Raw genomic sequence first — 144179 nt, forward strand, 5'->3', positions numbered from 1 at the left:
CACTTTCATGTCTTGGTGAGTTGGCTTTTTTCTTTTAGTATTACCACTGGCTTCCTCAAAACTTATCCAGCTTCTAGGTTACCATGAAAATGTAGTGCGCTACTTCTCTTCATGGTTCAAGAATGACTTTTTATATATCCAAATGGAGCTGTGCGAGATGAATCTATGAGATGAGATGGACATTCACGAAGAAGAAGCTGATCGAGGCAATGTTTCAAGTAAGCAGCTCAGTTGTGTTCTTTTCTTAGTTTGTCATGCATGACAGCTCTTAAATGCTTTGAAGCACTTACACTCACATGGCCTCACTCACCTAGATGTGAAGTCTGACAAGATCTACATCCGCAATTGTGTCTACAAGATTGGTGACTTAGGCCTTGCTAGTCGAATTGATGGAACCATTTCCATCGAGGATGGCAACTTGAGATATCTCCTGATGGAGCTCATCAACGATGATCACAGCCACCTTGACAAAGCTGACATGTTTTCCCTGGGGGCAACATTCTACAAGCTCACGAGATACTCACCACCACCAGTGTCTAGAAGGCAGTATCAAGCCATCTGCTAGGGAAAGCTCACTCTTCTTCTTGGATTTTCTCTTACGTTCCAGAGCTTGATCAAGTCTCTAATGCATCCAGCAGCAAAAAATCACCCCTCGGCTGCTCAAGCTCTCAAGAACACACTCTTCAAGAAGTCCTCCAATAATAAGGAAGAAGTGCTAATGTTTGCTCTCGGCCAATGGGAGGCAGCCAAACTGCATGGGGTGGGAGAAGAAGGTGGTGTGACACATGTCACATGCAAATGTGTTGATTGTGATTGTGCTTGTTGCCTGTCTTGTTGAGCGAAAAAGCTATTGCGAGTTTTGCATGTGCCCAATGACATGGCAAAAATTAAGCAAGCCTTTGGGCCAATAGTTGTGATTAACCCAAAGTTAATCAATTGTTTCATTCAGGATCTCTCTCTCTAGTTAGTGATTCTAATGTGGGGTCTCAAGACTATGTATATTACAATTACCAGTCATTGCCAAATGATGTTTTCTTGCAGCAGCAACAAATTCTAGATGATGTAAAGATGGGTGAAGAGAGTAGTGAATTAGGTTTGTGTTTATCTTGATAAAGTAAAATTTAATCACTTTTCTTTCCAGAATCTAAGCACTTCACACAGCTTAGTGCTTCAGCTACTTAGTCTATTCTAATATAGTGTTTTACAGCTTGAGGAATAGGTGTACAAGAAGACTTTAAACATCTGTTACATTTTCAAAGTCCCTTTGCTATTTCAGTGGTACTAACACTTGGCTTTTTTGCTTCTTAAACCTTCTTTATAGCTAGATCCAGACATTTAGACACAGACTTCCAGCCAAGTGCCCCGTGGGTTTTAGAATATTTTTTTTAGTTATGGGCTTGTAATGGGATTTTTTAGCTAAGCACAAATTATATAGCATTCTAGACCCTAGCGTATGGAATCTGATTGCTTCCTTTGAGGAAACACAGTATGCATGTGTTCATATTATGGATCTATAGCTTCATTCAAGTGGTGAGCTGCTTCTTATATATGTATTATCTCGGTATAGCAGTTATGATTTCCAATATAAGGTCCACTCAACAAGTATGGCGTCAACATTAAGGTTCCTTAACATTGATTTCACTGACAGCTATGGCATGCACCTTGTGATAGCTTCAATGGCAACTAACATTGCTGATAAATACAACCACCTTTTCAAGCCATCTAACTAGCTGTGTATTCAACATTACAAGGTTAGAGTTAAGAATCTGAAATATCATTTTGGGCTCCATTGTTTCTCATTAGATATTTCTATGGCCGCACATGTTCGAGCATGGCCAGAGAAGGCTCCTCCAATGCTTGATTTTGTCAGACCATCAAACATTGTTTTACTGAGTTAGTTTGTAGGGGATGCTTTTGCTGTAACAGTTGTTGTGGCAATCACTAGTGTAGATCAAACGCTTAACACTACAAACATCATATTCATTGATGATGATCTGAAGCTGAAAACATCTATAAGGTATTTGTAATATTATGACTGGATTTTTTGGATGAATTTCAAAAGTAGGTGCATATGCTAGGTGATATGGACCATGTCTATCATGAGCTCAAATCATCATGGTTTGCTGGGGATATGCCAAGTTGTAGTTTCTACAATCTTCGAGGAACTAAAGATAAAAATGTGTTCAAGATTGCACCCTCAACTATTGTCTTGAAAATTCCACCTTGGGACCACATACAAAAGCAGTTGCACTCTATCTTATTCATATATGGAAAGAACTTCTTTGGGGTATATCTTTCTTGATGTATACCAGTAGTTTAGAATGTATGTTTTGTTAATAGGTGCATGGGCATTTCATCCTTGAAAACCCTCAAACAATTTTTATTTGTTGCAACTGCCATGTTTGCAAAAAGTTTAGGGTCAAGAAACAAATGTGAGATATTAGTTGGTGTCACCATTTGTAGCGTATGTGATCATGGGATGAGATTTGGATATACTATCATCGTGAATTCTTGGAACCTTGGGGGATAAATGGGGATAAAATAGCCATTAAGGGCTCTTTCATCAAGCAATTGCCCTTTTTCCAGTTGGCTTAAGGGGAGAGAGATAAGGTGCGCTACAGTTGGTATTGGAGCAAATGGCACGGGTTCGATTTCCATTAATTAGTGGCTACTTAAAAGTATAATATACCCTTGAGCAAGGTATATTCCTACCCCTAAATTTAAAATCGTACGTATTGCGCATCCATGCGTACGTCCTTCCTCTTGTGTGGTGTATCCACGGACGAAGGTATCCATTGTGGGATTGCGGTACGGGTGGATGACTAGTTGCCTCACATGGAATAGCTGGTTTACACAATGGAAGGATTGGTAGATTGAGTGCGGAAATGGAGGTGCTGGTTCCCCTTGGCTTAGTAGGGGTTGCTAGTCAATAGTCAATAAGGACATTGACATTTCTAAAGGGGGGGTGAGTGTAGCGCATGTGATCATGGGATGAGATTTAGATATACTGTCACCGTGGATCCTTGGAACCTTGGGGGATAAATGGGGATAAAATAGCCACTAAGGGCTCTCTCATCAAGCAATTGCCCCTTTTCCAGTTAGCTTAAGGGGAGAGAGATAAGATGCACTACACCATTGCAAGAACAAACGAACGTTTTTTCAAAATTTGCAAGTTCATGGAAAATTTTATCTAGATACTGGCCACCCCTAAGACATTTACATGGAGGACACTTATATAGACCAAACATATGATCTCACTCCTAGCCAATTTCTAAGAATGCTCACTTCTACTCGAATGCCTAGGGCAATCAAACTTTTGGAGACAAAGAAGCCATCAACAGGTCACTTCTTATTCTTGACTGGTGCTGATTAAAGCTCGCTAAAAGTTATTGCATTCAAGACTGATTAAAGTATTGTGCACTTTCATTTCTTGTTCTAATATACTTTCATTTTCTGTTTGTACAATATATTGTCTATAAGCTTGTTGCATAGTTGTATAGGGGATCTATTGTATTATTACAACCTCAAAATCTCTTGCAAGACTCTCCACCAAAGCAGGCATCCTAATCATCTTAGTGACTTCTTTAAAATGTCATAGATGATAATTTTGAACTATACACTGCGGCTTTAAATTCAAAATTGTGTGGTACACAATTTAACTTGGTGGCTACACCATTTCTAACGGTACCTGTGGCCTTTGTTTAACTGGCCAAAGAACAAACATCTATCTCGCCTACAAGCTGCTAACCTCAAGCTTGGGAGCTTTGTTGCTCATTTCTTCGTCACTTGAATTGAGTGGACAATTTTGCATGGTACAAACATAAGGGATTGATAAAATGAATCAAAATATACACTTATCTTCAATAAATTTGGCAATGCCAGGTGTAGAGGCTACTCCTCCAACCTGTAAGGCGATTGAGTCATGCTCGATTAGAAAAAAAAAGAAAGGCTTACCAGGAGGATATATGACAAAAACTTCATCTTTAAGTACTACATACAACTGGATGGCTTTCAATAACCACTGATGCAACTGACACATACTTCAAATCTTTCTTAGTACCAGCTATCTACATGCAGCACAAGTTATTTGTAAAGCTCAAGGGCCGCTATCACTGAAAATTGTGGCTAAGTTCAAGTGACACATTAGGAATGTCCCTAAGATTTAATAAATGACAGTATACCTAACTTTCTCTATAAACAAGACCATTCATGAGGAGGCATGGATATACTTCGAATAAACCAAGCTTGTATACAAACCAGTTGCTTCCAAATGCTTCCTTTCTATAATCTTCACCATTCTTCAATTTGGAAAAAAACTCCATAGCATTGGCTTTTGTCATAATCCTATGAATTTTGCAAGCATTAGCATCGGAGTTCAAATTAACAGCAAGTTACCTTAGTGACTAACAAATCCTTTAGCGAAGGGAATTGGCCTTGGTATAGTTTTCTTCAGAATCTTCAGAATAAGAGTCCAAAACCTACAATGCAAAGAAGTCTCATCATACTGGAAATCCCAGGAAACTCTCATATTTCTTAGAAACTCAAAAGCATTATAAACTCCTCTTGTATTCTAACGGTTTTTATGAGGGGCCAATTCCTGTGCTGTTGTTGGACCCATAAAAGACATCTTGATATGTCCTACAATTCATGTGAAGTTAGAAAAGCACGTGAACTCACATGATGTACCTCTCCACCATATGCAAGAATTTTCTGACAGACTAATATAGACACTTTGTCCTAACAATAGAAAAAAATTATAGGTAAAATAGCAATGAAAATTTTACACAGCCTTGCCTCAACACAAATTATAGAAGTGACCTAAGCCCCCATTTAAACTACACATGCAGATGAAACGTCATTCCCAAATGTAGCTGAAATGCATTCTTACACTTGACATCATCAAACTTAAGCATAAGGAAGCTGGAGAAGAGGTACTTGGTGTACAACTATAGATTTAGTTTTTCCCTTCACCTGTGTGCCTGGCTTGATCTTGTGCTGCTGCTGGTGCTGTTGGAGCGCTTGACCCTCTCAAAAATTGTTGGGGAAGGAGGGGTGCCTCCCCAACACTCGCTCAAACACAAGAAATGCTTCAATGCTCTCTACAAAATGCTCCCCCTTGCTCTGGTGGGGCAAGGGTTTTATGTAAGGAAGATGGAGAATATTCTGAGGACCAGAATATTCCCTCTCTCTCTCTCACTCTTTCAATGGCCACGCCCTAACATGTGACCACGGGGATCATGTTGGCTCCAGACACATGAGAACCTTCCAAAGAGTGTAGAGTGTACCACTGCTACTGATGCCAAGTGCTAGTAACTACATGCAGTAAAAACTCTAAAAAACAAAGTGGAAAAAGAAAGAAAAGACGTAGGTGTGAAGTTTGGAGACAGGGAAGAAAACCCGGTGGGAAACCCTATAGTCAAATTGGACCCTGAAGTTAAAGAAAAAGTGCAGAAAAAATGTGAAAAGTGGAGAAAAATAGAGGAAAAAGAGTGAGTACTTAAAGAACTTAATCTATACCTGAATTTTGGCTCAGGAAAGTGTGATATGAAAATGAAGCCTCTTGATGACTTCCAGTATGCTCCAAGGATTGGCCAAAATCGAGAAAAAAAGAGAGGTAAAAGAGGGGATGCATTGCCCAAGGGTGGTAAGTGTAGAAATGATGAAAGATGGAGTGATATGGTGGAGTGCCAAGATGGTGGTGGCACTCTAAAAAGGTGGCCATCTCTAAAATAAGAGTAATAAGGGTGAAAATAGAAGGAGACATATGCCTCAAACACATATAACTGTTGACCCGTAGAGTAAGCCCTGACCTCTCGGAGTAGCCGGTAACCAATAACCAGTAACTCGTAACCAATAACTAGGGACCTGTAACCGGTAACCACCTGCTCTCGCTCCTACTCTTGTGCCTGCTCCAGCACCGATATGGTGGAGTGATATGGTGGAGTGATGGTGGTGGCACTCTAAGAAGGTGGCCATCTCTTAAAGTGTTAGGCCAATGGTCTAATGTGTCGGACTGAAGAAGACAACAGCTGAAAAGGACAGCGTAGTTGCTGGGTTGCTGGTAAAGAGAGGTGGCATATGTCCACTGAGTGCTGGAGGAAAAAAAAGTGGCTTCGGCTTCTGTGGCCTCCCCTAAAGATCCACCTAGGTGCCTTGAGTGAACAAGTTCACCCAGTTGGAAGAAAGTCGCTCCAAAAAAGCTAGTGCATTGTCGGCAAATAGTCATCAGGATATCTCGGAAATGGCATGTCCAAATGAGGTGGTGTCTTTTGCTACTGGTGCATGTATGTGTGTCCGTGGTATGGTGTAAATGTGACCTCAAATGGAGATGTGAATGATGGTGAAAGAATGAAAGATGCAAGACAAACATCTTGAGATAAGTGCAGGCAATGCTGCTGGAAATGATTGGTGATGGAATTGTGAGTGCAAATGATATGGAATGGGTGAGGCAAATGTGTGGGGTGTAGTAATGGTAAGGGAAGGGCCAAAAAACTTGGAACATAGACCGAGCCAAGTGAGGAACCTCCATACAAACAGCAATGCAGCATGAGCACGAAATCCAAAGCATGGGCCATGGTCCAATGGAGAAACACCCTCTGAAAGTAAGAAAAGGAGCCATGAAAGTAAAGTTAAAGAAAAGAAGAAAAAGAAAAAGAAGAGAAGAGGAATGCCTCACCAAATGAAACGTTTGAGGTGAGAGTGGTTGTGAGTGTGTGGGAGCTCATATCCATCATCATCAATTAGCACATATGCTTCACCTCCAATGTGTCACTGGACAAAGTAGGGCCCAGTCTAGCGAGGGGAGAACTTCGAAGGTGGCATGAACTCCTTGAGTAGAACAAGATCGCCACCCTCGAATGGTTCAGTAGACTGCCAGTGATCAATGACTAACTTGATGTTCTTCTTGCCTCGAAGGAGACATTCAGTCATGGATTGTCGCTGTTCTTCCAAGGCAAGAACCTCCAAGTCACATGCATGAAACTTGTCCTCATCACTAAGCAGCATCGTTGCTGCGTATTGAAGTGAAAGTGAGAGTGATGGCATCTGGATCTCCATTGGAAGCATGGCCTCTGTCCCATAGATATTGGAGAATGGGGTTGCAGAGATGGATGTCTTGAAGGATGTCCGAAAAACCCATAACACCATAACCAAGTGTTCGTGCCAATGCCTTGGGCGATCCTCCATAAGCTTTGAGATGACTGTCTTCAATATCTTGTTGCTAGACTCGGCCTGGCCATTGCACTCAGGATAATATCTGTTGTTCTTCATGTGCTTGACCTATAGCCCTTGGAGAAGATGCTGCATCACCTGTCCAAGGAAGCTATTGCCATGATCGGAAATCAAAATGACAGGAACTCCGAATCAAAAAATAATGTACTCGTAAACAAACTTTGCTGTAGAATATTGATTTGCCTGTTGCAGAGGGGTTGCCTCAACCCATTTCATGAAATAGTCCATCGCCATGATGATGTATCGTTGTCCTTTTGAGCTCAGTGGGTTGATCGGGCTGACGAAGTCAAGTCCCCACTAGAAAAAAGGACCCGGAGAAGTGATGAGCTGGAAAGGAAGACGTGGAACATGGCTCCGGGGGTTGAATTGTTAGCATCGCTCACACGCTTGTGCATAGGCCAAGCTGTCTTGGTGAATCCAAGGCCAAAAGTAGCCATGGCACAAGAGGAACTATGTTGTGATCTATCCCGAGAAATGCCTCACACAAGAGTGGAAAGTGTGAAAGAGCTCATGTTCACCCACACACCGCAACAAAACTTCCTAAGAAGTTCTCTTGTAAAGGTGTCTGTCGAATAGGCAAAACCCCCATGCTCAAATCTCCAATGCCTTTTGTCGCTCTGGTGAGGAATCTATTGGGAACTAACCTGAATCCAGGTATGTTGCAATGTCCTGTAATGCTGCTGGGACCACAAAGGAAGTAGCTTTAGCAACCAGGAACTTGCTCGGATCCATCACACGCTTCCGCCGCATGTGAAAAGTTGGCTGGAACTCTTGGATGGTCACAATCCAAGATAAAGTACAAGGCAATCGCTGTAAAAGAAAGGCTAGCACATTAAAATAGACATGGAAATGGATAAAGGCTTCAATGAGAAAGTGACAAAATCGCTCCAAGGTGTAAACAACAGCCACTACTTCTTTTTCTATATCCACGTACCTCTTCTCAGTCTCCTTGAACTAATGTGAGGCATAGTATGTTGCATGTGGTGGCTTGCCAAGCTGTGAACATTGGCAAAGGCATACTCCAAAAGCCTCTGTACCTGTTGTGATGTAAATGTCGAAAGGAAGTTGTTGTTCTGGTGGTTAGAGTACCAGGGCCATGTGGAGTGACTACTTCAGTGATTCAAAGGCTTGTTGTTGGGACTCACCCTAGACAAATGGAACATTGTGTTGTAGCAGAGCTATTAGAAGCCGTGAATGTGCAGCATAGTTGTGGAGGAAACGGCGAAAGAAACCTGTTTGCCTGAGGAAGTTGCAAAGCTGCTTCATGTTGGTTGGTGGGTTCCAATCCAGAATCTCATGAGTCTTGGCTAACTAGGGCTTGATCCCATCCTGCAAGACATCAAAGCCTAGCAATCGGCCTTCAGTCACCCCGAATTTACACTTTGCTGGGTTCAATGAAAACCTGTGTTGTTGGCAGCAAGTGAAGATCTGTTCCAAGTGCACAAGGTGGTCCTCAAAAGAGTTAGAGGTCATGCACAGATCATCCATATACACCCTCAAGGTGCCTCCAATCAAGTCGTGAAAGGCGTGGGTCATAAAGCACTGAAAAGTAGCTCCGGTGTTATACAAGCCAAATGGGAGGATGTTGAAAGCGAAGACACCCAAGGTGTCCAAAAGGCTGTAAGATCTCAATGATCAAGATGAATGAAGATCTTATTATACCCTGAAAAGCCATCCATAAAAGAGTAGTAATGGTGCTCAGCCATCTCATCCACAATTGCATCGATAAATGGAGCCAGAAAGTGATCTTTCATAGTTGCCTTGTTCAAGTCTTGAAAGTCAATGCAGAGGCGGAGTTTTCCATTTGCCTTGCATGCAGGGACAAGATTGGCCACCCACTCTAAGCTCTCCAAAGGGTAAATAAAGCCGACTGCCAGAAGTCGCTCGATCTCCAACTTCATCTCTGAGTGAGCTGCCGGGCTGAAACGCCACATCTTTTGACGGACTGGTTTGGCTGACTCTGAAAGCACAATATTGTGCATGATTGTGTCCATGGGAACTCCTAGAAGCTGGCTATAGTCCCAAGCAAACACATCCTTGAAACAGTGAAGGAGATCCAAGAGCTTTGCTGCGTTTGTTGAAGCAAGTGATATGGTGATAAAGACCAGGTCCTTGTCATCACCTAGGAAAACAGCACAAACCCTGGAGTCTAGAGAAACCTTGGGCTCAGGGGGCTCATCTATCTTAGATTCCTCCATGACCTTGGAAACCAAAGAGCAAGGAGTGCCTTTTGCCTCTCGCATCATGGTGATTGCTTGATGTGATAACTTGTCCGCCCAAAAGTTTTCTTCATGAGGGATACTTTGAAAAGTCACATGAGAGAACTCATCCTTCATGTTGACTGCCTGCTGCCATAGCTCTTTCAAGTTCTCTTTTCGGACTTAATATTCTCCAGTAAGTTGGCGTATGATGAGTTGTGCATCTTCAATGAAAGTGACTCACCTAAACTTGAGATCTATGGCCAACTTCATGGCAAAGTGATAGAGAGGTCGGCTACTTTGGTCTCTGCAAAATCAATCATCCAAACTCCAATGCCGGCAACCTGGTTTTTGGGGCAGAAAGCACTGTCAAAATAAGCTGTAATCATAGGAGTGTCCTCTTCTTCAAATAAAGATGCTAGGGACACCACATCTTGCAAGACTATCTCTAGCAAGTCAGCCAAAAACATTTCTGTTAGATTTGGAGTCTTTGTCTGTTGTTCTCTTTGCTTCTGATGCTCTGAGCACTCAATGTCCAATGCAAGGACTGTAGCCAAGTACTCTGCAAGTGAAGGAAGATCCTCCACCAAAGTCAAGTCCAAGTCTGATGCTAAAGTTTCAGTGTAATACACTTGGATTTGTGCCAGGAGCTCCACGGTAGGAAATTTTGAACTCAAAGAGCTATAACTCACATACAGCACATCTGATTGGCTTGATTCTTTCTGCCAATTCTGTGTCTGAATGTCATCTTCCATCTCTAAGAAACAGCATGACAAAATGCGCTTGGAGTCATCAGCTACCACGATTTCAGTAGGAAGATGCTGGCTGTGTGACACCTCAGATAGTTGTTGAGGAGGATTGAGTTCAGCTGTGTCCTGTGAAAGATGGACCTGATCTAAAGTGACTGTATCATCAAGTTTCATAAGAAAGAGTTGGTCCCATGCAAGAAACGAATCGAGAAGCCCTTCCTCTATCAAGAAACACTCCAAAAAGCTGGATATAGAAGCCCATACACTATAAGCCCTGCCATCAAATAAAGAGGGCGTGGTTAGAGGCTCGGCCTTACTCTCAAATAAAGAGAGTGAAGCTGAGAGATGTCTCGAGCTATCTGACTCACCTCCAACCATGTCAATCGCATTGTATGAGAAAGCATTTGTCCTATAAATGGTCGACACCACCGCCAACTCAGGAAAAACCTCTATGAGCTCAGGAGGGAAGTGTGGTGTGGAGGCCATCTTAGCCTAAGCCTACTGGGCTTGCTGAGAAAGAGCTCTACCGTGGTTGTTGAGAAAGGTGGTGCTATGGATTCCATTGCTAATTTCCATCTTGCCTTGTGCGCTGTCAATGGTGCAATGGGCTGTGACTTGCCATGAGTGGCCAAGAATGATAGAGTCCTTCAAAGAAGATGTTCCAAGACATTGGTGGTCAACCACGAGGAAATCCACCTCAGAAATAACACCCTGCACTGAGACCTTGACACCACAGTAAATGCCTATTGAAGGAACAATGTGGTTGGCGAAGGTCTTGAGCACGATGGAGGAGTTTTTAATGATCTGTAGCTATGCTGAAAGGGTAGCTTTGAGAGAGATAATGTTGCTTCTAGAACCGGAATCAACCAAAGTATCCATCCTACAAGAGGAAGTACCAATCTGCACTGGGATGAAGACTGGACCAGGATCTCTACCATATCTTGTCATGTCGACAATGTGCACCTCTTGAGGAATCCTCTTGAGAGTGCTCTCTAGTGTTCTTGACCGTGCAAACTCCTCTAAATGCTGGCCGAATCCTGGGACAAGACACAATATGTTTCGAAGCGAAAAGGTGTCGGGAGTGTCAACCACCTATTGAAGAACTAGCTCCAGAATAGAAATAGCTACTAGTGAGATCTCAGAAGGAGAAGAGAATAGTGACTTGAAGGGGAGCTTACAAGCCACCCTTTGTGTCACTAGATCTGATGCCAACAGAGATTCACTCTCAATTTATGCCAGGGGATCTATGGGAGGCTGAGTGGCTACCTTCTTCTTCGTTTGGGCTCGAGTGGCTGTGGTTTGCTATTGTTGCCTATAGAGTTCCTCGGCTACCAAAATTATGTTGACCGATGAGGTGGGTGCCTTGCCTTTGCTTGACGAAGGGGCTGCCTCAATTGCTTTTTGCTCCAACTGCTCCTGATATGTCTCTGGGCCTCGAGACAATGTGGAATTATCAACAAAGGAACATTGTTGGACACATTGAGAAGGTGGAGGCCAAAGCTCTGGGTGAAGCTTGAAGCAGCACTGTGTGTTGTGTGTGTTCGTCTCGCAATGAGTGCACCAATGGGACTTAAATCTGCGTTCCCGAGCTGTAATGGCCTCTTTCCTGGACTCCACCAGCTCTTGGAGTAGTTTGTCATGGTGTGATTGTTGCTGAAGAATGATCTCCTTCAGTTGCGGCATCTCATTGGTAAAGTTCTCAAGAGCCGAAGGTGTATGCTCAATACTGATGGGCTTTGGTGTGGACGGGTGAATAGCTGCACAAGGTGACTCTGACGGGGTGATGGCTTGGTCAAAATCAACTCTAGCGATCCCCAAGTCGACAAAAAACTCTCTTTCCTACTTCATGGCAAACAAAAATGCCTCATGGCAAGACCTGAATGTCTTCTTGAGAAGTTTCCACTGGAAGTTCCCACACAGACATACTGTGAATGCCGTATCCCCTGTTGCTCATCTTGGACCACTTTGTGATCCCAACATTGCTTCTAACATGCTTAAAACTGGGTGATATAGTCAGGAAAACACTCATGAGCACCTTGCTGAAATGAAAAGAGGTCGACAAGTAGCCAATTTATGGGTTTTTCTTCAACGAAACATTCTCTAAAAGAAGCAAGTAGTGTCTGGAAATCTGTCTGGTCCTTTGGGAGGAGAAAATCTACCCAAGTTGCTGCTATGCTTTCGAGAGACTACAAGAAGTCGCAGCACATACAATCATCATCGACAATCATGTTTGAGGTGTAGTAGTAATCAAAGCGACTAATATGTGATGTTGGGGAGAATGTTCCAACACCTGAGATGGTCGGGAGATCACTCCTTTTCTGCAAAACATGAAGCTGAGGTCAAGCTAAAGGTGGCTGCGCCATAGCTCATAAATCTAAGTCACTGCAATTTGCTGAGGATGAAGAGGACTCAGCTCGAGAAGGTGTTGTGTCATACCTAAGTTGCTTTTAAATGTTAGAAAGTTTACTCCATACCTTAGGGCTTTGAGGTATGGTAAAAGGGTGCCAATTTGTCACATGTCTAGTTTGTACTAGCATCAAATACCCTGAACATTGCAAATGTTTGGTTAAGGCAACTGGGTTGACAAGAGCAAGAAGATTGTAAGCTAGTGCTCAAGTCTCAAAGTTGCCCAAAATGCCTATGACGAAGAGAAATAAGGGTGAAAATGGAAGGAGATGTAGGCCTCAAGCACACATAACCATTGACCTGTAGAGTAAGTGCTGACCTCTCGGAGTAGCTAGTAATTGGTAACCAGTAACTAAGAACCTGTAACTTATAACCGGTAACCCCCTGCTCTCGCTCCTACTTCTGCGCCTACTCCAACACCAACTCCTACCCTTGCGCCTACTCCTATCCTCGTGCCAACTTCTATTCCTACTCCTATTCTTGTTCTTACGCTTACTCCTACTCTTTGAAGATTGCTTCATTCCCAAGGAACTCCCAACAAAGTTTAGCCCAACAGAGAAAAATGAGTCCTTTGGTCTCGATCTTTCCCCATTTTGACTGTTGGTGGGCTTATTGGAAAGGGCTCAGCTTTTTCTATCCTCTATCGCAAGAATTTGTGAAGAAGATGCCTCAACATTCCTCGAAATCCAAGAAGAGGTAGCCCAAAACACAAATATTGTGGAAAAACATGTGCATGTCACTGATGTAGATCGATATTAAGGCGCTATTGGTATTTTTGGAAAGCCTAGGACCAAGAGCACCTCTAAAAATAAATGGTATCTAAAACAAAGCCTGGAGGAGCATGAATTCTTGCTACAAAGATGACCCAATTTAGCTGAAGAAGAAAATCTTATTGCATGCCGTTAATTTGCCCAAATCTAACGCCAAGAATCACCACTACTCATAGATCTAAGCCAGATCTTCAAGCCCAAATGCACTACTTTGAGAAATTGGGCCGAGCATCTAGGCAAGAAAGTGAAAACCCCAAAATGTTCATCAAACTAAGCCAAGAAACGTTGTATCTCTTTAAATATTGTATGGTTTAATGAGTGCCATACCTTGCTAGAAAGAGGAGCTCCCAACCTATCCAACACGCCTAAGATCAAGCAAAACCACCACAAGACGAACAAAAAATTCCTTCCCAAAGTCTGCGGCCAAAAGAAAAAAAGAGAAATGATGCCTCCGAAAGTGTTGCGCATCACATTGGATTCACCATTTGTTGGGGAAGGAGGGGTGCCTCTTCAACGCTCACTCAAACACGAGAAATGCTTCAATGCTCTCCACAAAATGCCCCCCCTTCTCCTTTGGGAAGATGGGGAATATTCTAGGGACCAGAATATTCCCTCTCTCTCTCACTCTCTCAATGGCCACGCCCTAACAAAATCTAGATTAGACTGCAAGGAAACCTTTGTTGCCAGAGATCTCTTGGCAATCAGAGGGGGATTGAAATCCATGGCGCTCTTGTGGTCAATCCATCGCTGCTGTTAACAATTTCCATGCCTTGGATCAGCTCCACTGTGACTGTCACTCTGTGGTGGCGCTGGAGATTCTTGAGCTATGGTGATGACTGATCTGACACTGCTACCGTTGTAGCTAAGGCAGCCACAAACCTCGATGCCTTGCGATGCCGTGGAAATCCCAATCGCCCAAATGGGCTAGATCCAATATGTATTCGGCATGACATACTTTTTTAGCTCTTGCTTCACATAACCCTAAATCTCACAATTAGGTTTTGGGCTTGAGGGCACCACCAAGAATCACAATAGCTTGCAGCAAAAGGTCAGTCTTTCTTCTTAGTTTGTGGCACACCTTTCTTCGGCAAGCAATTGGAAAACCCTAGACAAACACACAGAACTAAGCACACACTAGGTTCGTGTTTGTTTATATCCTTAGTCTCCACCACATATTAAACATTATTTCATATTTCTCTTGTAAATTTGAGTTTGTTTACAAATACGAACCTGTATAAGCTATAGTTTTCTAGCTTTGTACTTGAAAATTTTAAATTATGCCTCGCCTTCATCATCTTCTTAGAACTATAAGAAATACCAATCATTTAGATAAGAATTTTGATACTAACAATTCTGATAAACACCCTGAGCCGCTTCAAACTACTTCAGATCAAAATGAAATATATACATATCAAGCAATATCCACTACACACTCTCCATCTACACAAAACACACTAGCAAGTCACACTATTTATAAAGATTCATAAATTTCAACTTTTGAAATTGGTATTTTATCATCTATTTGTGTTTTTTGTAATGCATCACATTTTAAAAATGACATTAAATTGAACTTTTGTAAGCTATATTCTTATATAGATCACATCTTTAAACTCATTGAGGAAAGCCTTTTAAGAACATTGCTATGTGTTATTAATATGGTCAAGTGATATTGCCACCTGTATTACCTTTGCCAAATACTTTACTTACGCTTTACAAACAAAACAAAAACTCAAATTTCAGAACTAATATTAAACACTATAATAGTGCCCTTGCATTTGCATCAATGGGTGTTAACATTGACACTTTATGGGGTAACAGTCTTTATTGCTTTAGAATTCATGGGCAGATTTACCTTAGTGTCATATTATCACATTTTTCTGGTGATCAAACTCCATCTTACAGGCAACTTTATATGCTAGATACACAAGAAGCCACAGATAAAGGAATCAAAACCCATTTAATACAAGTTGTGAGTGAGATTTACTATTATATCTTGATACACTCCTTTATCATATTAATCCATATGTACATGCTTATAGAATGATGTATAAAATAAAATAAAAAGAACTTCATGAAGTAGCAGTTATAAGCTGTCCTTTACGTGGTGTTTATATGTTACTAAGGAATGAAGGAACAGATAATCAACATTATAATATACCACAAACAAATGATGTTGCTGTTGTTTTTGTTAATGAGAATGAAGAACCCCTACGTGGATGTGAAATTTATATATATCCTATAGCAAATCATTTTCAAAAGATTTCAACACTTGGTGTTAATTATGATCCTATGGTTTATCTTTTGATATTTCCTTTTGGTGATAAAGAATGGCATATAAATATTTTGAATACGTGACAATGTCAAACTATATTACTTCTATATTATATATAATGCTTATCTAAAAGAAACACACTACAATTAGGTTTAGACCAAATCTTACATGCTGGCAAGCTTACTCAACAATACATTGTTGATGCATAATTCTTTTTGGTGGGTACGATAGTAATATAGGTTATTACCTATATTACTATTGTACCCACCAAAAACAATTATGAGTAGAAATGTATACTAGTCTTATGGATTATGTTGCAAATCGTGTTTCAAATGAAAATATAAACCTCAGTAAAATTGTTATACTACCTTCAACTTTTGGTGGTGGACCTAGAGCAATGCAAAAAAATTATCAAGATGCAATGACAATTGTTACTCATTATTCAAAACTAGATATTTCCATTACTTTCACTTGCAACCCTAAATGGCTAAAAATTAAAAAAAAATTACATCCAAATGAAAGTCCTAAAGACTGTCCTAATTTTGTCTCTAGAGTTTTCCATATTAAACTTAAAGAATTTTTGAAAGACACAATAAAAAGATATGTATTTGGGAAATGTATAACATATATATATATGTAATTGATTTTCAAAAAAGAGGTATCCCACATTGTTATTTTCTAGGAATTCTAGCCCATGAAAATAAAATTAAAGACCGTGATGCAATTAATCAATATATCATGGCTGGATTACTAAATCCTCGTGACAAATCTGAACTTTTTGAAATAGTTATATGCATGAACCGTGTGGAAATTTTTTATCCTAATAGTCCTTGCATGGAAAATGGTTCTTGCTTGAAAGGTTTTTCAAAAAAATTTAATTATGAAACAACATTTTCAATTAATAGATATCCAGATTATTATATACTAAAAAACAGACATACAGTTTTTAAATATGGTTATCATATGGATACCCATTGGGTTGTACCTTATAACAAGTACCTCTGTAAAATATATAAGGCTTATATAAATATTGAAATATGTGCAACTATAAAAAGTATTAAATATCTATTTTAATATGTTTATAAAAGTTATGATTGTGCCACTATTAAAATCCATTCAACAACTCAACAACATGATAATAGCTTAAACTAGGATTAAATTTCAAGTTTTTTAAATACTTATTATGTTTTTGCTCCAGAAGCTATATGGAAACTTTTCCAATTTAAAATGCATGGTCATTCAACACTTATAATTTGTCTTCCTCTTGATCTAGAAAATATTCAAAATGTCTATTTCATCAAAGGTAATAAGCAAATTAAGCTTCAAAGAGCTACTCAAAATAATACTATGTTAACAAAATGGTTTGAATTAAATAGATATGATCCAAATGCAAGGCAGTATACATATCTTGAAATTCCTTTACATTATACATATAATAAATGCACTCACTGTTAAATATTAGCGAAATATTATCTCACAAATGTATTTTGTTTCCCTATCTAATACTAAACGTTATTATTTACGTCTTATATTACTTTACAAAAGAGGCACTACTTCTTTTAATGATCTAAAAACAATTCATAGTATTTATTTTGAAATATTTCAACTTACTGCATCTGCTATGGGACTTCTAGCAGATAATACAAAATGAGAAAAATGTTTAGAAGATGCTTGCTCTTTTAAAATGCCACCACATTTAAAAAAATTTTTTTTTTTTATGTGACTTTTGTAATCCAAAAAATCCTTATTTCTTGTGGGAAAAATTCAAAAACTCTTTTTGTAAAGATTTTATGCTAATAGATCCATTACTTTGTTATGAGTGTGCTTTACATGATATAAATAGGAAATTCAATCTATATAGAAAATCTAATCAAGATTATGAATTGCCTTTATTTTATACAATTTTTGATGCAAATAATCATATTAATTTCACACAGTCCATTCATTCTGTAGAAAAAAAATTACTTCAGTTTAATGACTTAACACTGTTATACATACGTTTCAAGTTCTAAACAAAAATATAATTAGTATGTTTAGACAGATATTGCAAGCACTTTACTGCATAATGACTTTTAAACTTTTAAACTTCCTGTTCCAATAAATGAAATTTCTAGTTCTACTATTACAGCTAATAGTAAAGCAAGCCAGAAAATTAAAAATGCACATATGGTAATATGGGATGAAATTAGTATGGTTCATACACGTGCATTTTCTGCCATTAATTTAGCATTACAAGATATAAAAATAAATGAATTACCTTTTGGAGGAATTGTTATTATTACAAGTGGTGATTTAGACAAACATTACAAATTATTCCACATGGTCATCAAGCACAAATTATTTCAAATTCAGTAAAAATGAATACGTTATGAAAATTTTTTAGAACACTTCCACTAAAAAGGAATATGAGACTAATTGAAACAACTCTTTATAGACTGATTAGCTTCTTCAAATTGGAAATAGTAATAATTTACCCAATTTGCCTTCAGAATCTATTGTATTACCTTACATATGGTAATAATATCCTCTGTTTGTTGATTTTGTTTTCCCATCTCTACAGAATATTCCAGACCTCTACATTGCATTTAATAGTCATACTTACCCCACATAATGATGATACTTCCTATTAATAATGCTATAGTCTCTTCCTTACCTAATGATATACATATTTATAAAAGTGTTGACTTTGTTGATACTAAACACCCAAAAGATTTTTCAGTTGAATTCTTAAATTCCATTACTCCTTCTAGTCTTCCACCACATAAACTCTTGCTTAAAGAAGGTATTATCCTTATTCTATTAATGAATATATGTCTCGACTAGACTATGTAATGGTACATGCTTCATACTTAAACATGCATTACCAACAGTTCTAGACTGTGAAACTGTATTAGGCTAATTCAAAGGTACATGAGCTTTCATCCCTTGAATCACACTCACACCTTCAAATATAGAAATTCCATTTAAAATGTCTAGAAGACAATTTCTAGTGCGTTTAGGGTATTGCCTTACAATCTCTAAATGTCAAGGCCAAACATTTGACCGAGTCAGAATACACTTGCCATATCCAATTTTCACCCATGGCCAACTTTATGTTCACTAGCAGGATTAGGCATTAAAGTACAGAACACATCACTCCAAGGATAGTTATTCCCTTTGAGTCCTTCTACTTTCACTATCAACATAGTATATAAGGAGGTTTTATATTAAATCCTCCATGCATTGTTTGTAGCACTAAAGCAAATTCTTGATCAAGAATGCTGTCCTATTAGCAAGCTGCTTTATTTGTTCATTAGACTTACCATTCAAAACAGTATTTGTTAACAAGACAGCATATGCTAGGCAAGTGCTAGTCTATAGGGAATGCTGAACTTTCTGGGCCGCCAGATCCAGCCAATCGCAGCCATCCGATAGGGGGTAATTGTAAAGTTGTTATTTCTTTAACCACGTCTTATTGAATAATCATGCTGATGTTTGCTCTCGGCCAATGGGAGGTGGCCAAGCTGCATGGGGCAAGAGAAGAAGGCATTGCAACACATGGCACATGCAAATGTGTTGATTGTGACTGTGTTTGTCACATGTCAAGCGAATTGGTATTGATTTTTGTTTTTCTAGGGTTTATGAAATGGTGAGACAGCCCTTGCCACTATTGCCAATTCGCAATCCAAATCTGAGGCACTGTGTCAACGCTGCTAGAATGAGCCATGTCCTGGTATTGTTTGTGTCAAGATCTTGCTTCTTGCTTTCTTATGTGAGTTTCATTTTCTTAGCATGCCTATTTAATGGGCTCTTGTATTGCTTGCTCTGCACAGCTAGGCTGTGTTGCTGCCTCTCTGCACACTACAGAACCAAGCCTTGGGGCTGCCTGGATCACGGAGCCAGGATTTTATCTCCCATTGCTTCTGCTCACTCGTGCAAGAGTTCCAGCAGCAGAAGGCTGAGAGTGTCAAGTCCACTGTGGTTAATCACAGTCGGGGTAAGCACAAACTCTTTCGCTGTTCCACCTTCCTCCGGTTGTGGGCGAAGGTTGGGTGCTGGGGTAGAGAATTGTTGGAGCATAAGCCATAGACATTAAGTGACAAAAAATGTTGCCTACTGTGGTTCTGTGGCCCTCCTACATTGTTTATCAATTTTTTTTTTGGCTCCTACAAAACTCTTGCAAGGGATTGTGTGGGCACAAGAACAACAGCTCTTGGGGTTCCCATAGGGCATGGCTCCTAAGTCTGCTAGTGATTGTACAGGAGATGTTGCTTAGGTGGCAAAACCATTGGGGCAAGAATATTGTTTCCTAGCTTGGATACTATGATTAAAATTCATTTTGATTTAAACTTGCCTCAATCAGTTAGTATAATTAAGATGGCAGTTAATTTTCTTCTTTATGTATATGTTTAGTTGACAAATAGAGAAGCTGTGCTGATGTATTGATCAGGCAATTACAATATGCTCAAGATGTGGGTTAGCTTAGTCTTAATATAAACAAATTAAACACCTTCATAAATCTTGCAAATACAGGATATCAGGTTTTAAATTTATAGTTTATATATTAATAACAGTTATTTTTTGTATTTCTTTTCTTAGTTTTACTTGGGTCTGGGTAGTAGATTAGTGTTCTTAAAATTTTATTGTTCTATATTCTAAAAAAGACACATGGCAAAGTAACTCTTTACTAAATCTATATTACTTAAAATTAAATTAATTTATTTTGATTCTATTTCTAGGTGTTTGAGTTTAAAGGTTACATACAATTTTTTAATTTTAGGTTATGTTTAGGTCTGAGTAATATATTAATGTTCTTAAATCTTAGTTATATATTTATTCATATTCCAAGTAAACACATAATATTTAAATGATGCTTCCCTAAATTAATGATAATTAATCTTAGTAGTTCTTCTTTATATTTCTATGAGTTGGGGTAGTAATATATTAGTTTTCTTAACATTTTAGGATTCTAAATTTATTTATATCTCAAATAAAAAATACTTTACATGTAACATCTAATTAATAAATTTATTTTTTGTAATTCTTATTTTATTGTTTTTCTCTTGAAGTGTACTAAATATATTTATTCTTATATCTATAAAAAAACTCATTCTTAAAATTTTTTATTTTAATTTGTTCTAGGTTGAGTATTAAATGTATTAAAATCTTAATAGTCTAAACATATCTGTATTCCTAAGTAATACTGCATATATTATCTTTATCAATAATATTTACTTAGTAATTCTTATTTTACACTTTTACGAATATATCAATGTTCTAAATATATAGTCTATGCTAGTGTGTGTGTGTGTGTCTATATATATATATATATATATATATATATATATATATATATATATATATATATATATATATATATAGTATAAAATTACTAAGTTTTGTACTCATCCAGCATCTGTTGAGCAATACTAGGAAGTTGTAGCCAAAGAGGGAAAAACTCTCCTTTTACCACAGCCCCTCCTATTCTACCCTTGCAGCCAAGGAAATTTTCTTTATCACAACTCCTTGACACCAAAGTTTCACTTGCTCCAGGTTTCTCTTCTTTACTGCAACTCCTTAGCCTCAAAGTTTGCAGAAGAAGAAGCAGTGCCGAGTGCTAGAGATGGAGGCCCAGGAGCTTGTGTTGGTCAAGCATAAAGGTTTATGGATGGATGATCGTCATATGCTGCACAAGAATTTTCCACTCATCTTTGTAGGATGCCTTAGCTAGGAATAGGTAAGATTTTTTTGTTCTTTCAGAGGAAATTCTATTTTCAAGTTTTGTGCTGGGTTTTAATACGAAAGAAGTTGGCTCTCACAATGGTAGCCATACTGCCATGGTTGGGCAAGTGCAATTGAAAGCATTCATTTTACCAGTAGTGGATGACTTTGAACTCTTGATTTTATGTAAGTGAATTTGCAGGACGTCGATATTTGGCAGACAGTTGGCCTTTGGAAGTACTCATCACCTGGACTTTTCCTTCTGGCCCAATATGCTCTCGGTGTTCTTGTTGCGACTGACTTATTTGTGGGAAATAGCATTTTAAAGAGTGCCAATGAAGTAGAAGGAATCGCTGAAGATGACACCTTTCGAGAGGATGGTATGCATTCTGTTATCGTGGACATTCCTATCTAACTTCACTTCTTTCTTTCAGAGCTAAGAAAGAAATGGATTCTGTTTATTGCGGTGATAAACAGAATCTAGGTTGGCTGTGAGATCGATGTTGTCCCACTCATAGTCACTGGAGTAGTTCCCAGTGAGAAATTCTTTATGTCTCTTTCTACAGCTACAATTCTCTTATACAAAACACTGCAGGAAAATTAGAGCTATGCTTCAAGCTGTCATAAAACTCTTTGCCAATGTATTTGTCTTTTGGCTCAGAATTAGGTTTTTTCAATAACTTCACCTTGCCAACTCGCCAGCTTTTTGCTGGGCAATTTTTAGTGCATCTTCTAAGGTTTCCTCTTACTCCTGATTTGTGGATGCTCCCTCCTTTCTTCTCTTTCTCCCCTTTTTTCCTTCTCATCCCTTCGTTTTTTTTCCTCGGTGCCGATCAGGGTAGTCTCATTGGTGAGTGAGTGAGAGAGCTAGACAGGATCCAATCTTTCTTAGTAGCATCACATCAAGAAGAAAGAGGAAGAAGAAGACATGACTTCTCCAAGGCGATGCTCCATCCTCCTTTAAATGAAGGCGTTTGCTGCCAGGGATCGATCTACTCGCTCACACTGGAGGGACGAGTTCATGAAGAACATCACTCCTTATGATTACCTTTTAAAAATAGGTTAAGATCATTAGGGTTGCAAATGAATCAAGAAATTGAAGAGGAGGTGTTGCAGCAGCTGCCGCTGCGCGATGTCTGGCGGATGAGAGCAGTGTGCAAACGGTGGCGGGAATTGATCGACTCCCCAGGGTTTGGCGTGCGGCACGCACAGGCAAGCATTCCAGCAGCTGTTCCTTATGTTCTTGCAGGCACGTTGCGCGGAAGGATGTTCAGGGGCAACCCATTTAACAACAGCAACGCCTTCAACTGGATAGAGATGGAAGTGTGCCCACAGGGGGGGTTTCTTATAGGAAGTGCTGGTGGATTGCTCTGCTTTTTGAAAGGGAACCAGGTCCTAGTAGGCAATCCAGTCACTGGATGCTTTAGAGCGTTGCCAGATCTCAGGGCTAAAGGGCTGATTTCATCCTCTTACATGGGCATCAGTCAAGACTTCAAGGAATACACAGTCTGCTTTGTAAAAAGTCGTTCTTGTGAAGAAAAAAAAGTTGAGATCAGAGGTAAGGTGAGAAGTGTCTACACAATGTTTACAACAGCTCATGTATACAACTCGAGACTGGGATGCTGGAGGGCTGCTAGCACACCATTGGGATGGTGTCAGTTGGAGAATATGGGGGAAATGGTGGGCAACGCTACTTTGTATTTGCTTTGTGGTCACTACAAGAATTTGAATGATCCAGAGTATGTCGGTCTGTTCACTTTGGATTTGGAAGGGATGAGGTTTGAATTAAAGCAGACTTGGCCATGGGATGAGCGGCTACACAGGAATCATGGTTTATTTGTTTCCTGCCATGGTCGGACAGGTGTGTTGTGCTGCACTCAATTCAAAAACAGCATGCAGCTATGGTATATGCAAGGAGAAACAGGTGGTGATGTTGGAGGTGAAAATCTGGCTAAAGGTGTTGGTAAAGTATCCAATGCTATATGTTTGAATGGAGCTGTTTTATTTGTGGAGGAGAAGTCTTTATCTACAACCATTTTGAATTTATCTACTACAGATGCAGTTGCTTTCCCATTTCAGAAAAAATCCAATCTAGCAAATTTTGTAGAATTTACACCTTCGCTTTTATTACCATAATTTGTATTGTGTTTCTTTTTATAATATGAATTACTTAGTCTCGTCTATTACTTTTATTTTCCTCCTTGGGGAATTTCATGACAGCACTCTGCCAAGTGCCCAATACGAATGTATGAGATATGGGCATCTCTTTGTTTCTCTCACTCCTTCTAGGGTTTCCTCCCTAGTGCTCCTGATGCATGCTCTGGAGCTCCTTGTTGCTTGTGATCAATAGCTCATCTCGTGTGATCTGTTTATCCTCCCTCTTTTCTTCTCTTTCTCCCCCTTTTTTTCTGCAAAAGTTGGAGACTTGATCAAGAGAGAAGCATGCACTTACAAGTATATAAAATATTAAAAAAATGGAGGAATATAATCATGCCAAAAATGTAGAATACTTACAGTTTAAAAAATATCATTTTTTTTAATTGTGTTGTTGTTTTTTCTTCCAAATATATATATTAGTTCAACTTCTTGTAGTCGATCCAACATTTTATGAACATCACAAAAGTGTTTCTCCCATGTCCCCTTTGAGTGGATCAAGACATCATAAATGAAGTCAGTAATCACCTTTGGCATATTGTAAAGAATCTCATTTATCATCCGTTAAAAAATTGTTGAAGCATTATTCAAACAAACAGCATCACAATGAACTCGTACAAACTAAACAATGTATGAAAAACAGTTTTAAGAATATCTTTTTCAGCCATCGGTACTTGCTAGTACCCAGAAGCAAGATATAACTTGGTAAACCAATAACTTTTCCAAACGATCCAAAAAATCAATAATGTGAGGAAGAGGGTACACATCTGGGATCATCACTTCATTTAACAAATGATAGTCAATGTAAAAACGAATACTCCCATCAAGCTTTGTCACAAGATGAGGTTCACATACCCAAGGATTTCGCGACTTTTGAATAACTCCCTTTTTTAACATTTTTTGATGTAAAATCTTGATCTCTTTGGGTGACTGATGACAAATAGAAACCTCGATTAAACAAGCATCCCTAGTTGGAATCAGATGACATATGCCACTATTGGCCCCACACGATAGGTCAAAGTCAAAGAGTTTAACATACTCCTTCATGAGTTGATCAACCGCTGCAACACAAAGATTGTCAGAAGGATCAGAAAAGGGAAGAGTGGAACAAGATGGAAACATAATAGGAAGTAATAGGGAGACAAAAGTAATGGAAGAAGAAGTAAAAGTAGAAGGACGAAAAAGTACAGAAGTGAAAGGAATAAATAAAATATAAAGAAGTATGAAATAAGGGGGAGAAGCCTCAAAATCACACTTGGCATGATTGTGCTACAACCAATCTATACCAAAGATAAGGTCAAAAACTTAACTCGGCACCACCCACAATGATTGCAACCCAAGCTTCAAATCGCCTATATGCACAATTAGATCCACCTCATCTTGTGCACATACCTTTGCTATAAAGAATGAAAATTGGCTCTACTGCACAACACAAATGTAGACGGCAATGTATGGCAATAGAACAAGCAATAAAAGATAAACTCGAATCTGTATCAATTAACATAGAGAAAATAATAGAAGACCTCTTGTTATAAAAACAAGTTTGGAAAGTAAACACTAGATGAATTGATATCAAATGAACCCTTTGATGATATTACCAAAAGAAAGATAGAGGGCTTATTGACTTAATCACGCAAGGTCCTTCTGCTACTCATGTGACTTCTTGTTTCCTAGAAGCATCTTGTTGTCCAAACCTTCCACTGCAGCAACACCAATGGGACATTATTGACACCAAGGTCTCTACCCAAGAAATGGAGAAAACGCTAATAATATTAATAGGTGTAACAATGATGTGTGGCAATTTTGGCCCACACGATAAGTCAAAGTTAAAGAGTTTGGCATACTCTTTCATGAGTTGATCAACCGCTACAACACAAAGATTGTCAAAGGGATCGGAAAGGGAAGAATGGAACAAGATGGAAATATAGAAAGACATAATAGGAAGACAAAAGTAATAAAAGCAAAGGTAAAAGTAGAGGGATGAATAAGTACAGAAGTGAGAAGAATGGATGAAATATAAGAAAATATGAAATAAGGGGGAGAAGGGGAAGTCTAAACTCAAAAGCTTTGTGACCAAAGTAAAGGGGCATGGCCTTAGCGTAACGGGCTGATGTGTCGGTGGTACCTTGGGGTGTCGGTCATGGGATCGGACACGTGGAGCACTTGGATCAAGTGCAAAGGTTGAGTGGCGGGGATGCCATTCTCAGGGCTAACAAGCCCAAGTCTAAAATAGGACTTATGGAAGTTGTGAGTGAGACTCCTCCAGGTGGTTGGAAGTGTGGTTAAGTGACTAAAATAGAATGGAAAATTTAGTCGCTTACAAAAAGCCTCAAAGTCACACTTAGCATGATTATACAAATATGTATATCAATTAGCCTAAAAACCTTAGTTGATTGGTATGAATTAAAACTAATCCGACGGTTACCAAAATCCCACTATACTAATATTAGTATACAGCATCATAGCTGTACACTTGGACCTCACACTAGCATGATTGTATTTATAATATTGATTGGTTGTGAACTTCAAGACATTTCTTTAAAAACTAAAAAGGTTAGACTAAGAGTTATATTTTATTTTCTTTTAAAAATTGGTTTAAAGTTGAAGTGGTTGAAGTGCGTGTTTGGGTCCAAGAACACGACTTATCTTGGGTACCATATTTCTCATAAGGATTTACAAATTGATCTTGACAAACTTATGGCTGTTCTATAGTTCCCTACTCCAAAGTGTGTGAATGATGTGTAACATTTCTTGGGCAAAGTGCAGTATATTAATTGTTTTGTGACTGCACCATTACAAGCATTGCTAAAGTCATCAACGTCATCTTTCATCTAGTCTACAGACTATGAGCAAGTGTTTATGTATCTCAAAGAGTAACGACTTTTCCATTTTGGCATATCCCAACTATACTCAACTTTTCATTTTGCACATGGATGCTTTTAATATTAGTATTGGAGGTGTGTTGATGCAAAAGAGCCCAAATATGCTTTCAACACCATCTCATTACATATATAAATTATACATTACAACCAGTGGAGGCAAACTACTCCACGACAGAGAAGGAGTGTTTAGTAGTAGACTGGGGTTTTGAGAAACTTCATGTATATCTACATGGTTCTTGAATATTACTAAAAGGTGATCATCCTACCATTATTTCATTATTGAAGTAAAAAATCCTAGTTGGTCGTACTGTTTGGTGGGCTTTGAAGCTTCAGATATATAATTTTGATATTGTTCATTTCTTGAGAAGTTCTATAGCTGATGTTGATGCTCTTTCTCAAGCTCCTCTTCCTTCTTTGCTGTCGCGAATGTGACTTCGGGTATCGAAAGTTACCTGTCGGCTAGTCCTTATGGACACTCTTACCTTACTGCCACGATGGCAGGAGGTCGGTATTGCTGGACCCATTATCAGTTTCCCACTTGAGCTAGTTAAGAAACTGGTCAATGACCATGAACTTAGATTGGATAAACATAAGGTAGGAACCCTATGTGTTTCTTGCTGAGCTTACTTGGCCTGGTTTGAGAAACTTGAGTCATTGGCTTGCACTTGCTAGTATCAAGAACCCCCGTGATATTGAGATTGGTCCCTTAATATCGCTAGATGATAGCTTACCGTGTTTGCCAAACACCCTCGCTATCATGCCCTTTGTGTTAGTCTCATTTCAGTCCCAAATGCTATTTATGGAAAGCGTCCAGATTTGCTCATTTGGCATATCTACGGAATGTAAAGATCGTACTGAACACAATGGTGTTCATCCCGTGTCCAAATTCGCAATCTAGGGACATTCCATATTTAGTAAGTTTCAAGCTTATCCCAGAGACTAACTTCTGATACTAAGGGAGGCTTGGAGTGAAAGCCCAAAGCGTGTGTTCCTCAAGAAGGGGCCTGTGGGGGGTTCCAAATGTATAGTAGGGATAGTGGGTAGGTCGGGCATGGCTAACCAACCTGAGGCATAGTTTAGCTCTCGCTTGCGTGCCTGTCCTTGTTCTGCGTCCGGCTTGGGTCTAAGCCCAAGTTCCATTCCATGCTAGCTGGTGGAGTACCCATGTCCTCGCGTTAGGCCACTGGTATGCCGAAATAGCGCTAGACTCCATTTGGCTCCATTTTGCGTGCTGGTCCTGGCATTGGGATGTTGGTTGCTCCAGGACTGTTCCAAGTCGCTCCGGGCTCCTGTCCCTTCGCTCCTTGGGCTTTATGCTCGGGAGTTGCTCCGTGGTTCAGTTCCGTCACTCCTTGGTTCCATGCTTGGGAGTTTGGCACCATTCCTTCGTTCAGTGGCCCAAAGCCTTGAACCTCGGGTTCTTGTGGACACATGGCATGGACACGTGGCATGTGACATGTGGCATCTATCATGTGGCATAAAGAGGGTTTAGGTTCTGCTTCGTGGTGTTATCCTATGGTAAATCACCATAGGATAAAGGGTCAAAATCACATGCGCTACATTTGGTATTAGAGAATGAGTCTCAGCAAATACTATTCAATGAGATTGGGCAACTAGTCTCATTGCATACGCAGAGATGAAAACGATGATCCGAGTGGGTACACGTTTGGGTGCAAAGGCTTCGCAATCGTTCCTTGGGTATAGTTTTTAGTTACCTTTTTTGTACCGTAATAATGTGAGCTTGCTCTTGGGCTCATAGGATGGATGTGAGATGTTTCGTTTGCACAAGTTTGCGCTTGGGCTCGTGAGTGAGGCACATTAGCAACTCAAGGTTACACTTTGAGTTGGCAGGATTAATGCTAGCCTATCAGTGGTTCCATGAGTTGTTCCATGTACCATGGGTAAAAGCAAACTTCCCCTGAGTTTGCTATGAGTGGCTAATAGGTTGGTCTGTAGCTGTTTAGCACGGCACTAGTAGATCCTTCCTAGGCATGATTACAAGTGGATCAACTAAGACTGTAGGGATTAGTCTATTGGTTCAAGTAATCATTGCCGTGCTCTCTCATAAACTTTTCTTGGATTGGACTGAAGGCAGTGCGAACGCAAGCTTGAGGTGTAGTCAAAGATGAGACTGAAAAGAGAGTAGTTGGGGACGAAAGATCAAACACGTAAATCATCTTCTCTTCTTGGAGAGATGATTTGCAACGAGGTGTTAACTCATTGCTCGTGTTCACATTATGCAATCAAGAGTCCCTACCTTGATGCATGTTGGAAATGATCGTCTTACAAGTGGTGAGTCATGGGATGGATAACGATGAAGTGTTATACCATTTTGTCTAGACTTGCTATTGGAAGACTTAGGTTACAATGCTCAACTCTTTTCCGGGGAACCTTGCTATTGCTCCTTGAGTAGCTTGGTGTTGGATTAGTTTTGAGTTTGGTCGGAAAGAGAGTGGCATGAGCTGTCTATGTTGTGAACAAAAGTTAGTGGTGTTGAGTGTTGTAAATCTCTATCGGTGGAGTGTGGCATTTATGTTGCATTTTGTCAAATCGAGTTAACACTTGATACTCACATAAACCTTTGTAGTAGTGACATGGGCATTGCTCATAGTGTTGCTTGATTGATGATCAAGTCATTGTGATACTTATATCATATCCATGTGATAGTGGGCAATATGTTTACGAAGTTGCTTGGTTAACGATGATCAACCCCAAAGTGGTTGATGGAGAAGCTAATCTACTTGCACGTAGTAGCATTGTAGTAGCTTTGACTGGATTCTCAATAGTGGTCCATTATGCAAAGCTTAAGTTGGTTCCTTGTTCCTTGAGGGTTTGCCCATAAGGTGTTGGAAAAAAGTTATAGCGTTCATTTGCTATAGCTCATCGGTTGTTCTGTTAGCACTTGGAGTAGATTATTGGATGGAGAAAGTGTGTAGTTGAAACATTGACATCGCTAGCACTTGTGTTAGTGGAAGTGGCATAGTTATTTCGAGTGATGAGGAATTTTCCTTAAACCTTGATTTTCCATGTCATTTTTCTTGTTAGTGTATTAAGCTTCACATTAGATCTTGAGAATGATTGAAGAAGAGTGTTAGTGCAATATGGATATCTGAAGATATGGTCTTCTTGTTCAAGCCTTGGATGTTCCATTTGCATTTTACGGATGTCGGTGTTGAAAGAATGGGCAGAAAGATGTTCGAGGCTTAAGCATACTATGGGTCATGAGAATTGGTGTCAAAGTGAACCTATGTGAAGTTGTTGGTAGGAGGAAGTTGGTTGAGTCTTGAGAGTTTGCATTCCTAGACTGAGAGTCATTCTTTCTCTGGGATGGAAAATTTTCCACAAATTTTTTTAGACTTTTCCAATGGCTGATCTGTTATCACTTTGCTCGAAAACCATTCCATTTTCGTAAGCCAGTACAAATTAGTGAATGGGTTGGAGTTAACTTCGGTTGGCTTAGACCTTAGTAGGTAGTTTGTATGATGCGGCCCGAAAGGGATGTTGACTTTTGAAGCTAAAGCAATTGAGTTGGATAGAGTCTGGAGTTGATGTAGAAAAGTGGCCATTGCATTTTTCTAGAAAGGTGACCCTTGTGCCTTTCTTTTGTAGCATTGTGCTTGGTGGCAAGTTGCATTTTGCATTTTGTTAGACTCTATGAGAGTAATAGGCTTACTAGCTTCGGTCTAGGTCTGACGATAAGCTTATCCGCCGAAGAGCCAGAAGGCTATGTTTGTGGGCTACAGCCTCGATCACAAAGCCTATCGTCTCTGGAATCCAATCACGAAGCAGGAGATCCTGAGCAGAGATGTGGTTTTCAACGAGAATTCGTTTCTTCCTTAGTGAGCTCTCACTGATCTTGACTTGGTCTTGGTGGCCCTGCGCCTTGGCTGAGGATGGTGATGTCCAACTTAGTTGTTCGAGGTTGAGATGTTGGTACCCGTATTATAGCTTTGTTTATGAGGAGGTTGTGTACCGATATGAGTCCATCTCATGGTCTTCACTTTAGTTTCGACTTAGTGTTGATTATGTGTAGCTAGCCTCTTCAAGGCATGCTCAGACCTATTGACTAGATGTGTTGGTGAGCTTATCGCGGTTGAGTTGGATTTGAGTGGTCATTTAGTTTATGCTTGTCCATGAAACTTTATCTCATACCTAGGGTATTACGTTTATATTGGACAAGTGTATGACTAAATGACATGAGTTTAGTGTTTGGGTCTTGTGAAGGCAGGTTGAAAGAGTGATTGTTAGTTGCTTTGCGACTAGTGATTGCTTGTAGACTTTGTCAAAGATTGTTAATACTTGCTTCACTCGATGATGATTTAACGGTGATGGGTTTGCTTTACCAGATGGTGTTGCGGAAGATCGTGTCGTTAGACTTACATGGGTTTTCCATGTTGGCAAATTGACTCTACTTCTGTCGATATCATTTGGTTGCGTTTAGTTAGTGGTGTTGGATTTCATTGAGTCTTGGATGTGGTGATTCACTCCTTGATGAAGTGTTATCTGTAACTGAGTATTGTTGAAGGATTGGTCTCGGATACTGAGTTAAGTATCTTCGACCTTGGTTAGCTTAGTTGCTAGAGAGTTTTAAGTGGTGATTTACTTTTGCTTTCTTCTAGCTTTGTTATAGTGTTGATGGCATTGAAGTGATGCCTTATCATTGATATTATTGATATTGGGATTCAAGTGAGATGAGATGTCTCCCTTTAGGATTGATATTGAGTTTCATTAGTCTCGATGAAGATAGTGTTGATGTTTTGGCTATGGCTTTGTGTTATTAGCATTTGTGCAATTGCTAGTTAGCAACTATGTTGACGTTCAAATGAACTGAAAGACAAGTTTGAGTTAGTTGTGTTTTAGACGAGATTATTTAGTAGGGGTTAAGCTTTGGCTTTTCCTTGAAAAGTGATTCAGTTGTGGACTATGCTAACTCCACAAGTGGAAGAGTTAGTGATCGATATTGGAATGTTTGAATCCTTATTAGATTTGAATTGGAATATATCAATCATTGATGATTCTTCTTGTGCTTGTTATGAAGTGAGTTACGTCTTGTTATAAATGGATTCATGGAGGATCGTTTAGTGATCACTTGTTGAGCATAACTTCGTTATGTTTAGCTTTTGGATTGATGCAGATATACTCTTCATTAGCTTTGGCATTATGAAGTTTAGCTTATGGATGTGTTGAGGAGGATATTGTGGGTTGTACCATGGTTTCTTCTTTACCATTGAAATTGGTTCATGCAAAACTTGTGATCATTGTTATGCAAGACTTGGCTATAGACTTCTTCGAGCTTTTGGTTCTTTGAGTTTTATGCTTATTGTTCCATTTGTTAGAAGTTATTGGGGAAGGCATTTTAGCTCATTAGCTTCGCTATTGAAATTGGTTTTTGCATTTAGCAATCATTGGTGATGATTGACTACCATTTAAGATAATTGATTATCCTTGTCAAAAGGTTTGCTTGATTATTGTTGATATAGGATGAATTGCCATTCTTCAGGATGGTGGCTTCCTTCTTTGACGATGATTATGCATCTCTCTTTTGATGGGATGATTAATGATCTTTCATGATAGTTAGTTGTTCTCTTTGATGGCTTTTGGCTTTTCGCAATACCACATGTTCTTTGTGGTTCGCTTTGGATTGGTCTTTTGGGTTTGAGACATCTAGTAGGATGTTGCTGACACTTGTTTGAGCAACTCTAGTTCCTTGGTATTGTTGACCGGGATCTATTCGGATTGGCTTTTGTGATAGTTGGCATGAATGGGTGTTTGTTGGTCTTACCACATTCATTCTATTGTGTTGATTGTTGCTTGAGTTAGTTCTGATAGATTGGGATGTTATTTCCTTCAGGTGATACATTCGCGAGCATCTTGCTTACTAATCAATGATACTTTGTGTTCTTGAGTTATCTTTTGTAAGTTGTTTGGCATTCTGTCTGCAATCTTTAATAGTTAAACTTTATCATTGAGTTAACTTGATGATCTACTTGCTATTGAATTTTGTTTGATGGTGAATCCTATGTTTACCAACTATGATGATCTTGGTGGTTCCTGCACTATTATACTGGTTTATCGGATAATAACTTGCTTAGAATACTTTTGTGTTCTAATCTAAGATATATTCACTGATAATTAAGACTCTAAGATATCATTGTCTATGACTTTGATATTGTCCATTTATTGATCTTTGAACTTGGGCCAGTATAGGCAGACTGGTTTCAGCACTTCGTGTGCATGGTGAAATCTCTAGTCATGGGGTAGCTACTATCGACTAGTCACATAACCCGCCTCTTTGTCGATGTTCCTTATTCTGTTAAAAGGGCGTGACCATGTAAACAACTCTAACTGCCTGTTTACAGTAGTCTATCTAAACCTTACCGACAGGTTTGGTTTCTTTGCTCAGGAGGGTTGGGGCCTCTAGCTCCTCTCTCTATGTCTCTGCAGGCAGGGCATATCACACTTTTGTAAGCTGGATGACAACCAGAGCAGCAAGGGTGGCTGACTCTATTGGTCATTTCCTTGTCGACGACGGCCGGAAGGTGTCTGAGCTGGTAGCGCATCCGCGTTAGACAAAGAGGTTGCTCCCTAACTCATTTAAGTTGGTGCATTTCTCACATAGTGTGAGTACCGTGAACTTTTTCTGGAGTTGTTTCCTTGGCGGTATTCTAGACTCGAGTATGCATCAACGAGGATGTCGATCTTCCCAAGGGGGGGAGAGTGTCGCAAATGTGACTTCGGGTATCGAAAGTTACCTGTCAGCTAGTCCTTATGGACACTCTTACCTTACTGCCACGATGGCAGGAGGTCGGTATTGCTGGACCCATTATCAGTTTCCCACTTGAGCTAGTTGAGAAACTGGTCAATGACCATGAACTTAGATTGGATAAACATAAGGTAGGAACCCTATGTGTTTCTTGCTGAGCTTACTCGGCCTGGTTTGAGAAACTTGAGTCATTGGCTTGCACTTGCTAGTATCAAGAACCCCCGTGATATTGAGATTGGTCCCTCAATATCGCTAGATGATAGCTTACCATGTTTGCCAAACACCCTCGCTATCATGCCCTTTGTGTTGGTCTCATTTCGGTCCCAAATGCTATTTATGGAAAGCGTCCAGATTTGCTCATTTGGCATATCTACGGAATGTAGAGATCGTACTGAACACAATGGTGTTCGTCCCGTGTCCAAATTCGCAATCTAGGGACATTCCATATTTAGTAAGTTTCGAGCTTGTCCCAGAGACTAACTTCTGATACTAAGGGAGGCTTGGGGTGAAAGCCCAAAGCGTGTGTTCCTCAAGAAGGGGGGCCTGTGGGGGGTTCCAAATGTATAGTAGGGATAGTGGGTAGGTCGGGCATGGCTGACCAACCTGAGGCATAGTTTAGCTCCCGCTTGCGTGCCTGTCCTTGGTTCTGCGTCCGGCTTGGGTCTAAGCCCAAGTTCCATTCCATGCTAGCTGGTGGAGTACCCATGTCCTCACGTTAGGCCACTGGTATGCCGAAATAGCGCCAGACTCCGTTTGGCTCCATTTTGCGTGCTGGTCCTAGCATTGGGATGTTGGTTGCTCCAGGACTGTTCCAAGTCGCTCCGGACTCCTGTCCCTTCGCTCCTTGGGCTTTATGCTCGGGAGTTGCTCCGTGGTTCAGTTCCGTCACTCCTTGGTTCCATGCTTGGGAGTTTGGCACCGTTCCTTCGTTCAGTGGCCCAAGGCCTTGAACCTCGGGTTCCTGTGGACACGTGGCATGGACATGTGGCATGTGACATGTGGCATCTGTCACGTGGCATAAAGAGGGTTTAGGTTCCGCTTCGTGGTGTTATCCTATGGTAAATCACCATAGGATAAAGGGTCAAAACCACATGCGTTACATTTGCTCTCTTCTCATATTTCTAACAAGTTTGTTGTTCCAACATTTGTAGATTTTCTAGACGAGGATTCTATGCCATCAGCAATTGCTATACTGACATTCAGTGTCCACAAGGTGCAGAGCAAGATTTACCTTCTTTTGATGAAGTTTGCAAAACTCAAAAACTTGAGCCATGGATTCAAAAGTTTCGAGATGGGTTCGAGAATCTTGCATCACTTGCTAATGACTTGCCATTTCAGCATTTACATTCTTAATATTACCTTGAAGACGTCCTTCTTTATTTTATTGGGCTGAATTCTGATGATCATTTATGGCTGGTGGTGCTTTTAATCTTTATTCCACAATTTCTGCATGCCTACCATGGTTCTTCTATTCTAGGTAAGTATATGGGACATCATCATATGACTGAGAAGTTATCCAAATCTTTCTATTGGCCGGAGATGTAATGTGATGTTATTCAGTATGTGTGTAGTTGTGTTTAGTACCAAACTCATAATGCTCCCCCTTATGTTACAGAAGGACGGTTGGAGTCAATTACAGTTTTCTATCATCTTATAGGACCTTTTCCAAGATTGACTACTGCCAATGAGTATTTTATTATTATTTTTGACTATTTAATTTGTTAGATGGAAGTTGGTACTCTTGTTAGTGCCTTTGCAACTACTGTTAGATACTTCCTCCTCAATCGAGTGGTGTTCCAACATTCTTACCTTGAGTGGATTCTTTTGAATAATGGTCCCATACTTATGGTTGAGGCATTTCATGTTTTGACATCTTGGACTTTCACAAGTGCTTATCATCCATATTTAGATAGTTTGGTGGAATGGCTAGTTCGAACATTCAAAGGGATGATCGTGAAATATATGAACTTTTAGCATTCGGATTGGGATGGTTATTTGCCGTCTCTTCAGTATGCATATGTCACAAGGGTGTAGAGTTCTATTGGTGCTTTACCATATAAACTATTATATAGTCATGATTTAATATTACCAATGGAGTTGGGTTTACTTTTGTAATTGCCACAAAATGCCAATGCTAGGTCGTGGGATCAATATTTAATGAGCATTCTTCCACTTGTTTGAGTAGAGTCTACCAAATATATAGGCCACATATAAGTGAGATAACAATAGTGCTACAACTCCAATCATCGTTCATTTGCAAAGTACAAAGTGGATAACTTAGCGTTAGTCCATTTCCCCTATTTTATGGTACATGATTTATCTAAGGGGCTCTTTGCTCAATGAAAAGGACCGTATTATGTGTTGCAGCAAGTTGAACTGCAAGTCTACAATGTTCAACATAACATCCAACAGGCCAATCCTCCAAAAATTGTGCATATGCAGCAATTAAAACACTTCATATAAAGGGATCAAGAATAACTAATACCACCTACAAATCCACCAATGCCTCTTTCTTATGTTTCTCTAAATCTTGGCCCATCTACGAGAGAACTCTGATGGTCTTCTATCATTTCGAGAGGAGGGGATGATGTGAATATAAAACTATATATTATCCTCTAAGTTAAAAGGATGTCTATAACAGCAGCTATGTAAACCTAAAAGCTAAGTCATTAAACTTCTGAAAATAATGTTATTGAGCTCTCCACATTGAAGGGCATAAAAATTGTTCTAGCTATTTAAAAACTGGAGACTTCATAAAAAATTTATTAGAACAATCTCAATAGAATAAAGACTAAAGGGTAAAAGGCCATAATGGCAACACCATTATCATGGTGGGTAATGGCTAAGATATTAACATTAATATTTATTGCTATGTAATCTAGACAAGCACTTAGCCTTATTAGGTGCTACCCTTAGTATTCATAGAATTAAAGACAAATCAGTCATAAAAAAGAAATTGTATAAAAACTATAAAAAAAATAAAGGAAACCATGTTGCTGTTTTGGCATAACAAATTCTTCAGTAATATAGTTGCCTTCTATGGTTAATTCTCTTAGAATGCATCATTTTTATTGACTCTTTGCTCTTGAAAAACTTAACATTCCCAATTTTCTCTTCAGAATAAAGTATTCAAACATTCTTAAGCAAGTAATTATCATTAGCAAACACAAACTTTAAAATATAATCATGCAGTTTCCAACATAATAAAAATAAATAATGTATTTCTACTGTGAGTGCATAGGGAATACAAAAAATGTGCATATTAATTAACCCAAAAACCATAGCTTATATACAGGAGTAAGTAGTCAAGATTAAAACCAATCCGACAGTTACCAAAATCCCACTACGCTAATATTAATACATAGCATTTTAGCCATACACTTGGCAAAACATCATCAACTCTTGGGTGACTACTAACTTTTCAACTTCCAACTCAACAACTATTAGTGGATGAGCTTGAGTTACAATTTGTAGTAACTGCCTTCTTCATTGAGACTGATTAACATGAAGGCAAAGCATTGTCTACTAAAAGTGGCGGATAGTGTGCCTCCTACCTTTGCATGGTGATAGCAAATGTTTCCAAGTTGTAGGGGGAATCTGGTGAGCCTAGAGACTCTGTTTACATTTCAACATACTTAACCTATGAGTCGAGGACACCTAAGATGATCTCTGTTCCCACACCCTGTTTATTCACTATAGTGACTGGCTCAATCGTATATAAGCACCCCTATCCAGAAGATCCAAGCCCCGTGCCTCCCTACCAACCATGTTGTTGCAAGAGTTGATCACTCTTGAACTGTCCTATCCACAGATGTGAGCAAGCAATCCACTCCTCATTCTCGTTGACACCAATATGATCATCTATGAAATCATGTGGTCCTGAGAAGTGAATGAGCTTCACTAAATCTGCCGGAGCTTTTCCTTTCTGATCTCGCTTGTTTTTGCACCAATTGTACATGGCTTGTGCTGAAAAACTTGTTGTTGTGGAGGCCAAGGAGTAGGTGTGGAAACAATAGCATAGTTTCCCCATGCCATATATATTCTTGCTTTGCTCTGTAATGTTCCTTATCATGACCATAAAACTGACAAAACTCATATTGGGGTGAATACCAGATGTTGACATTTGCATTGTCTAAGTAACCTCATGTTGGTGGAATTTGGTTATAGCCCTACTCCTAAGCAGCATCAACTGTTCCTTGGCCTTGGCCATGGCCAGCCTGTTGTTGCCTCAATGAAGTTGTCTCTATTTCTATCCGATTCAACCTTTTGGTCATCTTCTGTTGACTTTGCTTGAAAGTGCCATCAGAGAGCATCTAAGTAGAGGAAGGAGTAAATCTCTACCAATACATTGTGTGACAGTCCTCCTCATACACCGTTGTTCTTTTCTAAGGCAATCTCTTGTGTTCTTAAGTGATAGCATATTGCATAACTTTGTCCAGCTTCTTTAAGCACTTCCCACAAACTTTGTGAGCAAAAATAGATGCATACAATTCATATACACCTTTACCACCTGAGCTCCATTACACTATATGTTCATGCTCTCACACTTATGAATATATTATTTGAAGTAGATATGATGCTCATAGATGGACTTTTGCAATTGCATCTTGTATGCATTAAGCTTAGCCATAATGAAATAAAATCTGTGAATTAGCTCAAATCACTGCACTAAACACTAGAAATATCAAATCACTTTAAGATATCTTGATGACCAAATATTCACTTGCATGCAGCTCATTCCATCACCAAATTAATCAAGAAAACACTTTCTAAACAGCTCAAGACCAAATGCCTCCACCCATATACCATTTACAAATGCAAAACAGATCCAACAGGAAATAAAGGCAAGAACATGACATCAAAATCCTCAAATCCCTACACAAACCTAGCCATTTTGGATTTATTGGGTAGATTATAATGTGGCACCTCTTTTACAACAAAAATAAGCTCAATCCACTCTATATCCTGCAAGAATTCTTACTCCAAAGTCCATACATTAAATCACCCAAAACTTCAACTTTTAGCTTCCATTCCTCTGGGATGTTCCAGATTCAAAGGGTGAACAAGCCAAGAAGAGGACCTGGAAACCCTAAAATACACTATATACTATAAAATATGCTTGACATATTCCCATACACAAGCCATGATACAGCCTTGAAGCTCTCTCCATTTCATTCAGCAGTATCCTGTGATGCTTCGTACGAATGACTAATGTCTATAAGCAAGAAAAGACTTACCAAGAGCAATGAAGGTAAGACCCGTGTTATGAACACGGCCGGGATCCCGGCCGTGTTCACCGTGTTTCACGAACACGGCCATGGGTCGTGTTCCCACGGCCGTGTTCGTGAACAGTGGTCCGTGTTACTAACACGGACCACTGTTCAGAATATTCTCGCGCGGAATATTCTGGTTTTAGGGCGCACGGCATCACACGACAATCCAGCCAGGGCGCACCATTTCAGGGCACAGCAGCAGCAATCCAAGGCAAACAAGCATGGCGCAGCAATCCAGCATACTGCGAAAGCATCCTTCTTCGCGATGGTGGGATGAGGTAAGTGTTCTTGAGAGCAGGGGGCATGGCCACAAATTATGGTCATGCAAATACTGCCCAATGGTGAACAAACTGAGTGGTGTTGATCGTGTGCGAGCTCATCTGTTAGGAGAAGGCCCAGGCAGCAAGGATATTGTGAGTTGTCCTCTCATCCCAGGTAACAAGAAAGCGGATCTGCTCAATATGCAAAAGGTTATTGATTCCGAGAAAGGGGCAAGGGGGAAGAAACGGCCGAATGAATCTGGTGGTGCTTCTATGAGAATGGATGGCAATGTCCAAGGATTTCCACTGGTGGTATCATCCCAGTCAAGTGGAAGTGGCTGCAGTTCCCTGTTTTTTAGCAAACAGAGTCAAGTCCATATTGTTGATTCGATGGATCCTGAGCGGAAGAACCGAGTTGATGTGGCTATCGGAAGATTTTTCTGGAATGAACACATTCCATTTGTCAAGGCTCGGTCACCTTACTTCCTCAACATGATACAGGAAGTTGCCAGGCATGGTGTGCCTTATGCACCACCAAAATATGATGATCTCCGGGATAAGCTTTTGGTGAAAGAGAAACGATTCATTGACATTGAGATGGCGTCCTTGAGGAAGCAGTGGGAGCAGAGGGGTGCAACCATATGCGCAGACGGGTGGGCAGATAGGAGGAATCGGCATATCATGGGGCTTGTGGCATATAGTCAAGGACGAGGAGCTTTTTTGAAGGCTATCGACATTTCCTTAACAGGAAAAACAGCTGAAAATACTCTGCGCTGCTGGGAAGAAGGCATTAACATTGTAGGTGCAGAGAACGTTGTCATGGTTGTGACCGATGGGGAAAATGCAAACAGAGCAGCAGCAGCACTTTTGCAATAGAGGTACCCGAAAATTCAATGGGCAGCATGTTTTGCCCATTGCTTGAACAATGCCTTGAAAGACTTCGGTGTACTTCCATGGATGGCAACACTTCTGGAGCGTGGAAAGTCTTTGGTGATCTTCGTTAGAAACCACTCTCATATAGTGGCACTGTTGGCGGAGTTTACTCACAAGTGATTGCTGCGTTATTGTGATACCAGGTTCGGCTACAACTTCATTATGATGGAGAGGCTGGTGGAGCTCTGAGAAGCTTTACAACAGATGTTCGTATGCCCTGCGTACAGAGCAAGGCCTGAGTCGAAGTCGAGAGCAGGAAGGGACAGTTATGCAACGGTTTTTGATGACAGTTTCTGGCAACAGGTTAAGGACATGCTAGAGGTGTCCAAGGATGTTATGCTGCTTCTTCGTGTTGTGGACGGTGATATACCTGCGATTGGAAAGATATATGAGTGCATGAACAGGTTGGATGCAAGTTTAGAGGAAGGACAGTCGGATTATGGCAGGTACAGGGAACTTCATCAGATCATGTCTAATAGGTGGCATGAGTATCACTCGCTCATGCACTCGGTGGCGTACATGTTGGACCCCGAGTTTCAGGAGTATGAAAAACATGCTAACAGAGAGGTCATGAAGGACTGGAATGCTTATCTGCTGGCCATGTTTACATCCAGTGAGAGGGATGTGATACGTGATGAGCTTTTAACTTACCGGAGGATAGGAGGCATTTTCAACTCATATGATGCTAAGGCTGATCGCACTAAGAGGGGAGCTGTACGTTGGTGGGAGGATTATGGTTATGAAACTCCAGCTCTTCAGAAGTTGGCCATTCGAGTTCTAAGTCAGGCATGCTCGTCGTCCTCGGTAGAGAGATTGTTCAGTACTTTCGAGCATGTTTCTTCAAAAAAGAGGAACAGACTTACCATGGACAGGACAGCGGATCTGGTTTTTGTGGCTTGCAACACCAGGTTGTTAACCTGCAAAAATGATCGTGATTACGACAAGTTTGTAAGCTACAAAGTCCTGGAGACAGTTCCTCATCCTGAAGACGAGCTTGAGTCAGGACAGGAAGAGGAAGATGGAGATGATGTCGAAGATCGTGAGGTCGAAGATCATGAGGTTGAAGATGACGATGAGATGCAGGATATTTGAGTAGTTTAAAAGTGTGAAGTAGTTTATGTGCAAATAAAAATATTAAGAATAATATAATAAAATATAGCATATTCCTATAATAATATAATAAGAAATAGAATATAATTTTTAAATAACATATTCTTAGAATATTCAGTAGAATATTCGTGAGCCATCGTGGGCCGTGATCGTGTTCCGTGTTCGGGTTCCTGAAATCTGAGGCTTGTGTTCGTGTTCCGTGTTCGTGTTCGTAACTATGGGTAAGACCTCGACTTCCACTTGACAAGGTAATGCTTCATCAGCTCTTCTTCTGCCTTCTTGCCTTCCTCCGTCTTCCTTCTCCGTGAGAGTGCATGAAACTCCTGTTAGTGCTTCCCTCCCAATACCAATAATCTGAGAATTTACTTAGCGGCTCCTAAGTAATTACATAATGCCAGTATGAGAAACGAAAGACATTCGTGCACACTAACACAACAAAGCAGGGCATCTCGAGCTACTTTGCCACCACACTTGCAAATGGTGCAAAAATCTTTCCTCACCGCCCCATCCAGCTCCATCTCCCCACGAAATACGATGCCTTCCTCCCTGGACGAAAACCTAGAACTAAAAAACAATGGAAGAAATATGAATGCCATACCTTCCAGCTCGATTGGGATCCAGAAGCTGTGATGGATCGGAGGTTTTTATTGGTGTTAAACAAAATCTTTGCCAGTTTACTTTTACACTTACCTAATACCCAATCTGGCATGGCGTTTTAGGAGGACGTAGATGCGTTGATCTCGTGCTTGATCGCCTCGCCCCTTGACACCAAACCGCGTCTCGCTCTGGATGGTTCAAGAAGCCCGCAAGTCCACTCGGTGGTGAATGAAAAGATGCAGAAACCTCTGTTGGAACCTCGGACTCCATCGCGATGGTTCTAAACGTTTCTGAGGTACTATGAAAGAGCAGATGATTTACCAACCAGTTTGGTTCAAGAACTCGGAGTAGTTCAACAAACATAACTTTTTTAAACTTCTAATGCCACGAACATGCATCACATTTTACCGAGTACAAGTGGCACTCCATGGATAGGCTTCAAGCCAAACTTCATCGCAGGATTATGGCGGTAGTTCGGTGAAAGCCGGAACGAGAATCGCTGTAGTATCATAGCCAGAATGACTTTGGCTTCGATCATCGCAAACGACTGGCCCACGCACACCCGCGGCCCAAACGAAAACGGCATGAAAGCATTTGGATGCTTGCACGCGCTTGAGATCCCATCTTTGAAGCGATCTGGATTGAATTGTCCTGCATCTTCTCCCCAGAGCTCCTTATCCTGATGCAATCCAACGATTGGAAACGACACAGATACTCCTTTTGGAATGTGTAAAACTTGCAGCCAACACTCCTCCACACACTCCCTGGTCATCTCGTTTACTGGTGGATACAGCCGCAGAGTTTCGTAAAGGATCATTCCCACCTGTTCAAGAATCAAGAAGTTAAGTTTTGGAATTAGGAGATATTGATCGACTTACGAGCTTGAGCCTGCTGACACTCTCGCCATCAGGAATATCATTGCCACATACTTCGTGTACCTCAGCACGGGCGCGTTCTTGCCATTCAGGATAGCCTCCCAGTAACATCAAAGTCCAGGTTAGTAAGGTGGCTGTGGTCTCATGCCCCGCAATGTAGAATGTCTTGCATTCCTCTATCAGATCCCTGCTTGTGAAATTACTCCTGCTGTCACACTCCTTTAGCATCAGTCCGAGTAAGTCATTCCCGTATGTATTGCTCCCCCCTGACTTCACTGAGTTCCGACGCTCGTCTATGATCCCAGTGATCAGAGAATCCAACTCCTGATGAAGCTTCCACAGTTGGAGGTTGATTGGAAGTGGGAGAAACCTGTAAGCAAGTGAATATGATTCAGTTCAATAGATGATCCAGCATACCTAAAGCCTGGAATCCAGGAAAAGCTGACGAGTTTGGGCACTAGCTCTGGGATTTTCTTGGACAATATCTCGAAAACTCTCTGGCCTTTGAGATAGCTAGTTCCAAATGCTGTATGGGAGATAACGTCTCCTGTGAGCTTACGCACCTCTCCAGAGATTTCAATCTCGGGATTCTGCTCCATCGTAGCTTCACATTGATCAAGCATGCGAGATGCACACCCTGCGATTGTACTGGTCATTTGCTGTTTACAGGAGTATCAGAAACACTTATCAGCCAGATTTCATGAGAAGATAATAGTATGAATACCCACTTTAATACGTTCATGAAAGAATGCTGGTGCTACGAGTCGGCGGTGATGACTCCACTCCTCTCCAGTAACAGAAACTAATCCACCACCAAGGAACAAGTTCGCCAACCGCAGCCCGGCCTCCGATTTATCAAACTGAGAAAACTTTTTAGACAAAACCTCCCTTACGATCTCAGGCTCCGAGACCAATATCCTTGGCTCAGTTCTCCACCAGAACACAAATCTCTTCCCTGGACCATGATCATCAGGAACGAAGCTTTGAGATTCATCAGGGATGACAAGAACATACCATATTGCTTCCGCCATTTGAGCAACGCAGGATGTACCCGATGGAAAATGTCGTGGCTGAAACTTTCCATGTCGTGATCCTTGATGGCGCTCCTCATGTTCTGGATTTCAGGTATTTGGCCTACCATGAATCGGGGTGGAGGCCCCTGAATGCCCTCCTTCTTGAGCTGCACGGCGATCGCCCTGGGGCGCCACCAGTAGACCGTCACGAATCACCATAGCGCTGCAGTGCATTTCCTGGACTAAGGGTAAAATCTGTGGGAGTGGGCGAGCCAAGCAGATGGATACAAATAAGGATCCATCCCTAAGAAACTACTTGGAACTTGTAGCGTTACACTGTTACTCATTGATTTGTGGTGTGGTTCCTCACTCTTCAATGATATTGGACGACATCGCAAGTGTTACACGACACACCTCACCACGTGTCCATTAGGGTTTTCCTGTTCTGTCCGCTAGTGCGGTGCGCTTTGATCCCGATTTGTCTCATGGTATCGGAGCTGGGATAGCGCTATGGAAGGAAAGCCATCCATCCGCGAGTTTGATGGAGAAGGGTTTGAGGGATTCAAGATCCATCTTGAATCCTATCTCTTGTTTCATGGTTTGTTGGGGATTGTAGATGGGACAGAGTCATCACTGGCTCCAGGCTCTAGCGCTGCTGAGGTGCGTGATTGGAACCTTCGGGATTCCAAGGCTAGAGGGAGTATTGCAATGTGCTTGTCCTCAAATGTTCTCTTTGCTGCCCCATCGATTCCAAAGTCCACTGCGGCAGAGCTTTGGAAGTGGCTGAGTGACACTTATGGCACCAAGAGTGAAATGGATGTCTTCAACATCCATTCACAAATGGATTCCTTGAGGCTAGAGGAAAATGGCAGTATCCAGACTCACACTGCCAAGCTCCAGGGCTTCTTCACACAACTTGCAGCTGCTGGGGCGAAGCACTGTCTCACGGATGAGCAGCAGAGGCTGCGGCTCTACAGGTCCTTGCCAGCGAGCTGGAAGAATGCAGTTGAGAGCCTGCTTCTCCAACCAGGGATGACTTGGGCAGATGCCGTGAGGAGTCTTCGCAACATTGAGGCCATGCGAAGCGAGAGAGCTGAAATACCACAGGCTATGTATGCTTCGCAGGCTTCTGGTGATGCCCAGGTGGCAAAACCGCATGCAGCTGCAAATGCCCAGAAAGGGCAAAATTCCGTGGCATCTGGGCGTGCCAAGCCCAGACTTGCTAAGAATCAGTGTGCTCGCTGCTTGGCGATGGGCCATTGGGCTCGAGATTGCCCTGCTCCCAAGCCTGTCAAGCGACTAGCTACGTTGGCAAAAGCTAATTTGCTTGAGCGTGATGGAATTGCTACTGCAAATGAGGCTGTTGAGGAGCTCTACAACGCAGAGGCAATTGCCGCACCAAGCCGGTGGCTCTTAGACTCTGGTTGTACTAATCTTATGAGCAATAAGAAGAGTCTTTTTGAGTGTTATCAGCCGAGCATTGGAAAACGTGGTGTTCATTTAGGTGACAATACCACCATCCCTGTGGACGGCATCGGGCAATTCCAGCTCTCACTCGATCATGGGAGGACCATGGCCTTTGATGGTGCCATGCATGTTTCCACCTTGCGACGAAACTTAATGTCCGTCGCCAAGCTATGTGATCAAAATGCGGTGGTAGTCTTTGATGCAAAGGGAGTCTCTTTAGTTGACTCTAGCGACTTTCATATGCTTGGTACACAGTTGCTTCGTGGGTCACGCATTGGGGACTTGTATGAGATTACTGCTGTCGACCCAATTCAGGCCTTTCAGACTGTGGAGGCAGATTCTCGTGCGGAGCTTTGGCATAAAAGACTTGGTCATGTTCATTACTAATCTCTTCAACGGATGAAATCCCAAGATATCGTTACTGGATTGGATTTCCGACATATCCCATCTACATTTTGTGAAGCTTGTGTTTTAGGCAAGCATCACCGCCGGAACTTCTCACCGAGTAAGCATCGAGCACTTGGACTTCTGGACTTAGTCCATTCTGATCTTTGTGGCCCCATGGACGTGCCAAGCCATGATGGCGCAAGATATTTCATCACATTCATTGATGACTATAGCCGTCAAACATGCATCCACTTCTTGATGCGTAAGAGTGATGCAGTTGCTGCCTTTCAAACGTACAAGGCGTACGTTGAAAACCTCCTTGGTCAAAAGATAAAAGCTCTTCGAGTTGATGGTGGTGGCGAATACCTCAACAATGAGCTTCGGGGCATCTGTCGTGATGTAGGCATACGACTGCAAGCTACAGCCCGCTACACCCCCCAGCAAAATGGTGTTGCAGAAAGGAAGAATCGTACTCTTGTCAATGCTGCTCGTGCTTTGTTAGCTGATGCACATCTTGACAAGATGTTTTGGCAAGAGGCCATAGCCACAGCAATGCATGTACAAAATCGCCTTGCCACGGCTGCTTTGGATGGAAAAACCCCTGAGGCATTTTGGACAGGTTCTACTCCTGATGTGTCCCACTTTCGGGTCTTTGGTTGTGCAGCATACGCATATACCCCTGATCAACTTCGGAAAAAGCTAGATCCCAAGAGTAAAAAATTCATCTTCGTGGGATATGCATAGGACGACACTATCGGGAGAAAAGCTTACAAGTTGTGGGATCTTGCCTCTCACAAGGCTATTGTAAGCACAGATGTCATGTTCAATGAAGACGACTTTCCCATGCGTACAGAGGCTCTTCAAGATCCTTCTTTTATTGCTGAGACTCGACTTGTTCCTTTGATCCCACTTATGGGAGATGGTCCACTCTTGCCTCCGCCTCAAGATCCTATTTATGAGTTGCCACCAGAGATTCCATTGGGGAATCCTCCACTTCTGGACATGCTTGAACCAGCTGATGCTCCTCTAGTTGAGGACAGGCCTCCGACACCTCCACCACCTTGTCGACGTCGTGGCATGCCTGATCCGATGCCAGTTCTTGATCACCCCCGGGAACGTCGGCCCTCGTTAAAAGTCCGGGAAAATGCTGAAGCAGATGCTGCAGAGCTTGATGACTTTTGTGGCCTTATTGACATCGGCATCCCCATGACCTATGATGAGGCTATCTCAGGACCTGAGGCTTCATCTTGGATGGAAGCTATTGCGGAAGAAGTTTCTTCCATTCGGGCTAATGGAACTTATGTTCCAGTTGATTCAGCGCCACCGGGACGACGTGTTTTGGATCCAAAATGGATTTTTTCCAAAAAGTATGGGAAAGATGGCCAGGTTGTACGTTATAAGGCACGGTTGATTGTTCGTGGTTTTCGCCAAGTCCATGGCCTTGACTACGATGAAACATTCTCACCGGTTGTAAAAATGGCCAGCCTCCGTACTCTTGTTGCCCTTGCGGCTGCTCGCAAATGGCAAGTCCACCATATGGATGTCAAAACTGCATTTCTGAATGGGGATTTGCAAGAGGACATCTATATGCATATACCTCCTGGTTTTGAGGACGATGTTGCCCCTGGTGGCCCTATATGGCAATTGCGGAAAGCTTTGTATGGCTTAAAACAGAGCTCTCGTATTTGGTATCAAAAATTTGATGCCACCCTACGTGCTCAAGGCTTTCGTCGCTGTCATGCTGATCACAATGTGTATGTCAATGGTCATGCTGAGCGCATGGTTATTGTGGCCCTCTACGTTGATGATTTGCTCATCATGGGTGATGACAACGATGCCATTGCTGCTCTGAAAGATGCTCTCAGCCAGCAATTCCAGATGAAGGACCTTGGCCGAGTCTCCTACTTTCTTGGCTTTGAAGTCACACGTGATCCTGATTCTGGTGGCTACATGCTTAGCCAACGACGTAAAGTCGAAGTCTTGCTGGATCGGTTTGGTATGCGTGATTGCCACCCCGTCAAGACCCCGATGGTTGTTGGTGCTATCGACCTCACAGTTGAGCAGTCTGGTGAGCCTCTACCCACTGGGACTCCCTATCGGCATCTCATTGGTTGCCTCACATATTTGGCCCTGATGACTCGCCCCGACATCACATATGCAACTATTGCCTTGAGTCAGTACAACACATCACCAACCACCATACATTGGCAAGCTGCCAAGCGTATCGTGAGATACCTCCGGGGCACTATGGACTATGGCATTGCTTATTCAGGGGGTGATGCATCATTAGCATGCTACACAGATGCTAGTTTTGCCAACAACAAAGGTCATCGCTCGACTTCTGGCATTTGCCTTTCCTTCTCAGGAGGTGCCATCACGTGGGCCTCCAAGCGACAATCTGTGGTGGCCCTTTCTAGTGCAGAGGCGGAGTACATCGCACTCACTACTGGTAGCAGGGATGTGGTCTGGGCTCGAGGGTTACTTGCTGAGCTGGGATGTGCACAAGCTGGCCCCACTACTTCTTGGTGTGACAACCGAAGCAGCATTGCTATGTCCAAGAACCCCGTCCACCATGCCCGCTCGAAGCACATTGAAGTCCAATTTCACTATGTGCGTGAGTTGGTTGACGGTGGCACCCTCGCCGTCCAACATCTTGGGACACAGGATATGCCAGCCGATCTTCTCACTAAGCCGTTGGGGCCACACCAGTTTCAGCTCCTATGTGACAGATTTGGTTTGGTGAGTGGCTTCGGTTTGGGGGGGAGTGTTACACGACACACCTCGCCACGTGTCCATTAGGGTTTTCCTGTTCTATCCGCTAGCGCGGTGCGCTTTGATCCCGATTTGTCTCAGCAAGTACGTCAAATTCAAACTAGAGTTTTTAACTGTTTATAATACTGTTTTGATATGGATACGCTCAGTATACATATTTTTCTAGCCATTGGATTGAAACAGCATAGTTTAAACTATAGCCATCAATCGGCATTGTGGAATAGATAGGACTGCCACAGTGGATCACACTAGTTTGGGCTTACATTGCTTCACCAGCCACTGCACAATAGAAACTACCCCTGCAAAATCCTCTGAATTGAAAAGAGATGAAAAACATATATCTTAGATGTACCTTAACATTGCATTTACCAACAGGAATCGACGTCCATTAATGGCTTCTCTCACCCGTGGGGTGTCGCTCAGATGGCAGGGATCATCAGGGCAGAGTTACACGCTGGGCCTCAAGAGCGTAGTGGAGCATCGCAACTGGGTTGAAAGTGTGATGGGATCACCAAGAAGACGATCATCCTCCCAGACAGTGACAATGATCACCACCATCCACAACAGTGCAAAGTCTTCGACGGTGATGAGTAAGAGTGGCAAACACAGAGTGGCAGCCACAGGGAAAGAATGCTTTCAATACAACTAAGACAGGATTCATTGTCTAAAACAATTATATATGTTTTAACAATGAATCATTGGACATATGAAAGTGAGTCATTGAAAAACAAAGTAGTTTTTCATGTAAACTGCAAGTACTTCTAGGAGATGTCCACAACACAGGTTGAGCTTGGTATTATACTCTCTAGACAGGTCCTTGGAAACTAGAACCATCCAGTCTGGTCAAGTCTCATTGCATATAGTCAATGAGTGTTTTCTAAAGCACCACCTAAGCACTATTGTTCTTGAGGAATGAAAACTTCATAACAAGCTGTAGATGTGAGCAATCTAGTAGAATTCTTTTTCAAGCCCAACAATTCAGTTTCCAGCACAAAAACCCTTAGTGTTCAAAAACACAGCACAATGATTTTAAGTGTTGTAAATTGTTTAAAACCTAAAATTTAATCCAAAACTTTTATATAAAAAAGAAAAGTATTTTAAGAATGACAATAGATTGGATGTTGTATTTTTAATAAATTTTTCCATTTTCACAAAATAATCAAACTTAATTGATAATAGCAAGTTGTCATTCAGACTTTGGTAAACTGTTAACCTATTGTGACAAGTGTGAAAATTCATTTGTGTTAACATTTTGATTTTGAGATGATACTAAATCTAATCTGGCATTGGAATATATACATTTTTACATTATCAAGAAAAGTCAATGTAGCTTCTTCATCAAAACTCAAAACATGCCATGCTAAATTTATTCTTTATAATTTGAATAAATGTAAAATGCTTGTCGTTTTTTTGGAAGTTATGATATGCATTACATATTTGCTTTAATACATCAATTATAACATTTTGTACTTCGTGAAAGATAATAGCATTAGCTACAATCACACCATCAACATCCACTACAATATATATCTTTCTAATCGAGTTTTATGCAACACAAAATAATTTAATATTAAAAATAAAGTACCATATTATATGTAAAGAGTTATTTTTTAATAAAAATTTAATTAATTATTTTACAAATAATGATTAAATATAATATTGCAATTTTTTTCTTAATATAAAAGATAACTAAAGATAAATATAATCAGATATTTTATCTGTAGATCAGGGATAGAGTAGTCAGTAAAAAATAATCACTTCAACATTTTGGATAAGTTCATTTTAAGTTTTTCAATATTATAAATGTAGTTACACAACATACAAAGTTAATTATGCAAAAGTAAAGATGTTTATAATATTGCAACCTGAAAGTGTAAATCTTAGTCTTTGCAACTATAGTACTTGAATATATGCATTCTTCATATGTTGTGAATAAATCTTAACTCAAAATTAATCAAGATAACTTTTGTGTGTGGAAGCAGCTCATATAAACCAAGTACGACATCATTGCTATATCTGCACCGAAGTATTGGGCCAAAACTTACTTGGCTTGATTTTCAAATATATTTATTTCTTTTTAAAGTATCTGTTACATTATAACCTAATCTAAGTACATTTTAATCGTTAGATAATATGCTAGAATATCCAAGTATATTCTAAATGTATTGGAAATTTTTGTAGAACCCGAAAGTTCACTGATAATCTATCATAATAAGGAGGAGTTGCCAAACTCTCTAGGCACTAGATCCAGCCAATGACAACTGTTTGATGGGGGTGTAATTGTAAAGGGGTTATTTTTTTAACCACGTGTTGGCGAATAATCATGCTAATGTTTGCTCTCGGCCAATGGGAGGCGGCAAAACTGCATGGCAGCCCTTGCCACTGCTGCTGATTTGCAATCCAAATCTGAGGCACTGTGTCAATGCCACTGGAACAAACCACGTCTTGGTACTGTTTGTGTCCACGCTTTCTAATGTGTCCATTCTACTTTCTTTTCTTCTTCTCGAACGCTTAGTTTTGGCCATTTGCATCTAGAACACTTCAACTCTTGGTGTCTTTTCTTTCTGTTTTCGTTCTTTTCTTGATTTGGTTTTTGTGATACTTTGTGGTGTCTTTGCTCCCAAGAACCCCATCGCAAGTTTTCACTTTCTTATGCTCTCAACTTAACAGTTTTTTTTTCTTTTCTAGTTTTTCTTTCTGCAGGAGAAATACTGGCAACGAGACCATGATGCTCAAATCTCAAAGCTATTCCCTGTGGGTCTGATGCCTCTACGGAGCAAAAGACCAAGAAGTGGTATGTCTAGCTTTGCTTTGACAATCTTAAACACTCACTCGGCATTTTTTCATTCTGTTCTTCTTTTCCTAGATGAATATTTGAACCAAGAAGCAGAGAATGCAAAGACATTGTCTCTGTGACAGCACGTCATGTCCCCACCATGCTTCCAGGACCCTTTTTTTAACACTGATGTGTTTCCTGAGAGAGCTCTTACCGAGTGATCAGTTCTCTTGTCGAGTGATCGGTTCGTCAGGAAGCTCTTCCCGAGTGATCAGTTTGTCACTATATTCAAGAAACTATGGTATTGATTTGGCAAATTTTTCTCTTTGCAGGAGGAAAGCATTGAGAGAAGGTCAGGCACTTTCGTGTCTTGGTGAGTTGGCTTTTTTCTTTCAGTATTACCACTGGCTTCCTCAAAACTTATCCAGCTTCCAGGTTACCATGAAAATGTAGTGCACTACTTCTCTTCATGGTTTGAGAATGACTTTTTATGTATCCAAATGGAGCTGTGCGAGATGAATCTACGAGACGAGATGGATATTCATGGAGAAGAAGCTGACTGAGGTGATGTTTCAAGTAAGCAGCTCAATTGTGTTCTTTTCTTAGTTTGTCATGCATGACAGCTCTTAAATACTTTGAAGCACTTACACTCACATGGCCTCACTCACCTGGACGTGAAGCCCAACAAGATCTACATCCAGAATTGTGTCTACAAGATTGGCAACTTAGGCCTTGCCAATCGAATTGATGGAACCATTTCCATCAAGGATGGCAACTTGAGATATCTCCGGATGGAGCTCATTAACGATGATCACAGCCACCTCGACAAATCTGACATGTTTTCCCTGGGGGCGACATTCTACGAGCTTGCGAGATACTCACCACCACCAGCATCTAGAACATTATATCAAGCCATCTACCAGGGAAAGCTTGCTCTTCTTCCTGGATTCTCTCTTGCATTCTAGAGCTTGATCAAGTCTCTGATGCATCCAACAGCAAAAAATCACCTCTTGGCTGCTCAAGCTCTCAAGAACACGCTCTTCAAGAAGTCCTCCAATAATAAGGAGGAAGTGCTGATGTTTGCTCCCGGCAGCCAAACCACGTGGGGCGAGAGAAGAAGGCGCTGTGACATGTGTCATGCAAATGTGTTGACTATGACTATGTTTGTTGCTTGTCTTGTCGAGCAAAAAAGCTATTGCGAATTTTGCATGTACTCAATAACGTGGCAAAAATTAAGCAGGCCTTTGGGCCAACGGTTATGATTAACCCAAAGTTAATCAATTGCTTCATTTAGGATCTCTCTCTCCGATGGTACCGGCAGCTAGTGATTCTAATATGGGGTCTCAAAACCATGTAGATTACAATTACCAGCCATTGCCAGATGATGTTTCTTTGTAGTAGCAACAAGTTCTAGGTGATGTAGAGATGAATGGAGAGAGTAGTGAACCAGGTTTGTGTATAGTGCACCTGAATTTGGAGCTGAACTCCAAGCCCATTGTGCTACAAAACGAGAGTCTGTTACAATCCCACGAGCACCAGCTCCCCATTTCTAGCACCTGCACGCAAATTGGTGTCAGATGGAGTCTAGCACAATTTTGGTATACCGGTGGCCTAACGCGAAGAGGAGGGTACCTCACCGACTAGAGTAGCGTGGAGCTTGGGCTTAGACCCAAGCCGGATGTAAAATAAGGAGCAACACAGCCCAGCGGGAGCCAAACTAATGTCTTAAGTGGTCAAACATGCATTCCAACCACTATTTCTACTATACATCTGGAACCCCTCACTGTAGTGCACTTTATCTCTCTCCCCTTAAGCCAACTGGAAAAGGGGCAATTGCTTGATGAGAGAGCCCTTAGTGGCTATTTTATCCCCATTTATCCCCCAAGGTTCCAAGGATCCACGGTGACAGTATATCCAAATTTCATCCCATGATCACATGGGCTACACTCACCCCCCCTTCAGAAATGTCAATGTCCTCATTGACTATTGACTAACAACCCCTACTGAGCCAAGGGGAACCAGCACCTCCATTTCCGCACTCAATCTACCAATTCTTCCATTGTGTAGACCAGCTATTCCATGTGAGGCAACTAGTCATCCACCCGTACCGCAGTCCCACGGTGGATACCTTCGTCCGTGGATACTCCACACAAGAGGAAGGACGTACGCGGATGCCCAATACATACGATTTCAAATTTTTAGGGGTAGGAATATACCTTGCTCAAGGGTATATTATACTTTTAAGTAGCCACTAATCAATGGGAATCGAACCCGTGCCATTTGCTCCGATACCAACTGTAGCGCACCTTATCTCTCTCCCCTTAAGCCAACTGGAAAAGGGGCAATTGCTTGATGAGAGAGCCCTTAGTGGCTATTTTATCCCCATTTATCCCCCAAGGTTCCAAGGATCCACGGTGACAGTATATCCAAATCTCATCCTATGATCACATGCGCTACACCCTCATAGCGCCCCCCCCCCCTTCCCCTTGAGGAACACACGCTTCGGGCTTTCATCCCAAGCCTCCCTTAGTATTAGGAGTTAGTCTTTGGGACAAGCTCAAAATTTACTAAATATGGAATGGCGCTAGATTGCGAATTTGGACACGGGACAAACACCATTGTGTTTAGGACAATCTCTACATTTTGTAGATATGCCAAATGAGCAAATCTAGACACTTTCTATAATTAGCATTTGGGACCAAAATGAAACTCACACAAAAGGCGTGATAGCGAGGGTGTTTGGCAGACACGGTAAGTTATCATCCAGCAATATTGAGAAACTAGTCTCAACACGCGAGGATTCTTGCCAAGCCAGTGCAAGACAAAGCAAAAAAGAACTAACAAGCCGGGCCAAGTATGCTTAGCTAAATAGACACTTAGGAATTCCTTCCTTATGCTCATCCGGCTAAGTACAGATGCTAAGTCCAATTTACTAACACTTGGACAAGAGGGGCTAATGAAGGGAACTAGCAGTACTGACCTCCTGCCGTCGTGGCAGTAAGGAAAGAGTGCCCGTAAGAACTGGCCAACAAGTATCTTTCAATACTTGAAGTCACATTTACAACATTGTGTTTATCTTGATAAAGCAAAATCTAATCACTTTTCTTTCCAGAATTTAAGCACCTTACACAGCTTAGTGCTTCAACTACTTAGTCTATTCTAATACAGTGTTTTACAGCTTGAGGAATAGGTGTACAAAAAAACTTCAAATAGCCATTATATTTTCAAAGTCCCTTTGCTATTTTAGCAGGTATTGGCACTTGGCTTTTTTTCTTCTTAAACCTTCTCTATAGCCAGATCCAGGTGTTCAGACACAGACTTCCAGCCAAGTGCCCCATGGGATTATAGAAGGTATTGCTCAATTTTAGAATATTTTTTTTAGTTATGGGTTTGTAATGAGATTTTTTAGCTAAGCACAAATTATATAGCATTCTAGACCCTAGCGTATGGAATCTGATTGCCTCTTCTGAGGAAACACAGTATGCATGTGTTTATATTGCAGATCTATAGCTTCATTCAGGTGGTGAGCCACTTCTTATATATGTATTATCTCGGTATGGCATATTTTCTACAATCTCTGAGGAACTAAAGATAAAATTGTGTTCAGAATTGCACCCTCAACTATTGTCTTGAAAATTCCTGACGATATGCCTTGGGACCATATACAAAAGCAGCTACACTCTGTCTCATTCATATACAGAAAGAACTTCTTTGGGCTATGTCTTTCTTGATGTATACCAGCAATTCAAAATGCATGTTTTGTCAATAGGTGCATGGCCATTTCATCCCTGAAAACCCTCAAGCAATTTCTATTTGTTGTGGCTGCCATGTTTGCAAAAAGTTTTCTCAAGAAACAAACCCGAGATATTGGTTGATGTCACTATTGTAAGAACAAATGAACATTTTTTCAAACTTTGCAGGGTCATGGCAAATTCTATCCAGATACTGGACACCCCCAAGATGTTTACATGGAGGACACTTATATAGACCAAGCATATGGTCTCACTCCTGGCCAATTTCTAAGAATGTTCACTTCTACTCAAATGCCCGAGGCAATCAAACTTTTGGAGACAAAAAAGCCACCAACAAGCCACTTTTTATTCTTGACTAGTGCCAATCAAAACTTGCCAAAAGTTATTGTGTTCAAGGCTAATTAAAGTATTGTGCACTTTCATTTTCTGTTCCAGTGTGCTTTCGTTTTCTGTTTGTACAATATATTGTCTATAAGCTTGCTACATAGTTGTATATGGGATCCATTGTATTATTACAACCTCAAAGTCTCTTGCAAGACTTTCCACCAAAGCAGGCATCCTAATCATCTTAGTGACTTCTTTAAAATGTAGGAACATTGGGATTTGGTCAATCATAGATGATAATTCTGGACTACAGACACTGTTGCTTTAAATTTGAAATTGTGTGGTACACAATTTAACTTGGTGCCTACACCATTTCTAACGGTACCTATGCTTTTGCTTAACTAGCAAAAGAATGAACATCTATCTTGCTTACAAGCTATTGACCTTAAGCTTGGGAGCTTTGTCACTCATTTCTTTGTCACTTGAACTGAGTGGATAATTCTGCATGGTACAAATATAAGGGATTGATAAAATGAATCAAAATACGCACCTATTTTCAATAAATTCGGCAATGCCAGGTGTAAAGGCTACTCCTCCAACCTGTAAGGTGACTGAGTCATGCTCAATTAGAAAAAAAAAAGAAAGGCTTACCAAGAGGATATATGATAAAAACTTCATCTTTAAGTACTACATACAACTGGATGGCTTTCAATAACCATTGATGCAACTGACATATACTTCAAATCTTTCCCAGTACCAGCTATGTGCATGCAGCATAAGTTATTTGTAAAGCTCAAGGGCCGCCATCAATGAAAATTGTGGCTAAGTTCAAGTGACACATTAGAAATGTCCCTAAGATTTGATATAGTACATTTGACTTTCTCTATAAACGAGACCATTCATGAGGAGGCATGGATATACTTTGAATAAACCAAGCCTATATACAAACTGGCTGCTTCCAAATGCTTCCTTTCTATAATCTTCACCATTCTTCAATTTGGCAAAAAACTCCATAGCATTGGTTTTTGTCATAGTCTTATGAATTTTGCAAGCATTAGCATCAAAGTTCAAATTGACAGCAACAAAGAAAACCTTACATGAGTGATTTAACAAATCTTTTAGTGAAGGGAACTAGCCTTGGTATAGTTTTCTTCAGAATCTTTGGAATAAGAGTCCAAAACCTACAATGCAAAGAAGTCTCATCATACTGGAAACATGAAACTCTCACATTTTTTCGAAACTCAAAAGCCTTATAAACTCCTCCTGTATTCTGACGGTTTTTACAAGGGGCCAGTTCCCGTGCCGTTGTTGGACCCATAAAAGACATCTTGCTATGTCCTACAGTTCACGTGAAGTTAGAAAAGCACATGAACTCATATGATGTACCTCTCCACCATATGCAAGAATTTTCTGACAGACTGATATAGACATTCCATCCTAACAGTAGAAAACAATTGTAGTTAAAACAGCGATGAAAATTTTACACAGCCTTGCCTCAATGTAGATTATTAGAAGTGACCTAAGCCCCCATTTAAACTACGCATGCAGATGAGACATCATTCCCAAATGTAGCTGAAACGCATTCCTACACTTGATGTCATCAAACTAAAGCGTAAGGAAGCTGGAGAAGAGGTACATGGTGTACAACTACAGACTCAATTTCCCTTCGCCTGTGTGCCTGGCTCGATCCTGTGTTGCTGCTGGTGCTGCTAGAGTGCTTGATCCTCTAAAAAATCTAGATCAGATTGCAAGGAAACCTTCGTTGCCAAAGATCTAGAGGGGGATTGAAATCCATGGCGCTCTTGTGGTCGATCCATCGCTGCCGATCACAATTTCCATGCCTTGGATCAGCTCCACTGTGACTGTCACTTTGTGGCAGCACTGGAGATTCTTGAGCTATAGCAATGACTGATTTGACACCACTACTGCTGTAGCTAAGGTGGCAACAAACCTGGGATTTCCACGGCATCACAAGGCGTTGAATTGCCCAAATGGGCCAGATCCGATCTATATTCGGCACAACATACTTTTTTAGCTTTTGCTTCACATAACCCTAAATCTCACAATTAGGTTTTGGGCTTAAGGGCACTACCAAGAATCACAATAGCTTGTAGTAAAAGGTTAGTCTTTCTTCTTAGTTTGTGGCACACCCTTCTCCAACAAGCAATTGGAAAACCCTAGACAAGCACACATAACCAAGCACATAGTAGGTTTGGGTTTGTTTATATCCTTAGCCTCCACCACATATTATACACTATTTCATATTTCTCTTGTAAATTCAAGTTTGTTTACAAACACGAACTTGCATAAGCTAAATTATGCCTCACCTTTGTCATCTTCTTAGAACTATAAGAAATACCAATCATTTAGATAAGAATTTCAATACTAACAATTCTGATAAACATCTTGAGTTGCTTCAAATTACTTCAGATCAAAAGGAAATATATACACATCAAAAAATATCCACTACACCATCTCCACCTTCACAAACCACACTAGCAAATCACACTATTTACAAAGATTCATAAATTCCAACTTTTGAAATTGGTTTTTTATCATCTATTTGTGTTTTTTGTAATGCATCACATTTTAAAAATGAGAACATTGCTATGTATTGTCAACATGGTCAAGTGATATTGCCACCTGTATTACCTTTGGCAAATACTTTACTTACGCTTTACAAGCAAAACAAAAACTCTAATTTGAAATCTAATATTAAACACTATAATAGTGCCCTTGCATTTGCATCAATAGGTGCTAACATGGACACTTTAAGGGGTAATGTTCCTTATTGCTTTAAAATTCATGGGGAAATTTACCATAGTGTCATGTCATCACATTCTTCTAGTGATCAAAGTCCATCTTATGGGCAACTTTATATGCTAGATACACAAGAAGCCATAGATATAAAGCATCAAAACCCATTTAATACAAGTTGCAAGTGAGATTTACTATTACATCTTGATACACTCCTTAATCATATTAATCCATATGCACATGCTTATAGAATGATGTATGAAATGGAACAAAAAGAACTTTATGAAGTAGCAATTACAAGCTGTCCTTTACGTGGTGTTTATATGTTACTAAGGAATGAAGGAACAGATAATCAACATTATAATATATCACAAACAAATGATGTTGCTATTGTTTTTGTTAGTGAGAATGGAGAACCTCCACATGGACGTGAAATTTATATATATATCCTATGGTAAATCATTCTAGAAAGATTTCAACACTTGGTGTTAATTGTGATCCTATGGTTTATCTTTTGATATTTCCTTTTGGTGATAAAGGATGGCATACAAATATTTTGAATATGCGACAATGTCAAACTACATTACTTCTATATTATGCATATCATTTATCTAAAAGAGACACACTACAATTAGGTTTCAACCAAATCTTACATGCTGGCAAGCTTACTCAACAATATATTGTTGATGCATAATAGGTTTTGGTGGGTATGATAGTAATATAGGTAATTACCTATAATTACCTATATTACTATCATACCCACCAAAAACAATTATGAGTAGAAATGTATACTAGTCTTATGGATTATGTTGCAAATCATATTTCAAATGAAAATATGAACCCCAGTAAAATTGTTATACTACCTTCAACTTTTGGTGGTGGATCTAAAGCAATACAACAAAATTATCAAGATGCAATGGCAATTGTTGCTCATTACTCAAAACAAGATATTTTCATTACTTTCACTTGCAACTCTAAATGGCTAGAAATTATAGAAAATTTACATCCAAATGAAAGTCCTGAAGATTGTCCTAATTTTGTCTTTAGAGTTTTCCATATTAAACTTAAAGGAATGTTGAAAGACACAACAAAAAGATCTGTATTTGGAAAATAGACTAAATAACAAACATACAATTTTTAAAAATAGTTGTCATATGGATAACCATTGGGTTGTACCTTATATCAAGTACTCTTGTAAAAATATAAGGCTCATATAAATATTGAAATATGTGCAACTATAAAAAGTATTAAATATCTATTTCAATATGTTTATAAAGGCTATGACTGTGCCACTATTAAAACCCATTCAACAACTCAACAACATGACAATAGCTTAAACTGGGATGAAATTTCAAGTTTTTTAAATGCATGTTATGTTTTTGCTCTAGAAGCTATATGGAGACTTTTCCAATTTAAAATGCATGGCAATTCAACACCTATAATTTGTCTTCCTCTTCATCTAGAAAATTTTCAAAATATCTATTTTATCGAAGGTAATGAGCAAATTGAACTTCAAAGAGCTAGTTAAAATAGTACTATGTTAACAAAATGGTTTGAATTAAATAGACATGATCCAAATGCAAGGCAATATACGTATCCTAAAATTCCTTTATATTATATATATAATAAATGCACTCACCAATGACAGATTAGACATCAATAAAATATTATCTTACAAATGTATTTTGTTTCCCTATCTAATACTAAACTTTATCATTTATGTCTTATATTACTTTACAAAAGAGGGGCTACTTTTTCTAACGATCTAAAAACAGTTCATAATATTTATTTTGAAATATTTCAACTTATTGCATCTGCTATGGAACTTTAAGCAAATGATATAGAATGGGAAAAATGTTTAAAAGATGCTTGCTCTTTTAAAATGCCACCACAATTAAGATAACTATTTGTTTTTTTATGTGTCTTTTATAGTCAAAAACATCCTTATTCCTTGTGGGAAAAATTCAAAAACTCTTTTTCTATAGATTTTATGCTAACAGATCCATTACTTTGTTATAAGTGTGCTTTATATGATATAAATAAAAAATTCAATCTATATGGAAAATCCAATCAAGACTATAAATCGCCTTTATCTTATACAAATTTTGATGCAAATAATCATATTAATTTGACATAGTTCATTCATTCTGTAGAACAAAATTTACTTCAGTTTAATGATGAACAATAGATTATATATAATGATATCCTTAGCACAATTAAAAATCCAAATGAGAAAAATTGATATATTTTCATTGATAGTCCTAATGGTACTAGTAAAACTTTTCTACTTAACACTCTTATACATTCAACTTCTAAACAAAAGTGTAATTAGTATAGCTTGGACAGGTATTGCAAGCACTTTACTGTATAATGGTCAGACATTGCATATAATCTTTAAACTTCCTGTTCCAATAAATGATTTCTACTTTTGCTATTACAGTTAATAGTGAATCAGGCTAGAAAATTAAAAATGCACATGTGTTAATATGGGATGAAATTAGTATGGTTCATACACATGCATTTTCTGCCATTAATTTAGCATTACAAGATATAAAAACAAATGAATTACCTTTTGGAGGAATTGTTATTATTACAAGTGGTGACTTAGACAAACACTACTAGTTATTCCACATGGTTATTGAGCACAAATTGTTTCAAATTCAGTAAAAATGAATAGGTTATGGAAAGTTTTTAGAACACTCACACTAAAAAGGAATATGAGACTAAGTGAAAACAACTCTTTATAGACTGATTGACTTCTTCAAATTGGAAATGGTAATAATTATGTGAATTTACCAATTTGCCTTCAAAATCTATTGTATTACCTTACACATGGTAATAATATCCTCTATTGTTGATTTTATTTTCCCATCTCTACAGAATATTTTAGACCCCTACATTGCATCTAATAGAGTCATACTTACCCCACTTAATGATGATACTTTTCCTACTAATAATGCTATAGTCTCTTCCTTACCTAGTGATATACATATTTATAAAAGTGTTGACTTTGTTGATACTAAACACCCAAAAGATTTTTCAATTCAATTCTTAAATTCTATTACTCCTAGTCTTCTACTATATAAACTCTTGCTTAAAGAAGGTATTATCCTTATTCTATTAAGGAATATATGTCCATCGACTGGACTATATAATGGGACACGCCTCATACTTAAACATGCCATCCCAACAGTTCTAGATGATGAAATTGTATTAGGCCAATTCAAAGGTACACGAGCTTCCATCCATTGAATCACACTCACACCTTCAGACACAAAAATTCCATTAAAATGTCTAGAAGACAATTTCTAGTGCATTTAGGGTATTGCCTTACAATCTCTGAATGTCAAGGCCAAACATTTGACCAAGTCGGAATACATTTACCACATCCATTTTTCACCCATAGCCAACTTTATATGGCTTTATCAAGATGCACATCACTAGCAGGATTAGGTATTAAAGTATAGAACACATCACTCCAAGGATAGTTATTCCCTTTGAGTCCTTCTACTTTCACTATTAACACAATATATAAGGAGGGTTTATATTAAATCCTCCATACATTGTTTGTAGCATTGAAACAAATTTTTGATCAAGAATGCTGTCCTATTAACAAGCTGTTTTATTTGTTCATTAGACTTAACATTCAAAACAGTATTTGTTAACAAGACAACATATGCTGGGCAAGTGCTAGTCTATCATAATAAGGAGGGAGTGCCAAAATTTCTGGGCCGCCAGATCCAGCCAATCGTAATCGTCTGATAGGGGGTAACTGTAAAGGGGTTATTTTTTTAACCACATCTGTAGCACATGTGGTTTTAACCTTTTATCCTATGGTGATTTACCATAGGATAACACCACGAAGCTGAACTTAAACCCTCTTTATGCCACGTGACAGATGCCACATGTCCATAGGAACCCGAGGTTCAAGGCTTTGGGCCACTGAACGAAGGAACGGTGCCAAACTCCCAAGCGTGAAGCTAAAGGGTGATGGAACCGAACCACGGAGCAACTCCCAAGCATAAAGCCTAAGGAGGGAAGGAACGGGAGCCCGGAGCGACTTGGAACAATCCTGGAGCAACCAACATCCCAATGCTAAGACTAGCATGCAAAATGCAGCCAAACGGAGTCTGGCGCTATTTTGGCATACCGGTGGCCTAACGCGAGGATATAGGTACTCCACCAGCTAGCATGGAATAGAACTTGGGCTTAGACCCAAGCCGGACGTAGAACAAGGACAGGCACGCAAATGGGAGCTAGACTATGCCTCAGGTTGGTTGGCCATGCCCGACCTACCCACTATCCCTACTATACATCACTCCAAAGATAGTTATTCCCTTTGAGTCCTTCTACTTTCACTATTAACACAATATATAAGGAGGGTTTATATTAAATCCTCCATACATTGTTTGTAGCATTGAAACAAATTTTTGATCAAGAATGCTGTCCTATTAACAAGCTGTTTTATTTGTTCATTAGACTTAACATTCAAAACAGTATTTGTTAACAAGACAACATATGCTGGGCAAGTGCTAGTCTATCATAATAAGGAGGGAGTGCCAAACTTTCTGGGCCGCCAGATCCAGCCAATCATAATCGTCTGATACGGGGTAACTGTAAAGGGGCTATTTCTTTAACCACATCTGTAGCACACGTGGTTTTAACCCTTTATCCTATGGTGATTTACCATAGGATAACACCACGAAGTTGAACTTAAACCCTCTTTATGCCACGTGACAGATGCCACATGTCCATAGGAACCCGAGGTTCAAGGCCTTGGGCCACTGAACGAAGGAACAGTGCCAAACTCCCAAGCGTGAAGCCAAAGGGTGATGGAACCGAACCACAGAGCAACTCCCGAGCATAAAGCCTAAGGAGGGAAGGAACGGGAGCCCGGAGCGACTTGGAACAGTCCTGGAGCAACCAGCATCCCAATGCTAGGACTAGCATGCAAAATGGAGCCAAACGGAGTCTGGCGCTATTTTGGCATACCGGTGGCCTAACGCGAGGATATGGGTACTCCACCAGCTAGCATGGAATAGAACTTGGGCTTAAACCCAAGCCGGACGCAGAACAAGGACAGGCACGCAAACGGGAGCTAGACTATGCCTCAGGTTGGTCGGCCATGCCCAACCTACCCACTATCCCTACTATACATTTGGAACCCCCCACAACCCCCCCTTGAGGAACACACGCCTTTGGGCTTTCACCCCAAGCCTTCCTTAGTATCAAGAGTTAGTCTCTGGGACAAGCTCGAAACTTACTAAATATGGAATGTCCCTAGATTGTGAATTTGGATATGGGACGAACACCATTGTGTTTAGACCGATCTTTACATTCCGTAGATATGCCAAATGAGCAAATCTGGACACTTTCCATAAATAGCATTTGGGACCTAAATGAGACTAACACAAAGGGCATGATAGCGAAGGTGTTTGGCAGACACGGTAAGCTATCATATAGCGATATTAAGGGACTAATCTCAATATACGAGGGTTCTTGTCACTAACAAGTGCAAAACAAAACGAGACGCGAACTCCTTACCAAGCTAAGTATGCTTAGCTAATAACACGTAGGAATTCCATCCTTATGCTCGTCCGGTCTAAGTACACTCGAAATGCCTAGTTAACTCCACTAGCACAAAAGGGACTGATAAAGGGTCCAGCAATACCGACCTTCTGCCATCGTGGCAGTAAGGTAAGAGTGTCCGTAAGGACTGGTCGACAAGTAACTTTCGATACCCAAAGTCACATTCGCGACACTCTCCCCCCCTAGGGAAGATCGACGTCCTCGTCGATGCATATTCGAGTCTAGAATACCGCCAAGGAAACAACTCCAGAAAAAGTTCACAGTACTCACACTATGTGAGAAATGCACCAACTTAAATGAGTTAGGGGTAACCTTTTTGTATAGCGCGGATGCGCTACCAGCTCAGACACCTTCCGGCCGTCACCGACAAGGAAATGACCAATGGAGTTAGCCACCCTTGCTACTCTGGGAGTCACCCAGCTTACAAAAGTGTGATACGCCCCTGCCCACAAGGACATAGAGAGAGAAGCTAGAGGCCCTAACCCTCATGAGCAAAGAAACTAAACCCGTTCGTAAGGTTTAGATAGACTACTGTAAACAGGCAGTTAGAGTTGTTTACACGGTCACGCCCTTTAACGGAATAAGGAACATCGACAGAGAGGTGGGTTATGTGACCAGTCGACAGTAGCTACCCCATGACTAGAGATTTCACCATGCACATGAAATGCCGAAGCCAGTCTGCCCATTACTGGCCCAAACGCAAAGATCAATAGATGGACAATATCAAAGTCAGAGACAATGATATCTTAGAGACTTAATTATCAGGGAATAAATCTTATATTAGAACACAATAGTATTCCAAGTAAGTTATCATCCGATAAACCAGTATTATAGTAGATAGGAACTACCAAGATCATCAAACACAGGATTCACTATCTAACAAAATGCAATAGCAAGTGTATCATCAAGAAAACTCAATAACCAAACTTAACTATCAAAGATTGCAGATAGAATGCCAAACAACTTACAAAAGGGAACTCAAAGAACACCAAGTATCATCGACAAGCAAACAAAATGCTCGCGAATGTATCACCCGAAGGAAATAACATCCAAATCTATCAAAACTAACTTGAGCAACAATCAACAGAAGAGAATGAATGCGGTAAGACTAACAAACACTCATTCTTGCCAACTATCACAAAAGCCAATCTAAATAAATCCCAGCCAACAATACCAAGGAACTCAAGTTGCCTAAGCAAGTGTCAGTAATATCCTACTGATGTCTCAAACCCAAGAGACCAATCTAAAGCAAACCACAAAGAACATGTGGTATTGCGAAAAGCCAAAAGCTATCAAAGAGAACAACTAACTATCATGAAAGATCATCAATTATCCCATAAAAAAGATATGCTAAATCATCGTCAAGCAAGAATCTACCATCCCGAAGAATAGCAAATAATTCCAGACCAACAATAATCAAGCAAAACTTTTGATACGGATAATCAACTACCCAAGATGATAGTCAATCATCACCAATGATTGCTAGATGCACATATTAACTTCATCGAAGCTAACAAGCCAAAATGTCTTCCTCAACACAAACGTCAATACAGTTGTTAACTAGCAATTGTACAAATGCCAATAACACCAAGCTACAACCAAACCATCAACACTATCTCTATCGAGACTAATGAAACTCAATATCAATTCTAAGGATAGACATCTCATCTCACTTGAATCTCAACAACAAGGCATCATTTCAATGCCATCAACACTAGAACAAAGCTAGAAGAAAGCAAGAGTGAATCACCACTCAAAACTTTTTAGCAACCAAGCTAACCAAAGTCGGAGATACTTTACTCAGTATCCGAGACCAATCTCTTAACAATACTCAGTCACAGATAACACTTTCTCAAGGAGTGAATCACCACATCCAAGACTCCATGAAATCCAACACCACGAACTAAACGCAACCAAATGATATCGACAAAGGTAGAGTCAACATGCCAACATGGAAAACCCATGTAAATCTAACAACACGATCCTCCGCAACCCCATCCAGTAAAGCAAGCCCATCACTGCTAAATCATCATCAAGTGAAGCAAGTGTCAAAAGCCCTTGACAAAGTCTACAAGCAATCACTAGTCGCAAAGTAATTAATAATCACTCTTTTAACTTGCCTTCACAAGACCCAAACACTAAACTCATGCCATCAAGTTATATACTTGTCCAATATAAACATAATACCCCAAGCACGAAATAAAGGTTCATGGACAAGCACGAACTAAATGACCACTTGAATCCAACTCAACCGTAATAAGCTCACCAACACGTCTAGTCAATAGCTCTGAGCATGCCTTAAAGAAGCTAGCTATGCATGATCAACACTTAGCCGAAACTAAAGTGAAGACTATGAGACGAACTCATATCAGTACACAACCTCCTCATAGACAAAGCTATAGTATGGGTACTAACATCTTAAACTCAAACAACTAAGTTGGATATCACTTTCCTCAGCCAAGGCGTAGGACCACCAAGACCAAGTCAAGATCAGTGAGAGCCCATTACTCTCATAGAGTCTAACGAAATGCAAAGTGTAACTTGCCACCAAGCATAACGCTACAGAAGAAAGGCACAAGAGTCACCCTTCTTAGAAAAGTGCAATGGCCACTTTTCTACACTAACTCCAGGCTCTATTCAACTCAATTGCCTTAGCCCCAAAAGTTAACATCCCTTTTGGGCTGCATCATACAAACTCTAACCGAAGTCAATTCCAACCCTTTCACTAGTTTGTACTGGCTTACGAAAACGGAATGGTTTTCGAGCAAAGTGATCAACAGATCAACCATTGGAAAAGTCTAAGAAAATTTATGGAAAATTTCCATCCTAGAGAAAAAATGACTCTCAGTCCAAGAATACAAACTTTCAAAACTCAACCAACTTCCTCCTACTAACAACTTCACATAGGTTCACCTCAACACAAATTCGCTTGACCCATAGTATGCTTAAGCCTCGAACATCTTTTTGTCCATTCTTTCTACATCCAACACTGACATCCGTAAAATGCAAATGGAACATCCAAAGCCTGATCACGAAGACCACATCTTCGGATATCCACATTGCACTAACACTCTTTTTCAACCACTTTCAAGATCCAATGTGAAGCCAAAACGCTAACAAGAAAAATGACATGGAAAATCAAGCTTTAAGGAAAATTCCTCATCACTCGAATAACAATGTCACTTCCACTAACACAAGTAATAGCAATGTCAATGCCTCAACCTCACACCTTCTCTATCCAACAATCTACTCCAAGTATTAACGGATAAACCAACAAGCTATAGCAAGTGAATGCTATAACTCTTTCCAACACGTTACAGGCAAACCCTCAAGGAAACAAGGAACCAACTTAAGCTTAGCATAATGGACCACCATTGAGAATCCTATTAAAGTTACTACAACGCTACTTTGTGCAAGTAGACTAGCTTCACCATCAACCACCTTGGGGTTGATCATCGTTTAACCAAGCAACTTCGTAAACACATTGCTCATTATCACTTGGATATGATATGGAAATCATAATGACTTGATCATCAATTGAGCAACACCATGAGCAACACCCATGTCATTACTTCAAAGGTTTATGTGACTATCAAGTGTCAACTCGATTCGACAAAATGCAACATAAATGCCACACTCCACCGATAGAGATTTACAACACTTAACAATACTAACTTTTGTTCACAACACAGACAAGCTCATGCCACTCTCTTTCTGACCAATCTCAAAATTAATCCAACACCAAACTACTCGAGGAGCAATAGCAAGGTTCCCCGGAAAAGAATTGAGCATTGCAATCCAAGTCTTTCAATAGCAAGTCTAGACAAAATGGTATAGTGCTTCACCACTATCCATCCCATAACTCACCATTTGTAAGACCATCATCTCCAAGATGCATCAAGGTAGGGACTCTTGATTGCATAATATGAACATGAGCAATGAGTTAACACCTCATTGCAAATCATCTCTCCAAGAGAAAATGATTTACGTATTTGATCCTTCGTCCCCAATGACTCTCTTTTCGGTCTCATCTTTGACTAAACCTCAAGCTTACTTTCGCACTACCTTCAGTTCAATCCAAGAAAAGTTTATGAAAGAGCACGGTAATGACTACTTGAAGCAATAGACTAATCCCTATAATCTTGATTGATCCACTTGTAATCATGCCTAGGAAGGATCTGCTAGTGCCGTGCTAAACAGCTACGGACCAGCCTATTTGCCACTCATAGCAAACCCAGAGAAAGTTTACTTTCACTCACGGTACGTGAAACAACTCACGGAACCATTGGAACAACTCATGGAACCACCGATAGACTAACATTAATCCTGCCAACTCAAAGTGTAACTTCGAGTTGCTAATGTGCCTCACTCACGAGCCCAAGTGCAAACTCGTACAAATGGAACAACTCAAATCCATCCTATGAGCCCAAGAGCAAGCTCACAATATTACAGTACAAAAAGGTAACAAAAACCATACCCAAGGAAAGATTGCGAAGCCTTTGCACCAAAACGTGTACCCACTCGGATCATTGTTTTCATCTCTGCATATGCAACGAGACTAATTGCCCAATCTCATTGGATAACACTCGCTGAGACGTATCCTCTGATACCAAATGTAACGCATGTGGTTTTAACCCTTTATCCTATGGTGATTTACCATAGGATAACACCACGAAGCGGAACCTAAACCCTCTTTATGCCACATGATAGATGCTACGTGTCCATGCCACGTGTCCATAAGAACCCGAGGTTCAAGGCCTTGGGCCACTGAACGAAGGAACGGTGCCAAACTCCCAAATGTGAAGCCAAAGGGTGATGGAACCAAACCACGGAGCAACTCCCGAGCATAAAGCCCAAGGAGCGAAGGAACGGGAGCCCAGAGCGACTTGGAACAGTCTTGGAGCAACCAGCATCCCAATGCTAAGACCAGCATGCAAAACGGAGCTAAATGGAGTCTGGCGCTATTTCGGCATATCGGTGGCCTAACGCGAGGATATGGGTACTCCACCAGCTAGCATGGAATGGAACTTGGGCTTAGATCCAAGCCGGACGCAGAACAAGGACAGGCACGCAAGCGGGAGCTAGACTATGCCTCAAATTGGTCGGCCATGCCCGACCTACCCACTATCCCTACTATACATTTGGAACCCCCCACAACCCCCCCCTTGAGGAACACACGCCTTTGGGCTTTCACCCCAAGCCTTCCTTAGTATCAGGAGTTAGTCTTTGGGACAAGCTCGAAATTTACTAAATATGGAATGTCCCTAGGTTGTGAATTTGGATATGGGACGAACACCATTGTGTTCAGACCGATCTTTACATTCCGTAGATATGCCAAATGAGCAAATCTGGACACTTTCCATAAATAGCATTTGGGACCGAAATAAGACTAACACAAAGGGCATGATAGCGAGGGTGTTTGGCAGACACGGTAAACTATCATATAGCGATATTGAGGGACTAATCTCAATACGCGAGGGTTCTTGTCATTAGCAAGTGCAAGACAAAACAAGACAGGAACTCCTTACCAAGCTAAGTATGCTTAGTTAATAACACATAGGAATTCTGTCCTTATACTTATCCGGTCTAAGTACACTCGAAATGCCCAGTTAACTCCACTAGCATAAGAGGGACTGATAAAGGGTCCAGCAATACCGACCTTCTGCCATCGTGGCAGTAAGGTAAGAGTGTCCATAAGGATTGGTCGACAGGTAACTTTCGATACCCAAAGTCACATTCGCGACAACATTTTATTGAATAATTGTGCTGATGTTTGCTCTTAGCTGATGGGAGGTGCCAAGCTATGTGGGGCAAGAGAAAAAGGCATTGTAACACATGGCACATACAAATGTGTTGACTGTAACTGCACCTATGGCCTGTCGCCTATCATCTGTCGAGTGAATTGGTTTTTTTTTTTCTAGGGTTTATGAAATGGTGAGACAGCCCTTGCCACTGCTGCCAATTTGCAATCCAAATCTGAGGCACTGTGTCAACACCACTAGAATGAGCCATGTCTTGGTACTACTGGTGTCAAGATCTTGCTTCTTGCTTTCTTATGCGAGTTTCATTTTCTCAATGTGCCTATTTAACAGGCTCTTGTATTGCTTGCTTTGCACTGCTGGGCTGTGTTGCTGCCTCTCTACACACTATAGAACCAAGCTCTGGGGCTGCCTGGATGGTGGAGCCAGGATTTTATCTCCCATTGCTTCTGCTCACTCGTGCAAGAGTTCCAGCAGCAGAAGGCCGAGAGTGTCAAGTCTATTGTGGTTGATCAAAGTCGGGGTAAGCACAAATTATTTTGTTGTTCCACCTTCCTCCGGTTGTGCAAAGGCTGGGTGCTAGGGTAGAGAATTGTTGGGGCATAAGCCATGGACAGTAAGTGACAAAAAATGTTGCTGCTGTGGATCTGTGGCCCTCCTATATTGCTTATCAATTTTTTTTGGCTCCTGGAAAACTCTTGCAAGGGATTGTGTGGGCACAAGAACAATCGCTTTTAGGGTTCCTGTGGGGCATGGCTGCTGAGTCTGCTAGTGATTGTACAAAAGATGTTGCTTAGGTGCCAATACCATTGGGCCAAGAATATTGTTTCCTAGCTTGGATACTATGATTAAAATTCATTTTGATTTAAACTTGCCTCAATCAGTTAGTATAATTAAGATGGCACTTACCCTGTCTTACAATTTTCTTCTTTATGTATATGTTTAGTTGATAAATAGAGAAGCTGTACTGATGTATTGATTGGGCAATTACAACATGCTCAAGATGTGGGTTAGCTTAGTCTTAATATAAACAAATTAAACATCTTCATAAATCTTGCAAATATAGGATATCAGGTTTTGAATTTATAGTTTACATATTAATAACAATTATTTTTTTATTTCTTTTCTTAGTTTTACTTGGGTCTGGGTAGCAGATTAGTGTTCTTAAAATTTTATTGTTCTATATTCTAAGAAAGACACATGGCAAAGTAACTCTTTACTAAATCTATAATACTTAAAATTACATTAATTTATTTTGATTCTGTTTCTAGGTGTTTGAGTTTAAGGGTTATATAAAATTTTCTAATTTTAGGTTATGTTTGAGTCTGAGTAATATATTAATGTTCTTAAATCTTAGTTATATGTTTATTCATATTCCAAGTAAACACATAATATTTAAATGATGCTTCCCTAAATTAATGATAATTAATCTTAGTAGTTCTTCTTTATATTTCTGAGTCTGGGTAATAATATATTAGTTTTCTTAACATTTTAGGATTCTAAATTTGTTTATATCCCAAATAAAAACATACTTTACATATAACATTTAATTAATAAATTTATTTTTTGTAATTCTTATTTTATTGTTTTTCTCTGGAAGTGTACTAAATATATTTCTTCTTATAACTATAAAAAACTCATTCCTAACAGTTTTTGTTTTAATTTTTTCTAGGTTGGGTATTAAATTTATTAAAATCTTAGTATTCTAAATATATCCATATTCCTAAGTAATCATGCATATAATATCTTTATCAATAATATTTACTTAGTAATTCTTCTTTTACACTTTTAGGAATATATCAGTGTTCTAAATATATAGTCTATGCTATTGTGTGTGTATATATATACATATAAAAATATCAAAAGAAAAAAATTGTATAAAATTACTAATTTTTGTACTCATCCAGCATTTGCTGGGCAATACTAGCAAGTTGTAGCTGAAGAGGGAAAAACTCTCCTTTAACCACAGCCCCTCCTACTCTGTCTTTGCAGCCAAGGAAATTTTCTTTATCACAACTCCTCCTTGACACCAAAGTTTCACTCGCTCCAGGTTTCTCTTCTTTACTGCAACTCCTTAGCCTCAAAGTTTGCAGAAGAAGAAGCAGTGCTGAGTGCTAGAGATGGAGGCCCAGGAGCTTGTGTTGCTCAAGCATAAAGTTTATGGATGGGTATGTCAAGTGAGCGTCCTTTGCAGTGTTGGATATACAAAGCTTGGCTCATGTGGATAGGGTTTTATCCATCCTATTTTTCTTTAGGGCTGGATTAGCAAATGGACTGCTATGGCAGAGCCTGCTTGGATCTCTCATATGCTGCACAAAAATTTTCCACTCATCTTTGTAGGATGCCCTAGCTAGGAATAGGTAAGATCTTTTCGTTCTTTCAGAGGAAATTCTATTTTCAGGTTTTGTGCTGGGTTTTAACATGGGAGAAGTTGGCTCTCACAATGGTAGCCATACTGCCATGGTTAGGCAAGTGCAATTGAAGGCATTCATTTTACCAGCAGTGGATGATTTTCAACTTTTGATTTTATGTAAACACCTCTAGGTCGGCTGTGAGATCGATGTTGTCCCACCCATAGTCACTGGAGTAGTTCCCAGTGAGAAATTCTTTATGTCTCTTTCTACAACTACAATTCTCTTATATAAAACACTGCAGGAAAACTAGAGCTATGTTTCAAGCTGCCATAAAACTCTTTGCCAATGTATTTGTCTTTTGGCTCAGAATTAAATTTTTTAGATAACTTCACCTTGCCAACTCACCAGCTTTTTGCTGGGCAATTTCCAGTGCATCTTCTAAGGTTTCCTCTTACTCCTGATTTGTGGATCCTCCCTCCTTTCTTCTCTTTCTCCCCTTTTTTCCTTCTCATCCCTTTGTTTTTTCTTTCCTTAATGCCGATCAGGGTACTCTCATTGGTGAGTGAGTGAGAGAGCTAGACAGGATCCAATCTTTCTTAGTAGCATCACATCAAGAAGAAAGAGGAAGAAGAAGACATGACTTCTCCAAGGCGATGCTCCATCCTCCTTTAAATGAAGGCGTTTGCTGCCAGGGATCGATCTACTCACTCACATTGGAGGGACGAGTTCATGAAGAACATCACTCCTTATGATTACCTTTTAAGAATAGGTTAAGATCATTAGGGTTGCAAATGAATCAAGAAATTGAAGAGGAGGTGTTGCAGCAGCTGCCGCTGCGCGATGTCTGGTGGATGAGAGCAGTGTGCAAATGGTGGCAGGAATTGATCAACTCCCCAGTGTTTGGGGCACAGGCAAGCATTCCAGCAGCTGTTCCCATGGTTGGTCCCGACTGCATTCAGCCAGAATCCCGACCACCGCTGAACGCGGTCGGACAGCTCTATTTGGTGATTCCGTTCAGTGAAAAAAATGGCGATTGCGCTCGCAGGGGCTAGATTTCTGATGCTGCTGTGGCTATCGCCATCGCCACTGCATCTCCACCGCTTTGCTGTTTTCCTACTACTATGGAGCGATCCATCCATCCATGAATGCCCAGTCCAGCAAGCCTACATCAAATCTGACCAAGAGGGCTATAGCCTATAGGAGCTGCGTGTGTACCGAGCTCTGCAGGGTGACACTCTCCAATTGGTCAGCCTCCACTTTCGATTGAGCGTGGAGCAGCGAGAAGTCTAATGCTTTGGTTTGGTTTCGTTTAATGCTTTGGTTTTCCTATTTTTATTAATGTGGTTTTATTAAAAATGCTTTTTTTTTATCAAAAAAAATTTGTGAACTGTTTGGCCATTCAGCATTTTCACAGCTGGTCAATAATCACAGTCAGCCAGTCAGCGTTTGGAACGGTCAAGACCAACCTTAGCTGTTCCTTATGTTCTTGCAGGCATGTTGTGCGGAAGGATGTTCAAGGGCAACCCATTTAACAAAAGCAATGCCTTCAACTGGATAGAGATGGAAGTGTGCCCACAGGGGAGGTTTCTTATAGGAAGTGCTGGTGGATTGCTCTGCTTTTTGAAAGGGAACCAGGTCCTAGTAGGCAATCCACTCACTGGATGCTTTAGAGCGTTGCCAGACCTCAGTCAAGACTTCAAGGAATACACAGTCTGCTTTGTAAAAAGTTTTGTGAAGAAAAAAAAGTTGAGATCAGAGGTAAGGCGAGTAGTGTCTACACAATGTTTACAACAGCTCATGTATACAACTCGAGACTCGGATGCTGGAGGGCTGCTAGCACACCATTGGGATGGTGTCAGTTGGAGAATATGGGGGAAATGGTGGGCAACGCTACTTTGTATTTGCTTTGACAAGAATTTGAATGATCCAGGGTATGTCGGTCTCTTCACTTTGGATTTGGAAGGGTTGAGGTTTGAATTAAAGCAGACTTGGGCATGGGATGAGTGGCTACACAGGAATTATGGTTTATTTGTTTCCTGCCATGGTCAGACAGGTGTGTTGTGCTGCACTCAATTCAAAAACAGCATGCAGCTATGGTGTATGCAAGGAGAAACAGGTGGTGATGTTGGAGGTGAAAATCTGGCTAAAGGTGTTGGTAAAGTATCCAATGGTATGTTTGAATGGAGCTGTTTTATTTGTGGAGGAGAAGTCTTTATCTACAACCATTTTGAATTTATCTATTACAGATGCAGTTGCTTTCCCATTTCAGAAAAATTCCAATCTAGCAAATTTCGTAGAATTTACTCCTTCACTTTTAGTACCATAACTTGTATTACTTAGTCTTGTCTATTACTTTTATTTTCCTCCTTGGGCAATTTCACGACAGTGCTAGGCCAAGCGCCCGATACGAATGCGTGAGGTATGCACATCTCTCTCTTTGTTTCTCTTGCTTCTTCTAGGGTTTCCTCCCTAGTGCTCCTGATGCATGCTCTGGAGCTCCGTGCTGCTTTTTTTCTGCAAAAGTTGGAGATTTGATCAAGAGAGAAGCATGCACCTGCAAATGGCTATATCAGTATACAAAATAGTAAAAAATGGAGGAATATAATCATGTCAATAATATAGAATACTTACACTTTAGAAAATGTTGTTTCTTTTAATTGTGCTGTTGTTTTTTCTTCCAAATATATGTATTATTTCATCTTTAAAAGGAAATAAAATATAACTCTTAGTCAACCTTTTTAGTTTTTAAAGAAATGTCTTGAAGTTCACAACCAATCAGTATTATAAATACAATAATGGTAAAAATACATTGTTTATTTTTATTATGTTGAAAAGTGCATGATTATATTTTAGAGTTTGTGCTTGCTAATGATAACTACTTGCTTAAGAATGTTTTAATGCTTTATTCTGAAGAGAAACTTGGGAATATTAAGTTTTTCAAGAGCAAAGAGTCAATAAAAATGATGAATTCTAAGAGAATTAACCATAGAAGGCAACTATATTACTGAAGAATTTGTTGTGCCAAACAGCAACAAGGTTTCCTTTATTTTTTATAGTTTTTATGCAATTTCTTTTTTATGACTGGTTTGTCTTTAATTCTATGAATGCTAAGTGTAGCACCTAATAAGGGTAAGTGCTTGTTTAGATTGCATAGCATTGAATATTAATGTTAATATCTTAGCCATTGCACATCATGATAAATGGTGGGTAATGGTGTTGCCATTATGGCCTCTTACCCTCTTCAGGTAAGAACTCCTTACTCTATTGAGATTTTTCTAATGAAATTTTTATGCAGTCTTCAGTTTTCAAAAAGCTAGAACAATTTTTATGCCTTCTAGACTGAGAAAGAAACCATGAGTGTGGAGAGCTCAATAATATTATTTTCAGAAGTTTAATGACTTAGCTTTTAGGTTTACATAGCTATGTTTGGCATGCTGTTACAGACATCTTTTTAACTTAGAGGATAATATATAATTTTATATATAGAAAGTGGGAGTTGTAATTTTTCCTAGTGAGATCTAAAGGATGGCAAAATTCCTATTAGAAATATATATAGTCTGATAAATTTTACTTGTTACTTTTGAAGTTCTAGTCATGAGACAGAATAAAGAACTTCATACCTTTTTGGCCACAGGAATAGTGATAAGTAAAGAAAATTAATAAACTAATTAAATAAAGCGAAAAATCATAGCCATTAGATTAAAGAATATCCAATATACTTGAACATTCTAAGTATATTCCTTACACGTGAATTAAGTGCCACTGCAGCTGGTGTGTGTGCGGGATGAGAGCAGTGTGCAAACAGTGATGGGAATTGATCAATTCCCCAGGATTTGCCGTCCAGCAGGCTCAGGCAAGCATCCGCATTTCAAGGAATACAGTCTGGTTCTTGTGAAGAAAAAAAAGTTGAGGTAAGAAGTGTGTACACATGGTTCACAACAAGTACACGTATACACTCCAGATACCACTTTGCATTTGCTTTACTCACATCACTACATCACTACAAAGAAGTTAAATGATCCAGGTCTGATCACTTTGGATTTGAAAGGGTTAAGGATTGGATTGAAGCAGACTTGGCCATGGGATAAGCAGCTACATAGGAATCATGGTGTATCTGTTGCCTCCAATGGTCAGACAGGTGTGTTGTTCTGCACTCTATTCAAAAGGTGTTGGTGGAGTTTGCAATGCAATTTGTTTGAATGGAGCTGTTTTCTTTGTGGAGGAGAAGTCTTTCTTTATCTATAACTCATAGTTACTTTCCTATTTCAGAAAGAATCCAAGCTAGAAAAACTGGTAAAATTTACACCTTCACTATTATTACCATAACTTCTATTTGTGTGCAAATTCTATTGTTGTACTTAACAGTATTGATAAGATTCATGTAAACACGAATAAATGAATGTTCTGTGTTTTTTTTGTTTTTTTTTTAATTTGGTATCTTGTGACTTGTATAGCAAATTATTCAGTTTAATGACGTTACCTTTTAGCAGTTTGGCTAAGCCACGAGAACGCTTACACTTTTTTTTCCTTTTAAGCTAGATTTACTTGTTTTCCTTTGAAGTACTCTTCTTCTTCCTCGGTAACCCTAATTTCGCGAGCGAGGCAGGGCAGGAGCTCCAGCGCTGGGCGGTGCGCCCGATGCCGATGCCGCTCACCGATCCCGTCCGGAATGCGTGAGGTATGCGCGTGTCTTGTCTCTCTTGTTTCTCTCGCCTTCTAGGGTTTCCTCCCGGCTCTTGTGCGCTCCTGATGCATGCTCCGGAGCTCTGCGCTGCCTGTGATCGATGCCCCGGAGCTCATCTCGTGTGATCTGAGATCCTCCCTCCTTTCTTCTCTTTCTTCCCTTTTTTTCTTCTCGTCCCTTGCTCTTTGGTCTTCTTCCCAGTTTAAAAAAATCATGCAGCGTTTTTTTCTTTCTTCAGTGCCGATCAAGGCAGTCTCATCGGTGAGTGAGTGAGAGAGCTAGACAGGACTCGGGAGCTCCAATCTTTCTAAGAAAGAGGAGGAAGAAGAAGAAGACATGGCTTCTTCCAAGACGATGCTCCATCCTCCTCCAAATGGGGGCGTCGGCCCGCAGCGCTCCGGCCTGGGCCGCCAGGGATCAATTTACTCGCTCACACTGGAGGAGCTCCAGAATTCAATGCTGGACCAGGGAAAAATCGGCAGCATGAACATGGACGAGTTCATGAAGAACGTATGGACGGCCGAGGAGAACCAGGGCGGCGCCGCCAACACCAACACCAGCACCGCCACCTCCACCGCCACCGACAACCCGCCCGCTCCCTCCTCTCTCCAGCGGCAATCCAGCGTAAGTATCCCTCGAACTCTCAGCCAGAAAACAGTGGACGAGGTGTGGAAGGAGATCCAGGTCCAGAAGCAGCAGCAGCAGCAGCAAGATCTCTCTTATGGAGAGATGACTTTGGAGGACTTTCTCATCCGGGCCGGGGTGGTGAAGGAGGACACGGATGCTACTTCCGGGGGTGTCGTCCAGGCAATCGGCCCCCAAGGAACCATACCCAACAGCATCGATTCCATGGCTCAAAATCCAGATTGGTACAACTATCAGGTGAAGCAGCAGCAGCTCATGCACCAAGCTGCCGATTTCTCGAAAAGGCCGAACTTGATCGTCCCTGCGGGGCATCCCGGCGCGTTTTTCGATGCTCCATACGATGCCGTGCCCAGCAGCCTGGCTCTCTCCCCCGGGATGGCGACTCCGGAGGCTCCCGGCAAGAAGAGGAGCTTGGATCTCGTCGTGGAGAAGACTGTGGAGAGGCGGCAGAGGAGGATGATCAAGAACAGGGAGTCGGCGGCGCGGTCACGAGCGAGGAAGCAAGTAAGTCGCACTTTTGACCAAAGAGGCTTTTTTTCTACTCTTTTTTCCTTGTTTTTTTTGCAGGCTTACACAGTGGAGCTAGAAGCCGAGCTTACGCAGCTCAAGGAAGAAAATACCAGATTGAAGAGATGGCAGGTAAGATTGGATCACTCGTGATCGATCCAGACACTAAAGACGATGATGCTTTTCTTTTGATTTTTTAGGCCGAGGAAGCAGAGAGGAGAAGAAAACAGGTAACTTGCATTGCTGGAGAGAGTTTTACAGCTTTGTTACACCGTGTTTCTGACGCAGATAACCGAGGTTTTCCTGCCAGTAACGCAACAAGATCAGCAGCAGCACGCAAACGCGAGCTCACAAAAGCTTCAGAGGTGCCGGAGCTTTCCCTGACTTCCATTTAACTCCACAGGAATCGGGTTGTAAAGTGGGGGTCTCGCTCGCTCCTCAAGCCATCGCAAAGATCTTCCCTTGATCTTCCGGGCCTGAGGAAGGAGAGCGAGATCGATCACCACTAAAAACACAGGAAAACGAATAAGGTAAGCAGCAGATCATCCAGCAGCAGCAGCAGTAGCAGCTCTCATGTACCTCATCAGACACGGCGGCCATGTACATTCGAGTTGGAAGTGCGTGTATCTAAAACAGAAGCAAGGCAAAAGCAGCGGTTTTCCTTTAGGTGGTTTGTTCGTTCCGAGAGGTTAGTGACGAAGCTGGTTCTTCTAGCATTTGTGAGGATCTGTAGTTTAAAGGAAGCAAGCATTTGTGAAATCAGACGGAAAAAAAACAAGTGAAATTCTTTTCCAGCTTATCTCTCGATCGATCGCGAAGCGTTTTGTTTCACGTGAAGAAGAAGGAAGTGGTCCAGCCCAGTCCAGTCCGGCTCTCAATTAAAAGAGAGCTGTGCTTTTGTCTCGCGCGCTCGCAGCGCCGTCGTTGGCCATTTCCACAGGCCAATCATCAGGCGCTGCAAAATGGTGCCAGCTGAATCCATCGAGCTTTCCGTTGCGAGTTTGGTGTTTTGGTTCCATGTCGACTCAGGGGCTCCATGTGTCCCGCCTCGGACGGGCCGGATGATCTGAGCTCTCCGGACGCAAGCGGCTTTTAGCGTGTCTGGATTGGATAAGTTTCTCGAGCAAAGCCATCGTAAAATTTACCTGGAGCTTTCCTCCCACCGCATAGGCACTCGGGGACTTCGCTCTCGCCGGGCGAGAGAGTTTAGTAGCTTGGCTTTTGTTTACCTTGTCCAATATTTCTGCCACCATGTTTTGCATGACAGTCAAGGTTCTTCTCATGCCGTGAGCCGACTTCAGAGAAGGTCTCCTCTTCAAACAGCTGCCTGACGATCTCCACTACGTCGTCCAGATCTTGGAGAGAGCACCTTCAGCTTACAATGAATAAACGATTACCGGTGACAGTGAGTAAAACAAGAAAACAAGCATGCCACTATTGGCTTCTCGCCCAACCGCGAGTTTGGCTGCTGGATTGTCTGCATCTAGATGATCGTTAAGCGCGTAGATTTTTCAATCTAACGAGTGAATTCGAGCGTTGAGCAGACTTGAGACCTCAAACGTTCGCATTCTCCCTCCGCTTTGAGCAGTGACTGCTCTAGATCATATCTTGATCTCTCAGTGTTGACCCTGGGTTTGTTTTTTATTTCCTTGGCCCTGTCTTCGCATTCATAAAGGGAAAGCTTTCTACCGACTAAATCTACTTCTCGAGATGTAAAGCCATGGGAGGCAGCAGCACTAAAGGTTTGTGTCCAAAGCGTAGCGTAGAGAGCGTTCCGGCTGCATTATATGAGCCCGAAGAGCAGCAATAAAGTAGATATTGTCCGTGAGTTTCCACCCTGTGCGGCATAAGATCAAAAGGACATGAAATTACTGTTAACGCTCGAGAGTTACCAAGGACTCTTGCAAAATCCTCGTCAGCTTTGAGTCATGGTAAGGTAGAGGGAGCCAAGTCAACGGGGAGTAAGGGGAGCCAAAACAGTTGACTAAAGAATATTCTGTTACAATAACCAAAGCATTCATCACATTTCCAAGAGCTGAAAGCGATTTATTGATTGTCTTAGCCTCCGTTAGGAGTTTTCCTTTCCTTCGGTGCATGTTTTCTCAGATCCAGCAAGGTCTACCAGGAACAGCTTTCCGGTTTTCACGCTGCAAAGAGACGATGATAAATAAGAGACGAAAAGAAGGGAACGTTTCTTTTACCTCGGTTATCAAGAACACACAGTGGCTTCTGCTGCTATTGGCGTTCATATCTGAAATGTTAGGAGACACACGCAGCAAGTCTTGTTAAGCCTCGCTCCCACAGCTCTATTCAAGATTCCTGCCTGTGTACTGTGTATAAGCTTTAAGTTAGAATGGCCAAAGCAGCAATCAATCAATTGTTAGATTGTCACTATAAGCTATCAGCCCTCGAGTTAATCTAGGACGGGCGCTCTCGTCACCTCTGAAGCACCAGCGACAAATATTCCGAGTGTTTTATCTTCCTTTACTTGAAGATTGTCCTTGGTCGAGTCCAAAATGTATTAAAGTCTCGAGCAACTTCTATTCTCTCCACCTATTCACAAGCGATATAAGAAATATAAAACCTTACCATGGACAGCTTGATGACAAACTCGTACACCGGGTCAGCAGTCTCTATGTACTGGAAAATCCATCGTGCCACCCTCGGTAGAATTCCCTCTTGGCAATGATCATCAGTGCCCTGAGACGTCTCTCCACGAAATGACCCGTAAGAACAAAGGAGAAAACGCTACCTCCATACTGAAAGTCATTGCAGCACCAGTCTAGAAAATAAAACAAAGCGTTGTGATACATGGATAGCTCTCATCGCATGAATGATTCGTGAGAGTACCTGTCAACCGTAAAGTTGATGGGATTCATAGCATCTTTGTTTACAATTCCATGAGTAAATCTCAGACATTCGATCAAAACTTACCCTGAACAATGGGAAGCGCGACGAAGTCGAAAACATCCGCTTGAGATCTCTGTCTAAAGAAAACCGATCTCTCCTGAATGAAAGCGCGACTGTAAATCGTCCAATGCAGCTGGCGCTTACCTTGAAATCGAAGGATCGATCGTGCGGGATGCGAATGCGGCTGGATTCGCTCCAGCGCTCGCGATCTCTCAGACATTGCACGAATAAACGAAACGAAGCAAAAGAACCATTAGAACAAGACCCCGCCCAACCACGGAAGTGAAGACGCCATTGGAGGCGATGGAAGATGACAGCGACGCAAAAAATGCGTCTCATGCTTCAGGATTGGCATTCAAAACAGCATATAGATAAATAGTTCATTATTGGTAGCAGTTAGACTTGTATTCTCTGGAGCGCTGCAAGCTTCAAAATCTTTATTACATAGTTTGGCATAGCATCATAGTTTGGCAACTCCTTAAATGATGCTAAACGCCCCCATGGGCGTGATCCGAACAGAACCGGATGGGCACGTCGAATAGATGACACCGATGCCTTTCATATATGATCTGGTACTTGCATATCCAAAGAACGAGACTATGTTGCCTGGTGCCGTTTCGAAGAAAGTGCCGCTCTTCGAATCACCAAATGGACCATATGTTTTGGTTACACCAGTTTTCATGTTCTTGACATGCACGGTCAGCGAAACAACACCTTCTCCCGCCCCACCAGCACCGCAGGTTTTGTCTGTTCCAGTTGTACCTGATAACTTGTAAATGTACTCGTCCGAGCTCACAGAGATCTGCAAGAAAGAAATTGATAATGTAAGAAAAACGTTAGCTTAAAACAGACCTCGTAGAGTGTGCCTCTCAGACCAGCTTGCGGAGGCGGCTTTGGTAAGCATCCTGAACAGGAGTTCGTTCCATACATTTGAGTCCAAGAAGAACCCGAAGGCTTCCACTGAATGGCATCAACCACACAACCGCTGATTATGCGTAGCCCCTCCAGTGGCGTACTCGTAAGACTTCCACTGAAGGGAGTACCACCACTAGTAGTACCATATAAAGGAGACTTGCAAGGTGGAGGCGGTGGAGGCGGCGACGAACACCATGGGACTTCGTTGCCACAGTTTCCCCATGGACTACAGCAGGGGTATGCCTCCGGGCAGTCAGCGTCGGATGAACATGAACCAGGAGGAGGGGGTGATGATGGTGTTGCCGATACCAGCAAACACAGTGCAAAGAGCGCTAGAGCACGAAGAAGCATGGTTCCAATGACTTATGCAAGTCACAGCAATGCAAGCACACATTTATAGGACTGTAAAGCAGCGACTGATTGTTTTCAGCAGGCACCGCTGCGTGTTTTCAGACCTGTGGTCCGCCCATGTGATCTCGGCCGCCTCAGTTGGCCTTGTCAGAGATACTTGTCACCATTTTAGATGGACCACAGAGGCAAAGCCTAATTTACAAAGTGAACACCACCACCAGGAACACTATTCCTTCTTCAGGTTCCACATGCATGGCTCTGGTCCAAGATTTCGAATCTGTACGTAATAAGTCGTCCAAAGATACTTGATGTTCAATTGTAAACGAATAAGGTAAGGTAAGCTGTAGTTTTACAGCGAGCAGCCCACGTCCACAGCAATGACAGCTCTCATGTATCAGATGCGGCGGCCATGTACATTCGAGTTGGAAGTTCGTGCATCTAAAACAAGAGCAAAGCTGCGGTTTTCCTTTAGGTGGTTTGTTCGTTCCGACGAAGCTGGTTCTACTAGCATTTGTGGGGATCTCTAAACAAAAGATAAGTGAAATCATTTTCCAACTTATCCTCTCGATCGATCGCGAGCTCTCAATCAAAACAGTGTGGTGCTTTTGTCTCGCGCTCGCAGCAACGGCATCGTTGGCCATTTCCACCAGCCAATCATCAGGCGCTGCAAAACGTTGCCAGCTGAATCCATCGAGCTTTCCGTTGCGAGTTTGTTGTTTTGGTTCCATGTCGACTCACGGGCTCCATGTGTCCCGCCTCGGACGGGCCGGATGATCTGAGCTCTCCGGACGCAAGCGGCTTTTAGCGTGTCTGGATTGAATTGGAAACAAACTTAAGTTTCTCGAGCAAAGCCATCGCAAAACTCTACCTGGAGCTTTCCTCCCACCGCATCGGCACTCGGGGACTTCGCTCTCGCCGGGCAGCTGCCAAAGCGAGGCCAGAAAAGACATAAAGAAGAGTATAGTAGCTTGGCTTTTCTTTACCTTGTCCAATATTTCTGCGATCTCGTCCACCGTGTTTTGCATGACAGTCAAGGTTCTTCTCATCTCCTCGTTTAAAACGGCCGTGAGATCGGCATCCGGCACTTCAGAGAAGTCGCCAAGAAGGCCCTCCTCTTCAAACAGCTGCCTGACGATCTCCACTACGTCGTCCAGATTTGGTGTCTTCTTGGAGAGAGCCACCTTCAGCTACGATGGAAAAACACGATTATCACTGCCAGTAAGTAAAAACAACACAAGAAAGAAAGATTACCTTTTCAAGCATGCCACTGCTGGCCTCTCGCCCAACCGCGAGTTTGGCTGCTGGATTGTCTGCAAAAAAAGCCGTCTAGATGATCGTTAAGCACGTAGATTACTCTATACCTTCTCCAGTTAACGAGTGAATTCGAGCGTTGAGCATTATGACTTGAGACCTCAAGCGTTCGCATTCTCCCTCCGCTTTGAGGAGTGCCTGCTCTAGATCATATCTTGATCTCTCAGTGTTGACCCTGGGCTTGTTTTTTATTTCCTTGGCCCTGTCTTCGCATTCATAAAGGCCGGCCCCTTGCTTAAAAATTGGAAAGCTTTTTACCTTAGTCCAAAGCGTAGCGTAGAGAGCGTTTCGGCTGCATTATATGAGCCCGAAGAGCAGCAACAAAGCAGAGTCGTCCGTGAGTTTCCACCCTGCGCGGCATAAGATCAAAAGAACATATGAATTTACTGTTAACGCTCGAGAGTTACCAAGGACTCTTGCAAAATCCTCGTCAGCTTTGAGTCACGGTAAGGTACATGGCACGCTTTCTCTGCGAAAAACGATTGCATTCTTTTGCCAGCCACGAAGATTGCTTACCACAGGTCAAAGCATTTATCACATTTCCAAGAGCTGACAACGATTTGTTGATTGTCTTAGCCTCCGTTAGGAGCTTTCCTTCGGCGCATGTTTTCTCCACTTTCTCAGATCCAGCAAGGTCTACCAGGAACAACTTTCCGGTTTTCACGCTGCAAAGAGACGATGATAAATAAGATCTTATCCCTCACGAAAAGAAGGGAGCGCTTCTTCGACCTCCTGTCCTCCGAGTTCGTTTGCTGAATGGTTATCAAGAACACACAGTGGCTTCTGCTGCTATTGGCGTTCATATCTGAAATGTTAGGAGACACACGCAGCAAGTCTTGATAAGCCTCAGGATACTCGTCGCTCCCACAGCTCTGTTCAAGATTCCTGCCTGTGCATAAGCTTAAGTTAGCATGGCCAAAGCAGCAATCAATCAATTGTAGGTACCTTCACAGTCTTGAGCATCTCTTCCTCCGACTGAAGATAAACCTGTCACTAAGCAATCAGCACTCGAGTTAATCTAAGACGGACGGTCTCCTCACCTCTGAAGCACCAGCGACAAATATTCCGCGTGTTTTATCTTCCTTTACTTGAAGGTTGTCCTTGGTCGAGTCCAAAAGATCTCTGCATGACAATGACGAAGTATTCAAGTCTCGAGCAACTTCAAAACCATCGCAGCCTCGACCTTATTCTCTCCATGTAGATCTCCACCTATTCACAAGCGAATATAAGAAATACAAAACGATATACGAACACCTTACCATGGACAGCTTGATGATAAACTCGTACACCGGGTCAGCAGTCTCTATGTACTGGAAAATCCATCGTGCCACCCTCGGTAGAATTCCCTCTTGGCCAGGATCATCAGTGCCCTGCGACATCTCTCCACGAAATGACCCGCAAGAACAGCCGAAATATTACCTCCATACTGAAAGTCTTTCCAGCACCAGTCTAGAAACGAAAAACCAGAGAAGAAAACAGTGACATGGGTACCTCTCATCGCATGAATGATTCGTGAGAGTACCTGTCCATACGCAAGAACCGTCCCGTTGATGGCATTCATAGCATCTGCGTTTAAAAATCCAATGAGCAACGAATTAAATCTCACAAAGCGAAGGCAATTGATCAAACCTTACCCTGCACAATTGGAAGGGCGACGAAGTCAAAGACATCGCCTTGAGGCGATCCCTCGTTGAAGACCCTGTCAAAAGAAAACCCGATCGCTCCCTCTTTGTCGTCCTGAATGAAATCGCGATTGTAAATCGTCCAATGCAGCTGGCGCTCACCTTGAAATCGAAGGATCGATCGTCCAGGATGTGAATGCGGCTAGATTTCGCTCCAGTGCTCGCGATCTCCCGGGAATTGCACGGCCGGAAGCGAACGCAAACGGAAACACTTGACATTGAGACAAAACCCTATTTCTACTGAAGTACAATTAGTTTAAAGTATTGCCCTAAAATCTATATCTCTTTTTGTTTGGCTTCCGAGCTCAGTTGGTGGTGCAGCTGGATAATGTCTATCACAGAAGTGGAAGGAACTTATTGATCATGCAAAATAACTCTAGCCCAGTTTAGCTCTGAATTTTCTTCTAATATTTTTTTAATGGGCTGTAGCTCACCCATTAACTTGATCCAGCCGTTGGCAGCCGTCGGCAGCTGTCGGATCAAGTTAATAGAAGAGTACCATGAAAATTGAACAAAGAGAAAAGGAAAAACAAAAGAGCCCTAACTTAAGCAAGTGGTTTGAATTTAAACTAATTTGAAAATTATCAAAATCCCACTATACAGCATCAAAACCATATAACTAAACCTCATGGTCTAGATTGTATAGAAATGATAGACCAATGGACAGCCAAGATTTAGGATGGCAATTCTTGCATTCTTGCTTGATACTCACCTGGAAGGAGGAGTTTCCAGGTAGGGCAAGCACATTCCTGGGCGAGCCAGGCATTAGCCTGGCGAGTGTGTTCGGGAGGGAATGAGTGAGCCCATGCCTGGTTAATAGGTTGTGGTGAGACTGTTAACAGACACATGGGATAACATTATTCAAGGATGAGAGGGTTCTCTAGAACCTGGCAGGTGGCAACCAGGTTCTTGCAAAGAACCTCCTCCTTCTCCTCTTTAGACTTTGAAGTAGTAGTTGTAATTGTTTGATGTTATGCAATTATAACACCAATTAAATTTAGTTAATGGTGGGGTTCACAATACATGGTGTAATTTTTTTTCTTTTGCTTGTCTGGCCAAATTTCTTTAATGGGAATCTTAAAGATGATGTGTATTATTGGTTTGATCACTTTATAATGAGCAACCAACCTCACATCATCCCCTTCTTTTAGAAGGATAAAAGGTAATTAGGATTATTTAGTGGGTTAAAATCTAAAGAAACATTAGGAGGAGGCATTGGTGGATTTATAGACAATGTGATTTTTTTAAAATCCTTTTGTACAAAGCATTTAATTGCTATATATACATAATTTTTTAAGGATTGGTTTATTAATGTTGTAGTGAATCTCATAATTTGCAATCCAACTTACCACAATATTTGATATGGTCCTTTCTACTGAGCAAGAAGCCCATTAGACAAACCACATACTATAACATTGAGAAAATGAATTAACACTATATAATTTATTTTATACTTTATAGGTGGACAATGATGAAAGTTGTAGCCCCATTGTTATCCCACTTATACATAGCCTAAGTGTTCAACAAACTTTATTTAAATAAGTGGGCAAATGCTCATCAAATATTGATCCCAAGACCTAACATTAGTACCTTATAGTAATCCTAGAGGTAAATTAAACACCATTTTGGCAATATCAAATCATAATTATATAAGAGTTTATATTGTGAAACATCAGTGGAACTCTATACGCTTATGATATTTATATACACAAGAAATAACAAATAACCATCCTAATTCGAATGTTAGAAGTTTGAGATTAGTCAAATGCCTTGTTGACTGGCCGAGATTTCGAGGATATCAGTTGGTTCATATATTTCACAAATTTTTTTTTAAGGTTTGAATAAGCCATTCCACTAAACTATTTATTTATGGATGATAAACACTTATAAAAATGTGATGTATCCCCAATCAAAACATCAAGATATGAAATACCCCAGACATAAATGCAAGACTATTATCTAAAAGAATCCATTATAAACAAGAATGTTGAAACACCACTCAATTGAAGAGGAAATACTTAACAATTATTGTACATGCATTGGTAAGAGCATGAAATTCCACTTAATAAGTCAAATAGTCAGAAGGAATAATGATGTAGTTATTGCCAGTTGACTATGGCAATGATTCCATTAGATCAAATGCCACCAACTCAAATAGATAGGAAACTGCAATTAACTCTAATTATCATTTTGTAATATGAGAGGGAGTATTATAGGTTTCACACCAAATGCAACTATATATATACTAGATAATATTATATTATATATTCTGCTAATAAAAAGACTTGTGTAGCTTCTTAGTCATACAACAATATTCCATATGCCCACTATGTAAAAGTTATAATAAGCATGGGAAATATGTGGAATAAAGATCAAAGGCACTATTAGCTATAAATGGTCATTAAGATTAGTCCTCATAAAGTTATAAATGTTGTCACAAAATTATGAGAATATAAATTTTTAAATAATAAATCATTAGCAAATAATGTAGAATTCTCAAATCCAGCACAAAGTCTTTGTATCTATGATTTAACCTTTTAAGCCTTATAAACCTCATTAAAAGAAAGTAATTCTAGTTTACGAAACACTAAATATTAAATATAGTAACCGTTGATGGTGATGAAGGAAGAAAAAGAGTTTTAGATTTTATTTCTCCAATACAAGATTTTAAATGATCTCTTTTATAATCCATATTTGGTACTCCTTTAGGTGTTTTCTAGGATCCATTGGTGCTTGTTGCATGATTATCAGGTATTATCCATATGTGGAAATCCCTGTCATGAAGTGGTGACGTGATCAAAAGTGATCTTTTGGTGAAGGGGGTTGACAAAGATTTTAGCCTTTCTCTATGCTATTATAAAGTTATTGTATCCAAATTTGGTGGTTAGTAGTGCACCATCTCTATATGCTTTGTGCTTTAAGAGAAAGAGAGAGGAGAGGGATTTCTATTAACTCTTAATTTTATATTTTTCAAAGAAGTAAGACTTAAAGAAAGATTATTGCAAAACTAGAAAAGAAAACTTAAATTAAAATCACTCCATACTTCATGCTCTAATGCTTTGTGTCATGAAGGGCTCCTCCTTATATAGTCCTTAAAACATAGTTTATGTTTTGTTGTTGATATCATAAAATATTGATGTAGGAAAGGTTAGATTTATATGACTAATATATATTACATAAGAAAATATTTTTAAATGGTGGCAGAAATCTTTGCAAGGTTGGAAGGTATGCTTAAATATAAGAGTTATATAAGAAATCATTTTACAAAGATGGTGGAACATAAGGTACGTAGAGTGGATAGGTAATAGAATGAATATAAGATATAGAAAAAAAAAGAGTGTTTTTGAGGTTATAAAGAAAAGGTGGTGGTAGAATAGTAAAGTGGTTGGTAGGGGTATAGGGGGGATGATTTTATCTATATACACCTTGTACATATATATATTTTTGACTTTGAATATGGCATTTTTGGCTGAAGATTCCCATCACAATGATATAGGATTCTCATTTAGCAAATCCATTAATCATAGAATAATAAGCTTGTTAGGAATATGAGAAGAGAGCAAAGACGGGAGAGAAGCTTAAGAAAGGGTGTTAGCATCAATTGTAGAACTCCCCTAGCAATAAATAACATCGAAGCTTCAAAATTCATCAAATAACATGATTGACTAAGTTTTTTTGCTACAATAATGAAGTGACTGCAATAATAACATTTAAGAACTATGCAAGTAAACATAAAGCTTTTTGAAACCCTAAATAGCTCTTAGACACTCTTTTTCTATTGCGGAGTAGTTCACTTATGCTGGTTGCAATGTATGATTGATATATAAGATGAGATGATGCTGACTTCACACACTCGTACTCTCTTACATCAACATACTTTTGAAACTAATATTGAAAGTATTCATATACAAGATGAAAGGTCAAGTGTAGTAAAACTAAAGTATCCATCAACACCTCTTTGAGATTCATAAATACTCACTCACAATCCTTGGACAAGGAGAAAGATAATATTAATAACTTCAACAATACTTGCAATATTGAAATGCTACTAGAAATATAATCAATAAAATGACTAAGATATTACATTTTGCTAAGGAAGCATTATATATTGGTCACATACTTTAAAGTAAAAAACTTCAAAATAGCTATAAGAATTTGCAAACTTTGGTAAAAAATGTGGCATCCAAGCTAAGTTATGTCCTTGGACCTAAATATACACTTTAAAACCAACTTTTTGTAACTAATTCAATACTTTGCAAATATCATGGATGTGCTCCTCCCATATCCTTTTCAAGTGGATCAAGACATTATTGATGAAATTAGTAATCACCTTCAGCATATTACAAAGAACCTCATCTATCATCTGCTAAAAAGTCACGAAAGCTCTGAACAAATTAAACAACATTACTAATAAAAACTAAATGAGGTATAGAAAATAATTTTGGAAATATCTTCTTTAGCCATTGGTACTTGCCAATACTTAAAAATAATATTCAACTTAGTGAACTAACAACTTCTCCCTAAATTATCTACAAGATTAATAATGTAAAGAAGAGAGTACACATCTGGGATTATCACATTATTTAATGGTAGTCAACATAAAATTAAATATTCTCATCAAAATTTCTCATAATATAAGGTTTATATACCCAAAGATTCCAAAACTTTTAAATAACACCTTTCTCAAACATTTACTTGTAAGGTCTTAATATGTTTTAGTGATCAACACTGAAAAAAAACCTTGATCAGACTAGCATCCCTAGTTAGAATAAGATGACATATTGCAATCTTCACCCCACAAAATCAAAGAGATCAACATACTTTTACTTAAGCCAGTCATGCCATAATATAAAGACTGTTTGAGAGGGTGAATAAGAAGGAAACATGGTAAGAAATAATCAAGAGATTAAAGTAATGGAAGTAGAAGTAGAAGCTAAAAGATAATATAGAATAAAAATGAGAGGAATAAAAGAAATATAAGGAACTACAAAGCAAGAGAGAGAAGCCTCAAAATCACATTTGGCATAATTTTGTTGCAACTAATTCATACCAAGGATGAAATCAAAAACTTTACTCAAAACCATTTGTAATGATTGGAACTCAAACTTAAAATCACCCATATGCACAACTAAACCCACCTAATCCCACATACACATATGTGTATGGCCATTGCCATAGATAATGAAGATTAACTTTGTTATACAATTAAATATAGATAGTAACATCTGGCAACAAATTGAGTAATAGAAGATAAACTTAAATATATGTATCAACTAATACAAAGAGGATTTTAAAGGATCTCTTGTTATAAATTTGAGCTTGGAAAGTGAATATTGGATGAATTGGTGGCAAGTGAACCCCTTGATAATATTCCTAGAAAAAGGATAGAGGGGTCATTGACTTATTCACATAAAATCTTTTATTATTTATATAATTCCTTGTTTCTTGTAAAATTTTTAATATCAAGACCTTCCACCATAGTAGTACTAATAAAACATTGTTAACACCAAAGCCTCCACCCAAGAAATTAAAGACACTAATCTAGGATCTACTGATAATGCCAATATGTATAGCTAACCTTATCACATGCCTAACAATGAACATTACAACTATAATTATATCCTCGTCTATAGGCAACAATATTATCAACTTCCATTAGAATATGATCACCTCCCACAAGAGGAGTTGAAGCATATTCAACTACAAGTGGGAGAGATGATATCTTATGACATTATGTTAGTGGAAGAGTATTGTTAAAGGTGGTTGGGGCAAGTGTATCCATAAGTCCCAAAAGATTTTGATGAAGTGTTAGCCACAACATACAAAATTTGATCAGCCCTAACATATTCAGTTCCACATGAAACAATAGACTTTAAAATATATTTAGCTCCATATGAAACAATAGACTCCGAAATAACTATGCTTGACTTAGATGGCCCTTGATTACGCAATTGCTAAAAAACATCATAATAGTTATTAGTATGTCCAAATATGCACTTAAAGTTGTATGGGAGTCTATGCTTAAACCATTATTGCAATGCCATCCCTTAAAGATATAAGGGAAACTTGCATAAATACTAAATATCATCCTAAGTGACAATATAATGTTATATATTATTATTAACATTGTGGGATTTTAATAGCCATTAGTTGGTTTCAATCTGGACTAATATATAAACTAGGGTTTTCTTTCTGCACATTTAGTTTTTAATATAAAATCTAAGTTGTCCACCATAAAAGTTAGGCTGTTAACATTATTTAAATGAAAGCTGAAAATCTCCAAATGATATGAGCTGTCCCATAATTAACTAGTGATATAGCAATTGACTAATAAGGTAATGCTTTATTTTGTTAAAGTGGAACTTATTCAGTAAAGTGGGACATTAATTAGCATGTGTCCACATGCCATTTCCTAGTACTTAATTAATATTTATTAATATTTCTATCAGTTTTTTAATTTATTTTTTTATATTTCACAATATTATAACACAAAATCATATGAAAAGTTTTTAATTTATAAATTATAAAGCTAAAACTTCAATTTTTTATTGTTGTTATAAAAATGGCATGTGGCCACACACCATAAGTGGGATAATGAAAAGTTCCACTTTAACAAAATAAAGCATAGTATCAAAATCACAAAAGCAAAGAGGGATTTTATATATGGGGTTATTATCCCACATCTAGCATATGAGGTGTAAATTTTCCATATGCCAAGTCACTCACACTTACTCTTGCCATGAAACACACAACACTTACTCTTGCCACGTGTGTTGAATGTACTCTTCCAACTTGCGACACTCACCTCCAAGATTGTGGTTTTGGGAACCACAACAGTGAACAGTCTAGAGATAGTTGCAACATTGAACAAACACCTCCCATTGTAGCATATCTTGGATATTGTACCAAGGGAACCCACCAACAAGGACACCATCCTCATGACAAAGTTGAGCAACATCTTGAAATCATGAGTGGGCTCCACTTAACAAAAAAAACAAAGAGACTGTTAGCAATATTGCAATCAAGAACACCCACGAGGCAGCCATCTTGGCTCTGGATCGTTCAAGAAGCCCGCGAGTTCACTTGGTGGTAGATGCAGAAACCTCTCTTGGAACCTGGGGCTAGTTCACCGAACATAATTTTTTTAAACTTTTAATGCGCATCACATTTTACTGAGTACAAGCGGCACTCCATGCATAGGCTTCAAGCCAAACTTCATTGCAGGATTATGGCGGTAGCTTGGTGAAAGCCGGAACAAGAATCGCTGTAGTATCATAGCCAGAATGACTTTGGCTTCGATCATCGCAAACGACTGGCCCACGCAAACCCGCGGCCCAAACGAAAACGGCATGAAAGCATTGGGATGCTTGCACGCTCTTGAGATCCCATCTTTGAAGCGATCCGGATTGAATTGGCCTGCATCTTCTCCCCAGAGCTCCTTATCCTGATGCAATCCAGCGATTGCAAACGACACAGATACTCCTTTTGGAACGTGTAAATCTTGCAGCCAAGACTCCTCCACACACTCCCTGGTCACCTCGTTTGCTGGTGGATACAGCCGCAGGGTTTCATAAAGGATCATTCCCACCTGTTCAAGAATCAAGAAGTTAAGTTTTGGAATTACGAGATATTGATCGACTTACAAGCTTGAGCCTGCTGACACTCTCGTCATCAGGAATCTCATTGCCACATACTTCGTGTACCTCAGCACGGGCACGTTCTTGCCATTCAGGATAGCCTCCCAGTAGCATCAAAGTCCAGGTTAGTAAGGTGGCTGTGGTCTCATGCCCCGCAATGTAGAATGTCTTGCATTCCTCTATCAGATCCCTGCTTGTGAAATTACTGCTGCTGTCACACTCCTTTAGCATCAATCCGAGTAAGTCATTCCCGTATGTATTGCTCCTCCCTGACTTCACTGAGTTCCGACGCTCGTCTATGATCCCAGTGATCAGAGAATCCAACTCCTGATGAAGCTTCCACAGGCGGAGGTTGACTGGAAGTGGGAGAAACCTGTAAGCAAGTGATTATGATTCAGTTCAATAGATGATCCAGCATACCTGAAGCCTGGAATCCAGGAAAAGCTGATGAGTCTGGGCACTAGCTCTGGGACTTTCTTAGACAATATCTCGAAAACTCTCTGCCCTTTGAGATAGCTAGTTCCAAATGCTGTATGGGAGATAACGTCTCCTGTGAGCTTACGCACCTCTCCAGAGATTTCAATCTCGGGATTCTGCTGTCTCGTAGCTTCCCATTGATCAAGCATGCGAGATGCGCACCCTGCGATTGTACCGGTCATTTGCTGTGTACAGGAGAATAAAAAACACTTATCAGCCAGACTTCATTGGAAGATAATAGTATGAATATCCACTTTAATACGTTCATGAAAAAATGCCGGTGCTACGAGTCGGCGGTGATGACTCCATTCCTCTCCAGTAACAAAAACCAATCCACGACCAAAGAACAAGTTCGCCAACCGCAGCTCGGCCTCCGATTTATCAAACTGAGACAACTTCTTAGACAAAACCTCCCTTACGATCTCGGGCTCCGAGACCGATATCCTTGGCTCAGTTCCCCACCAGAACACAAATCTCTTCCCTGGACCATGATCATCAGAAACGAAACTTTGAGATTCATCAGTGATGACATGAACGTACCATATTGCTTCTGCCATTTGAGCAACGCAGGATGTACCCGATGGAAGACGTCGTGGCTGAAACTTTCCATGTCGTGATCCTTGATGGCGCTCCTCATGTTCTGGATTTCAGCTATTTGGCCTACCATGAATCGGGGTGGAGGCCCCTGAATGCCCTCCTTCTTCAGCTGCGTGGCGATCGCCCTGGGGCGCCACCAGTAGACCGTCACGAATCGCCATAGCACTGCAGTGAAGAGGATGATGCAAATGCTCAAGATCCATCTCTCTTCCATATTTGCTGGACTAAGGGTAAAATGTGTGGGAGATGGGTGAGTGCATTTAAGCCAAGCGGATGGAGTGTTGTACAAGTAAGGATCTATCCCTAAGAAGCTACTTGGAACGTCTCGCGTGGCACGGCCTACCAAATTCAAACTAGAGTTGTGAGGTCCAAGTGTGTTTATAAATATTGATATGGATATGCTTTATTTTGCCATTGGATTAAAAAAGCATATTTTAAATTATTCTAAATCCAAGCCATCAATCAGCATTATGGAATAGATAAGACTGCCACAGTGGATCACATTTTAGTTTGGGTTTGCAACGCTTCACCAGCCATTGCACAATAGAAACTACCCTTACAAAATCAGTGATCCACTCTGAATTGACAAGAGATGGAAGATATATATTTTAGATGTACCACCACCGTTAACACTGCATTTTACCAACAATTGACATCCATCAATGGCTTCTCTCACCCATGGGGTATCACTCAGGTGGAACAGATCATCGGGGTGGAGTTACATACTGGGCCTCAACAACATGGTGGAGCATAGCAACAAGGTTGAAAGTGTGATGATATCACCAAGAAGACAATCATCCTCCTAGACAGCAACGACAATCACCACTGCCTGCAACAGTGCAAAGTCTTTGACAGTGATGAGTAGGAGTGGCAGCCACAGGGGAAGAATGCTTTCAATACAACTAAAACCTCTCATAATGCAGGATTCTTTGTCTAAAACAATTAAATAGTGAATTAATGTTTAAACAGATTTGTATCATTCTAGAGAATCATTGGGAAGATGAAAGTGAGCCATTGAAAAACAAAGTAGTTTTTCATGTAACTGCAAGTACTTCTAAGAATGTTCACAAAACAGGTTAAGCTTGGTGTTATACTCTTTAGACAAGTCCTTGGAAAACTAGAACCATCCAGTTTAATCCAGTCTCACTTCATATAGTCAAATTAGTGTTTTTTAAAGCACCATCTAAGCACCATTGTTCTCGATAAATGAAAACTTCATGACAAGCTGTGAGGCTTGAGCAATCCTTGAGCAATTATTAGAATTCATTTGCAAGTCCAACAATTCCATTTCCAGCAGTTTAGGCAATCAAAAACCCTTCAGCGCAAAAACCATGGCTTCACTACAGCTCAATTGCAATATTAAGTTATGTTGAAATCAAGTTTTGCAACATATTTTTGCAATGATTTGAAGAACATAAAGCAGCATAATAGTCTGAAAAATTCTTCTTACAAACTGTCTTTATAAGTTGTATTGATATTTATATTCTATTAGTTATGTTGTAAGTTGTTCTTATAAATTGTGCAGTTACATAAAAATTTCAGCAGTATCCTGTTTGTTTATGCTGTAAATTATTTATATTTATAAAGTATATATACATATTTGATATAGTTGTATAGCAAATAACTTTCTATAAAATATTTGGATGGGTCAAATACTATAATACAGTTTATGCAACCAATCCTTTTTTAATTCTAAAAATTGTAAACTATATTGAATTGTTATGTGTTTAAACTAGTTATATATAAATATCATAACTATATATAAATAAGTATGTTTCAATACTAAATAGAAAAATATATTACTTACAATATTTACATTTTTATAAACTATAACTAGTATATAATATTTTAAAACATGTTTTTGATATTTGTATACTATATACTATAATTTTTGCTACTTCTCTCAAATTATTTGAAAAGAATGAAAGATATTAAAAATAATATTCTTTCTACTAGAAGAGATACTTATTTGTAATTTACAAGGAAGAGGTGTCATGAATTAAAGTGCACCCCCTTTTCTAATCAATTAAGAGTCTTAGGATACTTAGGGTTAAGTATCCTTGAGTTTGAATAGTATTAAATTGTGTGACCTCCAAAAAAATCTAAATTCATAAGCTTATATTTTATATTAGAATGGTCTCGGATCTGACTCTATTAGTTGGTTAAGGGAATCACACTATATATTAAAATTGACATTTTAAAGGTTCAATTTGCCTTCAACTGAACTCAACTTGAAAGGTAAGGTGTCAAGAGAATAGAAAGCTTCGTTCTTGAAAGACAATTCATAAAAGTTTAAATATAGAGGGAAAAGGCTTATACACTATTTTTTTACAATCAATTAATGGTTTTATGATACTTAAGTTTAAATGTCCTTGGGTTTGAATAAAGGTTAAGTGTTTTTGGATTTAAATAGTATTGGGTTGGATAACGTTTAGAAAGTTTAAATTCAAGAGCTTACAAAATGCACAAACTTAAATGAATAGAGAGGAACTCATTTAAGTTGGTGCATTTTGTTAGACAAAGAGGTTATTCCTTAACTTATTTAAATTGGTACATTCATTATCATTACATGATAGCTTACCATGTTTGTTAAACACTCTTACTATCATGCTCTATATGTTGGTTCTATTTCGGTCCTATATAATATTTATGGTAAGTCTCTAGATTTACTTAAGAGGCATATTTATAGAATGTAGAGAGTGTCATGAACCCTATAGTATTGTTCCTATGTCTTAATTCAAAATCTAGTGTCATTTCATATTTAATAAATTTTCAAGCTTATCCTAGGGGTGAAAGCCTAAAGTATGTGTTCCTTAAGAGGGGGGGCTATCCCTTTTCTTAAACCAATTGGAAAGGGGCAATTGCTTGATAAAAAAGCCCTTAATGGCTATTTTATCCCTATTTATCCCTTGGATCCTTTAAGGTTTTAAAAATCCATAATGATAGTATATCCTATGATCATATGTGTTACACTCATCCCCCCTTCAGAGATGTCAATGTCTTTATTAATTATTGATTAACAACCTCTATTAAGCCAAGAAGAATCAACACTTTCATTTCCACACTGAATTTACCAATCTTTCCATTATATAGACTGGGTATTCCATATGAAGCCCCATACCACAGTCATGTGGCTGATACCTTCATCCATGGATGCTCCACCAAAAGAAAGGACATATGCATGGATGCCCAATATGTACGATTTCAAATTTAAGGGTAGGAATATACCTTGCTCAAGGGTATATTATATTTTTAAGTAGCCACTAATCAAGTCTGTAAAGACTAGCTGCCAAGTATTTTTTGATACCCAAAGTTACTCTCCCCCCCTTAGGGAAGATCAATGTCTTCATTAATGCATACCCTAGTCTAGCAAACCATTAAGGAAACAACTTTAAAAGTTAATGGAAAGCATAATTTATATGAAATACACCAATTTAAATGAGTGATCTTTGTGTATTCTTATAGAACTTCGTTCTACCTTGTATCACCAATTGAGACACACTGACATCTACATCACCTTTTGCCACACTTCATATAGCATTTAATAGCTCCTATATATGTGTGGCATAAAGGTGAAGGTCCTTATCGAATGCCATCAATTGCTACATGCTAATATGCATTATATCCCTACACTTTTTGCATACTTCATGGAGCAACAAATGCAATAGAGTTGCATCTTTTCTGTAAAAAAGAATATTAGTATCCCAACTATATAAACCTATATGAAGAAGCTTTTAGTTCTAGTAAAGAAAAGGTAATCTGTACTTTATTGAAATCTTCTTCTCAAAGCTTTTGCACCTTTGGAGCATATGCATACCAACTTCACCCACCCTCATGTTTATCAAAGTATTCATGTAAAATAAATTAGATTTAACCCCATGCAACTTCTATTGGCTATCTTGTCGGTCCTCCTAAAGTTTTGCATATCATCATGTTGTCAATAAACCTTTAGTACATAAGTAAAGCTAAGGGAAAATGAGGCTTTTCCTCTGAACATAGACTCATGTACTTAAAAGGCAAACATGAAATGCTTTAATATAAAAAACATGTATTCCATGCTCACTTAACATGTTTTTAATGGGTATTTTGACTCATGTATCATATCCAATAGTGGTTGCAAAGCTTGCATGGCCTTGTCATGCTAGTGGGTGTATCAAGCTTTCTTCTTATGCTCTACCACTTCAAGTAGTTCCTATGGAGTGGGATAGAGTAATTAAAATATTTCTAAAGTAAAATTTCAGTTTTTAATTTAAGTTTTTCTTAATAGATATAAATCAAAAGAAGATCTTGCAAAAATAAATAAAATATAATTAATGTTTTAATTATAGAATGATATTAGTTTGTGTCCATCATACTCCATTGAGAAAATAAATAATAGTGGATGTTGATGATGCAATTGTGATTTATGCTGATGCCCTTCACCAAGTATAAAAATATTATATTTCATGCATTGGAGTGAATATGTGATAATTTATACAATGACTTCCAACACAATGAGTAACATTATGCACTTATTCAAAGTATGGAGAACAAATTTAACACAGTGATAAAACAATAAAGAAAGAAGACCAAGGCTATATGAAATTTTCTTGATAATGTGAAAATTTATATGGTCAACACCAAATTAAGTTTAGCATCATCTCAAAATCAAAATATTAGCACTAGTAAAATTTGAATTTACAATATAGTGAAGTCCAAATGACAACCTGACATTATTAATTAGATTTGAAGATTTTGTGAAAATGGTAAAACTTATTAAAAACAATAATATCCAATCTAGTGTCATTCTTGAATTTAAATGGTTTTATTTTTATATAAATATTTGAATTAAATTTTTTGTTTAAATTTTTTTGTAACACTAGTTATCTGATGTTAATTTATAAGAATCACTTAACTTATAAAGACAGTTTGTAAGAAAAAAAATGTACACTATTATGCTCCTTTGTGTTCTTCCAATCATTGTGAAATTGTGTTGTAAAACTCACTTGATTGCAACATTACTTAATATTGCTATTGAGCTGTACTAAAGCCATAACACTAAAGGGTTTTAGACTGTGCTGGACATAGAATTGTTGGACTTGCAAAGGAATTCTTGCACAAGCCTAAGGCCTGCTTTAGCCTCACATCTACAGCTTGCCATGAAACTTTCATTTCTCAAGAATGAGGTTAGGTGGTGCTTCAAAAAACACTTATTTGACTATATGCAGTGAGACTGGATGGTTCTAGTTTTCCAAAGACATGTCTAGAGAGTATAACACCAATCTCAACCTATGTTGTGGACACGTCTTAGAAGTACTCACAGTTTACATGAAAAACTACTTTGTTTTGCAATGGCTCACTTTCATATGTCCAATGATTCTTTGTTAAAACATATATAATTGTTTTAGACAAAGAATCCTGTCTTAGTTGTATTGAAAGCATTCTTTCCCTGTGGTTGCCACTCTGTGTCTGCCACTCCTACTCATCACTGTCAAAGACTTTGCACTGTTGCAAGTGGTGGTGATTGTCATTGCAGTCCAGGAGGATGATTGTCTTCTTGGTGATCTCATCACACATTCAACCCTGTTGCTATGCTCCACCATGTTGTTGAGGCCCAGTATGTAGCTCCACCCTGACGATTCGTGCCACCTGAGCGACACCCCACGGGTGAGAGAAGCCATTGATGGATGTCGATTCTTGTTGGTAAATGCAGTGTTAACGGTGGTGGTACATCTATTTTCCATCTCTTTTCAATTCAGAGTGGATCACTGATTTTGTAAGGGTAGTTTCTATTGTGCAATGGCTGGTGAAGCATTACCCAAATTAGAATGTGATCCACTGTTATTCCATAATGCTGATTGATGGCTTGGATTTAGAATAATCTAAAATATGCTTTTTCAATCCAATGGCAAAATAAAGCATATCCATATCAATATTTATAAACAATTTAAAACTCTAGTTTGAATTTGACGTACTTGGGATGTCTTCCAAATCATGGAAGAGTGAGTAACCACACACAAACCGTGTAACGCTAGAAGTTCCAAGTAGCTTCTTAGGGATATCCATCTACTTGGCTTAACTGCACTCGCCCACCTGCCCCACATTTTACCCTTAGTCCAGCAAATGGAAGGGAGATGGATCTTGAGCACTTGCATCGTCCTCTTCACCGCAGCGCTATGGCGATTCGTGACGGTCTACTGGTGGCGCCCCAGGGCGACCGCGGCGCAGCTGAAGAAGGAGGGGATTCAGGGGCCTCCACCCCGACTCATGGTAGGCCAAATAGCTGAAATCCAGAACATGAGGAGCGCCATCGAGGATCACGACATGGAAAGTTTCAGCCACGACATCTTCCATCGGGTATATCCTGCGTTGCTCAAATGGCGGAAGCAATATGGTATGTTCCTGTCATCCCTGATGAATCTCAAAGCTTTGTTTCTGATGATCATGGTCCAGGGAAGAGATTTGTGTTCTGGTTGGGAACTGAACCAAGGATATCGGTCTCGGAGCCTGAGATCGTAAGGGAGGTTTTGTCTAAGAAGTTTTCTCAGTTTGATAAATCGGAGGCCGGGCTGCGGTTCGCGAACTTGTTCCTTGGTCGTGGATTGGTTTCTGTTACTGGAGAGGAATGGAGTCATCATCGCCGACTCGTAGCACCGGCATTCTTTCATGAACGTATTAAAGTGGGTATTCATACTGTTATCTTCTCATGATGTCTCGCTGATAGGTGTTTCTGATTCTCCTGTACACAGCAAATGACCGGTTCAATCGCAGGGTGCGCATCTCGCATGCTTGATCAATGGGAAGCTACGAGACAGCAGAATCCCGAGATTGAAATCTCTGGAGAGGTGCGTAAGCTCACAGGAGACGTTATCTCCCATACAGCATTTGGAACTAGCTATCTCAAAGGGCAGAGGGTTTTCGAGATATTGTCTAAGAAAATCCCAGAGCTAGTGCCCAAACTCTTCAGCTTTTCCTGGATTCCAGGCTTCAGGTATGCTCGATCATCTATTGAACTGAATCATAATCACTTGCTTACAGGTTTCTCCCACTTCCAATCAACCTCCGACTGTGGAAGCTTCATCAGGAGTTGGATTCTCTGATCACTGGGATCATAGACGAGCGTCGGAACTCAGTGAAGTCAGGGAGGAGTAATACATACGGGAATGACTTACTCGGGCTGATGCTGAAGGAGTGTGACAGCAGCAGTAATTTCACAAGCAGGGATCTGATAGAGGAATGCAAGACGTTCTACCTTGCGGGCCATGAGACCACAGCCATCTTACTAACCTGGACTTTGATGCTACTGGGAGGCTATCCTGAATGGCAAGAACGCGCCCGTGCTGAGGTACACGAAGTATGTGGCAATGAGATTCCTGATGGCGAGAGTGTCAGCAGGCTCAAGCTCGTAAGTCGATCAATATCTCGTAATTCCAAAACTTAACTTCTTGATTCTTGAACAGGTGGGAATGATCCTTTACGAAACTCTGCGGCTGTATCCACCAGTAGTCGAGATGACCAGGGAGTGTGTGGAGGAGTCTTGGCTGCAAGATTTACACGTTCCAAGAGGAGTATCTGTGTCGTTTCCAATTGTTGGATTGCATCAGGATAAGGAGCTCTGGGGAGAAGATGCAGGCCAATTCAATCCGCATCGCTTCAAAGATGGGATCTCAAGCGCGTGCAGGCATCCCAATGCTTTCATGCCGTTTTCGTTTGGGCCGCGGGTGTGCGTGGGCCAGTCGTTTGCGATGATCGAAGCCAAAGTCATTCTGGCTATGATACTACAGCGATTCTTGTTCCGGCTTTCACCGAACTACCGCCATAATCCTGCGATGAAGTTTGGATTGAAGCCTATGCATGGAGTGCCGCTTGTACTCAGTAAAATGTGATGCATGTTCCTGGCATTAGAAGTTCAAAAAAGTTATGTTCGTTGAACTACTCCGAGTTCTTGAACCAAACTGGTTGATAAATCATCTGCTCTTTCATAGTACCTCAGAAACGTTTAGAACCATCGCGATGGAGCCCCAAGACAGGTATCTGCATCTCTACCACCGGGTGAACTCGCGGGCTTCCTGAACGATCCAGAGCGAGACGCGGTTTGGTGTCAAGCATCCCGGAAGGGGCGAGGGGATCAAGCGCGAGAGCAACCCATCTAGAACCCGTTCTCCTAACTCCTAAATCCGCCTCGAGCAGCGAAACCCCGGCCTCGAGCAGCGAGAATCTCGGTCTAGACGACCCTAGAAGTGAATATTATAGAACTTTCCTTTTATAGACAGGTCATTCCGTTGAGATATGCAGTGAGAGGGTATAGGGTAGGGGATGTCCCAAAAGTCTTCCTAGATAAAGTGGCTGTTATCATTGCCTCTCCAACTCCATCCATAATTTGGCAATTACAATTATGGCAATTGCATCACATTCTTATTGCTAAATATGTCATATCCAATAGTTGAGTGATAAAATCTAGAGGTTGGAGAGCTAGTGTTGCCAGTTGAGCCTTCTTCAAAGCATTGAGAGAAGCATTTTCATCCACTATCCATTCAAAAATTACATCCTTGTGAAGCAGTTGTTGGAGGGGTTGGGTCATTGCTGCATAACCAAAGATGAAGTGTTAAAAGTAACTTGCATTTCCTAGGTAAAGACTTCTCATATCTCTTGGCTCAATAGACAAAGCTTGATCATTATGTAGTAACTATTGTCTATACTTTCCATCACCTTTGCCACTATTTTATGCTGAAGAGGGCAATGATTCATATTCTAGTGAATCCCCTAATAGGCAAACCTATATTACAAAGCCATCATGCTCATTGGATTCTCTAGCTATCCAAATTTGATTTCAAGATCATGGTGGAGAAATCTCGAGTGTTCAATCCCAACAGCCTTGTCTTCTCATTTTTAAATGAGGATAACACTCATAATTTTGATAATGCCTTCAAGACACTCTAGATGATCAGCTCTATTATGTTGACATAGTTCACTCCTGATATGCCAATATCATCTAGGCTTTTCTCATCTCTCTATATGTGAGAAATGCAAGTTAGTAACAAAGTATGTCATCTTAGGTGGGATTCTTTTCTGGTGATGGTGATATTCTCTAATGCATCAATGACAATGAGGTTGTTGAGATCCTTCATGCATGCCATAACTACTTTAGACACTTCTCAGGTATGCTCACAGCAAAACAGGTGATGTAAGCTGGCTATTATTGGCCAACATTACTCAGCTAATCCACCCATAAGACTCTTTTAAAATGGTAGAGAACTATTCACTCTAACTCCTAAACTTCACACTAGTACTGAACAATAACAGCTTATGAGCTTATGAGCTCTAGGTGCGCTGCGAGCTAGGGTTTCTAGAAAGGAGCTTAAAGGAAATGAAAAGGTAAGCAATTATAATGCACTTCCAGGAGTATCTTGACAAAAAACCTTCTTGACAACTTAATTTACAAATGCTCACCTAAGCATGACAAATAAAATCTGTCACAATCTTGAATCAAGGAGTACTTAGACATGATTAGTGTGTCACAGCAAGAGGTAAGTGAGCAGCATGAGCCCAACGATTCACAAGGGAGGACACTACAAAAAGAAAGCTACACCAAAAAAGGTAAAATTACCAATCATCATGTTGAGTCATCTCACAAGCATTCCTAGCTCAAAACTAAGACTATGAATCCAAAACAATTCAAATGTTTACAAAGAAATAGAGAATCTGAAAGTTATGAAACATAAGAAAACATGAAAGTATTCCAGACCTAAGCTGCTACAAATAGTAGCATTGGAGATGGGTGCTATTGTGAGGATTTGGCAATCAGTGGTTAACAAGATCTATGAGTTAGTACAGGTTTGGACTCACAATTCTAGCAATCCAAAACAGTCCCAACTATGGAGTAGCAAGTTTGGGATGATGTAGAGTCCTAGAGTCAAAGAGCTTCATTAAGCCACCTCTTAGAAGCACATATGTGCTTGTTGTAAAACATGTTGCTGTTGCCACACTAGAGTTGCAACAAGTCAAAACACATTTAAGACTAGAAGCTGATTATGTTGATGTTCAAGTTGGTCCATAGTGCTTATAGTAAAAGCCATAGTAGATGTTGTAAAGGTTGGCAATTCTAACTAAATTAGAAGAATTATTTCCACACATGATGAAGAGGTAAATGTTTTATTTTGTGTATTTTCCTAAGCAGAGCAAAAGAAGGAAGCTTAGGCAAACTGGAGTTACACCTAAGTTTAGAAAAGAAGAAAAACCTAACCTAGGTAACACTTGTCATAGACAAGTGAGAAGTAGTTAGGAATAGTTATAAAATCATATAATATATAAGTAGCACTTAGACGTGCTGGAAAACAACCACCACTCACTATTGTATGCATTTACATTGAATTAATCACCTTTTTTCTAATTTATGATTGTTTGTGCAAAGTAGAGTTGAGAGAGTGGCATATACTTATCCTTACTCACACCTTTAGGGTTTGAGGTTGAATTCTATTTTATTCTCTTTTCATTCTTCTTCTCTCCTTCTCTTTTTTATATTTTCATTTTTGTTTGTTTATCACTATTTTGTAGGTGAGTATAGGCAAAAAAAACTTTACTCACTTTTGGTAACCATGGTAGGATATATTATTACTATTTGGTTTGAAAAATAACTGGGAGAAAATTGCTTGTGAAGTCCAAATATGCTTAGCATTAAGAATCACAAGTAGATCTCTTTAGTGATTGCAAAGACCCTAGCCCAGACAATGCTGAACGAATGAGCTTTTTTGCAAATTGCAATGGTTTAGTGTTCAGACAATGCAAGAAAGATAGTTTTTCAACTGTCATATAAGCCACAGAGCATGTGACAAGTTTGAAATTGGAGTTCGACATAGATTGCTAAAAAACTCAAGCTCAAATTGTTTTGCCAACAATTTCTTGAGAAAAATCCAAAAGAAAAAGGAATGAATTTTGTTTGATGTGGAAAACACAATCAACTACTCTAGAATTCTTTCATTCTGAACAAGTTCTTATTTGAGTTTTCAGAGGACACATTTTTTCAATAGCGTGTCACAATTTTTCTAAGCATACACAAGCAAGAAAATTAAGCATTAGTAACTGTTGTCTTCAACCCCAGCTTAAAGAGAACTAGAGCTAGCTTTAATAAAGAATAAATTGGGGAATTATTCACCTAAATATTATGAGGTTTTAACAAAGGTAGAATCACAATTAAAACATTGTGTTGTCTTAAAAGCTCTATTTCGTTAAAGTGGGATTTATTCAGTAAAATGGGACTAGGTACAAATTTTCAAGTATTTGAAAATGACGTGAAATTATATGTTTTTTGTCCAGGGGCTAGACATATCTGGGGCATGGTGACTAGCGCGGTGACTTTATGTCCAGACTGAGTCCATCTGGTTGTATAATAAATCTCATTGTCAAGGTGAACAAGCCGAATCTGAAGCTAAAGAAGAGCGATGGCATGCGCGCACACACTATTTGTTTGTTCATTGAGCGTGTGGTGAGCTTTCCAAGATGAACGTCATTCCTATTAGCCAGACATATAACTTAATGGTGAGAACATTTAGATATTATTCAATGTTATCTTTTTCTAACCAATCTAATTGTGAAGGTGTAGCAAGAGGCATTGTTAGTCTGGAGAAGTCATTTAACTCATTTGACCCTTAGTGTATTTTCATGAAACTAAATAACATTCATATTATTAAGGAATTTCTCTAGTACCTTTTTTTTACGACATAGAGGCTTGCATTTCTTTCAAAGGTGATTTAGTAAAAGGCCTGAGGGCACATGCCATTCTATTTCTCAGACCGGTATTAAGATATACTAGTGCAAAGGGAAAAAGGTATTTGGTGATCAAGTAAATGGCATGAGGGCACACGCCATTATAAGCCTAAGCGCTAGTGGACACCTCCTTTTTGGTACTCTCAGCGGTACTATCATCCTTCTCCGGGTCAGTTGTTTTGCTTTGGATTGTTGTCTTTGACGTTACTGGGGCGTTCTCGATAGTTGTTAATGTTGCCGTTTGTTCAGAAAAATGATCACCTGGAGTATAGTACGGGGAGTTTGGAAGACTTATATATTCTACATCTTCACCTATCTCCTTCTCCGTCTCCTTTTCTGCCTCACTTACAGATTTTGTGCTTGCCATGAGAACGCTCTTCACCCTAAAATATGGAGTTCGTTGTGTTATAAAAGGAAACCAACACACATGCTGCAAGGGAATGATGGTACATAAAGCACGTAAGCCCACAATATGGGTTTATGTGCCATTAATATGGGCCACACGCCATATTATTAGATTTATGCACGTGTGATTGGTAAATGCATATGTCACATCATCTTTGTTTTACCTCACACACTATATCAGGCCTAATGAACCATATCACATGTGCGCACATGCTATATATATGGAGAAGTATTATGCAAGGATAGAAAAATTCAATGCATGATTGTGGAGAGCAATGGCATGAAGCCACATGCTAAATAACATTTTAGAGAAAGAATTAAAATAGAAACATGCAAACAGTACTGAGTGGACCAAGACTTAGAAGTGCACAATTGAATGAGGTATTTCTAATAAATATTTCACTCACCTCATATAGGAATGGCTACCACTCTCAAATGGCGTATCGCCTCATGCCATCACCTCGCAATTTGTTATAACAATCCGATGAATTCATATTCGGCTTGTTCACCTTGAACTTTAAGTAAGATTTGCTAGAACAACTAAGAATTTATACTTGTTATTTGTATCATCTCACTTAGGAATGGCGTAAGGCCACATGCCATCACGCCTCCTCTGATTCAGATTCGGATTGTTCACCTTGAAATAAAATACATTAGAAACTTAGTAAAGGAATATTCATGAATCTCACCTTGAACCCGGGTTATGAATGCTCTTGCTGCATCTTTTGCATGGTCTGGCAAGGTGATGGTGGCACTCTGCTTCCGCATCCAACCATGCACAACATTATCCACCGATATGCTCATGCTGGGATCCCTTGGATTCAGCACCCATCTCTTTTCTAGGCAATCGTTCGTATATCCGGAACTTGGCTTGAACCACTCCACAGTTACATTGAAGGAGTTAGTTTCCGTGTCCTCCTCTGCATCAGTGATGCAGCGCCCCACCCATATCATTTGTTTTTTATTACTGGGTCTGACAAGCACGACCATTCCTTTGCAGACCTGTACTGGATTGAATGCTGAATCCGGCTTCTTGTTCCTCGGCCCACAATAGTGATCCTCAACATCGTTATCTGTCACTGCATTTCCAGAGGACATTGTTCCGCTACTATCTGGTGTTCTGGGTTCTGGCCAAAAGGACTCTTCCAATTCTTTATATACAACCGGCCCATTTTGGATAGCAGATATAATCTTCTCCCAGTATTCGAGCAAAGGTTTGCACCTCTGAAAATAGGATTCTCCACCAAACACCAACCCCCTCTTCCAGAAGGCAATATGCTGTCTAATCCCGGCCACTATACTTTCCTGGTCTTTGAGTCCATCCGGGTGCATCGGCCGTGGGGAACCCTGAGGAATCATAGGTTCCCCAGTTATGGGATCTCTCTTGAAGAGTTCAATGCCATCCACTGGCAGCCACACTGTGTCCCATTCTCTCATCTTGTACCTCATCACTGGAGCACCGTCACACATGCTGAAATGAAACTGAAGAGGCTTGGAGTGGCCAATCAGCGTTTCGGATCCGTCCCTGATGTAGCCTCTTACAAACCCCTTAAAGTCTGGAACCTCTGTCAGAAGTGCAGCTTCAACAGTGCCTTTGATGCAATTTTGGAATTCATCGTAGAGTTGTGGGAGGGTGAGGACATTGGATCGCCGGAGGGACTCTGCCAGGTGACTGAACATGGCATCGACGTCTTCATGAGTGTGCCCAACCATGAGAAAGCCAAGTGTAACCGTTTCAAATATGCCTTTGGCAACAAGCATCGCCAAGTACGCGAAGATGTACATGTTTTTGTTCTCACTGCCAGCATTGTCTGTTTGGAGCAGAAGATGGGGTGGAAGGCCACATCGGCCGCAAGAACTTCCTTGAGATTCTGCTTCGTTTGGATGAGGCTGTGCATTCACCGGGCGACCAGCCTCGTCGGAATGACATGAGGCCTCACGTGATAACCCTACAATCTGACGGCCAACATATTCACTGGGATGGCATGGGGCCCCACGCGATACTGCAAGCCTTTGCTCCTCCTCCAGCTGAACCCTGTATGGGGTTCGATCGACAAGGGCCTTATGCAAGGGTTGGCCGTTCAGCTCAGTCTGCGCACTTTGCAGAGACCTTAAGTGTTTTGCTAGGGACGCAATCATCATGTTTGCACCCCCGCCACCCCATAGAGGTACAAAGAAGTTCCCATAGTTCTGGGCACCATGCCCATGAGCGATTATGCCAAACAGAGACACAGGCAGCTGCATGGATGAAGAGATTGCCTTGGGGGCAGGATTGAGTCGAAGTAAGCACGTCTTTTTCTGGTCCATTTTGTCGTGGATGATGTAGAGGTAAGAGTCAGGTCTCTCCATTGGAGAGAATCCTGTTATGATAATATGCAGTCCTGCAGCTTCTCTGCTCGATGTTGTGGTCGAGTCGCCTTCTAACCAACGTCTCTCGCTCTTGAGCGTTGCAAGAATTCTTCGACAAAGCCATTTTGATAGCAGTGCACTCGTCACACTTTGAAAAGCTGGAGTACTTTCCTATACTCACATCTCTGAACCTGTTGCTCCACAATCTACTAAATCTAGATTGGCTCAGCTTCCTGTAGCCATTACTCTGGAGTTCCCGATTCACATCTTCCAATATGGCCCCCTTGGTATACATGGAAGGGAGAACTCATTGGGTGTCTCGTGTTCCATCTTCCAAGAGGCGGGTTTTATGTGGTTGCTGCTCGCTACATGTCTCGACAAACCTCTTGAAGATTGCCTCTCCATATACAACATGACCCCTGGTTTTGTGCGTACCGTCGTTCCCATGGACTGCCTGTTGAACCCTTTGTTCCTCGAACTCAGTTTTGATTCTATAGAATGTGGTTCGAGGGACTCCATAAATGATTCTCCATGCCTTCATGCAGACCAAACCCCTCTGGAAGACCATGCCCCCCACCTGATGTTCTGAAGCATCAACAGATGACCGTAATGCCTCATACACAAAATTGCGAGCTGCCTTCCAGGACAATGTCTTGTATCTTGCTCTCTCCTCTTCAATAGCATCCCAATCAGCATGTTGACAGCACCTCCTCTTGCAACAAGCAACTGTCGAGACCATTCGAACCTCCATCGCCATTTTCTGCCTTTTCGGTTCGTTGCTCAGATCCCTTTGGCTGCGCTTTAGGAAGGTGTACTTTCTTTTCCCATGAAGAGATGTTCTGTCATCAGTTGTAGTGGTGTTTGATTGTGAATCCTTCACATTCTCAAACACTAAGTGCCTCAATTTCCACCGCACAATGCTTCCAATAGTCAGACTGTTTTCTTCTGTGTCAACAACCTCTAAAATCGCAACTCCAATATCATCCCAGCCCAATTCTTGATTAGCAACCGCATCTCTTGGATCGACAACTGTGGCTAAGCCCTCAGCTACCACCTCCCCCTCGGGGTTGTTTAGAAACACCTTTGCCTGAATCCATGTAGCACGGTTCTTAAGATCCACGGAGGGAACATGCGTCGCACTTGCGCTGTCCCCAACATCTGCTTTCTTCTGAAGATTTTTCAAGGCAACAACAACATTTACCCCGACGACCATCTCTCCTCGTTCAATAGCGACCACATTCCCATCGAAAACAGTCTCTACTGATACAGCAGCATTGCCTTCCCCAAGCCTTTGACAGTGTATAACAAAGTTCCGATCCATAGACACAAGGGTCCCTTTTGCAACTCTCTTCCCACCATTCAAAATGTAAACCTTTTCCCCAACCCTGAAGGCCATTCTGAAAGTGCAGAAAAGAAGTTAAGACCATACAAAAAATGATTGGAGAATGGCCTAAATCATAACATACCAAACAACCTCAATAGCATGAGGCCACATGCCATTATTCAAACATGCTATTGACACCCACGTGAAATTTCGCATTCACAAAATTGGCATGAGGCCTCATGCCATCTTGATATACACACAGCTGCAGGCAAGCAAAAACATACATGACAATACGCTAGCCATGAAATTGCAAGGGCCCAAGATGGCATGTGGCCTCATGCCATTTCTAAATGTGGTCTTAAGCCATTCCATGGTGAACATACCAGGAAGCACAAGTGCCGAATATCAAGAGGAAGCGGTAGCCACACCAAAGACAGTGCCGCTCGCAACACCGCAACTACTCGTAGCGCCGCTCGCAACACCGCAACTGCTCGTAGCGCCGCTCGCACAAACTGCCACTCGCATAAACTGCCGCTCGCAATGGCGCTCGCAATGCCGCAACCGCTCGTAGATGCATAAACCACAGCCCACAACGCCGCTTACACAAGCAGCACTCACTGCGCTCAGCGGAACCAAGAACACGGCGCACAAAAATGATAGACCTAGGAATGAGTTCGAGAATTCAAAAATAACACACGCTTGAACGTCACATCAAATCCTCTGACAAACCAGATCTTATGATTCCTCTGACAAATTTCAAACTGAGTAGCTTCTAGACTTTACTGTCGGAGGTTGAACTTTGTCACATCATGTCCTTACCTCGATCTAGCTGTGCCATGTCAGTGATTCGAACTTTGCCATGCCATGTCAGCGATCCGCGCCAAGATTATTCGCCGTGTAAAGGAATAATTATGCTGTGTGTGTACGTCCATTTATGGCAATATAAGGCCACACGCCATTCAAAGAATAATGCTCGACATAAGGCCATACGCCATTCAAAGAATAATGCTAGTCGAGCATTTTTTGGTGCATTTTTGGGTTCAAAATTGCATGAGCCCACACGCTATAAAGTTTACTTGTACCAAAAATAGAAACAGCTTTATTTACTTGGGAATTTAAGTGGTTGAGGCATTTTTAAACTTACAAACACATGCCCTACTTACATTCCTTTGGTTGCTTAAAATTCAAAAATATTATAAACCTTTCTTTTTGCATTTTCAATGTTTTCAATTATGGTTTTTGATTTTCGTAGGACCAGCCTAGTAATCTATTTGCATCCCGTCATGTTTATAGCTAGCTTTCGTTTGTCCCCTTCGCTAGCCTGAGATACATCTGCTCGGCATCTGCCTCTTACAGCATTTGCCCAGAAAGGGCATCTTTCTTCACGCAGCATTTGCCACATGTTTAGGGTTTAGGGTTTAGCAATTTAGTAGCTTGATAAACATGCAAATACAGAACTTGATGCAAAATCCTTTGATATGTCACAATGCCCCTAGGACCATAAACACATTTCAATAGAGAGGGTCCTTTCATTTCATAACTCCTTACGTAGATCTTGGTGAAACCAGAGTTAGTGAAGTTAGTTTCTTGTAATCCCGCATCTGATTGTGATGTCCCTTTGCAGTTTCGATGGAAAGGTCAATGCACACCAAACTGTAAAATCTTGGAGCAAAATAACGGTCGGATCTATGGCAAATGCCCCTGAAACATTGTAAGGCTCGTGTGGTCTCATGTGGTGTCCGATCGAGATGCTTCTTTGCAGGGTCATTAAGAAAGACATTGTATACCATTCTGTAAAATCTAGTTGCGATCTAACGGTTGGATCTCCAGAAAACTCAAAAAAATCTCGCGCGTGTCAGAATATCCTAGGAATATACTCCTATGTGCCCCTGAAAATGGCATGCGGCCCCACGCCATTCAAGAGATAATGCCAGATGACACCGAGAATTTTTTGGTGCATTTTTTGGGTTCAAAATTGCATGAGCCCACACGCTATAAAGTTTATCTTTGCCAAATAGAGAAAAGTTTATCTGTGTCATGTGAGGTAGTTACAGTCCTTTGTGCTCGGCATCTGCCTCTTGCAGCATTTGCACTGAAAGGGAATTTTTCTCCATTCAGCATTTGGCCCTGAAAATGGCATGCGCCCACACGCCATTCAAGGAATAACGCCACAGGACGCCTGGATTTTTGGGTTTAAAATGTTTAGGGTTTTTTGGGTTTTTTCAAAATATTTTGGGTCCAACGTTTTTTGGGTTTCTTTGGTTCAAAATTGCATGAGCCCACACGCTATAATATTGATTTGAGAGAAAAATAGAAATAGATAGAATTTCTTTATTTAGCTGAACATCTGCCATTTTTGGAAATACAAGATGCTTTGGAATATCCAATCATGCATGGTATAAATATAGCGAGGGTATTAAATGATATCCCAATCATGATCTTTCTTTTGGATTTCGCGTGCATGCAGTCCGAGGAATGATGACGTTGCGGATTTCTTTTGGATTTTGCGTGCTTGCATGCGCGCGGCAATCCAGAAATTAATGGTGGCGCCCAAGTCTGAGGAATGATGACGTGGCGGGATTACCAACCATTGTGACATTTCACGCGTGTGAGGTTAGGTTTTGCATTTTGCTTTGTACTCGCGCTCGCACACTCGCGCTCGCGCTCGCATCACACTCGCGCTCGCGCTCGCATCACACTCGCGCTCTCGCTCGCATCACGCTCCCACTCGCGATCACGCTCACTTCTCTACAGGTTTCTCGTGTGCATCGGCGTCCACTCGCGCTTGCATCACACTCGCGCTCGCATCGCGCTCGTGTGCATCGGCGTCCACTTCAAGACACACCCAGTTTGTAACTTCGCCGCCAACTCCGCCGCCCACTCCGCCACCCACACGCAGCCCACTTGGCGTCCCAGGAGATTTCAGCACCACTCTCCAACTGTAAGTGGCAGAGTAGCCTTGCTGCTACGATCCGCTGCACACACAGTGCACATTCGCCAGTGAGTCCGGCCTCGATTGTCACGGCCTCCATTCGGCTTCAAATGGTAAGTCTTTTAGGCCAAGTAGAAAATGGCATGAGGCCATATGCCATTCAGTAGCAACATTGGCATGCACCGATTGGGCTCTCGAGTGCAGTCCGGTTACAGATGGCGTGTTGCCTCACGCCATTTTAGGATGCAGCCTCAAGACATCTGATGCAGTGGTGAATAGCGTGTGGCCTCACGTTATTTCCAGTTGCTAGCTTTTCATCTGTCAGCTCTAATTGTTGTGCATTTCTCAACAGACGAGGAATTGCGTTCTTCTTCCAGCCACTGTCAATGTGGATGCAGAGAAGGGGGAGGAGCTCACCAGTTGGACTTTCGGGATGGAAGGCGAGGATCTGATGCTGTACAACACAGATAGTGGGAGAAAAGAATGCATGGGGATCCTCATCCAAGTGACAGACACTCCATGCAGTTCCATGCAAGAATATGGACTGGCACTTGTGGTAGAGACAGCGTCTGCCTTCAAGATCCACCTTGCACATCCTAGCGGCTTCCCGGAGGGGGGCAGCGGCTATGAGGAATTCCTAGAGGGAGCTAGGGAGAGGTTGTCCAGGAGGCCCACAATTTCAAAGACGTTGCGGGTCTATGAAGATCACATGGAATCCACGGACCTCACCTACGGCGATGTTCAAAAACTATATTCCAACATTGAGCCGTTGAGAGTGCCTCCAGTTTGCGAAGCGAAGGGGAAGGGGGTCGATCTGGAAACTACCCCGAAGCAGAAAAGGGTGGTCAAGCTCAAGCCGACGTCCGACTCTGCTGCTCCAAAAAAGAAGCTACTCGGTGATGCCATTGCCTCGAGTTCGAACACTACACCCACCAAAAAGAAGAGCCGCAAAGAGCAGAAAGAGCAAGAAGAGGTAGCAAAAATCGTCGCAGATAATAGTACTTGTTACTATTCCAACAAAGTATATACAATCGACGTGAGCCGTATCGAGATCCAAAGCAAATACAACCACAGGCTAGTATCTGATGAGTGGGTGGAGAAACTGAAGCAGAAGATGCTGGCAAGTCCAGTAACACCCGACATCGCAGACGTGATCCCCTACTACCGAACAATGAAGGGCGAGACGAGGTTTCCAGACTTGATCAATAGGAAGGTGTTGGACGATCAGAACATCCGGTTCTATGCCGTCTCCGGGCAGCATTCTAGCTTGGCGATGCAACAGATAGTTGTGGATATTATGGTGGGCGAGGAGGTAAAGAAAGTCTTCAAGACAAGAGTTGTCCGCCTGATAAAAGGCAACTCGCCCCTCTGATCTATCATATACATCTCCCACGCGCAGAATGTCAAGCAAGAAACGTGCTACAAATCGGGTCTGCACGAGACATTGGCACGAACACGGAAGCTCTGGGTTCAACTGAAGAAGCCACAAAAACCAGGACAAGGACGTGCACTAGCAACTAGCGCCTGACAGGTAAGCCTCGTTGCATGTGGCATAGCATGTGGCCTCACGCCATTTCCATTGCAGGAATTCTCGAGTCTTCTCTCGAAAACACTGGGGGTCAATGACACACTCAGCATCCATAACATTCTACTCGCGACAAAAGTTGTTTTTGACAAATGGGTAGATGTGCTGAGGAGGTACCATGACGGGGAGTTGCTAAACTCAATGGGTGTGGAGGACGGCCGGAAGCCCAATGATTTGAAGCTCAACGCCTTGCGTTTCTCGCGGTCTCTAGACGACGACGACCTTCTGACAGTGGCTAATGCTCTTCTACGTGGTGAGGTAGTCTTCAACAAGACCAAAATGACTCCCGGCCATATTGTGACATACGAGGACTTGTGCACGACTCTGAGAGCTCGTGCGCTATTGAAGGATTGGATCTTCGAGCAAGTGGCCGTGGCGAGGGTGAACATCGACACCACGCAAGAGATGATGGAAGAGCTGGAGTTGTCAAATGAAGACATCGACGACTACGTGAAGGGGGCCCCCAAGTTCATCGATCTGCTGCGGGATGCCACGAAAAGTAAAGCTGAAAAGTTGGATCAGTATCCAAATTTCATTAAGAGGGATGTCGACCGCCGGCTTCAGAAACAGCTCGACCCCGCAGCAGAGGCCTATCGAGAACCTTACCGGGTATACGTGAATTCAGATGAGGATCAAAGGTGGAGGAGCATCGTTTCCCGCGGAGATGAGCAGGTCAAGAACATCTTTTGTGTGATGGACTTCACAAACGAGGAGATCACTCATGCAGACGAAGTTAGCTCCATCATTGACTTAATGGTGGGACTTGCAGAGGTGGAATCTTCAGTCCACTATATGATCTACGACTCCGAATCCTATCACAAGTTCTGGAAGGCCTTGAACGAGGTGAAGGCTCGGTTGAAAGGCAAGGAGATGCGGGAGATCCATGGGATAATGGCTAAGAAGAAGATACCGACGAATGTTCGCATCTTCACACTTGCCCTTGTTATTGGTCCTGCAACAGAGTGGGACTGGAGTGACTTCCCAGCTTCGTTCAACAAAGCCGATCGAATTGATCTGAGGGAGGTCAATTTACCTGTGCCTGAGGAACTGAAGACGGCTATGGAGCTTTCGAATCCAAAGAAAGCTTCAGGTGCAGCATGGGAAATGCTCAGCTGGGTCTTCAACGCAATAGCAGGTGACTCCAAGGGCAAATGCGTTGTCGAGTACAACTGCGGCGGACTATTCTTTCGAGCCGCACTACTGAAGGGTGTCCCGTGTGTTGCGGTGACAAACTCCATTGAAGAGGTGACTTCAATGGAGCATATAATTACAGTTGCCAAAGAAAAACAGTATCTTCTCTACGAACCTGGTGAGTACGCACTTTAAGTTTAAATGTTATCTCACAAGCTCTGTATGTAGGAGCGTGGCCACCTCCAGATGCTGAAACGGCGTTAACAGCTACTGATGTTAGGCCGAGCTCACAACCTGCACAAGGTAAGGTCACGTGAGGCCTCACGCCATTTTGATTATAGATCGTTGTGAATATTCAGACACGAGGACTGAAAAGTGCACTGGTGGCGCGTCGAAGAAGGACAAACAGACAAGCAATAGGAAAAAAGGAGGTACAAATTATATTTGCAATGGCGTGTGGTCTCATGCCATTCTTTGCAGGAGACACTTCTTCAAAGGCAAAACAAGCAAGCACCAGCCAAGCTCAAACTGACAGTGGTCATAAAAAGCGAAAGCACGTTGGACAGTCGTCGGGATCAGAGGCGTTTGATTCGAAAAGGAAGAAGGGCAACGAAAAGATGATAGGTAATGCCTCGCGGTTATGGCGTGTGTGCTCATGCCATTCATTGCAGATCAAGGGCTGAGTGAAAGGAGCCAGTCACCACCTTCTGACTCAGATTCCTATGGCGAACTCCCCTTCCCCAATCTCAATGGAGAGGTACAATGGATGAGGGATGCTTTTCAAGTCAGGGCCACGTTTTTCTCATCTCGTCGTATTCGAAGGGTGCAAGAACGTGCAGAAACCATGTTAAGACAGTCAGGTGAGGATACGGTCCTAGGTCACGCACTAAAACAGGCTATGGATGTCTTGTATTTTGAGATGGAGACTCGGCCAGATGATTTTCCCAAGATGGTCCTGGAAAAACAAGCCATCTAGCCTGAGCAGCCTATGGAAGAAATGCAGGAGGGGGATGAGGAGCCAGAGAAAGATAATGAGCAGGAAGAGCAAAAGGACGAAGAGGAGGACAAAGAAGAGGAGGATGAAGAAGAGGAGGACGAAGAGGACTTGGATGGTCCTCACAATGGTGACGATCACAATAACGACGATGACGATGATGACGACGATGGCCAGCCTGAGGTGGCCAAAGAGCAGCGGAGGAAGGTCATACAAGACAAACCATCAGGTAAATAATAGTACATCCATTCCTAACCTTTTACCATTTCTAACATTGTCCATATAGGTCGCAGAAGAAATGGTAAGTAGAGATTATTCAGTTGAATTAAGATACAAACTCTAGCCTTTAGTGTCGAGGAAGGATAGTGCCAAGCAAGGGTCGAAACGTATGTCTAATCCTTCAGAATCAACAGTGCGCCCAAGTGATATCGGTCCTAGTTCCTCAATAGCAGTTGATGGTAAATACAGTATAGTCGATTCAATGTGCTAATGAGTTTGTTTTTAGTAGCACGGGAGGATACCATCTCAATCGAAGGGAGATATTTGGACATGCATATGGATCCGCCAGTGGACTCTACTTGCCTGCAAGAGTCATCAGAGCTGGTGGAGGCTACTATCCATATCAACGCCAAGCAAGCTGACCACGCTCCACTTGATGCTGCCCATACCACTGAGTCAATCTTGTCCACGTATCCAACTGACGGTGACCAGACGCCATTGGACCCGCATGAGGCCGCCCCAGCCGCCGAGCCGGTCGTATCCTCATTTCCAACGTGTGCCCAATCGTCTGACTACGCGCCATTGGAACCTCCCTACACCGCCCCTGCTGCCTGTTCGGTCATGTCCACTTTGCCAACGGAGGCACAAGCTGAAATGGCGTGTGATCACACGCCATCGGAACCACCCCATGCCACTGTTGAGCCAGTTGTACCAGAGTCTACAGCTGAAATGGCATGTGCCCACACGCCATCGGATGCGATTGACCCCACATTGCAGAGGAGAGTATTTCCGCCCTTCACGTTTCCTCGACCAAAACCCTCTGAACGACCATCGGGAGCACCATTCGCTAATATTGTAGATGGTAAAATTGACTTGTACCATTTTTTATGCTGACGCATTTCATTTCAGAGTCACGGCGAAAGTACTGTATCGTTTTTGATCTGAACGGTGTCCTTTTCTCCCATGAGCGTGGCTCGTCCTCGAATGTCACTGCACCCTCCAAAGCCTGCGGTCGCAAGTTGGTCAAAAGAGACAGATTCACATTAATCACACGGGAGAAACTGCGGGATCTAATAATGACCATGCGACACTTAAAACAGAGGGCCGGGTTCAATTTGCAATTGGGAGTTTGGACATCCATGATGCGCCACAATGCATTAACGTTGCTACAGATGATGCACGATCAGACGCGAGTAATATTACCATTTGACTTTCTCCTAACGTAGGAGGATTGCTTGACTATGGTCCATGTGAGGGGTAGCAAGCCCATCTTCGTCAAGGCAGAGGCTGTAGTGATGAACCGGACTGCTAGGTCAAGTGAAATCCTCATCATCGATGACTCGCCGATTAAAACTGCAGCGAACACGCACACATATGCAGTGCACCCCATCTCTTGCAGTATGGAAACTAGGGAGAAGAAACCGTATGTTCTGGGGGACCTTGCAAAACGGCTTGAAGCGATGGTGATAGAGAACCGGCCAGTCCAGGAGGTGGCTGCAGAAATCAACCAAATGGCAGATGGAACGGTATATCAGAAGCCATTTGATCGGACAGACACCAGTCATCATTTATGGCATGTATATTGTCTAGCCAAGCACTATCCGCATCTCCATAATCTGCTCAACCGGATGGGTTCTTCGACCACTGAACATGAGCGTGGACGTATTAGAGAAGAGATGGCATTACTATTGGGTTTAAATCCTGATAGTGTGGAGAGTGATGAAATTCCAAGATTATTGTATAGGCGTTGGAGGCAAAAAATGGCATGTATTTATTTAAAAATGTAACTTATTATGGCATGGGGTTCCATGCTATTGTATTAATATTAAAAGACAATTCTTTGAGAGGATTTGCATTTACAGCATGTTATTGGAAGTCTACGAAGTTGTTTTATTAATAAGGGGAAAGTAAAGATTGAATGGGGACTTGGGCTCCACCTAGACTCGGAGCAATTGAGCCAATATTAAAAGGATGGAAAGAAATTGGACGACGATGACAAGGAGAAGAGAGAGGTGAAGCAGTGGCAGGGGGAGGAGAAGTGATTGAGTAGACATTTCCTTGTTTAAAATAAAATGGCATGTGCCTCAATGCAGTTGAATTTTGTTATATTTATATACTATATAAAGGTTTGGAAACCTTATTTTACAAGTGGGATAATGACAATTCCCACTTTAACGAAATAGAGCTTACATATTCTACACAACCTCCACATGACCTCCAACTAGAAACAATTATCCTAACCGCAATTCTAGCATATTATTTCCATTTGCTACTTGCTTGATCCACCATAAACATATGCACATGTCATTAATTATGACTATAGTGAGACATTGATGCTTGATTCATGCCAAGTAAACAAATGGAGTAAGTGATAGGAAGTATTCAAGTAAAGACTAAGGCCCAAACTTGGAAACAAATGCTCAAGAAACATGCATACTATGAATCAATGCAAGGAGAAACCTGTCATTTGGCCATTATTTTCACCATTGTTGGGAATTTGGAAATTGGAATGGAATAGTCCTGGCCACCTTGCTTTTATCCTGGACTTGCAAGTGAGGATTTTGTCTGACCATGTACTTGGTGTGTAATCTCTACTAAGCCAAAACCCCTTTCAAGAACCATGACTGAAATATTCATTAATCTCATCAGATTCATCCACCACCACAACATTCTTGAGTGCAAATCTATAGTAGATTTCTTTGTATACTTTTTCACTGAAAGGGCATAACCAGTTGGCATTCTGTCTTATGATTAGCCTATGAGGCCACCCTATCAGTTTTAAAAGCACATCATTTAAGTCTAATACCTGTTGCTACCAATCACTCCAAAGGGTCCCTTTGCATGCTGGTTCCTGGATTATATGGGACCATTTGTTCTTGTGGAGAAAAAACATATGTACATCATTGCAGTGATAGATTCATGCACAAAATAGGTCAAGGCCATCTCTGTTGTCTCTGCAGACTAGATATGCATTGTCAACTTCCTATATAGCAACATATATTATCATTTTGGTGGGGAAGTCGTGAATGAAATCTTCAAGAGCTTGAAGATTCACCATATTTAATCTAATATTCATTATCCATAGAGAAATGACCAAGTTAAGTTTACAAGTCAAATTCTTAAGAATGTCATTTGTAAGATGGTTGACTCTTATCCACACCTAGCTATAACACTTTCCTAGGACTTTATAGTCTTTCTAAACCTCATTTAAAATGGTTATTGGAGCCATGCCATACCTCTGCCTACAAAATAGTGACAAACAAATAGAGGCAAGAACGTAGAGAAAAGTAAAAAAGATGAAGAAAATAAGAAGAGAATAGCTCAAACCTTAAATATGTGAGTAATGATAAGCATATGTCACTCTTGTAACTCTACTTTGCACAAATAATTATAGGTGAGAGAAAAGATGGTTAATTCAATGTAAATGTATGGGGGTTGTTTTTAGCACGTCTAAATGCTAGTTATATACTATATAGTTTTATAATTGTTCTTAACTACTTTTCATTTGTCTATAATAAGTGTTGCTTAGGTCAGGTTTTTTTCTTTGGATGCCTAAACTTAAGTGTAATTCCATTTCGCTTAAACTTCCTTCTTTTGCTTTGTTTGGGAAGATATACAAAATAAAACATTTACCTCTTCATCACTCCCCCACAATAAAGCTACTACCTATCCTTAGACAATCAAATTCTCTAAATCTTGCTCTAGGTTGCTGAGCTTATTTTTCATAGTGACATGCTTAATGCTTTGGTGTAGATTGTCAAATTCCTGACACATGATCTAATTTTTCTAGTTAAGTAGTGTGATGCACTAGTCTTGGCAGGTGATGTGCTTTATATCAGTGGATGTAAAAGCCAAGATTGCACTCTTGAGTTCTTGAATTATATGGTGCTGATGATTCTACTCACCCATGACTCTATCCACTTTTTTGGTGATTGTCTTGAGGTAGCTCAAGATCTATGCATGGTATTTTGTTGTTTTTTTGTCTTCCATCGGCCGGATTGGCTCGTCGATTGGTTGCTTGCCTCCTCCCTTGATATGTTGAGCAAGCTCCTCCATAAAGCTTCAAACTGCTAGCTCGATAGGCTGAGTCGCAAACTTATGCGTAAAGGCATGGTTAGCTTTGACCTTGTAGTGCTTTTGTGATGTCTACTATTGCTGTGGCTGCCTCATCTTGCTAGATTGGTCTACCAAAAATGTGTTGCTATTGGAGGTGGACTGGAGAAAACTAGCCCATACTTGTCTAGTTCATCTAGACCCTCTTTTGTAACCTCATCCTCTTTGTCTTGTTGAGTTTCTTGGCTGTGATCTTCTTAGCCTAAACTCACCTTATTAGCTATATCTACGACCAATGGTTTTACAACATCTATAGGCGTATCATGTGTTAGACTTTGTGGCTTAAGTTCTAGAATTTCTTCCACAACTTTGGCATCTATCATTTGCCTAGTGTTGTTCATTTGTGTACTCATCACTTCCTCGATGCTTGGAGAGATTTGTATCAACATCAAAGTTGTCTCTGTAGACGTAGATGAGTCATGACTCTATTCTTGATCTGGGCATGGCTTTTTATCACCGTACTTGCTGCATCCAATTTTTCTACGGCATACTTGGCCATTGGATTTCTGCGAAACAAACCCTGAGCTTGGATTTTTAGATTTAGACGGAGTTTCTTTTTGAGGGGAGAATTTTCCTCACTTGAATTTATATTGTTAGGATTCTCCTCTACATCCACATCTCTAGCTATATCCCTTGAAGGAAATATTGGAGGTGGTGGCTGTAGCACACGTGGTTTTGACCCTTTATCCTATAGTGATTTACCATAGGATAACACCACGAAGCGGAACCTAAACCCTCTTTGTGCCACGTGATAGATGCCACGTGTCCAAAGGAACATGGTGTGGAACCCAAGGTTCAGGGCTCCACTGAACGAAGGAACGGTGCCAAACTCCCAAGCATGGAGCCAAAGAGTGACGGAACTGGACCAAAAAGCAACTCCCGAGCATACAGCCCAAGGAGCAAAGGGACAGGAGCCCGGAGTGACTTGGAACAGTCCTGGAGCAACTAGCATCCCAATGCCAGAACCAGCACGCAAAACGGAGCCAAACAGAGTTTAGTGCTATTTCAGCATACCGGTGGCCTAACGCGAGGACATGGGTACTCCACCAGCTAACATAGAATGGAACTTGGGCTTAGACCCAAGCCAGACGTAGAACAAGGACAAACACGCAAGCGAAAGCTAAACTATGCCTCAGATTGGTCGGCCATACCCGACCTACCCACTATCCCTACTATACATTTGGAACCCCCCATAGCCCGCTCCCCCTTGGGGAACACATGCTTTGGGCTTTCACCCCAAGCCTCCCTTAGTATTAGGAGTTAGTCTTTGGGACAAGCTTGAAACTTAACAAATATGGAATGTCTTTAGATTGTGAATTTGAACATGGGATGAACACTATTGTGTTCAGGCCGATCTCTACATTCTGTAGATATGCCAAATGAGCAAATCTGGACACTTTCCATAAATAGCATTTGGGACCGAAATGAGACTAACACAAAGGGCATGATAGCGAGGGTGTTTGGCAGACACGATAAGCTATCATGTAGCGATATTGAGGGACTAATGTCAATACGCAAGGGTTCTTGTCACTAGCAAGTGCAAGACAAAATGAGATGGGAACTCCTTACTGAACTAAGTATGCTTAGCTAATAACACGTAGGAATTCTATCCTTATGCTCGTCCGGTCTAAGTACACTCGAAATGCCCAATTAACTCCACTAGCACAAGAGGGACTGATAAAGGGTCCAGCAATACCGACCTCCTGCCATCGTGGCAGTAAGGTAAGAGTGTCCATAAGGACTGGTCGACAAGTAACTTTCGATACCCGAAGTCACATTCACGACACTTTCTCCCCCTAAGGAAGATTGACGTCCTTGTCGATGCATACTCGAGTCTAGACCACCGCCAAGGAAACAACTCCAGAAAAATTTCACGGTGATCACACTATATGAGAAATGCACTGACTTAAATGAGTTAGAAGGCAACCTCTTTGTCTAACACGGATGCGCTACCAGCTCAGACACCTTCCGGCCGTCGCCAACAAGGAAATGACCAACAGAGTCAGCCACCCTTGTTGCTCTAGGAGTCACCTAGCTTACAAAAGTGTGATATGCCCCTGCCCACAAGGACATAGAGAGAGAAGCCAGAGGCCCCAACCCTCCTAAGCAAAGAAACCAAACCCGTCGATAAGGTTTAGATAGACTACTGTAAACAGGCAGTTAGAGTTGTTTACACGGTCACACCCTTTTTAACGAAATAAAGAACATCGGCAAAGAGGCGGGTGATGTGACCAGTCGACAGTAACTACCCCATGACTAAAGATTTCACCATGCATACGAAGTGCCAAAGCTAGTCTGCCTATACTAGCCCAAATTCAAAGATCAATAGATGGACAATATCAAAGTCATAAACAATGATATCTTAGAGACTTAATTACTAGTGATTAAATCTTAGAGTAGAACACAAAAGTATTCCAAGTAAGTTATCATCCGATAAACCAGTATTATAGTAGATAGGAACCACCAAGATCATCACAAGTGGTAAACATAGGATTCACCATCCAACAAAATTCAATAGCAAGTATATCACCAAGTAAACTCAATGATGAAACTTAACTATTGAAGATAGCAGACAGTAAGCCAACAACTTACTAGAAATAACTCAAAGAACACAAAGTATCATTGACTGAAAATTACAATACTCGCGAATGTATCACCTGAAGGAAATAACATTCCAACCTATCAAAACTAATTCAAGCAACAATCAACATAACTGTAGCGCACTTTATCTCTCTCCCTTTAAGCCAATTGGAAAAGGGGCAATTGCTTGATGAGAGAGCCCTTAGTGGCTATTTTATCCCCATTTATCCCCCAAGGTTCCAAGGATCCACAGTAACAGTATATCCAAATCTTATCCCATGATCACATACACTACACTCACCCCCCCTTCAGAGATGTCAATGTCCTCATTGACTATTGATTATTGACTAACAACCCCTACTGAGCTACTGTGAGGCAACTAGTCATCCACCCGTACCGCAGTCCCACGGTGGATACCTTTGTCTGGGATGCTCCACAAGAGGAAGGACATACGCATGGATGCCCAATACGTACAATTTTCTAATTTAGGGGTAGAAATATACCTTGCTCAAGGGTATATTATATTTTAAGTAGCCACTAATCAATGGGAATCGAACCCGTGCCATTTACTCTGATACCAACTATAGCGCACCTTATCTCTCTCCCCTTAAACCAACTAGAAAAGGGGTAATTGCTTGATGAGAGAGCCCTTAGTGGCTATTTTATCCCTATTTATCCCCCAAGATTCCAAGGATCCACGATGACAGTATATCTAAATCTTATCCCATGATCACATGCACTACAATAACAGAATGAATGTGGTAAGACCGACAAACACCTAGTCATGTCAACTATCATACTAGCCAATCTGAATAGATCCTAGTCAACAATACGAAGGAACCAGAGTTGCTTAAACAAGTGTTAGCAACATCCTTTTGATGTCTCAAACCCAACAAACCAATCTAAGGCAAACCACAAGGAACATGTGGTATTGCGAAAAGCCATAAGCTATCAAAGAGAATAACTAACCATCATGAAAGATCATGAATTATCCCATCAAAAAAATATGCAAAATCATCATCAAAGAAACAATTTACCATCCCGAAGAACAGCAAATCATTCTATACCAACAATAATCAAGCAAAATCTTTTGACAAGGACAAATAACTATCCTAGATGATAGTCAGTCTTCACCAATGATTGTTAGATGCAAAAGCTAACTTCAACATCGAAGCTAATGAGCGAAAATGCCTTCCCCAACAACTTCTAACAAATGGAACAATAAGCATAAAACTCAAAGAACCAAAAGCTCGAAGAAGTCTATAGCCAAGTTTTGTATAACAATGATCACGAGTTTCGCATGAACTAACGTCAATGCTAAGAAGAAATCATGGTGCAACCCACAATATCTTACTCAACACATCCATAAGCCAAACTTCATAATGCAAAGCTAATGAAGAACATGTCTGCATCAATCCAAAAGCTAAGCATAATGAAGCTATGCTCGACAAGTGATCATCAAACGACCCTCCATGAATCCATCTATAGCAAGACGTAACTCACTTCATAACAAACACAAGAAGAATCAACAATGATTAATATATTCCAACTCAAATCCAACAAGGATTCAAACATTCCAACATCAATCACTTAACTCTTCTTCTCATAAAGCTAGTGTAGTCTATGACTAAATCACATTTCAAGGAAAAGCTAAAGCTCAACCTTTACTAAATAATCTCGTCTAGAACATAACTAACTCAAACTTGCCACACAGTTTGTTTGAACATCAATATAGTTGTTAACTAGCAATTGTACACATGCTAATAACACAAAGCTATAGCTAAATCATCAACACTATCTTCATCAAGACTAATGAAACTTAATATCAATCCTACAGAGAGACATCTCATTCCACTTGAATCTCAACATCAATAATATTAGTGACAAGGCATCACTTCAATGTCATCAACACCATAACAAAGCTAGAAGAAAGCAAGAGTGAATCACCACTCAAAACTCTCCAGCAACTAAAGTAACTAAAGTCGAAGATACTTTACCCAGTATCCGAGACAAGTTCTTCAATAATACTCAGCTATAGATAACACTTCATCAAGGAGTGAATCACCACACCCAAGACTCAATGAAATCCAACACTACGAACTAAACGCAACCAAATGATATCAATAAAGATAAAATCAATATGCCAACATAGGAAAACCCATGTAAGTCTAATAATATGATCCTCCGTAACACCATCCGGTAAAGCAAGCCCATCACTGCTAAATCTTCATCAAGTGAAGTAAGTGTCATAGTCTTCAACAAAGTCTACCAACAATCACTAGTTGCAAAGCAACCAATAATCACTCTTCAACTTGCCTTCACAAGAACCAAACACTACAATTGTGCCATTGAGTCATGCACTTGTCCAATATAAACATAATACCCCAAGTATGAGATAAAGTTTCATGGACAAGCATAAACCAAATAACCACTCAAATCTAACTCAACCACAATAAACTCACAAACACGTTTAGCCAATAGCTTTGAGCATGCCTTGAAGAAACTAGCTATGCATGATCGACACTTAGTCGAAACTAAAGTGAAGACCATGAGATGGACTCATATCGGTACACAAACTCCTCATAGACGAAGCTATAGTACAGGTACCAACATCTCAACCACAAACAACTAAGTTGGACATCACCATCCTCAGCCAAGGCGCAGGGCCACCAAGACCAAGTCAAGATTAATGAAAGCTCACTATTCTCATAGAGTTTAACAAAATGCAAGGTGCAACCTACCACCAAGCACAATGCTATAAAAGAAAGGCACAAGGGTCACCCTTCTTAGAAAAGCACAATGGCCACTTTTCTACACCAACTCCAGACTCTATCCAACTCAATTGCCTTAGCCCCAAAAGTTAACATCCCTTTCGGGTCGCATCATACAAACTACCTACTAAGGTCTAAGCCAACTAAAGTCAACTCTAACCCCTTCACTAGTTTGTACTGGCTTACGAAAACGAAATGGTTTTTAGGCAAAGTGATCAATAGATCGGCCATTGGAAAAGCCTAAGAAAATTTGTGGAAAAATTTCCATCCTAAAGAAAGAATGACTCTCAGTCCAGGAATGTAAGCTTTCAAGACTCAACTAAATTCCTCCTACTAACAACTTCACATAGATTCACCTCAACACAAATTCTTATGACCCATAGTATGCTTAAGCATCGAACATTTTTTTGCCTATATTTTCGACATCCAACATCGACATCTGCAAAATGCAAAGTGAACATCTAAAGCTTGATCACGAAGACCATATCTTCAAACATCCACATTGCACCAACACTCTTCTTCAACCATTTTCAAGATCCAATGTGTAGCCAAAACACTAACAAGAAAAATGACATGAAAAATCATGCTCTAAGGAAAATTCCTCATCATTTAACATAACAATATCATCTCTACTAACACAAGTGCTAGTGATATCAATGCCTTAACGACTCATCTTCTCCATCTAACAATTTATTCCAAGTATTAATGAATCAACTAACAAGCCATAGCAAGTGAATGCTATAACCCTTTCTAACATCTTATAGGCAAACCCTCAAGGAAACAACATACCACTCAAGCTTAACATAATGGACCACCATCGAGAATCCAATCAAAGTTACTACAATGTTACTACTTGCAAATAGACTAACTTCACCATCAACCACTTTGGGGTTGATCATCATTTATCCAAGCAACTTCGTAAACACATCACTCATTATCATATAGATATGATATGGAAATCATAATTACTTGATCATCAATTGAGCAACACCACAAGCAACGCCCATGTCACTACTACAAAGGTTTACATGAGTATCAAGTGTCAACTCGATTCGACAAAATTGCAACATAAATGCCACACTCCACTAATAAAGATTTACAACACTCAACACCACTAACTTTTGTTCATAACACGGTCAAGCTTATGCTACTCATATCCGACAAAACTCAACACTAATCCAACACCAAACTACTCAAGGAGCAATAGCAAGGTTCCCTGGAAAAGAATTGAGCATTGCAACCCAAGTCTTCCAATAGCAAGTCTAGACAAAATGGTTTAGCGCTTCATCGCTATCCATCCCATAACTTACCATTTGCAAGACCATCATTTCCAATATGCATCAAGGTAGGGACTCTTGATTGCATAATATGAACACGAGCAATGAGTTACATTTATTTGCAAATCATATTTCCAAAGAGAGAAAATGATTTACGTGTTTGATTCTCCATCCCTGACGATTCTCTTTTCAGTCTCATCTTTGACTAAACCTCAAGCTTGCTTTCGCATTGCCTTCAGTCCAATCCAAAAAAAAGTTTATGAGAGAGCACAACAATGATTACTTGAACCAATAAATTAATCCCTATAGTTTTGATTGATCCACTTATAATCATGCCTAGGAAGGATTCACTAGTGTCGTGCTAAACAGCTACGGACCAGCCTATTTGCCACTCATAGCAAACTCAAGGAAGGTTTGCTTTTACCCACAGTACATGGAACAACTTATGGAACCACTGGAACAACTCATGGAACCACCAATAGGCTAACATTCCACTGATAGGCTAACATTAATCCTACCAACTCAAAGTGTAACCTTGAGTTGCTAATGTGCGTAACACACGAGCCCAAGCGCAAACTCATGCAAATGGAGCATCTCAAATCCATCCTATGAGCCCAAGAGTAAGCTCACATCATAAGGTACAACAAGGCAACCAAATCCATACCCAAAAAACCAATGCAAAGTCTTTGCACCCAAATGTGTACCCACTCGGATCATCGTTTTCATCTCTACGTATGCAACGAAACTAGTTGCCCAATCTCATTGGATAGTACTCACCGAGACTCATTCTCTGATACCAAATGTAGTGCACGTGGTTTTGACCCTTTGTCCTATGGTGATTTACCATAGGATAACACCACAAAGTGGAACCTAAACCCTCTTTGTGCCACGTGACAGATGCCACGTGTCACATGCCACGTGTCCAAAGGAATGTGGTGTGGAACCCGAGGTTCAGGGCCTTGAGCCACTGAATGAAGGAACGGTGCCAAACTCCCAAGCATGGAGCCAAGGCGGACCATGGAGCAACTCCCGAGCATACAGCCCAAGGAGCAAAGGGACAGGAGCCCGGAGTGACTTGGAACAGTCCTGGAGCAACCATCATCCCAATACCAGGACCAGCATACAAAACGGAGCCAAACGGAGTCTGGTGCTATTTCGGCATACCGGTGGCCTAACGCAAGGACATGGGTACTCCACCAGCTAGCATAGAATGGAACTTGGGCTTAGACCCAAGCCGGATGCAGAACAAGGACAGGCACGCAAGCGGGAGTTAGATTCTGCCTCAGGTTAGTCGGTCATGCCTGACCTACCCACTATCCTTACTATACATTTGGAACCCCCCATAGCCCGCCCCCCCTTGGGGAACACATGCTTTGGGCTTTCACCCTAAGCCTCCCTTAGTATCAAGAGTTAATCTCTGGGACAAGCTCGAAACTTACCAAATATGGAATGTCTTTAAATTGCGAATTTGGACACGAGATGAACACCATTGTGTTCAGGCCGATCTCTACATTCTATAGATATGCCAAATGAGCAAATCTGGACACTTTCCATAAATAGCATTTGGGACCGAAATGAGACTAACACAAAGAGCATGATAATGAACGGTAAGCTATCATGTAGCGATATTGAGGGACTAATCTCAATATGCGAGGGTTCTTGTCACTAACAAGTGCAAGACAAAATGAGATGGGAACTCCTTACCAGGCTAAGTATGTTTAGCTAATAACACGTAGAAATTCCATCTTTATGCTTGTCCAGTCTAAGTACACTCGAAATGCCCAGTTAACTCCACTAGCACAAGAGGGACTGATAAAGGGTCCAGCAATACCGACCTTTTGCCATCGTGGCAGTAAAGTAAGAGTGTTCGTAAGGACTGGTCGATAGGTAACTTTCGATACCCAAAGTCACAATCGTGACAGTGGCTCAATGGCAAGGTGAGGCATGGGATTCTCCTAAATAGTGTAATGCTCATAAATGCACCATAAAAAAATGAAGACTCTTGTCTTCACTTACCTTCCCTTGCCTACTTGTAAAACAATATTCTTCATTTCGGCCATAAATCCATTGTAGGCAAAATGAGCTATATTTATTTGTTGTCCAGCCTCAATAACTTCCAATAAGTAAGCCTAGTATGATAATTAGACTTCAAGGAGGTGAAGTTGCCTCCTCGTCCAAATATGTAATTTGGAAGGACATATTGATCAGGCATGCGATCTAGAGAAGGGAGAAAAAAAAACAAGCTTGAGGATTCAAGCTTAGGAAAGTAAACTTGAGAGGTTCAAGGTTAGGACTATATTCCTAACCTTGACGTGAGCAGTAGCGATTATAAAAGTAGGACTTAGAATGTTTTTAGACTTATCCCTAATACAAAATACATTGCAATACATCGTCTTTTTGCCTATCTCTTCGGCTCTTCACAGCAATGTCTTACTTACCCACCACCTTCAAGGGATCAAAGACGTGGGACTAACACCTTCAAGCACATGTTCACAGTCTCTACTTGGCTTGGCACAAGCAGGTAAGTGCACTCTTCTTGTAGTGTAGTTTTAGTTTTAGGGACTAGATTAGATTTGAAACTCCTAGGAAAATCTCATGTGGACGTTTTCCTCCCAGTTTAAAGATTCCAGGAGTTTTCACTGGCGACCATGGAGGGATAGAGCAGATCAAGACGATCATTTCCCCCAAAACTTCAAGGAAAACGGACCAAAGACGCATAAGAAAATGGCATAGGAAGAAAAAGCCCCAAAAATCAAGAAAAACAAGACCGTAAAACAAAAACGGTGGAAGAGCATGAAGGAATGAAGAAAAAAATGGAGCGTAAGACCAAAAGATGAAGAACACTTGAAGATTGAAGCCACCCAAGTTGTGAAAAACTTGGAGCATACGCGTAACTGTTTTTGGCGAGAGGTTGAAGAAAGCGAATATTCCAAGGATCTGCAATAAGGAAATGACCAAGGGAAAATTCTAGCAACTGGAGATGCAGGAAGAATGAAAAAACACGACTACCCATTTGGAGACACAAACTGTACATGATACGAAGATTGCCTTTTGTGTGGTTTCAGAAATTGTGCAAAACCGTACAAGCAATGCTATCCAAAATGGCGATGTGACACTTGCAAGCAAGCAAAAGCTAGACTCCGAAGCAGGGATGAAAATGCCACAGCTGAGGAGAGAAGGAAACGAGAAGAAATAGCCCAAGAAAACGACACCAAAAAGAGAGACGATAGTTTAGAACAAGCAGCAAAACAAAGCTTTAGTTGCTTATAAAAACTTCAAGAAACGATTCTGCGACTCTTCTACAAATTTTCTAGCAAATAGGAAGGATGCAAAAATGAGGAAATGTTGAAAGAAAAATATGTTTACTTCGATTTCTTTGCAACTTGAAGAACCCTGACTTAGGTGTATCGCAGACACCTCTTTCAACAAACAATTGTCGAATTCCTAGGCATACACAAACATGAAACTTTTCAACCATTAACATTTGCTTTCAACATTGATTTGACAAGAGTCATAGCAACAACAGAGTGTGGAATTTTTGAACCACAAATTCGTTGGTTTATGGACACTCTTAGATTTAGAGATTTCGAAGAGAACGCGGAATTACTTTACCGACTTCTTCAAAGTCCTCTTTGTGTAACGCTACCAACAAGCACTCTTATCGAATTATATGCTATAGCATATTGGCACCGTTTAGGACGGACGAGAATAGCTAGAGAATTAAGAAATCAAGGATAAGGCCATCAACAAATTCAAATTCGGAATTCGAGTTTAAGAAACTGACGGGAACCTGAACTTGCATCAAGTTCAAGGGAACAACTTGAAAACTCAAGGATAACAAGTCGAAGGAGGAGAAATTTAAGACAAAATCACAATAGGCCAAGATTAAATATAATAACAAACTTCAACTTTGACACTGAGGTCCAACGTCGAAACCCCAGCCTAGAGCTACATATTACTCGCAATCAACAAGGAAGAGTGTGTCCAAGTAGTCTCAACATTTTAAGGAGTATTTTAGGAGATCCTGCGTCAAGGATTCAAACTTATAATGCAAGAGTATTAATTGAGACTATCCCTTGGGAAGTTCGTGAAGCGATCGACTCTGATCGTGAAAGAGAATGTGATATACGACAGAGGGAAGTAGAACACCACTGGCAAGAACAACATCAAGGAAATGCACCATCACAAAATCAACCATAGAGAAAAGCGCGCTGGATAAATCTGCGCACACATAGGCTTAAAGCAGCAAGAATCTGTTGGAAACTATACTGTGACGTGTGGACGTCATTAGAGACTAGAAACATACAAGAATTAGGACATTAAAAATACAACCACTGCTGTATTCAACATTTTCAAATATTACCAACGACTGGGAAACACAAGAGCTCATAGTGAGAGCTCGCATTCCAAAACAACCAACACATCGTAAGAGATTAAAACAATTGTTCAAGATTGGACTACTAGAAAGAATTGCAATCATTTGCATACCTATTTGATCCCGAAGTTGGCAAGCAGTTTCCAAATTTACTAGCGAACAGCTATATCGATCAATTTATGACACAACTGACCTCCTTCCACAAACACAATTGTACTTACTTACAATACCAGATTTTTCAAATACAAGACCTTTCCTAAGCTAGACTCAGGAAAGTGACCTCGAGAAGAAACTCGGGAAGAATTGAGAAATAAAAACTCGATTGAAGACTCAAGACACAAAAGCTTGGCTTCGCAACAAAACCAAACTTGTAGAAGACTCAAGACACAAGAGCTTGACTTCACATTTATACAACAAAACTAAACTTGCAGAAGACTCAAGACACAAGAGCTTGACTTTGCATTTCTACTACAAAACCAAACTTGTAGAAGACTCAAGACATAAGAGCTTGACTTTACAATCTATGAAGAACAACATTTGACTCAGGACAACTTAGGCAAAACATAAATTCAGGAAACTTACCTCAACATTCAAGTTGAGAAAACTTAGCAAATTGAATGTACAAACACAAACCAGACCCAATTAAGATCCGGGAAAGAGATCTTCGACAAAAGAATCGAGAAGTGAAAAAAGAAGGGATAGAAAAGAGAAATTAGAGCAACAATAGCAATAAATTTTAGAAACGATATTAGAGAAGTACGACAAGGAGGATAAAGAAATTCAAGTTGCCGAGTCGAGCAACCTAGCCAAAGATAACAAAGAACTAAATATCGAAAACGCCCCAGAGTTTGAGGCATTTGAAGAAGCAGAATACATAGCAGCAAAGTTTTACTCAAATCCAAACTCACCAGAACAACAATTTCACCAACAAAGCCTACAATTTCAAATGGCAATCATCAATCCAGTGACAGCCATAGGGAACATGATTTCCTATCCCATTTTTACTGGTGGAAAAACCGAAGATGCAAACCAGCATCTTAAACAATTTAATCAAATTGTAAAGATGAACAAACAGGAAATGCATCGGGAAATACTTTTCCCATACACACTTAAGGGAAAAGCACTCGATTGGCATAATACACTTGATGATGCTTTGACCCATGATGAAAAGGTCACACAATTTAAGGAGCAATTCCAGACCGGTGGAACTCCAGAAGAACACTATGAGATCATCAAAAACTTCAAGCAAAAATCATGTGAAGGAATTCAAGATTACACTCGAAGATTTAAGTTTCATGCAAAGCATTGCAAGGATTTGATAACAGATAAAGGAAAGAGCTTATCCTATATCCAAGGACTAAAAGAAATCTATAGAAACATGGTAGCAATTGCTGTTACAACAGAGAATCCAGATGATGAAAGTGTTGATACACTCTCCAAAGAAATCCTCACATTGGAAAAGAGATTCAAGCAATTCACAAAAGCTATACCTTCACAAACCGATGACGGTTCAGATGATGAAGAAGAGGAAGAAATACGCATTAAGACAAAGAAGAAAACACCAAAAGACCAAGACTTGAAGGATATAATCAGGAAAATCTCACAAACCGAACTCAAAGCAGGAGTGTGGTGTACAAAGTGTAAAAACGAGGGATATACATATTCGGAATGCAAATTACAGCTTCCAAAGTGTCAAATTTGTGAAAGAGAAGGCCATACAGCCAAGAAATGCCGATACAGGAATACAATGGAAGTTTCAAGAATCGAGAATGCTCCTCGACAAGAGCCCAATCCTCAATATCAAGGAAACTGGAATCAAAACACGCGACCACCACGAAATCAACCTCCAAGATATAACAATTATTATCAACGTGATGATAATTTGTATAATCAAAGACAAAATTATTACCAGCGAGACAATAGCAACTACAATAGAATACTCCCTCAAGATCAAAGACCAAACAACTATACTGGAAATTATGGAAGAAACTACAATACATATCAGCAATGTAATGGACCTCAGGACAATTATCAACATCCTCCCCCATGAAATTACAATTATGATCAAGAACCATATCGGAATTATAATCAAAGACCACCCCAGGCTCAAGGTTACAATTACAACTAACAACCTGCACTGCAGCAAGATAATCATCCTCGACAACCTTACCAAAATGCAAATCGCGAAAATAACCAAGGAGTAAACAATCAGGCTCCGAGGCCAAGACCACCAGCAGCACGGAATGTTGAGGTGGAAATTGATGAACCACAAACTTTTGAAGAACCAGCAATACGAACTATCACGAGACAACAATACAAGTATCAGCAACCAAATAATCTGGAAGAACAAGATTACAATGATGAAGTTGAAATTATCCCAAAAACCAAATGGAAGAAAAGCAAGAAAATATTACAAGAAATTTAGGCTGAATTGCAGGAACAAGAACCATAGGTCATTGAAGACCATGACAAACTATCTAACGATCATCAAACAACAAGTTTCTCTTAAGAAGAGCACACCTCACTTGCAGAACAAATACTGTAATATGGAATCACATTAACCTTACAACAAATACTTCAAATAGCACCATATCTTAAGAGCCAAATACTAAAGATTTGTTGTCCACAAATTCCTGATGCTCACACTCAAGAAAAGCAATTTCCATCTAAAACTGAGAAAGAGGATAACGTAAAAATCCAACCTGGAGATTACGATGATAATGTACCTTGTATTGACCTCAACATAGGCAAAAATCAAATCAATGGAGCAATACTCAATAGAGGCTCGAGTGTGAATATAATTGAGCATGGTATATGTAAAGCAATGGGACTTGGACCTATACAACCTACTCCCTTCAATGTCCGCATGGCAGACCAACATGTTGTAAGACCAGCTGGCATAATAAGAGATATCACCATTGGAATCAAAGGACACAAGTTCAAGATCAACTTCGTGGTATTAAAAATGCCAATTGAAGAATCCTCTTACAAACTCTTGCTTGGAAGACCATGGCTAAACAAAGTAGTTTATGCTCAATATTGGATGGACCATGAAATTTGTATACAATCAGACAAAGGACAAACGAAAATAGCTACAACTACGACCAGAAAAATTCCGAAAAGATTTCAACCAATTCAAGCCCAAGGATACAATTGGCAAGAAGGCTTGGACGACTTTGAAGAAGCCAAACTCCTTGAAGCTTACCCAGAGCTACGAGCTTTTCAAGAAATCGATTTACACTATGTACTACCAATAGTGGCTCAAGACCAGCACCACAACTTAAACTTGATGGACCAACCACTCTACTCTACAAAGCTACATGCTCAAAGTCAACAAAGATTAAAGATAAAACAACAAAACAAGAAGCCAACTCTCAAGCCTGAACAATTACAATCTAAAGAATACAACATTCAGATTGATGATAATCCAGCCCTACAATCTGGAAATGACAATTTTACACCTTGAATTAACCTCAATGAAGAAACTGAAGAACTCAATCTTGGACTTCAAGAAGATCCACACAACATACTCATCGCTGCAAATCTTGACAAAAACTTCAAGATAAAAGCTCAACAATTACTCATAACCTACAAGGACGTTTTCACATGGTCATACAAAGATCTCAAGGGAATACCCCCGGAACTATATACACATCGCATAGAGTTACTACCAGGAACACGACCAATTAAGCAAACAGCTTATCGCATGAATCCAAACTTCGCTGATAAAGTCAAAACAGAACTCAACAAACTACAAAATGCTGGATTCATTTACCCCATCAAAATGCACAATGGTTGTCACCATTGGTTATCGTCCCGAAAAAGAACGGCAAATTACGCATTTGTGTCAATTACAAAAAGTTGAACAATGTGACGGAAAAAGACTCGTTTCCTATACCATTCTCAGACGAGATACTCGACGCAGTTGCAGGACATGAGATGTACTCGTTCCTGGATGGATTTTCAGGATATAATCAAGTTCACATAGTGCCAGAAGATCAATACAAGACTGCTTTCATAAGTCCATGGGGCGCATATGCATACTCCAGAATGCCATTCGGATTAACGAATGCACCATTTACTTTTCAAAGGATAATTACTGACACATTTCAAGAATACTTGACTGATTTTATGCGCGTCTTCATGGATGACTTCAGCATTTTTGGAGCAAAAGAAAAACATCTTGAACACTTAAAAAAGTGTTTCATTAAATGTCGACAAAACCGAGTTGCACTTAATCCAGAAAAGTGTATTTTCTTTGTCAAATCAGGAATACTCCTTGGCCATGTCGTTTGTAAAGACAGAATTCTCATTGACAAAGCAAAAATAGAGGTCATCATCAAAATGACTCCACCCATGGATTTAACGAGTTTGCAAAGATTTCTCGGAAAAATGGGTTACCATAGACGTTTTATTCAAGACTATGCAAAGATTGTTAAACTGCTCACGGAGCTACTTAAGAAATCTCAAGTTTACGCATGGACACAAGATTGCCAATTGGCCTTTGACACACTTAAGGATAAGCTTACAAAAGCCCCCATACTAGTTCAACCAGACTGGACACAGGAATTCATTGTACAAGTAGATGCATCTGATTATGCACTTGGAGCTATACTTTGCCAGAGAAAAACAGATAATAGAGACCATCCCATATACTACACAAGCCGCAGACTCTCCCCACCAGAGATGAACTATACAACCACGGAAAAAGAGGCATTAGGAATGGTCTATGCACTCACCAAATTTCGACATTACCTCCTTTCAAACAAAGTCAAGATCATGGTTGATCACCAAGCACTCTTACACTTACTCAACAAGACAATACTCACTAGAAGAATTGCGCGATGGTTTCTTCTACTTCAAGAATTCAACTTTGAGATTATTCACAAGCCAGGCAAACAACATATGCAAGCTGATCATCTTAGTTGACTTCTCACGGGAGAACAAGTCACGAAATCCAACGATGACTTACCTGATTCACACCTTTTTAAGGTCACAACTCAAGGAATGCTCCAGGATATTTACAAATTCTTGACGACAACCAAGATCCCAAATCACTACTTCATAAACGATCAAAGGAAACAATTCGTCTTAAGGACACAACGATATTCAGTCATGGGAGGCAAACTATATAAGCTTGGACATGACAACATCTTGAGAAGATGCATAGAATCACAAGAAGAGATTAAGGATCTACTCGATGAAGCTCATGCAGGACGATCGGGAGGTCATTTTGCCAAAGAAATTACGGCCAGGAAAGTGTTACAAGCTGGATTATGGTGGCTGACACTCTGGAAAGACGCCACTCAGCATTGTCAAGAATGTGACATATGTCAAAGAACGAAATTTCCACCGAGGAAACAAACTCAAGAACTCAATCCAACAACAGCATTGGAACCCTTCCAGCGTTGGGGACTTGATTTTGTTGGACCTATAGCAAAAAGTAGCAAAGGCAATCAATACATTTTGGTTGCTACTGATTACATGACAAAATGGGCAGAAGCTCTCCCACTAAAGAAAGCCACAGCGAAAAATACAGCCAAGTTTCTCTATGAAACAATTATAACACGATATGGATTACCACGGGAAATTGTTATAGATCGAGGAACACATTTTCTAAATGAGACCATCGACATTCTCGTTAAAGAATTTATCATCAACCATAAGAAGTCAACACCATATTACCCCCAGGGTAATGGACAAGCAGAATCAACAAACAAAACGCTTAAAAACATACTCAAGAAAATAGTCAAGACAAACCTTAAGGATTGGGATGAAAGAATTTATGATGCTCTTTGGGCATATAGAATAACTTACAAAGTTTCAACAAATTCTACACCTTTCAAGCTTGCTTATGGCCTTGAAGCGTTAACACCACTAGAGTACACAGTACCATCCTTGAGAATGGCCATTGAACTTGAAATTAATCAAGAAGAATCGATCAAGAAAAGACTCGCAATGCTTGAGAAACTCGATGAAGAAAGACTAAGTGTAATATGGACAATTGAAGCAATACAAGCTAGAAGAAAAGCTTATCACGATCGCAAACAGGTCAAGAAAAACAAAGCGTATTACAAAGTAGGAGATCTTGTATTATGGTATCGTGGCAATATGGATAAACTTGGAGGAAAACTCGTTCATCAATGGGAAGGACCATTCAAGATTACGAGTATACAAATCCCAAGAACAGCAAAACTTGTAACTTTAGATAATGAAAAATTGCAAGTCATTAACTTGAACAAATTGAAGATTTACAAGCAACCACAAGTGCTTCACACTATGGTGGAATACCAAAAATTTCAAGAGAAAACATTCAGAGAAATCAACGAAAACACATTCAAATGCATGCAAACACTTAGAGAAAATTTGCCTCAACAAGAATGGGACCTAACCCTAATCTTGGCGGCTGTGAGCCGGGATCAGGAAAAAGGGAGCCCACTAGGGGCAAACAGTGACAAGACTGTAGCGATTCTTGGTCTGGTGAAAGCATAGCTTCAATGAGGACTAGAGTTGGGACAAGGGCTTCATGCTGTCCATGGGAAGAGGAAGAACCGATAGAACTCTCCGACGAGGAGAATAAGGTATGCACGGTTTTCCAAGTGGGCAATCCGGTATGGTCTCGTGATGAGACTCTTGATGCATGGTTGCGAAAGCATCAACTCTATGGCTTTTCGGTCCTGATGACAGCTACGACAAGCACCGACCAGCAGGGAATCGAGAGGAAGATTATCGATTTTGCGCACGGAAAAATCACGATTGAAGAAGAAGACTTCGCCAAAGCTCTTTAGCTACCAAACAGGGGAAAGCAAGTGACAGCTCCGCGAGACAGAGCCATTGATCCGGAGATCATGAAGTGTGCAGCAAATTACAAGACAGCAGCGTCTCTACAGCTCTCCAATGTGAAGGAAAAATTCTGAGGGATTTTTAAATTCCTTCTCGCAACATTGGAATTCCAACGCACGGCGACATCAGTGAGCAAGAACATTGCCTTCATCTACGAGGACCTGAACAATGGAGTTCAGGTCGACTTGGGAGTATATGTTTACACCAAGTTCCATAAGGAACTCTCACAGGTTTACAATACGCTGGAGAGTAAGAAGAAAATTACAACAACGTTGTTCCTGTATATTGAGGCTTTGTTAGTCAACAATGACAGAGCAATGGTGATCGTCCCTCACGCCCAGGTGAGGGCAGTGAAGGAGAAGCATGACCATAGCAACGGGAGTGAGGCACAGGAAAAAGAGGATGAGGAGCAAGACGACCAAGAGGAGGCGCAGGAAAAAAGAGTGGAAGTACAGGATGAACAAGGAGAATTCCAGAAGGAAACTCCAAAGGAGCAGAGACTTGTGGAGCGTGAGAACATGCAGGAGGAACTACCCCATGTCGAAGAAAACCCAGAGGGTCACATGCAGGAAATTCCACCGCCAGAGATACACACTCAAGACGAAAGCACTCAAATCGACAAAGCTGATCCGAAGCAGCTCCCTGAAGCTCAAGTTTGCAGTCTTGAGTCAGCAACACAGGACTGTAACCTTGAGCCCGAAACAGTTGTGATAACCGCCACGGCCAAGGACAACGACAAGGGTTTCGACGAAGCAAGTCACGAGCTCTCACCAATCGACGAAGCTGGCAAGATGGACAACCGTGGACAGCAGGATGGAGCAGAGCGACACCTCCACAACTGCCCTCCACGCCACTACACACTGGAGAAATGAGGCCGCAAGGAGCAGGATCGCAGCAGTCATGGCAACAAGCTCCCCCACAACTTCCTGCAGCAGTATCATGACTCAAAGCTTGCCGTGTACACTCGCGAAGGCATCGAAAGCTTCTACAAGAAGACGTTCATCAAGCCGATGGAGCAGCACCTTTCCAAGCTTGAGGATGGATTTAAGCAGCTGAACGCCGCCATCAAGAGCATTCGCAGTCATGGAATCCCGACTTCGAAATCCTGTAAGGAATCTTTTGATCTTGCGCAGTAGTACGAGCAGGAAAATGCAAGGCTCAACAAGGAGCTGCTCGCAGCAAAAGAAAGAATTCGCGCACTCGAGGAAGCAGCTCAGACTTATGACGAGGAGGAAGAGGAGGAGGAACCGCATGAGGGAATGGCTACCCACGATGCAGTGATGGAGCAGTGACTGTGGGACGCAGCACAAGGCAGTCGTGGGAGAGTGGAGAAGGGAGAAAAAAAGACAAGCTCGAGGATTCAAGCTTAGGAAAGTAAACTTGAGAGGTTCAAGGTTAGGACTATATTCCTAACCTTGACGTGAGCAGTAGCGATTATAAAAGTAGGACTTAGAATGTTTTTAGACTTATCCCTAATACAAAATACATTGCAATACATTGTCTTTCTACCTATCTCTTCAGCTCTTCACAGCAATGTCTTACTTACCCACCGCCTTCAAGGGATCAAAGGCGTGGGACTAGCACCTTCAAGCACATGTTCACAGTCTCTACTTGGCTTGGCACAAGCAGGTAAGTGCACTCTTTTCGTAGTGTAGTTTTAGTTTTAGGGACTAGATTAGATTTGAAACTCCTAGGAAAATCTCGTGTGGACGTTTTCCTCCCAGTTTAGAGATTCTAGGAGTTTTCACGATCCTTTTTGCTCATCATGATTATTTCGCTGTCATTATTTAGGCAAAAAATCTGAGCAAACTGGGTGAGTCCAAAGGGATGAACTTGTTGCATTGAGTACTACTTCTACATAAATTGGATCCCTTGCTCAATTGATATTTCTCCTTCGAGCAGCTCCACATAGGCAAGTAACTTAAAAGCATTAAGCCAAAACTTGTCATAGACACAAGCTCTCTAAATAGCTTTACTTGACTATAATCTAGCTCATTATCACCAGATGAGATTTCCTCCATATGCTCGTCTTGCTAGGCATTTTTGTTGTCTGTAGAGACTTTAGGCAAAACACTTGGTGTAAGGCAACTGGGAGATGTAGTGCAATGCCAACAGAGGTTCCCAAAAGAAATTTTGCATCGATGATGCTTCAAAAGTGGAGTCAATAGCATGTGGCGGTGGTATGAGGACAAAATCACTTTGCCCAATCGAAAGTATGCTCAACCTAGTAGGTGGTAATGATGGCATTTGCACTTATGTGGCCATAAGTGAAGTTTTAGCTATCATACATTACTTTGGAATTAAGTTTGGAGTGTCAACGCATTTTGGCAAAGGTATAGGAGTAGAGTGAAAGGGAAAGAGCAAAAAAAAAAAGAAACTCCCTAGCCATCTTTAAATTACTTAAGTCACCTTGTCTTACTGCATTAGCCTTAAGCTTTGTCCTCTTACCTTTGTTTACTTTTGTATGCAAATGTATTATGGAAATGTATTTTCTTTGTTAGCCTAGTAATCTCTACTCATTAATCCTCATGGTTTGTTGGCAGAGTTTATAGAATGGGGCAAGAAAAATATAGATGTTACTTTTAGAGTATCTGTCAAGTATTGTCTAGAGAAAATTTCTATAAGCCATACTAGTAAGATTTTGAGGGAAAGTCTGCTCCAAAAAAAAAAAAATCTGTGTAATGTATCTCTTGATTGCTTTGCTTGGAACTTCTCCATCAAAGAAAGCACTTAGATATAAGGGTTTCTTTCGCATAAAGATAAATCTTTTCTAAAGGATATATATTTTCCCTCTCTTTTAAATGAAAAAATCCTTATCTAAGCTTATCAGAAAGACTACTCCTTCTATCCAATTCCACTAATCTAACTTTATAAAGAGATAGAAAAGTTTGGAAATAAGATCTGAATGATCTTAATATCCTCTCCATCCCTTTGGAAGCCAATCTTATAGAATTCTAAAATTGAAGAATTAATTTGCCTTTTTATGATTTTACAAATTTTAATGTCATTTTTTAGAATTTTTCTAAACCCCTATCCTTCATCTAGTTGGCCACCCTATCTATGCACTTAGGTAGCTCATCACAATGAATCCCTGTGAAGGCTTCATCCATGAGCTTATCCATATCACACCCTATATCCCTACTATACATATACATTTAGAACCCCCTATAGCCCCCCCCCCCCCTTGAGGAACACATGTTCTGGGCTTTCACCCCAAGCCTCCCTTAGTATCAGGAGTTAGTCTCTATGACAAGCTTGTAACTTACTAAATATAGAATGGTGCTAAATTGCGAATTTGAACACGGGACAAACACCATTGTGTTCAGGCCAATCTTTACATTCCGTAGATATGCTAAATGAACAAATCTAGACAATTTCTATAAATAGCATTTAGGACCAAAATGAGACTAACACAAAGGGCATGATAGCGAGGGTGTTTGGCAGACACGGTAAACTATCATCCAGCAATATTGAGGGACCAATTTCAATATGCAAGGGTTTTTGTTAAGCCAGTGCAAGATAGAGCAAAAGAAAACTAAGAGCCAGGCCGAGTATGCTCAACTAGAAACACATAGGAGTTCCTACCTTATGTCCATCTGGCTAAATACAGATGTTAAGCCCAATAAATTAACATTTGAACAATAGAGGCTGATAAAGGGAACCAGCAATTCTAACTTTCTGCCATCGACCAATAGGGGGGACGAACCACCGCCTTAGCACTCTCGACTAGCTCGATCTTATGTTCTATCGGTCGTGCAACGGGTAACCCCACCGGTAACTCCTCTGGCATGGTATTTTGAAATTGATCCAACACCCGCTAAATTACTAAAGGTATTTCTTTTGTTCCCACCTTTTTATCACTCTTCATTAAGAGTAAGCACAAAAATGTTGTCTTGGTTTCTTTAGTGAGTTGTCTTCTTATGGACACTAGGTTCAAGCAGGATTTTTTGGCCTTACTTTGCCTTACCTTTAAATCCTAGACCTCCACCCTAGATCATTCTCCTCAGGCATTCACTAATACCACAAAGTTCCTACCGTGTTCATGTAGAGTTACCACAAACCAATTAAATCAATCCATCCCGAAGATTATGTTAAATCCTACCATGTCTAACACGATGAAATTTATATATACTTTCTATGTCCCTACTTCGACTCTTGCTTATCGAAGTACCTCATCGGTGTTTTAGCTACCTTGAACAAACTCTGTAGTCCTTAGTTCACCCAACCACTGCACCATTAGTCCTCCTTACTAGACTATGTTTGCAACCACAAAATTATCTGAAGCACCCGTGTCAATAAAGATCTTAATAAAATTACTTTCGAGCTTCCCTTGAAGGGGTGGTAGATGTCTCGAACGACTCTTTACCAAAGTTGCTCATGTAATAAGTAACTTTGAGTAAGGATTGGATCACATACCTCAATTTGGATTTCACTTGACTTCATGGCCATATTGACTCTGGCCTTTTTTGGGTAGGGACATTCCCTCGAAAAGTGTTTTGCTTCACCGCTGTTGAAGCATATATTGTTTCTCACACTACTAGCAAACTTGATTTTTTTATCCGTGGGTTTATCCCTTTTTGCTTAACTCCCCCATGTACTTGCTTGTTAGCCATTAAATCTGCCTTTTCGAACCCTGAGGCTCATTCTTAAAGAAACTCTTCTTGAATTTCCTTTTGCCATATATCCCCTTTGGTTTGGCCCCTTTGCTAAATATGGACCTTGACCCCATTGTGTTTCTCTTTTGCAGATTATCATTGAAATGCACTTTGATACCTACATTCAATGCTTCTTTGTAATTGGTTGGGTTCTAATGCATCACTTCACCTCGAGCCCAAGTCTACAAACTTGATATGAAGGCATGGAATGCATCCATGTTGCCCATATCTATGACAAGGATCCTCTTCGCCATAAATGCATTCACATACTCTTGAATGGTTCTTGCCTACTTTAGTCTGCTCAACTCATCCCTTAAGTGTAAAGTAGCATTCGGAAGAATGTAGGTTGTGTAAATCCTCATCTCATCATTTCCCAAGTGGTCACTAGTCCTTCGTTGGCCTTTGTTGTTCTCCACCAAGACTTAGCATTATCTGCCAAGTATGGTTTTGCACATGGGACTTTCTCTGAGCTCAATAACCATAACACTTAGAAGTAATCCTCTATATCATAAAACCAATCCTCCACCACCTTATAGTCATTTACTCCTTCAAAGATCGGTTGGGGCTTTTTTTTGTACTTGGGAACTGCTTAGGGGACTGATTCCACTTTGGTTTGTTTGATCTTGTTCAGTTCTACTTCAACCCCCACCAAAGGGTCCATACCTTCTACGCTGCCAACCTCTACATTCTTTTGTTTTTTCTTTCGCTTCTTATCACACTTTAGCTTGCATACAAGGGTCTCTAGTAGGGTATTAATCTATGCCAATTGTCCTTTTAAAATGTTTAATCAAGCCTTGGACAACCGAACCTCTTCACCGGACTCTTATTTAGAAGATTCCTCACTAAAGTCCTCCTCGTGCAAGGATTCTTCATCCATAGCTTTTTGTTCGATTAGAGGCTCTAGCTCTAAAGGAGGTTCTATCTCCACCTTGGTTCTCTTATGCCCTACCTTAGCCATCTCCAGCAATCCACCTTTATGCTTTGTTAAAATTAAGGAAAAGGCTCTGATACCAAATTGTAAGTTATAAATTTTTCTTTTCCAATTTGCTAACTTACCTCATCTATCCGATTACCATCAATTAAGTTCCCTCACTAAGGTTTCCACTTATTGTACCAACTCTTACTTGGTCCTACTTGGTCTTACTTGGTTTCAATCATTCACTACACGAAGAATGGAGTGTTAACCATCCATCCACGGATTCCCAAATTCTCTCTTAATCCCCCTCCCTAGGTTAAATTGGACTTAAGGTTTGGCTATACTCCCCGTAAGCATAAACAGCTAAGCACACCCAGCTATAAGCTTCTGAATTTGGACTTCCCAAGAGGTCACCTAACTCAGTATTATTCAAACCCAAGGATGTTTAACCCCAAAATCCCAAAACCATTAACCGATTGGAAAAGGGGGTGCACTTTTGTTCATAGGCCCTTTCTCTTTATATTTGAACCCCTATAGATTATCTCTTGAGTCGTTCCCTTTAGTTACTTACACCAGCCTCTAGATCCTAACACCCCTTGGTATAACAACACTTGATCATGGGACCCTCTAAATCCCAAACTTTGGGTGCAACATTTGCTTTGGGACATTGGGGGGAAACACCGTGGCCTAACAGCCTAATATAAGTACCCCTACTCCCCCACTTCCATCCTGAAGGATAGGCCCAAGCCCTTAGGAAGGGCAAGGACTAATGAGCCTCAAGATACTCAAATGGGGCATCACTCCACATGAGCCAAGAGCACTGCAGTTAGTTTCCCTTTCAAGAATGGGAGCTACTCTTGAGCACTTCCTTGGTTGGCCTTTCTAGCACCACCCGAGTCCATGCTCACTCCCACCCAAGGCCTTGGACTCTCAGACCCGATCTCGGACTTTGTCTCGGACTCGATCTCAGACTCGATCTCGAACTCGGTTTCTTTCAAGGACCCTTCAGCTTATAACACCTCAGGGAGTTGGTTCCTTATAACTAGTTACTACCGACATTTCCAGCATAAGTTTGTGGAGGTGGCTATTCCTTTGACACGACTGTTATGTAAGAACATGGCATTCAAGTG

General features: G+C 40.7%; 8 protein-coding genes and 1 long non-coding RNA gene across 10 annotated transcripts; 5 read left to right on the plus strand and 4 right to left on the minus strand.

Moving 5' to 3' along the window:
• The first annotated feature begins 38618 nt into the window (after positions 1-38618).
• LOC112346108 lies at positions 38619-39533 on the plus strand. The gene has a single exon (XM_024674208.1). The coding sequence runs from the start codon at positions 38619-38621 to the stop codon at positions 39531-39533; it is 915 nt and encodes a 304-aa protein (XP_024529976.1).
• An 81-nt stretch (positions 39534-39614) lies between these two features.
• LOC112346109 lies at positions 39615-40682 on the plus strand. Its single transcript, XM_024674209.1, has 2 exons — positions 39615-39706; positions 39818-40682. The coding sequence occupies exons 1-2, from the start codon at positions 39615-39617 to the stop codon at positions 40680-40682; spliced, it is 957 nt and encodes a 318-aa protein (XP_024529977.1).
• Positions 40683-41648: 966 nt separating this feature from the next.
• Positions 41649-43672, minus strand: LOC9660048 (cytokinin hydroxylase). The gene is made up of 6 exons (XM_024674210.1): positions 43605-43672; positions 43187-43368; positions 42897-43127; positions 42590-42809; positions 42176-42542; positions 41649-42120 (listed from the first exon to the last, which is right to left on the minus strand). Exons 1-6 carry the CDS (start codon positions 43670-43672, stop codon positions 41695-41697), a joined length of 1494 nt encoding a protein of 497 aa, XP_024529978.1. The 3' UTR covers positions 41649-41694.
• Positions 43673-75697: 32025 nt separating this feature from the next.
• Positions 75698-77757, plus strand: LOC9660050 (ABSCISIC ACID-INSENSITIVE 5-like protein 5). 2 transcript variants are annotated; one of them, XM_002969364.2, is made up of 5 exons: positions 75698-75800; positions 76045-76955; positions 77019-77090; positions 77159-77188; positions 77247-77757. In XM_002969364.2, exons 2-5 carry the CDS (start codon positions 76143-76145, stop codon positions 77340-77342), a joined length of 1011 nt encoding a protein of 336 aa, XP_002969410.2. In that variant the 5' UTR covers positions 75698-75800; positions 76045-76142; the 3' UTR covers positions 77343-77757. The 2 variants fall into 2 exon arrangements, with proteins under 2 accessions (XP_002969410.2, XP_024529938.1); XM_024674170.1 differs by having other exon boundaries at positions 75698-76955.
• A 909-nt stretch (positions 77758-78666) lies between these two features.
• LOC112346086 lies at positions 78667-87068 on the plus strand. Its single transcript, XR_002992281.1, has 3 exons — positions 78667-78706; positions 81184-81187; positions 87056-87068. It is a non-coding gene; the product is annotated as an uncharacterized LOC112346086 (long non-coding RNA).
• On the minus strand, positions 80248-81160 carry LOC9646688. Its single transcript, XM_002969585.2, has 2 exons — positions 80721-81160; positions 80248-80670 (listed from the first exon to the last, which is right to left on the minus strand). The coding sequence occupies exons 1-2, from the start codon at positions 81132-81134 to the stop codon at positions 80347-80349; spliced, it is 738 nt and encodes a 245-aa protein (XP_002969631.1). The 5' UTR covers positions 81135-81160; the 3' UTR covers positions 80248-80346.
• LOC9646689 (kinesin-like protein KIN-1) lies at positions 81574-84361 on the minus strand. The gene is made up of 18 exons (XM_024674169.1): positions 84230-84361; positions 84080-84182; positions 83968-84011; positions 83865-83894; positions 83705-83815; positions 83629-83654; positions 83486-83567; positions 83391-83432; positions 83301-83334; positions 83175-83250; positions 82962-83110; positions 82853-82914; positions 82704-82795; positions 82496-82647; positions 82386-82444; positions 82118-82321; positions 82003-82057; positions 81574-81944 (listed from the first exon to the last, which is right to left on the minus strand). Exons 1-18 carry the CDS (start codon positions 84344-84346, stop codon positions 81721-81723), a joined length of 1662 nt encoding a protein of 553 aa, XP_024529937.1. The 5' UTR covers positions 84347-84361; the 3' UTR covers positions 81574-81720.
• A 4184-nt stretch (positions 87069-91252) lies between the features above and the next one.
• On the minus strand, positions 91253-93052 carry LOC9646690 (cytokinin hydroxylase). Its single transcript, XM_002969587.2, has 5 exons — positions 92782-93052; positions 92496-92722; positions 92185-92426; positions 91771-92137; positions 91253-91715 (listed from the first exon to the last, which is right to left on the minus strand). Exons 1-5 carry the CDS (start codon positions 93050-93052, stop codon positions 91290-91292), a joined length of 1533 nt encoding a protein of 510 aa, XP_002969633.1. The 3' UTR covers positions 91253-91289.
• Positions 93053-98873: 5821 nt separating this feature from the next.
• Positions 98874-100801, plus strand: LOC9646691 (cytokinin hydroxylase). The gene is made up of 5 exons (XM_002969365.2): positions 98874-99211; positions 99271-99497; positions 99567-99808; positions 99856-100222; positions 100278-100801. The coding sequence occupies exons 1-5, from the start codon at positions 98941-98943 to the stop codon at positions 100701-100703; spliced, it is 1533 nt and encodes a 510-aa protein (XP_002969411.1). The 5' UTR covers positions 98874-98940; the 3' UTR covers positions 100704-100801.
• Positions 100802-144179: the final 43378 nt, after the last annotated feature.

This window comes from Selaginella moellendorffii, unplaced genomic scaffold, assembly GCF_000143415.4.
Source record: "Selaginella moellendorffii unplaced genomic scaffold, v1.0 SELMOscaffold_12, whole genome shotgun sequence".
Classification (NCBI taxonomy): Eukaryota; Viridiplantae; Streptophyta; class Lycopodiopsida; order Selaginellales; family Selaginellaceae; genus Selaginella; species Selaginella moellendorffii.

What these genes read in the sequence shown, in the direction of transcription:
- LOC112346108 (XM_024674208.1), top strand. Translation starts at nt 38,619, where the DNA reads ATGGCGCAGCAATCCAGCATACTGCGAAAGCATCCTTCTTCGCGATGG.
- LOC112346109 (XM_024674209.1), top strand. Translation starts at nt 39,615, where the DNA reads ATGGCAACACTTCTGGAGCGTGGAAAGTCTTTGGTGATCTTCGTTAGA. An exon ending in TTGGCGGAGTTTACTCACAA is followed by an intron (nt 39,707 to 39,817) that starts GTGATTGCTGCG and finishes CCCTGCGTACAG; the next exon opens with AGCAAGGCCTGAGTCGAAGT.
- LOC9660048 (XM_024674210.1), bottom strand. Translation starts at nt 43,672, where the DNA reads ATGAGACAAATCGGGATCAAAGCGCACCGCACTAGCGGACAGAACAGG. An exon ending in CAAATGGCGGAAGCAATATG is followed by an intron (nt 43,128 to 43,186) that starts GTATGTTCTTGT and finishes ATCATGGTCCAG; the next exon opens with GGAAGAGATTTGTGTTCTGG. An exon ending in TCATGAACGTATTAAAGTGG is followed by an intron (nt 42,810 to 42,896) that starts GTATTCATACTA and finishes GTACAATCGCAG; the next exon opens with GGTGTGCATCTCGCATGCTT.
- LOC9660050 (XM_024674170.1), top strand. Translation starts at nt 76,143, where the DNA reads ATGGCTTCTTCCAAGACGATGCTCCATCCTCCTCCAAATGGGGGCGTC. An exon ending in CCAGATTGAAGAGATGGCAG is followed by an intron (nt 77,091 to 77,158) that starts GTAAGATTGGAT and finishes TTGATTTTTTAG; the next exon opens with GCCGAGGAAGCAGAGAGGAG. An exon ending in CAGAGAGGAGAAGAAAACAG is followed by an intron (nt 77,189 to 77,246) that starts GTAACTTGCATT and finishes TTTCTGACGCAG; the next exon opens with ATAACCGAGGTTTTCCTGCC.
- LOC9646688 (XM_002969585.2), bottom strand. Translation starts at nt 81,134, where the DNA reads ATGCTTCTTCGTGCTCTAGCGCTCTTTGCACTGTGTTTGCTGGTATCG. An exon ending in TGAGAGGCACACTCTACGAG is followed by an intron (nt 80,671 to 80,720) that starts GTCTGTTTTAAG and finishes TCTTTCTTGCAG; the next exon opens with ATCTCTGTGAGCTCGGACGA.
- LOC9646689 (XM_024674169.1), bottom strand. Translation starts at nt 84,346, where the DNA reads ATGTCAAGTGTTTCCGTTTGCGTTCGCTTCCGGCCGTGCAATTCCCGG. An exon ending in ATCTACATGGAGAGAATAAG is followed by an intron (nt 83,568 to 83,628) that starts GTCGAGGCTGCG and finishes ATTGTCATGCAG; the next exon opens with AGATCTTTTGGACTCGACCA. An exon ending in AGATGCTCAAGACTGTGAAG is followed by an intron (nt 83,335 to 83,390) that starts GTACCTACAATT and finishes GCTTATGCACAG; the next exon opens with GCAGGAATCTTGAACAGAGC.
- LOC9646690 (XM_002969587.2), bottom strand. Translation starts at nt 93,052, where the DNA reads ATGGAAGAGAGATGGATCTTGAGCATTTGCATCATCCTCTTCACTGCA. An exon ending in TTTTTCATGAACGTATTAAA is followed by an intron (nt 92,427 to 92,495) that starts GTGGATATTCAT and finishes TCCTGTACACAG; the next exon opens with CAAATGACCGGTACAATCGC. An exon ending in GTGTCAGCAGGCTCAAGCTT is followed by an intron (nt 91,716 to 91,770) that starts GTAAGTCGATCA and finishes ATTCTTGAACAG; the next exon opens with GTGGGAATGATCCTTTATGA.
- LOC9646691 (XM_002969365.2), top strand. Translation starts at nt 98,941, where the DNA reads ATGGAAGGGAGATGGATCTTGAGCACTTGCATCGTCCTCTTCACCGCA. An exon ending in CAAATGGCGGAAGCAATATG is followed by an intron (nt 99,212 to 99,270) that starts GTATGTTCCTGT and finishes ATCATGGTCCAG; the next exon opens with GGAAGAGATTTGTGTTCTGG. An exon ending in TCCTGGATTCCAGGCTTCAG is followed by an intron (nt 99,809 to 99,855) that starts GTATGCTCGATC and finishes ACTTGCTTACAG; the next exon opens with GTTTCTCCCACTTCCAATCA.